General features: G+C 47.8%; 3 protein-coding genes and 1 pseudogene across 31 annotated transcripts; 1 reads left to right on the top strand and 3 right to left on the bottom strand.

Annotated features, from left to right (window-relative positions):
- Nucleotides 1-3,387: 3,387 nt before the first annotated feature.
- PRSS38 (serine protease 38) lies at nt 3,388-33,795 on the bottom strand. The gene is made up of 5 exons (XM_525080.7): nt 33,606-33,795; nt 33,218-33,380; nt 32,030-32,301; nt 4,246-4,388; nt 3,388-3,904 (listed from the first exon to the last, which is right to left on the bottom strand). The coding sequence occupies exons 1-5, from the start codon at nt 33,751-33,753 to the stop codon at nt 3,650-3,652; spliced, it is 981 nt and encodes a 326-aa protein (XP_525080.1). The 5' UTR covers nt 33,754-33,795; the 3' UTR covers nt 3,388-3,649.
- Nucleotides 33,796-67,906: 34,111 nt separating this feature from the next.
- On the bottom strand, nt 67,907-120,536 carry SNAP47 (synaptosome associated protein 47). 29 transcript variants are annotated; one of them, XR_010150018.1, is made up of 7 exons: nt 120,328-120,520; nt 117,362-117,524; nt 100,854-101,395; nt 89,645-90,135; nt 82,039-82,163; nt 72,887-73,340; nt 67,907-68,606 (listed from the first exon to the last, which is right to left on the bottom strand). XR_010150018.1 is itself a non-coding variant. In XM_063791050.1 (7 exons), exons 3-6 carry the CDS (start codon nt 101,348-101,350, stop codon nt 80,766-80,768), a joined length of 1,221 nt encoding a protein of 406 aa, XP_063647120.1. In that variant the 5' UTR covers nt 101,351-101,395; nt 109,763-109,879; nt 113,621-113,708; the 3' UTR covers nt 67,907-68,606; nt 80,758-80,765. The 29 variants fall into 29 exon arrangements, 15 of the variants coding, with proteins under 15 accessions (XP_063647120.1, XP_016795644.1, XP_009439870.2 ...); XR_010150017.1 differs by lacking the exons at nt 117,362-117,524; nt 120,328-120,520 and adding exons at nt 109,763-109,879; nt 113,621-113,708; XR_010150023.1 differs by lacking the exons at nt 72,887-73,340; nt 117,362-117,524; nt 120,328-120,520 and adding exons at nt 80,930-81,061; nt 109,763-109,879; nt 113,621-113,708.
- On the bottom strand, nt 68,643-71,634 carry LOC104004766 (uncharacterized; annotated as a pseudogene).
- Nucleotides 113,709-117,876, top strand: JMJD4 (jumonji domain containing 4). Its single transcript, XM_001143331.5, has 6 exons — nt 113,709-114,108; nt 114,304-114,469; nt 115,078-115,203; nt 115,429-115,696; nt 116,083-116,229; nt 116,433-117,876. Exons 1-6 carry the CDS (start codon nt 113,709-113,711, stop codon nt 116,715-116,717), a joined length of 1,392 nt encoding a protein of 463 aa, XP_001143331.2. The 3' UTR covers nt 116,718-117,876.
- Nucleotides 120,537-143,647: the final 23,111 nt, after the last annotated feature.

Here is a 143,647-nt window from a genome sequence, read left to right on the forward strand (position 1 = left end):
ACTTCTTGGGGGAATGACTGACTCTAGGTCTTAGGCAGGAAATAGACCAGATGAGCCTGAACATCTTGTCAAACCATATAAAAGAAACCTAGCAGATACCATTAGTACTATTATGCCCAGCACTGTTAAAAGGACTCAGGAACCAAGCTGGCAAAGCTCCTGTTGTACAAATATGGGGCAATTTGAGCTTTCATAGAAATAATAATTGCAATGAATTGAAACCCATCAAATACATTTAAATCCATGACCTAAAAAAAACATTTAAAAGCTAATTGGCCCGCTTTAGATGGTGAAAAAGAACAATCACATGATCTCAAGAGCTTCTAAAGAAAAGAATAAGACATTGTCTTTTCTATATAAATTTGTCACTAGGCAACCAAATAGTAGAAGACGAGATGTCTCTTTATAGAAGTATCTGAGTGACATCTAGCTTCCCGTTTGGCATGTAAACAGGTTGGAAGTTATCACTCCCATCCTTACAACAAGAAAAAAGGTGAACAAACTAAACATCAACAACTGTTCTTAAATTCATAAGAGAAGTGAGGTCACAGAACAAAATACCTCCCTGAACACTGGAGAGACAGACAGGTGGACAGAGACAATCACAGCTTACAGGGAGGAGAAGCCCCAGCAGAGTCAGCACCAGTGGAAATACTTAAAGGGTAACTGATGAACTGCTGGAGACTAAGCGTGGGCTAAGTTGAGAGCTTAAAACCCCTTAGGGCCCACTTTTAGGGGTCCTCACACTTTTATGAGTTTTAGTCCTGGAAGCTACACCAGGCTCTCAGGGTGAAGAGCAGAGAAGAATCCCCCAGCGTTTGTGGCAGAGCAAGGAGAGAAGTAGCCAATTTTAAATATGCCCAGCACTGTCTATTCTCATTGACCAAAGCCTGCCCTCAAGGGAAACTATTTAACCAGAGCCTAACTGACTTGGGTTCTATCAGTGTGACCCATGGGAAGGGAAATACTGGAATCCAGCCTGCCCTAGCCTTGAATGTTGGGAAATACCCAATGCAGCCCATTATTTTTCCATCACACTTAAGGGGGGAAAGTGAAGGCAAGAAAAACACTTGGGTGGTGACCTTCTCACTAACAGACTGAGACCTAACCACAGAACTAAAGAATGCTTCCTCATCCCCACACCTTATCACTACATCCGTGGGGTTCCTATGTAATATCAGAGGATTACAGAAAGAGCTACTTGTTTATTTAAGAAGGAGTCTCCAGGGAGACCCAAAGACAACAGAGGAGACAAAAACAACATCATTAGGGGAAAGTTCAGACTCAAACACCACAGCTTCAGGAGGTGGTAAACAGCCTAATTGCTAGTCAGATAAATCTCACACCAATGGCCAGTTTACCTCAGATCCTCTTACTTAATACATCATATCTAGCTTTCAACAAAAAGTTACAAGGCATGCTAAAAGGCAAAATAAGCAAAACAAAAACCCCACACAGCCTGAAGAGACCAAGCATCAGAACAAAACTCAGATAGGGCAGACATTTTGGAATTATTGGACTGGGAATTTGAAGTATTAGGATTAATATACTAAGGGCTGAAATGGGAAAAGTGGGCCACATAGAAGAACAGAGGGGCACTGAAAGCAGAGCAGTGGAACTCAGAGAATAAAAAGAAATGCTAAAGACAGGAAATCAACCTGAGTGTCCATCAACAGATGGTTGGATAGAGAAAATATACATATATATCATGGAATACTACTCAGTCATAAAAAAGAATGAAATCATGTCTTTTGCAGCTACATGGATGGAACTGGAGGCCATTATCCTACATGAAACAACTCAGAAACAGTCAATTAGCATATGTTCTCACTTATAAGTGGGAGCTAAATAATGTGTACACATGGATATAGAGAGCAGATAATAGATATTGGAGACTCAGAGAGATGGGAGGGTGGGACGGGGATGAGGAAGGAGAAATTACCTAATGGGCAAAATGTTCACTATTTTGGTGATGGTTACACTAAAATCCTAGACTTCAGCACTATGCAATATATCCATGTAACAAAACTGCACTTGCACCCCTAAATCTATGAAAATAAAAATAAAATGTGAAGACAAAAACCAACCAAACAAAAAAAAATGCTAGAAATCAAAACCACTGTAACAGAAATGAAGCATGCTATTGATGTCCCATCAGTAGATGAGATACTACCTGGGAAATGGTAGTGTTTTTTTTGAAAGTGGACATAGATTAATTGTAATTCTTTATTGTGAACTCTAGGGCAACTATTTAAAATTGTAAAAGAAAGTCCAGTTGACACTTGAACAATGTTGGGGTTACTGGTACCCCCCCATGCAGTAAAAAATCCATATATAGCTTTTGACTCCCCAAAAACTTACTGGGGTGGGGGGGATATTCTTTCTTAAATGTCTCAATTTCTTCTATAAAAATTTGGTCTATTTAATAAAACTTCTCTGGCTCTCTCTCTGTTTTTTTTTTTTTTTTTTTTTTGAGACAGGGTCTCACTGTGTGGTCCAGCCTGGAGTGAAGTGGCATGATCATATCTACAGCCTCAACCTCAAGGGTTCAAGCGATCCTCCCACCTCAGCCTCCAGAGTAACTGGGATTACACGTGTGCACCACCATGCCCGACTCATTTTTTTAGACAGGGGTCTTGCTACATTGCCCAGGCTGGCCTTGAACTCCTGAGCTCAAGTGATGCTCCTGCCTTGACCTCCCAAAGTGCTGGGATTACAGGCATAAGCCACAGTGCCCAGCCTAAAACCTCTCTACTGGGGTTAGTTTTAGTAAACCTTTTTTCCTAAAAAGTGCTGCTTTTCATTTAAATTTATATAGAGTTGTACACTCTCTCGTGTGGTTTCTCACTTTGTCTCAGTTGATGGATCATTTTCACTTGTCATTTCTCATTTTGTGTATTTTTGTTCTCATCTCCTGTGTTGGGTAGATTAGTGATCTCTCTAACCCCTGTCCACTGTTTGATATTTTCCAAGGAGCAGACTTTTGAAATATGAGTTTTCGGTGCTTTTCTGACTTGGGGCTCCTTCATGCTTCTATCGTGTTTGTTCCTTCCTTGTGTCTACTTTCAGCTCCGGTTACCCCCACAACACACACTTTTTTTTTTTTTTTTTTGCAATTGGATGTTTAAATGTCTGCAGCTGTTTTATATGTACAGGTGTAGGCATGTAAGCAATGACCTTTCCTCGGGCCTGGGCTTTGACCACATCCCACAGATTCAGAGGAGTGTGTCTGTGTCATAGCCCCTCTGTTTCTGGAAAGAGCTGATTCGGCCTGTGCTTCTCCTTTTCTGAGAGCCTCAGGAGGGGTGATAGTCCCCCTTTCTGTGCATGGAAGAGGACAACGACTCTGGCAGGGGCGGAAGGAGCCACACAGGTGATCTCAGAGGCTTGCTTTGTAAATATTTAATGATCTTATCAAATCTCAGGTGCACTCTGCCCAAGCTGGGTTCTCCCTGACCAGCCCCTCTCCCCCTTCCCTTATTTCTTTTGTACACTTGCTCATCACCTCATGGACTCAGCGTCCACCCCCGGGATAGGTGGCCCTTGCCTGCTTCAGAGAGACCAGGACAGGAGATGCTTAGGGGTCTGGAGGCAGCTGGGCTGGGGCAGGGTGTGCAGCCATGAGAATCCTAGAGTGGGTATCCTGACCTCACAGCACTGACCAGCCAGCCAGCATGGCCACAAGGACGCTGAGAGTGGCCCCCAGAGCTGGAGAGAGAGCAGGGGCTGGCTGAGCAGGAGTGGGCGTGATTTCTATGTTATCACATATCCATTTTGAGAAATAGGAAACACTGGCATACACTCCAGGGTACAGAGGGTTGGAGCAGCCTCGGCCCCAGCTCACAATTCCAATCTGCAACCAGCTGCGGTTGAATTCACAGACAAGTGGGCCCCCGGAGTCGCCCTAGAAAGGAAGAGGGAGTTTTTTGTGAACTGGGAGTCCCAGGCCTGCCGCCTCCTGCACCTGTCCCCCAGGGTGCAAGGGGGTGGCTGTGCAGACCCTGCTGGAAGGGGCCAGTGCCCCTCTCTCACCCAGCCTCCCTACTGGCTGCAACACAGCCCAGAACTGCAGGGGAGGCCTGCTGCGGGCATGCGGCGTTCACACATTGTCATACATCGCCCTGCTCAGCTTGGGGCATGGCTGCAGGGCTCCTGCTAGTCAGTGGGAGGCCAGAGTGGGGTCCTGTGGGGTCCACAGGCAGAGGGCACCCATGACCTCTGTCTCATGGACCAGGAGGGGCACACCTCACACACGGTCTTAGCATTCAGGATGTCCCCAGCACACAGCATGTCGGGCATGATGTAGAACATGTGTCCATAGAGCAGGTGGCACCAGGGCTCCAGGATCAGCGGGAGCTGCACCTCCTGCAGCTCGTCTGAGGTCTCACCTGTGGGAGGAGGGCTCCCGTGAGGGGGCAGCACCTGCTTCGGGTGGGGTGGGGGGTCCCTGCCCCACAGTGGACACCAAGGGGACAGCCCATGGAGAGGAGCCCCACTATACGTAGGAAGGAGCCCTGATGACACATAGGGATGAGTCCCACCACACATAGGGAGGAGTCCTGACCACACATAGGGAGGAGTCCTGACCACACATAGGAGCTCCACTATACATAGGGAGGAGCTCCACCACACATAGGGAGGAGCCCCACCACACATAGGGAGGAGCCCCACCACACATTAGGGAGGAGCCTCACCACACACAGGGAGGAGCCCCACCACGCATAGGGAGGAGCCCCACCACACATAGGGAGGAGTCCTGACCACACATATGGAGGCACCCCACTAAACATAGGGAGGAGCTCCACCACACATAGGGAAGAGCCCCACCACACATAGGGAGGAGCCCCACTACACATGGAGGAGTCCTGACCACACATAGGGAGGAGTCCCACCACACATAGGGAGGAGCCCTGACCGTACATAGGGAGGAGCCCCACCCCACATAGGGAGGAGTCCTGACCACACACAGGGAGGAGCCCCACTGCCCATGGTGAGGAGTCCCACCATACACAGGGAGGAACCCTGAACACTCAGAGGGAGGAGCCCCACCAAATGAGGAGGAGCCCTCACCACACATAGGGAGGAGCTCCATCACACAGTGAGGAGTCCTGACCACACATAGGGAAAAGCCCTGACCACACATAGGGAGGACCCCACCACACATAAGGAGGAGCCCCACCACACATAGGGAGGAGCCCCACCACACATAGGGAAGAGCCCCACTACACATAGGGAGGAGTTTTGACCACACATAGGGAGGAGCCCCACCACACGTAGGGAGGAGCTGCACCACAAACCGGAAGGAGCACTGACCACACATAGGGAGGAGTCCCACCACACAGGTAGGAGTCCTGACCACACATAGGGAGGAGTCTCACCGCACATAGAGAGGAACCCTGACCACTCAGAGGAAGGAGCCCCACCACACGTAGGGAGAAGCTTTGCCCACTCACAGGGAGGAAACCTCACCACTCATGGGGGGTAGGGGAGGAAGCCTTGACCACAGACAGGGAGTAACCCCGATGACCCATGAATGAAGTCCCGACCACAGATGGGGAGGAGCCCAGGTCTCACTGGGGAGGATCCCCACCACATATTGAAGGAACACTAACCTTAAGCCTAACCCCTAGCCCTAACCCCAATCCTATGTTTGGTTTCCTGAGTATTTATATCAAAAAAGAAACGATTATAAAAGTTAAAACAAAAGATGTCAGACAGAGTAAAAGAGTGTTCCATGAAGAGTCAAATCAGGACAGAACAGTCTGGGGAGTTGAAAGTAACACAGAGGTTTTTTTGTTTGTTTTGTTGTTGTTACTGTTGTTTTGAGACAGGGTCTCACTCTGTCGCCCAGGCTGGAGTGCATTGGTACAATCTTGGCTCACTGCAACCTCCACCTCCCGAGTAGCTGGGATTACAGGTGCGCACCACCACACCCGGCTAACTTTTATATTTTTAGTAGAGATAGGGTTTCACCTTGTTGGCCAGGCTGGTCTTGAACTCCTGACCTCAGGTGATCCACCTGCCTCGGCCTCCCAAAATGCTGGGATTACAGGCCTAAGCCCCTGTACTTGGTTGGTTTTTTGTTTGTTTGATATATTTTTTTTAAGATGGAGTTTCACTCTTATTGCCCAGGCTGGAGTGCAATGCAATGGTGTGATCTTGGCTCACTGCAACCTCTGCCTCTCAGGTTCAAGCGATTCTCCTGCCTCAGACTCCCAAGTAGCTGGGATTACAGGCATGTGCCACCACACCTGGCTAATTTTGTATTTTTAGTAGAGACGGGGTTTCTCCATGTTGGTCAGGCTGGTCTCGAACTCCTGACCTCAGGTGATTCACCCATCTCAGCCTCCCAAAGTGCTGGGATTACAGGCGTGAGCCACCACGCCCGGCTGGTTTTTGTTTTTTGTTTTTGTGTGTTTATGTGTGTTCAAAGATTTGTTAGGTGTGGGAGAATGGGAGAAGAGGGAAAATGAAAGAGGAAATATGTGTTGTTGTGGAACTGGATATCATGTAATATCATCTAAGTGACCCAAATAAATATGAGGGCTACTTTTCAGTTACGTTTGGTTTTCTGGCCTTGACTGGAGCATCGTAAACCAAGTCTTGCGGCCTGCAGCTCATTTATGCATCCTGGAGCCCTGTGCTACATTATGTATGGATGGCTTTTTTACTAATTCAGCCAAGAGAAGGCTACACATGTCTCATAGAAAGGGCAAGGCTATTCCTAGTGTCTGTCTCAGGGTGTTAGGAAAATATAAAGGCCGGTCCTCATTAGAGACGGAGAAGTCTACTGCTCCTTTGATCAAGGTTGGAGCTTTCCAATCTGTGGGCTGTTGTTCCTGAGGGCAACGGATTCTCTGTAAAGGCCTGGGAATCCATGGATATACTTACCATGACTTGTCTGTCAAAGATGCATGGTAAGAAGTTCCCTCAGAGGCCGGGCATGGTGGCTCACGCCTGTAGTCCCAGCACTTTGGGAGGCCGAGGCAGGTGGATCACCTGAGGCTGGGAGTTCGAGACCACCCTGACCAACATGGAGAAACCCTGTATTCTACTAAGAATACAAAATTAGGTGTGGTAGCACATGCCTGTAATCCCAGCTACTCAGGAGGCTGAGGCAGGAGAATCGCTAGAACCCAGGAGGCGGAGGTTGCGGTGAGCCGGAGATCATGCCATTGCACTCCAGCCTGAGCGACAAGAGTGAAACTCCATCTCAAAAAAAAAAAAAGAAGTTCCCTCAGAGAAGGAGAGGTGGAAGGCCAGATGGGGCAGAGCCACAAAAGCAGATACGTTATTGTCAATGCTCTGGTTTCCCTGTTGGATTGGTGTCCATATTATTATAAGCAAGCAAACACTGAAAGAGCACCATGCAGGAACAAATGTAGAGTAAATTTTTTTTGATCTGAGAATTAGAATGAATCCAATTCTGTGCCCCAAACAAACAGAGATGGACAGACACCAGACATATGAAATGGCATTCAGTGTCTAAGAAGGGAGAGAGGGCAGAGCTGAATTTGGGAAAGCTTTCCTGGAATGAGAGTACCTTGAAGCATGGATATGACTTGGGCCTATAGATCACAGATGGACCTGCAGGCACTATTCGCCTGCCCTGCTGCTATAGTTGGGATGTTTGTCCCCTCCAAATCCCATGTTAAAATTCAACTCCAAATGTTCGAGGTGGGCCTAATGGGAGGCATTTGGGTCCTGGGGGGCGCATCCCTCACGAATAGATCAGTGCTGTGGAGGTGGGGGGGAGTGAGTTCTCATTCTATTGGCTTCCAACAGAGAGAGCTGGTTGTTAAAAGGAGCCTGGGAACTCCCCTCCCCTCTGGCCATGTGGTCCCTTCCCCTTCCCCATGAGTGGAAGCAGCCTGAGGCCCTGAAGCAGATGCCAGCACCATGCTTCTTACAGAACCCTGAGCCAAACAAACCTCTTTTCTAGAAACTACCCAGCCTCAGGTATTCCTTTACAGCAACACAAATGGACTAAGACAACTGCCTGCTCACATGCCCTGGCAGAGAGGAGGAGGATGCACACATTTGTGAGATGGAGCTGGAGATTGAGGGCTGTTACTGGGTGGTGGGTGGTCCTGGTTTTGGGTGAACTGAATTTGGGCATTGGGTCAACCCTTTCCTGGTTGTGGTTAAAAATGAAAGACTAGTGAAAAATGTGGTCAAGGATTACTGGATTTAAAGCAGCATTCATGCCAATATAATGTATAGAAGAAAAATGCAGAACAAAAGTATAAGGGGTTAAAGAAGAAAATGGAGTTACGCTATTTAAAGTGTTTGTATTGCTGAGTAGTAAAATACAAGTTCAGGGGAAATGAACTGCACTAGTGGGTCCCCTTCCCCGCCTTTCCCACATGGGTGCCCTCTGCCATATGTCTTGCGGTTCCTCTCATCGAGGTGCGGTGTCACATTTCACCAGTCCTTGGATCTGAATTTTGCCACGGACGTGGTTTGGTCAACGGGATTTAAGCAGGGGCTTGGAAAAGTGCTTGTTTCTCATTGTCTTGAATCTTCACCACTGCTGAGGGGTGCAGCCAGGCCAGCCTGCTGGATGGAGACAGTTGCATGGGGCAGAGTCCAGCCCCCCAGCTCAGGCTATCCCAGGCCAGCCAGCAGCATGATGGGAGAAGCTCAGCCAAACCAGAAGAACCCACAGGTTACATCACCGACCCACAACTGCCTGAGATCAGTAAAGGCCCGTTGCTGGGTGAACCAGGGCTGCTCACTCTTTATAATGCAGCATTCCTGTGGCAATAGATAAAATGATACAGAAATGGTATCTAGAAATTAGAGGCTTCTCTAAAATACCAAAAACGTCGTCTTGGTTTTGGAAGCTGGTGGCTAGCAGCACTCACAGTAGAATCTGGAAAAATGAAGGGAAAACTGATATAGGAGGTCGGGAAGATGGTGGCTTGGGGGATAAAGTGGCACAAACTGTTGCTGATGGAGACATGGAAGGTATAAAATATGTTTAATGAGCTTGAGAGACTTTGCAAGGTGACTTCCAGGCTGAATGATGAAAGCCAAGTGGCTGGTTCTAGCTGAGGATAAGGCACTACAGAAAAGAGAGAAACTCGAAAGAGAAGATGCCAATTTTCAAACAACTGTAGAGGACACACAGTGAAGAAGGGGTGAGCAAACTCTGTAAGGGGCCAAAGAGTAGACACCGTAGGCTCTGCAGGCCATCTCAGCTCTGCAGCCACTGCTCCACTCTCCTGTTGTGGAATGGAAATAGCCAGAGACAATAAGTAAATAAACGGGCATGTATATGCTTGAAGAAAAATGTAGGGACACTGAATTTTGAGTTTTAAATAATTTTCATGTTTTATGAACTATTCCTCTTTTGGGTTCTTTTCCCCCCCAACCATTTAAAAGTGTAGGCTGGGTACACTGGCTCACCTGTAACCCCAGCATTTTGGGAGACTGAAGCAGGAGGATCGCTTGAGCCCAGGAGTTCGAGACCAGCCTGGGCAACATAGTGAGACCCCCATCTCTACAAAAAATACAAAAAATAGCCGGGTGTGGTGGCACACGCCTATAGTCCCAGCTACTCAGGAGGCTGAAGTGGGAGGACTGCTTGAGCCTGGGAGTTTGAGGCCTCAGTGAGCTATGATCACCGCACTGCACTCTAGCCTAAGACTGTGTCTCAAAATATAAAATAAGATTTTAAAACCAAAAGTGTAGAAATCATCCTAAGCTCACAGACAACACAGAACCAAGCAATGGAGTGGATCTGACTCCTCATCTGTAGTTTACTGACCCCTGTAAGACAGGGGCTGCCGTTTTCTGGGTTGGAAAATTAAACTGTTTCTGTTCACAAGTCTTTCTAGCTAGCAAAATATTCTCAAGATAAAGCCGAGGGGCAAAGAGAAAATCAAGCAAGACATGGCTCAGAATAAAGATCCGCTGAGGGTGTGGCTGTTGGCACCTGTGCTAAGTCCTCGGAAGAATTAAGAAAGTGCCCGGTAGACATCCTCTGCTGGATGACAGTGACTCTAAGTACCCTCGGGGTGCTGTCCCTCAACAGTCTAACACACCCAAAAAGGCGATGATGACATTTAGGAAGTGTTACCTCAAAAAGAGTGGTGGCACATCGAGGATGTCAGGAGAAGACATAGGAATCTGAGGTCTGCACTTGTAAAACTGTCGCCAGTCTGAGCTACAAGATGTTCACAGTCTCAAAAGGCCACTAAGCCCTCAAGAAAGTCTGAGAAAGTTGCTCAAATGCAATACATATAAAAGACCTTTTAAAAATTTATTTTTCAGTTACACACCTTTTTTTTTTTTTTTCCTTGAGACAGGGTCCTGCTCTGGTTACATACCTTTTTTTCTTTGAGACAGGGTCTTGCCCTGTTACAGGCTGGAGTGCAGTGGTGTGATTATGGCTCACTGCAGCCTGGACCTCCTGAGCTCAAACCATCCTCCTGCCTCAGCCTCCCAAGTAGCTGGGACTACAGGTATGCACCTCCATGCCTGGCTAATTATTTTATTTTATTTCCTTTTTTGTAGGGATGGGGTCTCAGTATGTTGTCCAGACTGGTCTCAAACTCCTGGCTTCAAGCAATCCTCCTACATCAGCCTCACAAAGTGCTGGGATTACAGGCTTGAACCACTGCACCTGGCTCAGTTGCATACATTTAAACAGGGATGTGTTTTATTAAAGCATTCAGGCAACACTGACTTCCTTAGGGCTGGCAGGAAAGAAGCATAAAAATGCAAAACATTTTTGGCTGAACCTGAATGTATCCACGTTACCTTGCATGGACCAATTTGTGCTGCCAGAACACTTATTCCTTGGCATTAAAATGGAGCAGTAGATCCGGGCGTGGTGGCTCATGCCTGTAATCCCAGCACTTTGGGAGGCCAAGGCAGGTGGATCACTTGAGCCCAGGAGTTCGAGACCTGGGCCTGGGCAACATAGTAAGGCCCTAGCTGAATTTTTTAAAATAAAATAAAGAATTTTATTTGAAAAGAGAAATACAGATATTGCATGTATTTACAATTATCATAGACACACAAATTGGTGAAATACTACAAAGAAATAGGAGTTTTCACATTATAATGGCCAAAACATCCATCTAACTTGCTCAAAGCAAACAAAACTTAAAGCTGAGTATGTAAGTCCTGTAGCTTAAGACATCCTGACATCATGACAAATAGACAGAATGAACATTTTTCAAAGCCTGCTTAAGAAGTAGCCAAGGAGACGAATGCAGAAGAAAGGATGTCTCAGGGAACAGGACCAAGAGCCATGGAAAACAATGGATCATTCGAAACCTTAGCAGGCATTTTGTAGAAATGAGTGGGCTGACTCCAAACACAAGTGGAAATGCAAAGGCTCCAGAGCGCCCATGCTGGCTCTGACTACTAGACTACAACGCTCATCTGCAGGGCGGTGCTCAGGAGAGGGCCATGGACAGCACCACAAGCCCAGCGGGGGCCACACATGGAATCACAGCAGGCATGACGCCGCCACCAGCTGGCTCAAACTTGTCCTTTTCCTCACACCATATGCAAAAATTAATTTCAGATGGATCTTATGCCTAAATATAAAAATTAAATTCAAAATGCTTCTAGAATAGATGTTGAAAATTATCTTTGTAAACTTACAATAGGCAAATCTTTATAAACAGAATATAAAAGACCCTATGTGTGAAACCAAAATTTTAATATAAAAATAAATCGGACTTCATCAAAATCCAAAACTTTTTCCCATCAAAAGACACTACTAAGGAAATTAAAAGCTGGCCAGGTGCAATGGCTCACGACTGTCATCCCAACACCTTGGGAGGCTGAGGTGGGAGGAACGCTTGAGGCCAGAAGTTGAAACCAGCCTGGGAAATAGAGCAAGACTCCATCTCTAAAAAAGAAAAAGAAAACAAAAAAAGAAAATTACAAACCAAGCCAGTGCGGTAGAAAATATTTGCAATACACGTTGAAGTACATGTATCCAGAATATATAAAGAACTCCTACAAGTCAGCAAACCTCAAGAAGAGGCCATGACACGAGTAGCATAACTGAAATGAAAAAGATGGCACTACCAAGTATCGGCAAAGAGGTGCAGCAACTAGCGTTCTCCTACACTGCTCACAGGATTGAAAAATGGCATGACCACTTTAGAAACATGTTTGGCAGTTTCCAATAAAGTTGAATTTATCCCTACACCACAGCCAACAGATTCTACCAAGCATAGACCCAAGATAAACAAGTACCTATATTCCCCAAAAGACTTGCCCAGTAGTATCTGTTGCAGATTTGTTCACATGACCTAAACACTGATGGCAACCCAGACGTCTATTAGCAGGACTATGGAGAGAAGAAACTTTGCTGCGTGCAAACACTGAAAGAACTCACAACAGGAAAAGAAGGATGAGCAGCTGATATGGAAACAACATGAATGAATCTCAAAAACAGTAGTCAGCAAAAAAAGCTGGGCACAGAGGAATCCATGGTGGGTGATTTCATTAACGAAGTTTAAGAACAGGAAAAACTACTAAATGATGACAAAATTCAGAATAGTGGTTACCTTGGCAAGGCGGATTTGTCACCTGGGGAGACTGGACGTTTTCTCTAGTGAGGAAATGTCCTTTATCTTGGAGGGTGGTGATGGTAGTGCAACAGGACTATTCATGTGTAAAAACCATCCAGGCATGGTGGCGCATGCCTGTGGTCCCAGCTCCTCTGAAGGCTGAGGCAGGAGGATCATTTGAGCCCAAGAGTTAGAGGCGGCAGTGAACTATGACTGTGCCACTGCACTCCAGCCTGGGTGATAGAGCAAGACCCTGCCACTAAAAGAATAAAATAAGATTAAATAAATATATAAATAAAATGTTTGTCTACACTGAAATATTTATGGATGAAATATAGTGTCTGGAATTTGCTTTAAAAATTCATTGTAACTCCAATGTTACAAGAAATAACATTTTAAAAAATGAAAAAAGACTATGTTAACATAATTGAGCTGTACACAATATTTGTGGATTTTAGAGTTTGTAAACAATGTCTCAAATAAAAATGTAGAGTATAAAATAAAGGCATTCTCACATGAAAGATGAGAGTTTCCAATGAAAATTCTGTTATGGAAGCTTTTATTAAAAACTTTTTTGGCTTGGTGTGGTGGCTCACACCTGTAATCCCAGCACTTTGAGAAGCGGGAGGATCCCTTGAGGCCAGCCTGGGCAGTAAAATGAGACCCCCATCTCTACAAAAAATAAAGAAAATTACCTGGATATGATGGTGCATGCCTGTGGTCCCAGCTACTCAGGAGGCTGAGGAAGAAGGATCGCTGGAGCCTAGGAGGTTGAGGCTGCAATAAGCTGTGTTCATATTACTGCACTCCAGTCTGGGCAACAGAGCAAGACCTTGTCTCGAAAAAAAAAAAGGTAAAAAACAAACAAACAAAAAAAATCCCTCTTTTATAACCAAAGTCTTGCTATGTTGCCCAGGCTTGTCTCAAACTCCTGGCCTTAAGCTATCCTCCTGCCACGGACTCCCAAAGTGCTGGGATTGCAAGCATGAGCCACCACACCTGGACAGCACTTTTTTAAAAATCAAGGCAAAATTTACATTACATTAAATTAAGCATTTTAAAGCAGACAATTCAGTGGCATTTAGTACATTCACAATGCCATATAATCATTATCACCTTCTAATTCCAAAACATTTTCATCAAGCCAAAAGTCACCCCAGACCCTGTCCTTGGTAGCCACCAATCTGTATTCCATCTGTATGATCTGCCTGTTCCAGATATTTCTTATACCTCGAATCACACAATATAGGACTTTTAGTGTCTGGCTTTTTCACTTAGCATTGTGTTTTTGAGGCTCGACAGTGTTGTAGCACGTATTCCATTTTATGGTTGAAATACTTTTCCATCCTATGTTTATGCCCCTTTTTGTTTCATTTTTCCACTGTGGGACATGTGGGCTGTTTCCACCTTTTGGCTACGTGAATAGTGCTGCTATGAACACACATGTACGTGTACTTGTTTGAACACTAGCTTTCAATCCTTTGAGTACATACCTAGGAGTGGAGTTGTTACGTGTGGTAATTGGGCCATAGGGTAATTCTATGTTTAACATTTTTTTTTAGAGTTGGGGTCTTGCTATGTTGCCCAGGCTGATCTCAAACTCCTGGGCTCAAGCAATCCTCCTGCCTTGGCCTCCCGAAGTGCCGGGATTAAAGATGAGCAGTGCACTTGGCCTGTTTAACTTTTTGAGGAACTTCTAAACTGTTTCTGCAGGGAGTATGTCATTTTAAATTCCCACCAGCAATGAACAAGGGCTCTGCTTTCTCCACGCCCTTGCCAGTACCTATTTTCCATTTGTTTGATTACAGCCATTTTGGCGAGGGATGAACGGATGCTGGGGTTCTGACTTGTGTTTCCTAATAACTAATGACGTGGAGCATCCTTGCATGTGCTTGTGGACCATTTACATGTTATCTTTGGAGAAATGTCAGTTCAAGTCTTCTGCCCATTTTTAAATTGGGTTGCTTGCTTTTTGTTGAGTTGTAGGAGTTCTTTATATATTCTGGATACTAGGCTTTTATCAATTCATAATTTGAAAATATTTTCTTCCATTCTTATCACTTTCTTGGTATTGTCTTTGATATACAAAAGTTTTTAATTTCAATGAAGCCCAATTTATCAATTTTTTTTGAGACAATTTAGGTCTGTTACCTACCTAGGCTGGAGTGCAGTGGTGCAATCTTGGCTCACTGCAGCCTCGACCCGTTGAGCTCAAGTAATCCTCCCACCACAGCCTCCCGAGTAGCTGGCACTACAGGCACTTGCCACCACGCCCAGCTAATTTTTTTTTTTTGAGACAGAGTCTTGCTCTGTTGCCCAGGCTGGAGTGCAGTGGTGCAATCTCGGCTCACTGCAACCTCTGCCTCCCAAGTTCAAACGATCCTCCTGCCTCAGCCACCTGAGTACCTGGGATTACAGGTGCACACCACCACACCCGGCTAATTTTTGTATTTTTTGTAGAGACTGAGTTTCACCATGTTGCCCTGGCTGGTCTCGAACTTCTAGGCTCAAGTAATCCACCCGCCTTGGCCTCCCAAACTGTTGGGATTATACACACGAGCCACTACACCTGGCCAATTTATTTTGATGCTCATGTTTTTGTTGTATCTAAGAACCCATTGCCAAGTCCAAGGTCATGATTTCTTGACCTATGTTTCTGTATTTGTTTCCTAGGGCTGCTGTCACAAAGTACCCCAAACTGGGCAGTTTCAAATGACAAAGTTTTTCTCTCACAGCTCTGCACACCTGAAGTCTGACATTAAGGTGTCAGAAGGGCCAGGCTCCCTCTCAGGAGTCTCAGAGAGGATCCTTCTTTTCCTCTTCCTAGCTTCTTGTGGTTGCCAGAAATCCTTGGCATTCCGTGGCTGGCAGGTGCATGGCTCCAGTCTCTGCCTCTGTCATCACATGCACGCTCCATGTCTGTGTCCCTTCTCCCCTTCCTATATGTCCATCAGTCATATTGGATAAGGCCCCACCCTAACATCCTCATCTTAACTTGATTACATCTGCAAATAGCCTATTTCTAAAATGTCCCATTTATGACTACTGGGGGTGTCAACTTCAACATATCTTTTGGGGGACATAATTCAACCAAGAACAGTTTTATTCTAAAATTTTATACTTTGAGTTGATATACTTAGTCTTCAATAATTTCCGTGGTAAATTTTGTATATGGTATGAAGTAAGGGTCCAACTTCATTCTTTTGTATGTGAATGTCTAGTACAATTTGTTGAACAGACTGTTCCTTCCCCATGGAATGGACTTGGCACCTTTATTGAAAATGAATGGGCCAGTGATTCTGAACTCTCAATTCTATTCCATTGGTCTATATATCTCTCCTTATGCCATAACCCACGATTTTGACTGTTGCAGCTTCATGGTATATTTTGAAATCAGGAAGTATGAGTCCTTCAACGTTGCTTTTTTTTTTGAGATGGAGTCTCGCTCTTGTTGCCCAGGCTAGAGTGCAGTGGCACGATCTCGGCTCACTGCAACCTCTGCCTCCTTGGTTCAAGTGATTCTCCTGCTTCAACCTCCCAAGTAGCTGGGATTACAGGCACCCATGACCACACCCGGCTAATTTTGTATTTTTAGTAGAGATGGGGTTTCACCATGTTGGCCAGGCTGGTTTCAAACTCCTGACCTCAGGTGATCTGCCCACCTCGGCCTCCCAAAGTGCTGGGATTACAGGCGTGAGCTACTGCACTCGGCCATGTTGTTCTTTTTTAAGATTGTTTTAGCTATCTGTGGCCTCTTCTAATTACATATAAATTTGAAGATTGGCTTTCTTATTTCTGCAAAAAGGGGCATTGGTATCTTGATAAGGACTGTGTTTGTAGATCACTTTGGGTAATATTGTCATCGTAACAATATTAAGTCTCTCCCAATCCATGAACATCAGCTGTCTTTGCATTTATTTAGGTTTTCAAAAATTTCTTTCTGTAACATTCTATAGTTTTCAGTGTAGTTTTGTAGTTTTCATCTCCTTGGATACATTTATTATAGGTATATTTTGGTTTGGGTGCTATTGCAGATGGGACAATTTTCTTCATTTCCTTTTTGAATTGTTCATTGAGGTTGTATAGAAGCACAACTTTTTTTGTGTGTGTTGATTTTGCACCCTGCCACTTGGCTGGATTTTAAAAATTATCCGTAGTTTGATTTTGTTGTTACTGTGTGTTTGTTTTTAGGATTCATTGGGATTTTCTATATATATAGGATCATGTCATCTGCAAGTAGAGACAGTTTTACTTCTGCATTTCCAATGTGAATTTCTTTTGTTTATTTTTCTCACCTAATTTGTCTGTCTAGAGCTTCTGGTATAATATGGAATACCAGTGGTGAAAGCAGGCATCTTAATTTTGTTCCTGATCTTGGAGGGAAGGCTTTCAGTATTTAACCATTGTTATATTTCACCAGAATTAAATCAGTATTAATCTGACTGGATTGTGATAAACAAAGCAAGCCCTACAACCACTGTTTAGAAAACATCTTTTGAAATATAGTCTAAAAAATCAAGGGAAGAATGAAAATGGCATACCAAAAGGCACTTTGTTAACATAAAAGAAGGCATGGAAAAATGAATAGAGGAAAGAGAGTATATAGGTATATAGAAAACATTTAGCAAAATGGCAAATTTAAATCCACAAAATCAATAATTACATTAAACGTGAAGATGGACTAAATACTTCAGCCAAAAGGCAGAGATTTCCAGACTAGATAAAAAAGGAAGACCCAACTGTATGCTTTCTACCAAAAGATAAACTTTGGATTCAGAGGCATATACAGATTGAAAGTGAAAAGATGAAAAAAGATATCCATGCAAACAGTAATTGTAAGACAGCCTAAATGGCTAGATCAATATCAAACAAAACAGACTTTAAAACAAATGTAACTAGGGACAAAGAAAGACAGTTGATTAAATGATACGATAATCAACACACCAAGTAGACATGATTATAAATATATATGCACCCAATCAGAGCCTGAAAATACATGAAGCAAAACCTGGCATAATTGAAAGGAGAAATAAACAATTCAGCAGTCATAGAGATTTTAGTACTCTACTCTAAATAACTGCTTTTTTCTTTTTCTTTCTTTCTTTCTTTTTTTTGAGATGGAGTCTCACTCTGTCACTCAGACTGGAGTGCAGTGGTGTAATCTTGGCTCACTGCAACCTCTGCCTCCCAGCTTCAAATGATTCTCCTGTCTCAGCCTCCCAAGTAGCTGGGACTACAGGTGCATGCCACCACACCCAGCTAATTATTTATATTTTTAGTAGAGATGAGGTTTCCCCATGTTAGCCAGGATGGTCTCAATCTCCTGACCTGGTGGAGTGCTGGGATTACAGGTGTGAGCCACCGCGCCTGGCCCAATAACTGCTTTTAAAAGACGGAAAACCAATAAGGATATAGAAGACTTAAAAACATTATCAGCCAACTTGACCTGTGACTTATAAAAATTTCTACACCAATGACAGCAAGACATATATTCTTTCCAAACACACATGGATCATTTACCAGGACAGACCATAGGCTAGGCCATAGTACATGTCTCCATAAGTTCAAAAAGTGTAAAATTATAGCAAGTATTTTTTTTTTCTAAGCACAAGGGCATTAAAGTTAAAATTAACAATGGGAAGAAATTTTATTTGGAATTCACCAAATACTTAAAATTAAGAAATTTTGAAGAAAAAATTATGAGGGAAATTAGATAATATCCTCAACTAAATGAAAACAAAAACACAGTATACCAAAATTTGTGGGAAGCATTTAAAACAGTGCATAGAGGGAAATTTATAGCTTTAAATGCTTATATTAGAAGAAGAAGAAAGGTCACAAACCACTCTAAGCTTCTACCTTAGGAAACTAGAAAAAGAACAATTAAATTCAAAGCAATCAGAAGGAAGAAAATAAGAAAAATGAGAGTGGAAATCAATGAAATAGAAAACAGAAAAGTAATATGGAAAATCAGTGACCAAAAATCAGTTCTAGAAGACAACCAAAATTGATAAACCTTTAGTTATAATGACCAAGATAAAAATAGAGAAGATGCCAATTACCAAAATCAGAAAAGATGAAATATTACTACTATCCTTTTAGAAATTAAAATAAATGATGAGACTATTATGAACAACTGTGTGCTATCAAATTAGATACCTTAAGTCCAGGCACGGTGGCTCACGCCTGTAATCCCAGCACTTTGGGGGGCCGAGGTGGGCAGATCACCTGAGGCCACGAGTTCGAGACCAGCCTGGCCAACATGGTGAAACCCTGTCCCTACTAAAAATAATAATAATAATAATAATAATAATAATTAGCAGGGCTTGGTGGTGGGCGCCTGTAATCCCAGCTACTCAGGCAGGAGAATTGCTTGAACCCAGAGGCGGAGGTTGCAGTTAGCTGAGATCGCGCTATTGCACTTGCCTGGGTGACAAGGGCAAAACTCCATCTAAAAAAAAAAAAGTAGACACCTTAAACTAATTCAAGAAGAAATGGGAATCTGAATACACCTGTATAAGAGAAAGTAAAAGTAATAGGACAATAATAAATACATAAAGTAAATAACAAACTAATAATAAAAATATCTTTCCATAAAGAAAAGCCCAGGCCCAGATGGCTTTGCTCATGAACTCTATCAAATCTTTAAGAAGGAAACAATACCAATACTATAAACACGAATATTTTTCTTATACCAAAACCAGACAAAAACATCACAAGAAAAATTCAGCCAATATGTCTCATAAATATAGTTGCAAAAATCTTTAACAAAGTATTAACAAATTGATTCCAGCAACCTGGAAAGACTATTATACACAATGACCAAGAGGGATTAATCATAGGAATGCAAGGTGAGTTTAATATCCAAAATTGAATATAATATATTAATAACATAAAAATCAGGAGCCACAGGAACATATCGATAGATGTAGAAAAAGCATTTCTTACTCCTATTCATAACAAAGATACTTAACAAACTAGGAACAAAAGAAGTCTTCCTCAATCTGTTAAAAGATATCTACAAAAAAACCCCACAGCTCACATCATTCTTGATGGTGAAAGACGAAACATTTCCCCCACTAAGATGAAGAACAAGGCAAGGATATCCACTATTCCCAGTTGTATTGAACATTATATTAGAGGTTGTAGCCAGTGTAATGAGGCAAGAGAGAGAAAGCCTACCCACACTGGAAAGTAAGAAGACTGTCTTTGCTCACAAACAACATAATATATGAAAAAACTCATAGTGAATTACAAAGAATTTAAACTACGTTTCTCAGAATGAAATGAATAAAAATCAAGTGTACTTCAATATGCTAACAATGAACAATGAAAATGAAACAGAAAACTGCATTCACAATAGATTCAAAAATCATAAACTATATACAATATACTGTATATAGTAAACGTACGTACAATAAAAGTATAAGTATATACAATATACTGCCTAAAGCCTATGAGCAAAAGCTAGTGAGAATTTCTTTGGGAATGCTCAAAAGCACTTTTTGGACAAAGGAATAGACATTTTTCAAAAGAAGACATACAAATGGCCAATAAGCATATGAAAAAATGCTCAATATCACTAATCGTCAGAGAAATTCAAAACCACAGTGAGATACCATCTCACACTAGTCAGAATGGTTATTATTAAAAAGTCAAAAAACAATAGAAATTGGTGAGGATGAAGAGAAAAGGGAAGGCTTATACACTGCTGGTGGAAATGAAAATTAGTACAAGACTAAAATGGCCAATTGGAAGCAGCTGCGGTCTGTGGCACTCACAGAGAGGAATGAAAGTGGTGAGTGAATTCGGCATTTTCAACTGAAATATCCAGGTTCTCGCACTGGGACTGACAAGGCAAACAGGTCCACCCATAGAGAATGAAGAAAGGCAGGGTGGGGTGATGGCCCGCCCAGGAGCCACATGGACCCAAAGGAATCCCCACCCTGAAGCCAAGGGAAGTGGTGAAGTGATTGTGTGATTCCACCCTGGGAAATCACACTTCTCCCACGAATCACTGCAACCAGCAGATCAGGTGATCCTCTCATAAGCCAGTATCACCAGCTCCTTGGGTCTCTCTACACAGAACTGTGTGGAGTCCTGACAGAGTAGCCACTCAGGCACACACGGAGACCCAGGAGTTTTGTATACTCTGGCCCCAGGATTCCCAGCAAGGTAGGAAATCTGTCCCTACATAACCCTGGGGGGGTGGTCCCTTGTGAGAAGGAACAGAATCAGGGACCCACTTACAGAAGCAGCCTGGCTGCTTCTTGGTAGTGCAGCTGTGCTCCTTTGTCGAGGACCCTTCTTCATCCAGATTGTCTGGACTCTCCAGAGCCAGCAGGCTGGAACAGCTGAGTTGACTCAACTGCAGAGATGGCACTGCTCCTCTCCCTGGGGAACTGGTCCTTCTTAAGCAGATTCCAGCCTATCGTGACTGGCAGGCTGGAATTCCAAGCCAGTGGTCTTAACTTGTGGGGTGCCATGGAGGTGAGGCTCACAGAATGATGCTGCTTGGCTCCCTGGACCCAAATAATGGTAAAGGGTTCAACAAGAAAAGCTAACTATCCTAAATATATATGCACCCAATACAGGAGCACCCAGATTCATAACGCAAGTTATTAGAGACCTACAAAGAGACTTAGACTCCCACACAGTAATAGTGGGATACTTTAACACTCCACTGACAATATTGTCAGTGATCATTGAGACAGAAAATTAGCAAAGATATTCAGGATCTGAACTCAGATCTGGATCAAGTGGACCTAATAGATACTTACAGAACTCTCCACTCCAAAACAACAGAATATACATTCTTCTCATCACCACATGGCACTTACTCTAGAATTGATCATATAGCAAAAGTAAAACACTCCTTAACGAATGCAAAAGAACTGAAAACATAATAAACAGTCCCTTAGACCACAGTGGAATCAAATTAGATCTCAAGATTAAGAAACTCACTCAAAACCACACAACTACATGGAAATTGAACAACCTGCTCTTGAATGACTTTAGGTAAATAATGAAATTAAGGCAGAAATCAAGAAGTTCTTTCAAACTAATGAGAACAAAGAGACAACATATCAGAATCTCTGGGATACAGCTAAAGCAGTGGTAACAGAGAAATTTATAGCACTAAATGCCCACATCAAAAAGCTAGAAAGATCTGAAGTTAACAACCTAACACCTCAACTAAAAGAACTAGAGAACCAAGAGCAAAAAACCCCAAAGCTAGCAGAAGACAAGAAATAACCAAGATCAGAGCTGAACTGAATGAGAGAGAGACATGAAAAACCCTTCAAAAAATCAATGAATTCAGAAGCTGGTTTTCTAAAAAAAAAAAAAATTAATAAGATAGATCACTAGCTAGACTAATAAAGAAGAAAAGAGAGAAGAATCAAATAAACACAATCAGAAATGATAAGAGGGGTATTGCCACTGACCCCACAGAAATACAAACAACCATCAGAGAACACTATAAACACTTCTATGCAGATAAACTAAAAAAATCTAGAAAAGAAACTAGAAAATAAATTCCTGAACACATACACCCTCCCAAGACTGAACCAAGAAGAAATTGAAACCCTGAACAGACCAATAACAAGTTCTGAAATTGAAGCAGTAATAAATAGCCTACCAACCAAAAAAAGCCCAGGACCTGATGGATTTGCAGTTGAATTCTACCAGAGGTACAAAGAAGAGCCAGTTCCATTTCTACTGAAACCATTACAAAAAATTGAAAGGAGGAACTTCTTCCTAATTTGTTCTATGAGGCCAGCATCATCCTGATACCAAAACCTGGCAGAGATACTACAATGACCACAACAAAACTTCAGGTCAATATACTTGATGAACATCAATGCAAAAATCCTCAACAATATACTGGCAAACCGAATCCAGCAGCACATCAAAAAGCTTATCCACTACAATCAAGTTGGCTTCATCCCTGGGATGCAAGGGTGATTCGACATACGCAAGTCAATAAACGTAATCCATCACATAAGCAGAACCAATGACAAAAACCACATGATTATCTCAATAAATGCAGAAAAGGCCTTTGGTAAAATTAAACATCCTTTCATGTTAAAAACTCTAAACTAGGTGTTGAAGGAACAGACCTCAAAATAAAAGCCATATATGACAAACCCACAGCCAATATCATACTGAATGGGCAAAAGCTGGAGGCAGTCATTTGCCCCTGAAAACCGGCACAAGAGAATGCCCTCTCTCACCACTTTTTTTTTTTTTTTTCCTGAGACGGGGGTTCACTCTGTCACTCAGGCTAGAGTGCAGTGGCACTATCTCGGCTCACTGCAACCTCTGCCTCCCAGGTTCAAGTGATTCTCCTGCCTTAGCATCCCGAGTAGCTGGGACTACAGATGTATGCCACCATGCACAGCTACTTTTTTATATTTTCAGTAGAGATGGGGTTTCACCGTGTTGGCCCAGGCTGGTCTCGAACTCCTAACCTCAGGTGATCCACCCGCCTCAACCTCCCAAAATGTTGGGATTACAGGCATGAGCCACCACACCTGGCCTCACCACTTCTATTAAACGTAATATTGGACGTTCTGTCCAGGGCAATTAGGCAAGAGAAAGAAATCAATGGTGTTCAAATAGGAAGAGAAGAAGTCAAATTATCTTTGCAGATGACATGATCCTGTATCTAGAAAACCCCATCGTCTCAGCCCAAAAGTTTCTTAAGCTGGTAAGCAACTTCAGCAAAGTCTCAGGATATAAAATCAATATGCAAAACTTGCTAGCATTCCTATACACTGACAACAGGCAAGCAGAGAGCCAAATCATGAATGAATTCCCATTCATAATTGCTACAGAAAGAATAAAATACCTAGGAATACAGCTAACAAGGGAAGTGAAGGACCTCTTCAAAAAGAACTACAAACCACTGCTCAAAGAAATCAGAGGGGACACAAACAAATGGAGAAACATTCCATGCTCACAGACAGGAAGAATCAATATTGTGAAAATGACCATATTGCCTAAAGTAATTTATAGATTCAATACTATTCCCATTAAACTACCATTGACATTCTCCACAGAATTCGAAGAAAACTATTTTAAAATTCATATGGCACACACACAAAAAAAAAGCCCGAATAGCCAAGACAATCCTAAGCAAAAAGAATGAAGTTGGAGGCACCATGCTACCCAATTTCAAATGATACTATAAGGCTACAGTAACCAAAACAGCATGGTACTGGTACAAGAACAGACACATAGACCAATGGAACAGGATAGAAAACTCAGAAATAAGACTGCACACCTACAATCATCTGATCTTCAACAAACCTGACAAAAACAAACAATGGGGAAAGGATTCTCTATTTAATAAATGGTGCTGGGAGAATTAGCTAGCCATATGCAGAAAGATGAAATTAGACCCCTTCCTTACACCACATACAAAAATTAACTCAAGATGGATTAAAGGCTTAAATGTAAAACCCACAACTTTAAAAAACCTAGAGGCCAGATGTGGTGGCTTATGCCTGTAATCGCAGCACTTTGGGAGGCTGAGGCGGGCGGATCACAAGGTCAGGAGATTGAGACCATCCCAGCCAACATGGTGAAACCCTGCCTCTGCTAAAAATACAAAAACTAGCTGGGCGTGGTGGCATGTGCCTGTAATCCCAGCTACTCCAGAGGCTGAGGCAGGACAATTGCTTGAACCAGGGAGTTGGAGGTTGCAGTGAGCTGAGATCACTCTACTGCACTCCAGCCTGTGACAGACTGAGACTCTGTCTCAAAAAACAAAAAAATAAAAAACCTAGAAGAAAATCTAGGCAATACCATTCAGGACATAGGCACAGGCAAAGATTTCATGACAAAAACACCAAAAGCAATTGCAACAAAAGCAAAAATTGACAAATGGGATCTAATTAAACTAAAGAGCTTCTGCACAGCAAAATAAACTATCATCAGAGTGAACATACAACCTACAGAATGGGAGAAAAAATTTTGCAATCTATCCATCTGACAAAGGTCTAATATCCAGAGTCTACAAGGAACTTAAGCAAATTTACAAGAAAAAAAAACAAACAGCCCCATTAAAAAGTAGCAAAGGTCATGAACAGACACTTCTCAAAAGAAGACATACATACAGCCAACAAACATGAAAGAAAGTTCAACATCACTGATCATTAGAGAAATGCAAGTCAAAACCACAATGAGATACCATCTCATGTCAGTCAGAATGGCTATTACTAAAAAGTCAAGAAACAACAGATGCTGGTGAGGTTGTAGGAACAAAGGAACATTTTTTACATTGTTGGTGGGAGTGTAAATTAGTTCAACCATTACAGAAGACAGTGTGGCGAGTCCTCAAAAACCCAGAGGCAGAAATACCATCTGACCCAGCAATCTCATTACTGGGTATGTTCCCAAAGTAATATAAATCATCCTATTATAAAGATATATGCACACAAACGTCCATTGCAGCACTATTCACAATAGCAAAGACATGGAATCAAGCTAGATACCCATCAGTGATAGACTGGATAAAAAAATGTGGTACATGTATACCATGGAATACTATGCAGCCATGAAAAAATGAGATCATGTCCTTTTCAGGGTCATGGATGGAGTTGGAAGCCATTATCCTCAGCAAACTAATGCAGGAACAGAAAAGCAAACATCACATGTTCTCACTCATAAGTGGGAGCTGAATTATGAGAACACATGGACACAGGGAGTGGGGAAACAACACACACTGGGGCCTCTTTGGGGGGATAGAGGGAGGGAAAGCATTAGGAAGAATAGCTAATGGATGCTGGGCTTAATAACTAGGTGATGGGATAATTTGTGCAGCAAACCACCATGGCACATGTTTACCTACATAACAAACCTGCACCTCTTGCATATGTACCCCTGAACTTAAAAGTTGAAGAAAAAAAAGAAAATTAGTACAACCTCTATTGAAAACTATATACAGATCTCTCAAAGAACTAAAAATACAGCTACCATTCAATCCAGCAGTCCCATCACTGGGTATTTATCCAAAGGAAAATAAGTCACTGTACAAAAAATACCTGCACTCACATGTTTATTGCAGCACTATTTGCAATAGCAAAAATATGGCTATTAGTCTGTTTTGCATAGCTATAAATGATAACTGAGGCTGGGGAAATTATAAGGAAAAGAGGTTTATTTCGGATCACAGTTCTGCAGACTGTACAAGAAGTATAGTGCCAGCATCTGCCTCTGGTGAGGACCTCAGGAAGCTTATAATCAGGGCAGAAGGTGAAAGGGAAGCAGGCATGTCATATGATGCAAGAGGAAGCAAGAGAGATGTTAGGCTCTTAAACATTAGTCCAGCTTTTGCACAAACCAAATGGAGCAAGAATTCACTCATTACTGCAAAGATGGCACCAAGCCATTCATGAGGAATCCACCCCTATGATCCAAACACCTCCTACTGGCCCCACCTCAAACACTGGGGAGCACATTTTAACATGAGATTTGGAGGAAACAAACATCCAAACTATGTCAATATAGAACCAACCTTCGAGCCCACTCAGGGACAGCATGAACAAAAAAGAAAAAAAATGGAACCAAACTAAGTGCCCATCAACAAATGATTGGATAAAGAAAATGTGGTGTGTTTGTGTATATATATTATTTTATATTATATGTATAAATAATATATATCATACACACCATGGAATACTACTCAGCCATAAAAAGGCATAAAATCATATCTTTTGCAGCAACGTGGATGGAACTGGAGGCCATTATCTTAAGTGAAATAATTCAGAAAGTCAAATAATGCTTCTTCTCACTTATGAGTGGGAGCTAAATAAAGTTCACAACACAGAGAGTGGAATAATATGCATTGGAGACTCAGCAAGGTAGGAGGATGGGAAGGTGATGAGGGATGAGAAATTACCTATTGGGTAAAATGTTCACTATTTGGGTGATGGTTACTCTAAAATCCCAGACTTCACCCCTATGCAATATATCCATGTAACAAACCTGCACTTGTACCTCCTAAATCTATAAAAATAAAAAATACATAATTTAAAAAGTAAATAAATTGGAAAAGATTTTTAGAAAAAGCACCTCTGTACTTGAGGGAATTTAGAAGGCCATGAACATGCCCAGGGTAAGACACATGCTCATAAGTAAACCTGAGAAGACCAAAACTTTCACCTCAGGCTGATCCCTAGGCTTGGTGCAAGCATAGCTAAGTATTGAAAAAGCGCCTTGGCACAGACCAACCTGCAAAGATCATAAGAAGAGATTTCTGGTTTTGTTGGTTTTTAGCTCCTGGCATTCAAGAAAATACTGTCAAAACAGTAGCTAACAGAAGCTAAGGAATAGCGACTTCAGTGACCACACATGAGAAAGAATACAGTCTTTGCAAAATAGTTTGGGAAAATCATTAAACAGACTACTATAGCTTTCAACAATCAAAACACCACAGAAAACCCTGGGGTTGGAGAGAATCTTATTTCCAGAGTTAACACATTATTATAATCAATACTCAGCCACATATAACATTCATTATATATTCAAAAGTATAAAACTCAATACTCCTGTTTTCAATAATAGTAATAATAACAACAAAAATCAGAAAAAAACTATGGCCCACTTAAGAAAACAAAATAAATGGATAGAAACTGTCCCTAAAGAAGTCTAGACAAAGACTTTAAACAAGTGTATTAAATATGCTCAAAGAGCTCAGGGAAAACATAGACAAAGAATTAAAGAAAATCAGGAAAATAATATATGAACAAAATGATACTATTAGTAAACAGAAATTATCAAAGGAACCAAACAGAATATTTGGCATTAAAATGCCAAATAATTGAAATGAAAACTTCACTAGAGGGGCAAAGCAGACAATTTGAGCAAGCACAAGAGAGCATAGGTGAACTTGAAGATAGGACAATTCAGATTATAAAATCTAAGGATTAGAAAGGAAGAAAGAAAGGAAAGTAAAGAGAGCCTAAGAGACTCCTGGGACACCATCAAATGAACCACATATGTGTTATGGTATTTTCAGAAGGAGAAGAGAGACAGAATGAGGTAGAAAGAATATTTGAAGAAATAATGGTCCAAAATTTTGCAATCTGCTGAAATATTTAAATCTACAAATTCAGACTGAACAAACTTCAAGTATTATAAACTCAAATAACCCCCAACAAGACACATTATAATCAAACTGTCAAAAACTAAAGGCAATGAATCTTGAAATGAGCAAGAGAGAAGTGTCTAGTCATGTACAAGGATCCTCAATCAGATTAATAGCCAATTTCTCATAAAAAACTAAGGAGATCAGAAGACAATGTTATGATGTACTTAAAGTGCTAAAAGAAAAAATCTTTCAACCAAGAATCCTATATCTGATAACATAATCCTTCAGAAATGAGGGAGAAATTAAGTCGTTCACGGATAAACAAGAGCCATGGAAGTCTGCACCACTAGATCTTCCATAGAGGAAATGCTAACTGGAGTGCTTCACATTGAAAAGAAAGGACACAAAACAGTAAGTCAAAGCCATATGACAAATTAAAGGACTTTGGTAAAGGTAAATGCATGGGCAAATATAAAAACCATTAAACCGTGATATAAATCATTCTATCATAAAGATACATGCATGCATATATTTATTGCAGCACTATTCACAATGGCAAAGACATGGAATCAACCTAAATGCCCATCAATGATAGACTGGATTAAAAAAATATGATACATGTATACCATGGAATATTGTGCAAAAAAAAAAAAATGAGATCATGTCCTTTGCAGGGACATGGATGGAGTTGGAAGCCATTATCCTCAGCAAACTAGCACAGGAACAGAAAACCAAAACACCACATGTTCTCACTCATAAGTGAGTTTGGTTTTTAATTCCACTTTTTATTTGGTTTTTAATTCCACTTTTTATTTGCAACAGGATTCAAAAAACAAATGCACAAAAATGATTATAAATTTGTGAAATAACTTATCTTGCAAATGAGATAACTTGGATGAAATAGACAAATTTCTACAAATGTATGAATTATTTAAACTTACACAGAAGAAATAGGAAATCTGAAAAGATCTATAACAAGTAAAGAGATTGATTCAACAATAAGAATCTCCCAACAAAGAAAAGTATAGGACCAGATGGCTTCACTGGTAAATTCTACCAAATATTTAAAGAAGAATTAATCAATCTTTATCACACTCCACCAAAAAATAGAAGAGGAAGCAACACTTCATAATTCATTCTATGAGACAAGAATTATCCTGATGCCAAAGCCAAAGACACCATAAGAAAATATAACTACAGAGCATACCTTTAAGAATATAGATGTAAAAGCCCTCAGCAAAATATTAGCAAACTATAACCAACAGCATATAAAACCATGACAAAGCGAGATTTATCCAAGGAATACAAGTGTAATTCAACATAAGAACATCCATCTATGTAATATACATTAATAGAATAAACGAAAAAAGACAACATAGGATCATCTCAATTGATGTAGAAAAACTTCATCAACATTAAGATATTTATTTAAAAACTGACAGCTAACATCATATTCAATGGTTAAAGACGGAAAGCATTTCCCATGAGATCAGAAACAAAACAAGGATTTCCACTTTGGTCACTGCTATTTAATTTGTACTAGAAATTCTAGACAGATAATTTAGACAAGAAAAAGAAATAACAGCCATTCAAATTGGAAACAAAGAAGTAAAACAATCTCTATTCATAGATGACATGATCCTATACATAGAAAATCCCAATTAATCTTTTTTAAAAAAAACAAAACTACTACATATAATAAACAAATTCAGTAAAGTTGCAGGGTATAAGGCCAACACATAAAAAATCAGTTGTGTTGCTTTTTTTTTTTTTTTTTTTTGAGATGGAGTTTCACTCTTGTCGCCCAGGCTGGAGTGCAATGGCGTGATCTCGGCTCACTGCAACTTCCACCTCCTGGGTTCAAGTGATTCTCTTACCTCAGCCTCCCAAGTAGCTGGGATTACAGGCACGTGCCACCACACCCAGCTAATTTTTATATTTTTAGTAGAGACGGGGTTTCACCATGTTGGCCAGGATGGTCTCAATCTCTTGACCTTGTGAACCGCCCGCCTTGGCCTCCCAAAGTGCCAGGATTACAGGCGTGAGCCACTGTGCCCGGCCAAAAATCAGTTGTGTTTCTATACACCCCCAAAGAACAATCCAAAAAAGATAGTTATAAAAGCAATTTCATTTACAATAGCATCTAAAATAATAACATACCTTGGAAATAAATTTAATGAAGGAGGTGAAAAACTTGCATACTCGAATCTATAAATCATTGCTGAAAGAAATTAAAGACTCAAATAAATGGAAATACATTCCATGTTTATGGATAGGCAGGTTTAATATTGTTAAAATGTCAACATTACTCAACACGGTCTGAATAGTCAATGCAATTCCTATAAAATTCCAATGGCCTTTTTTGTAGATATGAAAAATTTTGTCCTATACTTTTGGATATAGACAAAATCAAAATAGGGTGCACATACTTTTGAGTAATGAATAACAAATATGTAAGAATTCAAAGCCTGTAACATGACCAAAGGAGACTTTAAAAGTTATAATTTTCAATTTATTCATAGAAAAAGTATGAAATGTTGAATATCTTTTGTATTTTCAGCTCAAAAAATTAGAAAAGTTTGGTTAAGCAAACTTAGAGTATAAAAAGTTTAACGAATGAATAGATGGCTATAGGAGTGAATAGCAAAGCACCCAACATATAAAGTCCCATGCACCACCATCTCCCCACATACACCAATGCAAAATCTGTAGCAGGTAGTTTTATATAAAAAAGGCAATAGAATAGACAATTTTGGCAACTATGATAAGGAATGAAGAGAGGTCAGAAAAGTAATAATAAGAGCACATGAATTACAGTCTTACACAATATCATTATATTCAAAATCTGGAATAAAATGAACAACTTTCTAGAAAAATATAATCCATCAAAATTGGCCTAAGAATAAATTTTAAAATTGGAATGAACCAGTAGCCATAACAGAGAGTAAGATAGAGTAATCATTTATACCCGCAAAAGGTACTAGGATCAGAGTGTTTTATGGCCACATCAAACCTTCAAGAAATAGCTAATCTTTACTTTAATAGAAACTATTGCAGAGAATACAAATAGATGGGAAAGTTTTGATTCATTCTACAAAGTCAGCAGTACACTCATGCCAAAGATAAAATCAGCTAAGAAAAAAAATTCTAGACCCATCTCACATTAAATACCTTTTTTTTTTTTTTTTTTTTTTTGAGAGAAGGTCTCACTGTTGCCCAGGCTTTGGTGCAGATATGTAGTTTTGGCTCACTGCAGCCTTGACCTTCTGGGATCAATAGATCTTTCCACGTTAGCATCCTGAGTAGCTGGGACTACAGGCACATGCCATCAAGCCCAGCTAAGTCAGCATTTTTTGTAGAGACAGGATCTCACTATGTTGCCCAGGCTGGTCTTAAACTCCTGGGCTCAAGCGATCCTCCCACCTCAGCCTCCCAAAGTGCTGGGATTTACAGGTGTGAGCCACTGCACCCAGCTTAAATGCCTATTCTTGGCATCAATAGATTAAAAGAGCAAAACTATATGATCCTCTCAAGAGTTGCCGCAAACATTTCAGTAAAATCAATAATTTTCTATAATTTTTAAAAAATTAAGTAAATCAGCTATAAAAGGTAACTTTCTTAATCTGGTGTAATATATCAACCTGAAATCTCCAGGCCTGGCCACAAATGCTATAGTGAACCATTATAAGCATTTCCAATCAAACCAAAACCAAGACAAGATCTGGCATCATTTCTACTGGAGGTTCCAACCATTGTAAGAAGACAAGAAAAATAAATAAAAGATAAAATATGGGAAGAGAGTGATAAAATAGTCTTTACTAGAAGAAAATATTATCTTTTGTCTAGAACTGTCAAAATAATCAGTTGATAAACTACTAAAAATAAATTCTATAAGATGACTGGATATAAGATCAATGTGCAAAAATCACACATAGTCACAGCTAATTAGCTGTGACTAATTAGCAAATGCAATTTTAAAAATCTCTTTTGAATAGACCTAAATATTGTAAAGTGCCCAGGTATAAATCTAGAAAGAATGCACAGGGCTTTCTGGAGAAAAGTTTAATAACGAACGGTTTTTAGATAAGCTAAAAGAGATTTCTAAATTCTGTTTACAATCTTAAGGAAAACTGCTTTTAAATTTGTGTTCTTGATATACTGCATACCAACTTCACATCAAAGTAGCTGTATTTTTCTGCATACAACAAAGCCAGTCAGAAATAAAACAAAACAACAAAATATCCACACTGACAAACAAATAAATGTTGATTGACAGGTGGGGATTCCAGTCCCCAAACACCTGGACCCCCTTAGCTGGCAGAGCATTTTCTTCCCTGTGGTGGAAGAGAAGCCTTCATCCTGCCCACAAAGCCCTGCACTGTATTCCTACCTTGTTTTGAGACTAGTCCCCATCCCGTAGCCCAGCAATTGGCACTGGTAAGGTTCACTTCTGGAGTTGCAAGGCAAACCGGGAGCACGGACTCAGAAAACACAATGCGGGTCTTCAGCTGCACCAGGGCCACGTCACCTCCGATGGGGTGGTACATCTCATATGTGGGGTGCAGGATCACCCTGTTCACCTCATACCACTGGGTGTGGTTGCCGGCCACCCTGAGGTTTACGAGGCCTACATACATGTCATAGATTTTGATATTCTTGTCCCTGTGGGGGTGAGAACAGAGGCACAATGCCCGCAGCTTCCTGTGTGGTCAGCCCACAGGCCTGGGGAGGCCAAGCGCAAGGGGCTGGCACTCACTCGGTGGGATTGAAAAGCCAGTTTCTTCCTGCAGCATAGTAGGGACCTATCTGGCTGTCTGGCAGAGTTGCCCTCTAAAGAGTCGACTTGGCCCATGGAGGCTCTGGGGACCCAAGTCTGTACACGACCACCAGCTGTACAGGCCAGCAGCCTATGCATGTGAGACCTGCTCTGACTCTTACCGACAACCTGGTTGCACACATCCCTCTGGAGGCCAGATGGCCACAGGAGAGGCGTGCCTGCTGTGCAGGGCAGCTGTGGTGAATGGGGCTGTTGGAGGAGCAATCGGGAAGGCCAGGTGCTTAGAGACCAGCCTTGCTTATGAGGACCTGGCTGTGCACTTGAGGAGCAGCCTCACTTTTGTGGGGCCCGGCTGTGCACTTGAGGACCAGCCTCACTTGTGGGAATCTGGCTGTGCCCTTGAGGACCAGCCTCACTCGTGGGGACCTGGTCGTGCACTTAGGGGACCAGCCTTGCACGTGGGACCAGGCTGTTCATTTGAGGACCAACCTAGCTCATGGGAACCTAACTGTACACTTAGGGGATCAGCCTTGCATATGAGGACCTGGACGTGATCTTGGGGACCAGCATCACTCTTGAGGACCTGGCTGTGCACTTGGGGGACCAGCCTCAAGGATGGGGACCCAGCTGTGTGTTTGGGGACCAGCCTCACTGGTGGGGACCTGGCCTTGCGCGGGTCGACAGTGGTGAAGGGAGTCGACAGTGGTGACGGGGGAGGCTTGCGTGGGGTCCATCCAAGCCGCTGTGGGCACTCCGTGCAGGCCCAGCTACCCACACCATCCCAGGCCGGCGCCCCCTTACCTGTGAAAGCAGTGCGCAGCCGACAGCACCCAGTACTCATTGAGGATGGAGCCACCGCAGACGTGGAGGCCTGCGTAGTGCACGCTGACCTGCCACGGCCACTTCCTCTCGGGCGCAGGGACGCCGCCCAGGATTTTCCCCTCCATGCTGGGCCGACCACAGGCTGCAGGGAGAACGGAGCTGACGGTGGAGCCATGCTGGAGCCACGGGAGAGGTAGGGCAGGCAGGGGACGTGGGGGAGGGGCAGGGGACACAGGAGGAAGGGAAGGCAGGGGACATGGGGGAGGGGAAGGGGCGGGCAGGCGACATGGGGGAAGGGGCCCAGCACCGAGAGACGCCCCAAGGGCACTGTCTCCAGCCGCCCATCCGCCCCTGGGGCAGGGCCTACCCACGCTGCCAGTTAGGGAGATTCCCTGGTTCTCTGGCTGTCTGTGGACCAATGCTGCGACCCGGGGAGGGGCCACCACCAGGAGCAGCAGCAGAAGGCCCAGGGCAGAGGGCCCGAGTGGGCCCATGCCGGAAGCAGGGGCAGCCATGAGGCTCGAGGCAGCGCCCCCAGCGGGTGACTAGCTCCCGACACGTGACTGTGTCTCCAGCACAGGATTGCGCCCCCAACAGGTGGTTGCACCCCAACATGTGACTGGCTCCCACTAGCAGATGGCACTCCCAGCAAGTGAGGGCACCTGAGCTGGACATGCGACTGCACCCCCAGCACATGTCTGTGTCTCGTGGATTTACCTCTCCCGACCTGGGCACATGATGGCTCCCAAGCTGGACATGTGACAGTGCCCCAACCATACCTCATATGCCTAGGTGTGGCATTCCATTCCACAGTCAGGTCTAAACACACTGGTCCATTTGAGAATTCTGTGTTTTGAATCGTGATGTTCTCAGTTTTCTCCATGGCCCAGCTTAATTCTGTTAGGTCAATGACAATTTATACATCTGCCACCCAGCTATCAAAAAAAAAAAAAAGAAAGAAAGAAAAGAAAAAGAAATAGGCTGGGCACCGTGGCTCACACCATAATGCCAGCACTTTGGGAGGGTGAGGCAGATGGATCACTTGAGGTCAGGAATTTGAGACTAGACTGGCCAACGTGGCAAAACCCTGTCTCTACTGAAAATACAAAAATTGGCTAGGTGTGGTGGCGTGCAACTGAAATCCTGGTTCCTTGGGAGGCTGAGACAGGAGAATCGCTTGAACCTGAGAGGCAGAGGTTGCAGTGAGCCGAGATCACACCACTGCACTCCAGCCTGGGTGACAGAGCAAGTCTCTGTCTCAAAAAAAAAAAAAAAAAAAAAAAAAAAAAATTCATTAAGCCTTCATTTATACCTGCTAAAATTTATCCCATTGATTCTACATTATGGTGAGTTGTATAATTATTTCATGATATATTACAATGTAATAATAATAGAAATAAAGTGGACAATAAATGTAATGTGCTTGAATCATCCCAAAACAATTTCCCTGCCAGGAGGCAACTTTGGAACTGGGTAACAGGCAGAGGTTGCAACAGTTTAGAGGGCTTCAGAAGAAGACAGGAAAATGTGGGAAAGTTTGGAATTTCCTAGAGACTTGTTGAATGGCTTTGACCAAAATGCTGATAATGATATGGACAATGAAATCCAGGCTGAGGTGGTCTCAGATGGAGATAAGGACTGGAGTAAAGGTAATGCTTGCCATGTTTTATCAAAGAGACTGGCAGCATTTTGCCCCTGCCATAGAGATTTGTGGAACTTTAAACTTGAGGGAGATGATTTAGCATATCTGGTGGAAAAAATATCTAAGCAGCAAAGCATCAAGAGGTGACGTGGGTGCTGTTAAAAGCATTCAGTTTTAAAATGGAAACAGAGCATAAAAGTTTGGAAAATTTGTAGCCTGATGATGTGATAGAAAAAGAAAAACCCATTTTCTGAGGAGAAATTCAAACTGGCTGCAGAAATTTGCATAAGTAATGAGGAAACAAATGTTAATGGCCAAGACAACAGGGAAAATGTCTCTCCAGGGCATGTCAAAGAGCTTTCTCACAGCCCCTCTCATCACAGGCCTGGAGGCCTAGGAGGAAAAAAGTGGTTTCTTGGGCCAGTCCCAGGGCCCCCATGCTGTGTGCAGCCTAGGGACTTGGTGCCCTGCATTCCAGCTGCTCTAGCCATGGCTGAAAGGGACAAAGGTACAGCTCAGGCCATGGCTGCAGAGGGTGCAAGCCCCAAGCCTTGGCAGCTTCTACATGGTGTTGAGCCTGTGGGTGCACACAAGTCAAGAACTGAGGTCTGGGGACTTCTGCCTAGATTTCGCAGTATGTATGGAAATGCCTGGATGTTCAGGCAGAAGTTTGCAGCAGGGGTGGGGCCCTCATTGAGAGCCTCTGCTAGGGCAGTGCAGAAGGGAAATGTGGGGTTGAAGCCCCCACACAGAGTCCCCACTGGGGCACTGCCTAGTGGAGCTGTGAGAAGAGGGCCACTGTCCTCCAGACCCCAGAATGGTAGATCCACCGACACCTTGCACTGTTCACCTGGAAAAGCTGCAGTTACTCAAGGCCAGCCTGTGAAAGCAGCCAGGAGGGATGCTGTACCCTGCAAATCCACAGGGCAGAGCTGCCCAAGACCATGGGAACCCACCTCTTGCATCAGCATGACCTAAATATGAGGCATGGAGTCAAAGGAGATTATTTTGGAGCTTTAAGATTTGACTGCCCCGCTGGATTTCTGACTTGCATGGGGCCTTTAGCCCCTTTGTTTTGGCCCATTTCTCCCATTTGGAATGGGTGTATTTATTCAATGCCTGTACCCCCATTGTATCTAGGAAGTAACTAACTTGCTTTTGATTTTACAGGTTCATAGGCAGAAGGGACTTACCTTGTCTTGCATGAGATTTTGGACTGTGGACTTTTTAGTTAATGCTGAAATGAGTTAAGACTTTAGGGGACTGTTAGGAAGGCATGATTGGCTTTGAAATGTGAGAACATGAGATTTGGGAGGGCCCAGAGGTGGAATGATATGGTTTGGCTGTGTCCCCACTCAAATCTCATCTTGAATTGTAGCTCCCATAATTCCCATGTGTTGTGGGAGGGACTCCAGTGGTAGATAATTGAGTCATGGGGGCAGTTTCCCCTGTACTGTTCTCATGGTGGTGAATAAGTCTCATGAGATCTGATGGCTTTATAAGAGGAAACCCCTTTCACTTGGTTCTCATTCTCTCTTGCTTGCCACCATGTAAGATATGACTTGCTCCCCCTTGCCTTCCTCCATGATTGTGAGGCCTCCCCAGCCACGTGAACTGTGAGTCCATTAAAACTCTTTTTCTCTATATAAATTACCCAGTCTCAAGTATGTCTTTATCAGCAGCATAAAAACGGACTAATACAATGCAATTCCATTTGTCTATTTTTCTTTTGTTGCCTGAGCCTTTGGGGTCATATCCAAAGATTCCTTGCCTAAGCCAATATTGTGAAGTTTTTCCCTATGTTTTCTTCTGGTAGTTTTATAGTTTCAGGTCTAAGTCTTTAACCCATTTTGAGTTGAGTTTTGTGCAGGATGTAAGATGAGGGTCTAATTTTATTCTTCTGCATGAGGATAACCAGTTTTCCCAGCATCATTTATTGAATAGTCTGTCCTTTCTCCAATGTATGTTCTAAGCGTCTTTGTCAAAAATCAATTGACTATAAATGCACAGGCTTATTTCTTGGCTTTCTATCAGATTCTATTGGTCAGTGATTCTGTTGTTTTTTGTTTGTTTGGTTGGTTGGTTTTGTTTTGTTTTGGCCAGGATCATTCTGTTTTGATTGCTTCATAATATATTTTGAAGTCAGGTAGTACGATGCCTCTAGCTTTGTTCTTTTTGCTCAAGATTGTTTTGACAATTTGAGGTCCTTTGCGGTTCCATATGAATTTAAGGATTATTTTTTCTATGACATTTTCTATGAAAAATGACATTGGAATGTTGCTATGAATTGCATTGAATCTGTAGATTGCTTTGAGTAGTATAGACATTTTAATAATGTTAATTCTTTTACTCCGTTAACGTGGGATATCTTTACATTCATTTGTATTTTCTTCAGTTTCTTTCACAAGGGTTTTACAGTTTTTAGTATACAAGTCCTATAAAGAAGTATTTGATAACAAAATATGAATATAAACAGACAATAAAATAAGTATTTTGTTATTGTTGTTGCTATTGTAAATGGAATTTTCTTAATTTCTTTTTCAGATAGCTTGTTATTAGTGTATAAAAATGCCACTAATTTTTAAATATTGATTTTGTTTCCTACAACTTTACTGAATTTATCAGTTCTAACAGCTTTTTGGTGGAGTCTTTAGGATTTTCTTTGTATAATATCATGTCATCAACAGAGACAATTTCACTTTTTCCTTTCCAGTTAGGATACCTTATATTTTCTTGTCTTGCCTAATTGCTCTGGTTAGGATTTCCAGAACTATGTTGAAAAAAAGTAATGAAAGTAGGCATCCTTGTCTTGTCCCTGATTTTAGAGGAAAAGCTTTCAACTTTCACTATTGAATATAATGTTAGCTATACATTTGTCATATATGGCTTTTATTGTGTTCAGGTATATTGCATGTATACCTATTCTGTTAACAATGTTTATCATAAAAGGTATTGAATTTTAGGCTGGGCATGGTGGCTTACACCTGTAATCCCAGCACTTTGGGAGGCTGAGGTGGGTGGATCACCTGAGGTCAGGAGTTCAAGACCAGCCTGGCAAACATGGTGAAACCCCGTCTCTACTAAAAATACAAAAATTATCCAGGTGTGGTGGCACATTCCTGTAATCCCAGCTACTTGGGAGGCTGAGGCAGGAGAATTTCTTGAGCCCAGGAGGCAGAGGATGCAGTGAGCTGAGATTGCACCACTGTACTCCAGCCTGGGAAACAGAACGAGACTCCATCTCAAGAATAAAAAAGGTATCGAATTTTATGAAATGCTTTTTCTGCATCTATTGAGATAATCATATGGTTTCATCCTTCATTTTGTTGCTGTGATGAATCACATTTATTGATTTGCATATATTGAACCATGCTTGCATTTCAGAGATAAATCCTACTTGATCATAGTGAATGATCTTTTTAATGTGCTGTTGAATTTGGTTTGCTAGAATTTTGTTAAGGACTTTTGTATCCATATTCATCAGGGATATATGTATTTGTATCTGTTCATCTGTAATTTCCTTTTCTTGTAATGCCTTTGTCTGGCTTTAGTATTACAGTAACACTGGCCTCATAAAATGAGTTTGGAAGTGTTGCCTCTTCTTTAATTTTTTGGAAGAGTTTCAGAGGGATTGATGTTGGTTTTTCTTTAAATTTTTGATAAAACTTAGCCACGAAGCCATTAAATCCTGGGCTTTTCTTTGATGGAAGAACTTTATTATTGATTCAGTCACTTTAGTTGTTATTGGTTTGTTCAGGTTTTCTATTTCTTCATGATTCAGTCTTGGAAGGTTTTATGTGTCTAAGAATGTATTCATTTCTTCTAGATATCCAATTTTTGGTGTACAATTGTTTATAGTAGTTTCTTGTGATCCTTTTTACTTCTGTGATATCAGTTGCTATGCCACCACTTTCCTTTCTGATATATGAGTCTTTTCTTTCTTTTTCTAGTCTAGTAAGGGTTTGTCAGTTTTGTTCATCTTTTCAAAAAACTAGCTGTTAGTTTTATTTATTTTGTTCTATTGTTTTTCTAGTCACAATTTTATTTATTCTGCTCTAATATTTATTATGACCTTCCTTCTGCTAGCTTTGGGCTTAGTTTTTTCTTTTTCTAGTTCCTCAATATGTAGCATTAGTGTGTTAGGCCATTTTTGCATCACTATAAAGAAATACTGGAGACTGGGTAATTTATAAGGAAAAGAGGTTTTTTGAATTGGCTTACTATTATTCAGGCTGTATAGGAAGCATAGCACCAGCATCTGCTTTTAGTGATGGCCTCAGGAAGCTTCCAGTCATGGTAGAAGATGAAGGGGAGCAAGCGTGTCACATGGTGAGAGCAGGGGAGAGAGGAGGGAGTCCCAGGCTTTTGAAAAACCAGATCTCATGTGAACTAACTGAGCATGAACTCACTTATTACCAAGGGAATGCTGCTAAACCATTCATGAGGGATCTGCCCACGTGATCCAATCACCTCCCACCTATCCCCACCTTCAACACTGAGGATCACATTTCAACATGAGATTTGGAAGGGACAGATATCCAAACCATTTCAATTAGAATGTTTATTTAAAATCTTTTCTCTTTTTTGCCATAAGCATTTCTTGCTATAAATTTCCCTTTTAGGACTGCTTTTGGTGCATCCCATAAGTTTTGGTATGCTGTGTTTTCATTGTTTGTCTCAAGGGCTTTTTAAATTCCCTTTGTAATTTCTTCTGTGATTTGTTGGTTGTTTAGGAACATGTTGTTTAATTTCCACATATTTGTGAATTTTCCAAGATTTCTCATTATGATTTCTAGCTTCATGCCTTTGTGACCCAAAAGAATACTTGATATAATTTCAGTTCTTAAGTTTGTTAAGACTTGTTGTGTGGCCTAGACCTAACATAGGATCTATCCAGAAGAATGTTCTGTGTGCACTTGAGAAGAAAGTGTATTATGTTGCTGTTGAGTGAAATGTTCTGCATAAGTCTGCTAGGTCCAAGTGGTCTAAAGCGTAATTCAATCCAGTGTTTCCTTATTAATGTTCCATCTATATGATCTGTTCATTGTTGAAAGTGGGGTAGTGTATTATTGTAAAATACTATTATTGTATCAAGTCTATCTTTCCCTTCAGGTCACTTAATAATCACGTTGTGTATTTAGATGCCCCAGTGTTGGGTGTGTGTATATTTACAATTATTATTTCCTCTTAATGAATTGCGTCCTTTACCGTTATATAATGACCTTCTTTTTCTCTTTTTATCGTTTTTGACTTAAAGTTGATTTTATGTTATATTAGTATAACTACTCCTGCTCTCTTTTGGTTTCCATCTGTGTTGAATATTTTTTTCCATCCCTTCACTTTCACTCTGTGTGTCCTTACTAGTGAAGTGAGTCTCTTGTAGGCAGTGTATAGTTGTTTCCTGTTTTTTAAAAAAATCCATTCACCCACCCAGTGTCTTTTGATTGAATAATTTGATTCATTTACATTCCAGTCAAATATTGATAGGTAAGGACTTACTGCTGCAATTTTGTAATTTGTTTTCTGGTTGTTTCATAGATTATTTGTTTCTTCCTCCCTTGGTGTCTTCCTTTGTGATTTGGTGGTTTCCTGTGTTGGTCTGCTTTGAATCCCTTATTTTTATATTTTTTACATCTACTATAGGTTCATGCTTTGTGGTTACCATAAGACCTATTGGCTTAGTCCCTTTTCTGTTTTTATACCAGAATACCACAAACTGGGTAATTTATAAACAATAGAAGTTTATTTATCTCACAGTTCTGGAGGCTAAGAAGTCCAAGAGCATGGTGTTGGCATCTGATGAGAGCCTTCTTGCTGAGTCATGACATAATGGAAGGCATCACATGGCAAGAGACCAAAAACAAGAAAGCCAGAGAGAGCTGCTTTTGTAATAAAGCCAGTCTCATGATAGTGACATTAATCCATTCATGAGGGCAGAGGGATTACATTTCCAACACATGAACTTTTGGGTGGCACATTCAAATCCTAGCATTTATATAAAAATCTTATAATTAAAACAGGCTATTTTAAGCTGATAACAACTTTGATTGCAAACAAAAACTCTACACTTTCACTCCCCCCAACATCTTTTATGATTTTTTGTGTTAAAATTTACCCTTTTTTCTAATTTGGGTCCCTTAACAATTTATTATAGCTACAGTTGTTTTCAATAGTTTTGTCTGTTAACCTTCATAATAGAGATACAATTGCTTTTCACACCACACTTACAGTATTTTGAATATGACTATGTATTACTTATGCCATTGAGTTTTTACTTTCATATGTTTTATGTTATTAGGTAGTAACCTTTCATTTCAGCTTAAATAACTTCCTTTAGCAATTCCAAGCCTAGTGCAAGCCTAGTGGTGATCAAATCCCTCAGCTTTGTTTGTCTGGGAAAGTTACTTCTGTCTTACTTCTGAAGGAAAATATTCTTGGATAGCAGGGTCTTTTTCCCTTCAGCACTTTAAATATATCATTCTACCCTCTCCTGGCCTACAGGGTTTCTGCCAAGAAATCCACTGACAGCTGTATTGGAACTCTCTTGACTGTGATATGTTTTTTCGCTCTTACTGTTTTCAGTATTCTTTCTTTGTTTTTGATTTTTGATAATTTGATTATGATGTATTTTGGTGAACTGTTGGATTGGATTTCATTGACAGCCTCTTAGCTTTCAGTACCTGGACGTTGTCATCTTTCCCCAGATTTGAAAACTTTTCAGCCATTAGTTCATTAAATATACTTTCTGGGCCTTTTTGTCTCTCCTTCAAGGACTCCTATTTTGCATAGGTTAGTCTCTTGATGTTGTCCCATAATTCCCATAGACCTATATTTTTCTTTTCCTTTTGCTTGTCTGACTGGATAATTTCAAAATTCCTATCTTTGAGTTCACTGATTCTTTCTTCTGCTTGATCAAGTCTACTATTGTAGCTTTCTGTCAAACACTTTAGTTCAGTTATTGTATTCTTTATCTCTAGGGTTTCTATTTGATTTTTATTGTTACTATTTTGCCCAACATAGCTTTTAAATGCACGCTAAAAAATTATTTTAAAAGTTATAATTCATGTGGAAGAGTAATGGTTCAAGAAGAATAAGGCAGACAAAATTTCCCTATAAGATACCAAATCTTATTATGATGCTACAGTAATTAAAACCTCAGTGGTGCATATGCAGAGACAAAAAAATATTGATCGAGAATGCAATTGTCTTAGTCAATCAGGCTGCTGTAACCAAATACCATAAACTGGGTGGTTTATAGATAACAGACATTTATTTCTTACAGTTCTGGAGGCTGGAAGCCTGGGATCAGGGTACCAGTATGGTTAGGTTCTGATGAGAGCTCTCTTCTGGGTTGAAGACTGCCATTTTTTCACTGTGATTTCACATAGTAGAAGGAGGATAAAAGAGTACTCAGGGGCCGGGTGCGATGGCTCACACCTGTAATCCCAGCACTGTGGGAGGCCAAGGCAGGCGGATCACCTGAGGTCGGGAGTTCAACACCAGCCTGACCAGTATGGAGAAACCCTGTACTAAAGATACAAAAATGTAGCTAGGCATGGTGGCTCATGCCTGTAATCTCAGCTACTCAGGAGGCTGAGGCAGGAGAATCTCTTGAACCTGGGAGGCGGAGGTTGCGGTGAGCCGAGATCGCACCATTGCACTCCAGCCCGGGCAACAAGAGCAAAACTCTAAAATAATAAAATAATTAAATAAATAAATAAATAAAATTGTACTCAGGGGCCCCTTTTATAAGGGAACCAATGCCATTAATGAAGACGCCACTCTCAACTTAACCATCTCCCGAAGGCCCCACCTCCTAATACCATTACACTGGGGGTTAGGATTTCAACATCTGAATTTGGGGGGAACACAAACATTCAGTCCATTACAGGAGCCGAGCTCAGAATAAAATCCTTATAGGTATGGAATTTCAATACATGACTGAGGTGGCATGGGAGATCAGTGGGGAAAAGAGGAACTATTCAATGAATGGTTCTTGGAAAAGTGGTTATCCACATGGGGAAAAATGAAATAAGAACCCTACCTCATGCTTTATTTTTTAAAAAAAGCAAACCCTTAAATGACAAAGAGAACACTTTATGACTTTAGACTGAAATATAGACATGTTTCCAATAATGGTGAACAATGTAATAAGGGCCAGCCTTCCCAATCAACACAACTTTTTTTTTTTTTTTTTTTTTTTTTTGAGACAGAGTCTCGCTCTGTCACTGAGGCTGGAGTGCAGTGGCACAATCTTGTCTCAATGCAACCTCTGCCTCCGGGTTCAAGCGATTCTTGTGCCTCAGCCTCCCAAGTAGCTGAGATTATATGCATGTGCCACCATGCTGGTCTAGTTTTTTTGTGTTTTAGTAGAGATAGGGTTTCACCATGTTGGCCAGGCTGGGTCTTGAATTCCTGGCCTCAAGCAATCCACCCGCCTCAGCCTCCCAAAGTGCTAGGATTATAGGAATGAGCCACCGTGCCCGGCCACAATTAACAATTTATGACAAAACATAAAAGCCATCTCCATAGAAGCAGGAAATATCAAAAACATGGCAATGAATCACCAGAATAATATCGAGAGGAGTGAGGAGATCTAAGCATTCAAGCTTGTTTCTGCCCTTTAAGAAAGGGCAGCCAAGTGACTTTGTGTCATTTTTTTGGCAGTCTTTTTAGTCTAAGGAAACACATGTGGGAGTCTAGGATTCACCAAGGGTGTGGACCACGCTAAACCACACCTGCTTTGGGCTGAAAACAAGAATGGATGTACCCTAGGAGTAAGGGTGAATCAGAAGTAAACCAACCCTTTGATGGACTGAAGCCCAGCTTTGAGTCATCTTGGTGGCTCAGAAAATCTCAAACCCTGAACTTGGTGTAAGGTAAATCCAGATTGCTAGTGCCCCCATGTGCTTAGCAGAAGCAGATAATAATCCTCTTAAGGTGATGATAATATCACCCCTAGCTTTAAATTATTTCTAAAAATAAAATTTAAATACCTTTCAGCACATAAACAAAGATGACCAGAAATGTGAGATATTATACCATGACCGAGAAACAAAAGAAAATCAGACCTGAAGAAATACAAATACTTGAATTATCAGCCAAAACTGTAAAATGAATGTGCTTATTATGCTCTATGGGATAAAACTAGGCTTGTGAATTTTTTGCAACAACTGGAAACTATAAATTTGATGGAGATTATTTTTAAGAACCAAAAAGAAACTTCAAGAAATGAAAGGCACAGACTCTAAATTCAGAACTCCCTGAATGGCTTTAACAACAGTTCAGACCCAGATAAAGAGAGAATTCATGATTTAGAAGATAAGCCAGAAGAAACTACCCAGAATGGGAAGAAAAAAAAAGATGCTCTAAAAGAAAAAGTATGAATGTACTTCAATGCTGTATACATGTACTGTTTTTAAAGCACTATTTTTGTTTTAATTTTGTTTGAATCAAACAATAAAAATAATTTATACTTCTGGCTGCCAAGAGGTAGTAACAAGAGCCAAATTTACCTTTCATCTGAAACAACAACAACAAAGAATAAATATAGAAAAATGAGTTTTCAGGACCTGAACATCAAGCAATGAATGACTGCCATCCCTGAGAGACAGGAAAGAAAAGGAGTTAGCCCTGTGATTGTCTCAGCTTCCAGGCCATAGCACAAGAAGAAGAAACCCATATTGAGCCTAGCAGAGTACCTGAATTGATGAGACAGGTGAGAGTCCAGGAGACCAAGATGACTAGAGTTCTCAGGACAGAGTACCAGAGATGTAAGATATGCAGACAGAGAGAACCTTAGAGAACTGAAGAAAGTTTACTTTACATACTTAGCTGAGTGCTGATCAGCACGAGCATATGAGAAACATACCCCAGGCTGGATAAAGAATTTCCCAAAAGAAAGAAAATACTACTCAGTGCTTATATCCTGCCTGTTTCTACTAGCCAGATATGAAAAGTTTATAATTCCTGTTCGTATGATGTTCCTGCCTGAGCAATAAGGAATAATTCACACTAGACTGAGCAGTACTCAAAGAATACCAGGCATATAAAGAATCAAGAAAACACAACCCATAATGAGTAGAATAATTGGTCAACTGAAACTGACCAGTGGCTGACTCAAATGTCAGAATGAGTAGACAAGGACATTAAAACGGTTATTATAACTGCATTCCATGAGATCAAAAATTTACATGGAAACCTGAAAGATGTAAAAAAGACAAACAATTTATAGAAATGAAAGAATAATGTCTGAAATTAAAAGTATACTGGATAACATTAATGGTAGATTAGATGTTATAGATAGAAAGATTAGTAAACTTAAAGCCAGCAATAGAAATTATATAAAAAGAAACACAAAGAAAAAAAGTGACAAAACAGGCATGAGACATATAGAACACAGAAAGCAAAATGGCAGACATATATCCAACAATATCAATAATAACATTAAATATAAATGAATTAAAATATCCAATCAAAATGCTGAGATTGTCAGACTGACAAAAACAAAGCAAAACAAAACAAGATCCTACCACATGTCCACAGGTGACACATTGTAGATTCAAAGATACATAGATTGAAAATAAAAGGATGGAAAAATATGTATTATGAAAACAAAAAGCATAAAAGGACAGGATAGCTATAATACTACCAGACAAAATTATCTTTAAAACAAAAATTATTGCTAGAAAATAAAAATAGACACTTAAAAATTATACAAAGGGTTGATTCATTATAAAGATATAATAACTCTAAACATATATGCATCTAGCAACAGAACCCCAAAATCCAGGCAGCAAAAAATTGACAATTGAAGAGAGAATAGACAGTTAAACAATAACAAGCTAGATACTCTAATAGCCCACTTTTAAGAATGAATAAGACAACTAGAATAAAGATCAAATAGGATGTGTAAGAATGGAACAACACCACTAACCAGCTAGCACTAACAGAGATCTATAGAATACTTCATGCAACAACAGCAGAATACATATTTTTCTCCAGACACATGAAATGTTCCTCAGAATAGACCATATGCTAGACCAAAAAAAAAACTCAATGAATTTAAAGGATTGAAATCATACAAATAAAATCCTGTAGCCAAAATGGAAATAAATCTGAAATAACAAAAAAAACTGGGAAATTCACAAATACATAGATATTAACACGCTCAAATAACCAGTGAGTCAAATATATCACAAGATAAGTTAGAAAATATTTTGAGATAAATGAAAAGGAAAGCACAACATAAGAGATGTAGCTAAAGCAAGTCGTGGAGGTAAACTCATAGCTTTAAATGCCTACATGAAAAAAAAGAGAAAGTTTTAAAATCAATAACCTAATCTTCCACTTTATGCAACAGAGAGAAGAGCAAACCAAACCCAAAGCAAACAGCAGAAAGGCATAATAAAGATCAGAGTAGAAATCAGTGAAATAGAAAACAGAAAAAATATAGAAAAATCAACAAAACCAAAAGTTTGTTATTTGAAAAGATCAATTAATAAACTCTTAGCTAGAGTGACAATAAAAACAGAAAGACTCAACTTACTAAAATCAGGGATGACTTACAGAAAAAAAGGCTTATAGGGGAATACTATGAAGCACTTTATGCCAACAAATGAGATAACTTAGATGAAATGAACGCCTTCCTAAAAAGACACAAACTACCCAAACTTACTCAAGTAGAAATAAAGCAGCTGAATAGGCTATTACAAGAATAATGTTAAGACTTCCCACAAAGAAAAGCCCAGGTCTAGATGGCTCCAATGATTAATTCTACCACATAGTTAAAGAATTATTAATATAATTCTTTCATATACTCTTCCAAAAATTGAAGAAGAAAGAACATTTTATTTATTTATTTTAGAAATAGGGTATCACTATGTTGCCCATGCTGGTCTCAAAGTCCTGGGCTCAAGTGATCTTCCTGCCTCAGCCTCCTCAGCAGCTGGGACTACAGGTGCATGCCACTGAGTCAGGCTTTCGACTCTTTCTTTGAGGCATCTCCCTGATGCCAGAACCAGATGCAGTCATCACAAGAAAATAAAACTACAGACCAATATCTCTTATGATAGGTACACAAATTTCTCAACAGAATACTAAGGAACTGAATCCAACAATATATTGAAAGTATTATACATCATGGCCAAGTGAGATTTATCCCAGGAACGCAAGGTTGGACTAACATTCAAAAATCAATTAAGTTCATCTGTCATGGTTGCAGTGTAAAAAAATAAAAATAAAACAAACAAGCAAAAAGCCACAAAAGTCAATTAAGAACAAAATCCACATGATCATCTCAATAGGTGCAGAAAAAGCATTTGAAAGAAGTCAGGCCGAGTGCAGTGGCTCACGCCTGTAATCCCAGCACTTTGGGAGGCCGAGGTGGGTGGATAGCCTGAAGTCAGGAGTTCGAGACCAGCCTGGCCAACATGGTGAAACCCCATCTCTACTAAAAGTACCCAAAAAGTTAGCTGGGTGTGGCAGTGGGTGCCTGCAATCCCAGCTACTTAGGTGGCTGGGGCAGGAGAATTGCTTGAACTTGAGAGGCGGAGGTTGCAGTGAGCCGAGATCGCGCCACTGCACTACAGCGTGGGTGACAGAGCGAGACCCCATCTGAAAAAAGAAAAGGAAAGAAAGAAGTCAACACCCTTTCATGATAAAGTACCCAACAAACTAGATACAGAAGGGAACTTCCTCAACCTAATAAGAGACAGCTACAAAAACCCACAGCTAATATCATATTTAATGGTAAAAGATTAAATGCTTTCTCCATAAGATGTGGAACAAGACAAAGGTATCTCCTCTCACCACCTGTATTCAACATTGTACTGAAGACTCCAGTCAGGAAAATTTGGCAGGAAAAGAAATAAAAGATATCCAGATTGGAAAGGAAGAATTAAAATGATCTCTATTTGCAAACATAATCCTGCATATAGAAAACTCTCAGGAATCCACTTAAAAAACTGTTAGAACTAACAATAGTTGCTGGATACAGGATCAATATATGGGGATTGATTTATTAATTTATTAATTGATGGCAAAACCTTGTCTCTGCTAAATATACACTAGCAATGAACAATTCAAACATGAAACAGAACAATTCAAACATGAAATAAAACAATTCCATGTACAATATCATCAAAAGGAATAAAATACTTAAAAATAAACAAAAGAAGTGTGAGATTTGCACGTTACAAAATGTTGAACGAAATCAAAAGATATCTAAATAAATTCAAGGACATTTAATGTTCATAGATCAGAAGATTTGATATTAAGATGGCAATACTCCCCCAAATTATCTACAGTTAATGAAATTCCTATCAAAATCCTAATTGCCTTTTAATTTCTTTCAGAAATCAATAAACTGATCCTAAAATTCATATGAAAATTCAGGAGATCCAGAATTGCCATAACAGTCTTTATAAAGAACAAAGTTGGAAGACTCACACTTCCTGATTTCAAGGTTACAAAGTTACACAAAGACAGCATTGGCTGTCTGTTGGTATTGGCAAAAGGATACATATAGAGGTCAATGGAATACAATTAAGGATCCAGAAATAAACCCTCATATTTACAGTCAAGACAATTCAATTAGGAAAGAATAGCCATTTCAATAAATGTTGCTGGGGATGACTGGATGCTTAGCTGCAAACTAATGAAGTTGAACACCACCTCACACCACACAGAAAGCTTAACTCAAAAGGGATCATAGGCCGGGCACAGTGGCTCACACCTGCAATCCCAGCACTTTGGGAGGCTGAGGTGGGAGGATTATTTGATCCCAGGAGTTTGAGATCAATCTGGGCAACATAGCGAGACCCCATCTCAAAAAAATGTATATATATACACATATATACACATATATGTGTGGGTGTGTATATATATATACACACACACTATATTATATATATACACACTATATTTTTTATATATATACTATATTTTTTATATATACACTATATATTTATATATATACTATATATTATATATATATATATATATATATATATATATATATATATATATATATATCCAGGTGTGGTGGCACATGCCTGTGGTCCCAGTTACTCAGGAAGCTGAGGTGGGAGCATTGTGTAAGCCTGGGAGTTCAAGGCTGTAGTGAGCCATGATCATAACACTGCACTCCAGCCTGGGTGACAGAGGAAGAAGAAGAAAGAAGAAAGAAGAAGAAGAAGGAGAAGGAGGGGGGCTGGGGGAGGGTGGAGGCAAATGAAAGATAGAAAGAGCAGGGCATGGTGGCTCATGCCTGTAATCCCAGCACTTTAGGAGGCCAAGGTGAGCAGATAGCCTCAGGTCAGGAGTTCGAAACCAGCCTGGCCAACATGGTGAAACTCTGTCTCTACTAAATATACAAAAATTAGCTGGGCGTGGTGGCACACACCTGTAATGCCAGCTACTCAGGAGGCTGAGGCATGAGAATTGCTTGAACCCGGGAGGTAGAGGCTGCAGTGAGATGAGACTGTGCCACTTCACTCCAGCCTGGGTGACAGAGTGAGACTCCATCTCAAAAACAAACAAAAAGAAAGAAAGAAGGAAGGAAAGAGGGAAGGAAGGAAAGAAGGAAGGAAGGAAGGAAGGAGGGAGAAAAAAATCATAAATCTAAATGTAAGAGCTAAAACTGTAGAACTCTTAGAAGAAAACATGAATAAATCTTCATGATTTTGGATTAGGCAATATTTTCTGATATGCTGTAAATTCCACTTCGTTATGGTATATAATCCTTTTTATATGTTTTTCTTTACTAAATACTCCTTGGGTTTTGGCAAACTTTTGATTAACTTCCAGAGTTCTGAAAAAGTTGGTTTTGACAATATTTGTCATTGCTTTATGGAGAAGTGGATTTTTGGGGCAGCATGACTCTACACAGTGGTGTAAGAGCTCCTTGGAGGTGACAGAGCTGTTCTGTATCCTGGTGGCAGTGGTGGTTCCAAGAATCTCCACACAGGATCCAGTGGCATAGAACTAGATGTGTTTACACACACACGCAAGGACGAAGGTTTTAAAAAAGGCTGAAAACCGAATAAGGTCTGCAGTAAAGTTGTCTGCATTGTACTCTACAGTTAGATAAGATGTCATGATTGGGGAGGTTGAAGGGCAACGGGGACTCTGAGTACTACAGCTGCAGCTCCCTGCAGGTACCTAGTCATTTCAAAACAAAGACACTGAATGGTTGGACAAGCATACATACTGGACAGGTTACAGGAGGAACTATGAAGATTCACAAATTCTTGCGGTGGGGGGGACACACACATGCATACTGAACAAACATGCATGTAACATACAGTGCATGTTCACTTTGGGGTCGAGACTTAACATTTAAATGTGCTACAGTTAGGCTCTAGATATCAAAAGGTGAAGCAGGGACATGATGGTGTGGAAGTGCACAGCCTCTGTAAACTGGCCAGAACCAGTTCGTAGTCGTGGTCTCTCATCAGGAGAAAGCTCCTGAAGTCAGTGTCCCATCCATTGAACGCTGCAGTCATGGCTGGTGGAGCAGGAGGTCGGAGAGTCAGCCTCTGTGAGCTGGATGAACTGCAATTGTCTTAATGTTGCTTAGCTCGAGGCCAGTGCTTGATTGGCTGCTGGAAAAAAAGAAAACCCTTGTAGCACAGCCAGAACACAGTTTATTCTTTAAGTGTAGGGTTGTGTGACTTAACTCCTTGCCTGGCAGGGTCTTAGGTTTTGTTTACAATTTGGCACCTTCTGCCACAAAAAGTTTATTTTGTCAGTCTATGGTCTCTGTTTTGACAGACCACAGGGACAAATCCGTCTTCAAGGTCCTCATCTTGACAATGGCCACGTCATCTCCAGAGTCTTCCAGAGAGTTTGGTGCAAGCCACCTGCTTTTGTCTGTAATCTTTGAAGACCTGGTGCAATCTCCCATGGTGTGGTGTCTACCTGGATTCAGCAAAATTCGCCCAGCTGGACCTGCAGCAGATGCCACGTGTTGGGCGTCTTCCACATGATCAGCAGGCACATGGCAAGAGAGCTGCCTACACGGACCCCACACGGTGTTAGGACAGATGCCTTGTGATCTCTATGTCTCGTGTGACCCTCTATCACACAAACTGGCTTTAATCTCAGAATCTGGGGTCGGGGAGAGTCACACAGCCTTCACGTTAGAAGTGAATGGGATCCACAGAGCCTACTGCCAGAAACGGAAGACACCCTGCTGTCCAGGTGCACAGCTGCCCAGCAAGGCCCCACTCAGAGGCACGAAGCTCCTGTGGCATCTTAGATGCCTCCCAAGCTTCAAAGCTGGACAGGCCTAGAGCATCACGCATGGCTCCACTGAAGCCAGAGCTCCCAGGACCCAGGTCCCTCTGAGGGATGGCCCAGAGAGAAAGCAACGCAGCCACATGGCCCTGGTCCCACCACAGTGATCACAGAGGTCCAAAAGGGGCATTTCTCTTCTCTTTGTGTCTTCATGTTCCATCTAGTGAATATGTCATCCTCATTCCTTTGGATTTTGTTAGCGATTACAAGAATCCAGTTGCGTTGGGTCACAGAAGTCGCTAAGGAATCTGGATCACGGTCACCTTCTGGATCTGTTGGGTGCTGTAGTCTGGCTCTTCCCCTTATGCCACTGGCCAGGTAATTAGACTCAAATATGTGGGTGAATTTACTGCCTCCCTTCTGCCTCCTGCTTTTTTTTTTTTTTTTTTTTTTTGAGACAGGGTCTTGTTCTGTCACCCGGGCTGGAGTGCAGTGGTGTGATCACATCTCACTGCATCCTCCCACTCCCAGGTTCAAGCCATCCTCCCACCTCACCTCCCAAAGCAACGTGACTACAGGAATGGGCCACTATACCCGGCCCACATTTACCCTTTTAATTGATTTGTTTTCTACTGCCTTTTTGAATCACATACTTTGAAATGCATACATTCTTTGGGTACAGTTTAATGATATTCTACAAATTTACTCACGCCTGTGTTTATCTCCCCAGCAAAGACACAGAATGTTTTCATCTCCTTGGAAATTTCCTACAGTCATCTGTGATTTTGTGCCCACCCCTACCCTCACAGGGACATCTGCTTCTTTCTTGTGGGTGGGTGAGGAGGCTTCTGTGTAAACTTACCTGGGCAGGTGAGCATTCGGGAGCGAAGCGGCCCCAGTCCTGTAGCAGGGCCATTGCCCCACAGACGCTGCCATTATCCAGGCCAGCCGGAGCTGCAGGTGGTCCCTGAGCCATCACCACACCCACCTTCCTCCTGTGTCCTCTTTCTCTCGAGGCTCTCACAGCCCCCACCTGTGTGGAAGAGTGGAGTGGGGTCAGTGGTCCTGGGGCCCCCAGGCCACAGCAGCTACTTGGGCTGCCCAGGGCTTCCTGTCTGTGGACAGAGGATGCTGGAGAAGTGAGGCTGTGGTCCTGGCACCACCCCTGCTGTGTCTGGAGCCACCTGACCCATCCTGGGTGTCTGCTGGCCACTCGCCATATGCCACCCCATTTTCAGCTGGGCAGAAAGAAGCTTGTAAGGCCATCACAGACAGAGAAACTGAGGCAGAGGAGAGGCTGGTCTGAGCTGGGACAGCCTGAAGCCCGGATGCTCGACAGAGCCAAGGGGGAATGGGGGCTGCAGCAGGCCAGGCCTCGAGGTGGGGTGAGAAGGTACATTCCCAACCCCAGGAGGGTGAGGTGGGGGCAGCTGCATGCTGGAGGGTTTCATGGTCCCTTTGGAAGAAGGATTATGGGAGGTGCTCCTGGATCTCTCTTGGGGTGATGGGGTTTGCTACAGAGACATCCTGGGCTAGGCCCCCTGGTCACTGAGCACAATTCCAGACTTTTTGAGTTAGGTGCACCTGACACCTCCACCCAGCCCCTTACATAGAACATGCTTCGTCAGGTCTACCACCAGCCCATACCACCAGCCACCCCTGGGGTCGTCCAAGCACTCCTCAGGGACCCACCTCCTCCTGCTCTGCAGCCCATCAGGGCTCCCCGTTGACAGATGAGGCTGGAGAGGGCTGTGTCCAGGAGGGGATGGGACTGTGGGTGGGGCCGGCAGTAGGCCCAAGGGTAGTTTGGGCAGCTGCTGTGAGTAACCAGCCCACCATGCACCATGCAGGGCACATTGCAGGTACATGGCAGGGGGTTCCAGAGACGGCCTGGGGGTGCAGGGAGTTCTAGAGCGGGCCTGGGGGTTAGCAGGGAGTTCTAGATCAGGCACTGTGGGTGACAGTGGCTTCTGTTTGGAAGGACTTTGAGAGAGGAATGGGAATGTTGAGGGGTTTGTCCACCCAACTCTGCAGCCCTGTGGCAACTGTGCCCTGTATGTGAGACCACTGATAAACCCCTGCATTGGATGGGTGGATGGTGTTTGGATAGGATGTGAGGGGCTTTGCTATTTGACCTCTAGGCCAGAATACCTGTCCCTGAGCCGTGCAGGCTCCGAGAGCCCAGAATGTCTTACCAGTCACTGGCCTCCCTCAGGATGGGCTAGAAGCTTTAAAGGCCACACAGTGCCCACAGTCCAAATCCCAGCAGAGCTGAGTCCCCGTGTCCAGCTGAGATACAACCCCTGGGAAGCAGCTCTGCTCCTACACCAGGGGCCCTGCTGAGGCGCTGGAGCTCATGTTTCTGTGTGCAAGGAGCTCCCAGAGTGTCCCCAGGTCCCAGGCCACCAAGGCCCCCCCTCAGACCAGAGCCCCAGGTCTGCTCTGCACCAGAGGCCAGGAAGGGATAGGGGAGCTCCTGAGGAAGGAGGGGGTTGGGGGAGCTCCCGAGGGAAGGAGTGGGTTGGGGGAGCTCCCGTGGGAAGGAGGGGGTGGGGGGAGCTCCCGTGGGAAGGAGGGGGTGGTGGAGGGAGCTCCTGAGGGAAGGAGGGGGTGGGGGGCACCTCCTGAGGGAAGCCGGGGGTGGTGGGGGGAGCTCCTGATGGAAGGCGGGGCTGGGGGGGCGGCTCCTGTGGGAAGGAGGGGTTGGGGGCACCTCCTGAGGGAAGGAGGAGTTCAGGAGGTCGTGGGAGGACACCTGCCGGGGCCCTGGCGAGGCTGCGGTGCCTGTGCTGCCCGCTGGCTTGGAAGGCAGCCTGGTCTATCGAGAAGGGACCTGCCCTGGGGCTCAGCCCCGCCTGTGTGTTGCTGCCCCTCCCCACAGCTGGGCCTGTCCCAAGGTGTCTTCCTCCAACCCTCTTTGCCCCTCATAGGAGAACAGCAGTGTGAGGCCCGGTGTGAGGCTGCTGGGTGGCCTGGAGGATCCCTGCCTAGAGAAGCCCCTGGGGTCTGGAGCGCAGGTGTCTGAGCACACTGCTTCCTTTGGAGCTGGGCCCTGCAGCCCCTGCCCCAATGCCTGACCTTCCCAGCTACCCTCTGTGTCCTGCCAGGGACCCTCCTGCCAGGGCCACACCACCCCTCAGCCCTGAGCCAGCCGCAGTGCCCCTCTCACCCTCTGTGATCCCCCAGTCCAGGGCCCAGCCTCTCTGTAAGTCTCAGCCAAAGTGGAACTGATCTCTGTCTCCTCCCCAGCACCCAGTGGGCCCACCCACCTTGGCTCCCTGACTGGAGGCCAGCCTGACTTCCAGCTCCTGCAGAGCCGTGGCCGCCCACGGCATTGGTCCTGTGCCCAAGCTGGTGTGGTGGAATTTGGCCCAGCAGCCCAGACATGGCTAGATCCTCCCTCTGCAATGGCTGGGGTGCCGGGGGGCTCCCAGTATGAAATTCCCTTCGCCACAGCTGCGGTGTTCCTGGGACGGCCCTCTGCAGCTGGCCTGAGGAGCATCCCAGTGGGCGATGCCCCTGCCCCCTGCTGCCAAGAGGCACAGAACCAGCTCTGATGGCACTGGGTGCTGGGGAAGCTGGGGCAGCCAGCTTCTCTCAGGGCAGGGCCCTGTGTGGCTAGACAGGGGTGTGCTGCAGCTCCGCACCCCAGGCCTCGGTTTCTCCCACCGTAAGAGCTTCCTGGGGATTTCCTGGGAGCCAGGAGGGAGTGCAGGGCCCTGCTCTCCCCGCAGGCACATCCCCCACTGCCCCAGCCAGCACAGCTGGTCCTGATTAGAGTAGGGCCCAGCTCCCCTCCTGAAATGAGCAAGTCAGGCAGGGGAGGAAACCTGATCCCAGTCCCTCATCCCACATTCCAGCCCAGCAGCCGCAGGCAGCATGGCTCCTGACTCCTCTTGGCCCCAGAGGGCTGGGGGGGCTCCTGGGAAGTGCGGCTGGGATGTGGCTTCCAGCAGGAGACCTGTTTGGAGAGAGGTCTCCTCCCATGGCCTGGCTTCCCAGGGATGCTGGCTTTTGGCTCAGGCCTCCTCGGAAGGCATGAGGGCTGCCTGTCTTCCTCCCAGGGCCAAGTACTGGCTGATCCCAGCACAGTAGTCTCCGAGCTCTGGGGCATTCGAGAAGATAGCCCCTCAGGCCACCTCCCGTCCCCTAGCACCACAGGGCCTGCCAAGCAAAATGGAAGGGCAGAAGTCCCCAGGACCCTGGGGCAGCCCAGCCCTGACTTGAGCGGCCCCAGCTTTGCTCTCCCAATCCCTCTTCCGTGCAGCTGGCTGGAGGCTGGGCTGCCCTGGCCCAGCATCGGGAGAGCAGTGGGTGGCACACGCGGTCACTTGTGCAGGAGGTCATGCTGGAGTGACCAGGACTTCCCAGGACCCTTTGAGGGGCCCAGGCCCTGATTCCCAGCCTCCTTGGAAGAGGCTCCTGCTGGTGTGGGATCTACCCTGGGAAGTTTATGGGACCCTGCACCCCCGTGAGCGCAGGCCCCTGGGGCAGGGAGACAGCCCCATGCAGGGGGACCACCCACATCAGGCTGTGCCTCTGTCTCCAGCAGAGCGTTTGCCATGGGTTGGGGTGAGCTGTGCCTGCCAGAGATGCCACAGAGGCCCTTGACCCCTGCGAGGCCTGGCACAGCCCTGAGGTGGAGGGCTTCGGCCCCCAGACCCATGCTCTGGAGCAGAGGCCCCTGGAGCACCTATGATCGGCTAAGGCCCTGGCTTAGGAGCCTGTGGTCAACCCCTGGGGCCTGTGTGTCCCTGAGTTGCCTCCAGCTGGGGCAGCAACCCAGGATCCCCTCCCCAGGCTAGGTTTCTGTGGCCTGAGGTTGGCTGGGCAGCTTGAAGGCTCTGGGCTTCCCCAAACACAGCCAGCAGACACCCAGCCTCAGCTGCGGGGTCCGTGTGGCTCTCAGCATTCACAGTGGGAGAGGTCAAGGACACAGCCCTGGGAGTCTCAGGAGCCCCGCTCAGACCCTCGGCCCTGCCCCTCCACCGGATGCTGGACACTCACGCACAAGGGCCTGAGCAGCAGCAGCTCCCTCTGCTGGGCCGCTGACATCCCCACTGCACAGATGGGGAAATGGAGGCCTGTGGAGGGAGAGACATGCCAAAGAGCACGTGGTGCCCCAGCCTGGACAGGCCTCTGGGCCACGAAGCCTTCCTCTGTCCTGACACAGGGAGGAGATTGGACACGGTGTGTGTTGGGGGGTTTCCAAATGCGAACCCTGCCCCTCCTCAAAGTACCCGCTGTGATCCCCACATCACATTTGGCCCCAAGAGGACAGCCTCTGACAGCCCAGACACTGAAGATTACAAAGCATGGAGATCTGGGGCACTGGAGCCTGGCTGCAGGGTAGGCACCACAGGACCTCTGAGGCCTCTGGAGGGAGCCTGCTTGGGCCAGGGCCTCTCCTGGACTGCTCACAAATGAGATCCCAGGGCCCCTGCAGGGGGGTTCTGTGCTTCACCTGAGGAAGCAGCCTGACCTTCTGGTAACTCCTTATTTACTTTCTGAGATGTTCTGTGCATCACGGTGCTCCGTGCACATGCTGTGTGTGTGTGTTTCCCCGTGTGTCTGTGTGTGCATCCCATGTGCCTGAGACGGTCTCTCAGCATCTGCCTGCTGCTGTGCGTCTGTGTCTATGTGTTTGTGGATTTCAAACTTACTTTTGGCAATGAATCAAATGAAATCAGTATTTTGAATTATGCATTTTTATGTACGTCAAGCAGAATACTTCTAAAGGCAGTAAGGATAACAAGACTGTTTTGATACACACAAAAATGCAAAATCTGGGACTCTGAATGGCCGTGTGGTCTCAGCTACAACATATTGTGTTTTGTCCAATAAATTCAATGGTTTTTTAAAAAGCTTGACTTCTACAGCAAAGCACATTTTAATTAAACTGACCCAGAAGTCAAGAGAAGGAAAACATTTGCTGCAAAGCTCAATCATAGCTGCTTGTGTTTGTAATTATAAATAATGCAAGTCAGCAAGATGCATCCAAACTTACAAGAACCTTAAAACACCCCTAATACGTGAAGACATTTAGTTCAAACATAGGGTTAGGGTCCTGGTCAGGGTGTGAGTTGGGGGGTCAGGGTCAAGGTTAGGGTTAGCAGTAGGATCAGAATTATGGTCAGGACTAGAGTCAGTGTCATAGTTAGGTTCAGAGTTAGGGTTAGGATCAAGGTCATAAGGTCAGGGTTAGGGTTGGGGCCGTGGTTAGGGTTATGGTCAGCGTCAGCATCAGGGTATCAGTATCATAAGGTCAGGTTCTGGGTTAGGGTTAGAGCCTGGGTTAGAGTTAGGGTCAAGTTCATGGTCAGTGTTAGTGTTAGGATCAGGTTTAGGGCTAGACTTAGGGTCAGGGTCAGGGTCTTGGTCACAGTGTCACAGTGAGAGTCAGCGATACAGTGAGGGTTAGGGTCAGGGTTCATGTCAGGATCACTGGTAGGGTCGGTATTAAAGTCAGTGTTAGGGTCAGGGTTAGTGTCAGGGTTATTGGTAGGGTCAGTGTTAGGTAGAGGATCAGGGTTAGCGTTAGGGTCACAGGATGAATGTTATGGAGCTCCTAGACACTGGGACAGGTTATGAAGAGCACTGGGCTGAGGTGATCTGCATCTCCTGCAAATCTCACTGCAGCCATGCGTGTCTGGGACCCCACCCACCCAGCATGCCTTGGCAGAAGACCCTGCCTTGACCTCAGAGAAGCCCTCTGAGAACAGCTCTTTGTAGAAAGCAGTGCCTGGATTAAACCTGCTTCTCCCAGGAAGCATCACCTATCTAGGTTCATGCTGTGAGGCACAGAAACACAGATCTATCCACCCTTGGCTTTGGCCCCAGGCATCTCAGAGGCCAGAGCCGTGCTCCACAGCCGCCTGTCTACCCAGTTTCATTGTCTGCCTTCTCTTCCAAACAGTGAGCACTCCCTGATTTCTATTCAATGCTGGTAGACCTGTTCTATCTCAAGCGTAAGAATATATGTCTTGGCCGGGCACGGTGGCTCATGCCTGTAATCCCAACACTCTGGGAGGCCGAGGTGGGTGGATCACCTGAGGTCAGGAGTTCAAGACCAGCCTAGCCAACATGGTGAAACCCAGTCTCTACTAAAAATACAAAAATTAGCCATGTGTGGTGGCGGGTGTCTGTAATCCCAGCTATTTGGGAGGCTGAGGCAGGAGAATCACTTGAACCTGGGAGGTGGAGGTTGCAGTGAGCCGAGATCATGTCATTGCACTCCAGCCTGGGCGACAGAGTGAGATTCCATCTCAAAACAAACAAACAACACATGCCTTGGATAAAGGGATTGGCCCATCAATTATGGTGGGCCATTATTACGGAATCATTATTCCATGATTCCGTATTTGTGGCTTTATTTTTCTCCTCCTCTGTTCGATTTTCTTAAACTTTTAAAAACTTGTTTGGCCTCTTTCAGAGAAGACCTGGAAAGGCAAAAATTGAGTTAAGGACGCCTTCCTTGGGCAGAGATGGTTTTGCCCAGTGGGGCTACTCAGGGGTTGACCACTTGAGGTCCTGAGTGGGGTCAAGCCATCTGTTTTGGTTTCTAAGAGGGCACCTTGCTGCAGTGCTCCTAGAGTGGAAGAACTTTGTGGGGCCTGCTGGGCAGGTGGCCTTGGGCAGCCTGAGCTCCCTTAGAGGGTCTCTGCTTCCTGTCTGTCACAAGATCAGGCTTAAACCAAGGGCCTCTGCTTCTCATCAACTGGGTTCCTAATCCACCTGGCTCTGTGCTCTGTGCAGGCATTGGCTGCTCAGGAAGGAGGTGAGCTGGGCTTTGAAAAAAATGAGAGCCACAGTGGGGGGCAACCCTGGCCAGAGCCTCCTGTGGCAGCCACAGAAAACACCATGCACTTCACAGGGATGTTCTGACCCACGAGGCATGGCGGACCCGGATGGTGCCTCCACACAGGGCCTGTCCAGCAGTCCGCAGTGAGGCCACTGAGGGTCTCCTGCCCCTAAGAGGGGAGCCAGGAGAAGCAGGGGCCCAGCCTGTGAGAGCTATGGCCACCAGGTGGCCAGCCTGGGCCTGAAGCCAGATAGCCACTCACATTGTCATCCCTCCCAGCCCTCAGCTGCTCAAGGAGGCACCCAGGCCTGGCCAGTGCCATGCCCAGAGCCCAACCCAAAGTCCTGGCATGGGGTCTGAAGGGCAGTGGCCAGGAACTGACCAGCTCATGCCCACCTGGACAAGCAGGAGACAGCCTGGAGGGGCCGGGGCTCAGGGCTGTGACTGCAGGAGCCAGCACCTGAGGTCAGGCAGGTGTGGGTGTGAAGCCCACTTCTCTGCATCTGCCAGGGCCTGAAGACAGGCACTGGGTGTCAGAGTCTTCGCGATGAATTAGGGAGAGTGCCCAGACCCCCCATCAGGAGGAGCAGGACAGAAGACGAGGCCTCAGACATGTAGCACACCCAGAAGGCTGCAGGAGGGCAAAGGGCAACTGGGGCGGGTAGGCCTGCAGGGTCCGGGAGGCAGGAGGGGAGTCTGAGCAGGGGCCACTCCCTGGCTCGTTTGAGGAGCGCCAGGGGAAGGTGGGCTGCCCTGAAGTCACTGGGGTGGTGAGCTGCGAGCTGATTCTCTGTCGACCACGTGGATCCCAGATGCAACCAGGGCTCCTTCCCGGTCAGGTTTGGGAAGCTCGGTCCTGGTCTGCTCAGGGCTGCCTGGTTCAGCACTGAAGCCCCACAAGCAGCGAAATCCCTCCTGCCATGGGAAGACGCCGGTGTTTGGGGAGGAATGTGCCAGACTGGAAGAAATGTGAAAAATCCAGAATGGTCCCCAAATGGGGGCTTGAAAGCAACAGAGTTCTTAGTGTCCAGTGGATACGGCCCCGCCCCCACAGACAAGCAAACCCGAGCGCACACACACCACGCAGTGCACACACTTACACTCACACACCTGAGTGTACACACACCACGCAGTGCACACACACCCGACCACACACGACTCACCTTCCCTACGCAGGGTCCCTCCATTCCCTCCGGGACGCCCCACCTACCCCAAGCCACCTTTGGAGCGGCGGGGAGGACGCCCGCTCTGATAGAGCTCCCGGGCGGACTCCTGCAAAGCCCTAGGTCCCCGGCGCTGCGCAGGCTGCGGAAGTCTCGCCAGCTCGGGACTCCGCGGCGGGGGCGAAGGACGTGGGTCCCTTGGTCTTTCCTCCCCCACCCTGACACTCCAAGGCAACGCAGCATCCCTTCCGCTCCTCCGCCGCCCGGGCTCCTGCCCTCCACTCGCGCCCTCGCGGGGCTCCGGCAGCCGGAGGGGCTCCTGCGCTACCTGGAGGAGCCCGAATCTCCCCTCCTCTGCCTTCTCCGCTGGACGCCCTGCTCCCGCCCCCGGGCCGGGGCCCGGGCCCGACACTCCTTCCGCGCCGATAGCCCCGCCCAGATCCCAACGCGGGTGGCTACAGACCCCAGTCCCAGGCCGACCACTTCGCCCGGACACGCCCTCTGTCCCCACCCCACGCCTTCTGCGCCCACCCACGGCCCGCCCACTTCGTCCCAGCCCCACTATCACGCCCGCACCTAGGACCCAACCATCGCTTCCCACGCCCTCCGCCCGCCCCTACCCACCCAGGACCCCGCCCACCCTGCCACCCATACCATGGCCCCGCCCTTCTCCCCACCCACTCCCTCCCCTCCCATCCCACGCCTTCTGCGTCCACCCAAGGCCCGCCCCTGTGTCGTGCTCACCCCTAGGCCGTGCCCTACGCATACCCCAGCTCACGCTCACCGTCACGGCCCACCCAGGCCGCGCCCTAAGCCCGCCCCCGCCCGGCCACACCCACAGCCCCTCCCTCGCCCGCGGCGAACTGCTAGCTCTGCCCTGGCTGGTCCCGGCGCCTGCACCTGCGGCGCACGCTCCTCTCGAGCGAGCTCAGGAACTAGCCGGGAGGCGCCTCCTCAGAGCGCGTCTGGAACCTAGTCCACGCAGCGTAGCCCTCGGGGCTGTTGTCCCAACAGGCCCGGTCTCTACCGGTCTCCAAATGTAAGCTCTGGAGGGATCGCTTCCAAATCTAGGTCAAGACCTTGGTTTTGGAAGCGTCTCCTTTGAAATCACGGAAAGTCTATGCCGACAGGCTTTCTTCGGAAAATGCTGAGCCATAGGTTCACTGGGGCTGCGCGCTCGCCGGGAAGGCCGCTGAGCGTGTGCTTTCGGTGAAGCCCGGCTCTGTCGCGGACACTCTGGGCCTTGGATCGGAATCCGGCGGCCTCAGGACCGCGCTTCTGCTGGGCTCGCCCTGCCTGTCCCGGCCCGGCTCTGCGGGGCCCCCCTCCTCCCTCCTGCGCTCGGATTCCTTCCCACTCATGCTGCAAAATGGAAAGAAAGCAAAGGAGACCGGTATCGTGGGTGCCTGACAGTGAATCGCTCCGGCCACACCGAGACCCCTACCTTCTCCGGCTCCCAGAGACTCTGTGGAGGTCGGGCACCCTGGCTTTTCTGGGGACACGCCAGTATCAGCGTCTCTCTGTGCCTATTAACAGCGCCCACCTCTCCGCAGCTGCAAAGCTGCAGTGTCTTGCTCTGTCTACTGCATTTCAGTCAGAGGCACCGCGGCCTGCCAGGCTGGCCCTGCCCCACACCCTGGTTCCCTCAGACTAGTTGTGCCCTGCGCCCTGCGCCCTCCTGAGACACCACACACACCCACCTCTGGCCCTGGTCCCCTGCTCGGAGTCACAGTGGAGGCTCCCGGTTCTCCCCACCAGTGGCCTTGCCTCTTCCTGATACCACTGGGGACCACGTTCTCCCTCCTCCGCAGGGAGGCCGGTGTGTCCGTTCCTTCCTCCCGGGACTCCGAGTCGCCTCCGTCCAGGGCGGCCTTGCCTCCTTTCCAGGGGGTGAGTGTGGCACGATCTCAGGGCCGTGCTCTGGAGCCTCCCAGAGTGGTGGGTGCGGAAGGGTGGCCTTGGCCCCGAGCCTCCGGCCATGCAGCATGCACAACCGACCCAACTACCCCAGCGCCAGAGGGCCGGGGAACCCTGAGTGTGCGGAGCAAGCCGCTGAAGGCCGGGCCCCTGGTCCCGCCGCCTCTCCCGCGGTCTCCTCCCTGGGACTGAGGTGCCCATCAAGCGTTCCGTATTCGTGACCAGTGGGCAAACTATGACGTCCCCTCTCGGGCTGGCCGGCAGCAGTGCCCCGTGTACTGGACAGGACTCCTGACCTCACTGCTGTAAATACTCCACCGATAGAAACCACTGAATTAAAATATGTGGAGCAAATTCTAACATCTCCATGTCGGAGGCTTGTATCCAGCTGGCCTTTTTCACAGCCAGTCAACAGAGCAGAAGAAGCCCTCCTTTTCCTGGGGCTTGAAGTTGCTGTGGGCCGCCACACCTCCCTGGCCCATCCTGGCTTTCCGGGCTGGCTGCCACCCTGCAGCCACCATGCCCGGGAACTTGTAGCAGCCAGAGGGGCCTATGACAGGTGCCACGTGCTTCTCAGCAGCAAGGTCTCTCCACAGTGCGCTGCGTGCCTTCCACCTCCCTCAAAGACATCAAGGGAGGGGAAAGGAGGGGATGTCTCCCAGGCTCACCACCTCTGTGGGACGTCTGAACACGAGTGACCATCAGGAGAGGCATCAGTACATCTCCATCAGCCCCTGAGCTGAGGGAGGAGGGCAGCAGTGGCGGGTGGTGACATGTGCTGTGAGTGGGACAAGAAATTGCAGAGAGGTGGCAATGCCTACTCACTGGGACCTGCGTGCGGGGTTGGGGTGAGGTTCCCAGTGGGTGGGACACTGTGTCTTCAGAACTGTGCGTGGGATGTGTGGACATCCCCACGTTATTGATTCAGAGACAGACATTCAGAGACGGGAAGTACTTTCCTGAGGCCTGGCACACAGTACATGGAGGGATGAAGCATCCACCCCGACCAGGTAAGCGAGAAGGGAGGGCTGGCCCATGGCCTTCTGGATGGAGGAAACGCTGGGCGGTGGATCCCAAGATGCCTGAGACTCCTGGCCCTGGTGCACTGCAGCTTCTCTCAACTCCTCAGTCAAACACTAATTAAGGGCTGGAAAGGATTCTGCAGGTGTCATTAAGGCCCAATGATATGGGTTGGCTGTGTCCCCACCCAAATCTCATTTTGAATTGTAATCTCCGTAATCCCAGGTCGCTGGGAGGGACCTGGTGGCAAGTGACTGGATCATGGGGACAGTTTCTCCTATGCTGTTCTTGTGATAGTGAGTTCTTATGAGATCTGATGGTTTTATAAGCATCTGGAAATTCCCCTGCTTGCACTCACTCACTTCTTCCTGTCGCCCTGTGAAGGTGCCTACTTCTGCTTTGCCTTCTGCTATGATTGTAAGTTTCTTGAGGCCTCCCCGGCCATGCAGAACAGAGTCAATTAAACCTTTTTTTTTTTTTTTTTTAAATAAATTACCTAGTCTCAGGTATTTCTTAGACCAGGTGCGGTGGCTCATGCCTGTAATCCTAGCACTTTGGGAGGCCGAGGCGAGCAGATCACAAGGTCAGGAGTTCGAGACCAGCCTGATCAACATGGTGAAACCCTGTCTTCCAAAGTGGCTGCACCATTTTGCACTTCCACCAGCAATGGATGCGAGTTCCTGTTGCTCCATGTCCTCCCCAGCAACTGGTGGTGTTAGTGTTTTGGATTCTGCCCATTCTAGCAGGTGTGTAGTTGCACCTCCTTGTTTTAATTTGCAGTTCCCTAATGGCATGCGATGTGAAACATCTCTTCAGATGCTTATTTGCCATCTGTATATCTTTTGGTGAGGTGTTTGTTATGGTCTTTGGGTACCACTTTTACTTGGGTTTTAATTTTTGCTGAGTTTTAAGAGTTCAGAAAAGTTTTTTTTTAGATTTTAGAATTGTTATTAGAGATGGGGGTCTGGCTTGGTTGCCCAGGCTGGTCTCAAACTTACGGCCTCAAAGGATCCTCCCCCGTCTCAGCCCCCTGAGTTGTTGGGAGCCATGCCTGGCTTCAAGAGTTCTTTTTCTATTTTGGATGAAGTCCTGTGTCAGACATCTTTTGCAAATATTTTCTCCCAGTCTGTGGCTTGTCATTTCATTCTCTTGACAGTGTCATTTGCAGAGCATTAAGTTTTAAATTTTAATAAAGTCCAGCTTGTCAATTTATTGTTTCATGGATCTTGGCTTTGTTATTATGCTATATCTAAAAATCCATTACCAAGGGAATGTAAATTAGCCACCAATTAACCACTAGGGAAAACAGTTTGGAGGTTCCTCAAAAAACTAAAAAGAGAGCTACCATATTATCCAACAGTCCCACTGCTGGGTATATACCCAAAAGAAAGGAAGTCAGTATATCAAAGAGGTATCTGCACTCCCATGTTTGTTGCAGCAGTGTTCACAATAGCCAAGATTTGGAAGCAACCCAAGGGTCCATCAACAGACCAATGGATAAGAAAGTATATACACATCCACACAATGGAGCACTATTTGGCCATAAAAAGAATGAGATCCTCTCATTTGCAACAATATAGATGGAACTGGAGATCATTATGTTAGGTGAAATAAACCAAATACAGAAAGAGAAACTTAACATGTTCTCACTTCTTTGTGGAAAATTAAAACGATCAAATTCATGGAGATAGAGAGTAGAAGGATCGTTACCAGAGGCTGGGAAGGGTAAGTGGAGGTTTGGGGAGGAGGCAAGGATGGTTAATGGGTACAAAAATACAGTTAGAAAGATGAAATATGCCCTTTGATTTGACAGTACAACAGGGTGACTATAGTCAATAAATTGTACATTAAAAATAACTAAAAGAGTATAATTGGATTGTTTGTAAAAAAGCATAGAAACCCTGTCTCTACTAAAAATACAGACATTGCATGTCTGTATCAAAACATCTCATGTGTCCCATAAATACCTATTATGTACCCACAGATATTAACAATTAAATGAGTGAAAAAAATTTATAAGCTATCATCGTACCTAAGGTAACCTACATTTTCTCCTATGATATATTCCAGGACATTTCTAGTTTGCATTTTACTTTTAGGTCTATGATCCCTTTGAATAATTTTTTTTTTCTTTTTTTTGAGACAGAATCTCACCCTGTCCCCCAGGCTGGAGTGCAGTGGCGTGATCTTGTCTCACCTCCGCCTCCCAGGTTCAAGCAATTCTCCTGCCTCAGCCTCCCGAGTAGCTGGGATCACAGGTGCTCGCCATCATGCCCAGCTAATTTTGTATTTTTAGTAGAGACAGGGTTTCACCACCATGCTGGCCAGGTTGGTCTCGAACTCCTGACCTCAAGTGATCCACCTGCCTTGGCTTCCCAAAGTGCTGGGATTACAGGCATAAGCCACCACGCCCAGCTCCTTTTCATTAATTTCTGTTTAGGGTGTAGGGTCTGTTTGATTTCTTTTGCACATGCGGACGTCTAGTTGTCCCAGCACCATTGTTGAAAAGACGGTCTTTTCTGCATTGTGATGCCTTTGAATCTTCTTAGAAGATGAGTTGACTATATTTATATGAGTCTATTTCTGGGTCCTCTAATCTGTTCTATTATTTGTCTCTCCTTTTACCAATAACACACTGGTTTGGTAACTGCAGCTTTGTAGTAAGTCTTCTAGTCAGGTAGCGTCAGTCCTCCAACTCTGCTCCTCTCCTTCAGTATTGAATTGATTATTCTGGGTCTTTTGCCTCTCCATAAAAACTTTAGGATCATTTGTTAATATCCACAAAATAACTTGCAGGGATTTTGATTGAAATTGCATTGAATCTATAGATCAAGCTGGAAGGAACAAACATGTTGAAAATACTGAGTCTTCTTATCCATAAACATGGAATTTTTCTCCATTTATTTGGTTCTTCTTTTGTTCATCAGGGTTTTGTAGTTTTTCTCATATATATATAGAAAGAGTACACTTTTTTTAGACTTGTACCTAAGTATTTTATTGTTTGGGGGTGCTAAAGTAGAAGTACTTTGTTTTTAACTTCAAATCCACTCATCCATTGTTGGTATATAGGAAAGTGATTAACTTTTGTATATTTTGAAATCTTGAATAGTTGTTCATTATTCTAGGGGGTTTTCTTGATCCCTTTTTACACTTTCTACCTGGAAAATGTCATTTGTGAACAAAGAGAGTTTGTTTCTTCTTTCAGTATCATTAAACTTTAACTTCCTTTTCTTGCCTTGTTCCATCTGTTAGAGCTTAAAGTGCTGAAAGGAGGTGGTGAGAGCGGATGTATGGGCCTTGGTCGTGATTTTAGTGGGAAAGTTTCTACATTCTTACTACTGTATATCATGTTAGTTTTGAGGTCCAGTGGACAAGGAATGGTCAAGTGACACAAAAGGCCTCACCTGATATTGCAAGGACTTGCTGACAGTGAGAGGTCAGGGACAGGGGAGACCCCACCCACACTGTGAAGTCCTGAGAACAGCGAGGGGTCAGGGACAGAGGAGACCCCACTCACACTGTGAGGTCCTGAGGACAGGGTGCAGCCTCCTCCAGGCTGGATGGGGGTCTGCACGGTGGCTGCAGGCATGGTGAGCCCTTGCTGCTGGCTCCCAGCACTGACAGGAGGGGGGGCCATGGTGTCCGCATGCCTTGGGCTGGGCTTGAGGGCCAACACTGGCCTCCTTGGGGTGTCCAGACAGGCTGGGAGCACTCACTCACCTGTGGCCTTAGTGGAAGGACCCCAGAGGGGACAGGGCAAGGTCTCCTTCTGCAGGCTGCTAAGTATAAACCAAGTAAGAAAAAGAGAGCAGAAAACAATTTCCCAGATCAAACAAAAAATAACATCAGAGTGCTGGGCGCAGTGGCTCACGCCTGCAATCCCAGCACTGTGGGAGGCTGAGGCGGGCGGACCACTTGAGGTCGAGAGGTTGAGACCAGGCTGACCAACATGGAGAAACCCCATCTCTACTAAAAATACAAAGTTAGCCGGGTGTGGTGGCGCATGCCTGTAATCCCAGCTACTCGGGAGGCTGAGGCAGGAGAATCGCTTGAACCTGGGAGGCGGAAGTTGCGGTGAGCTGAGATCATGCCATTGCACTCCAGCCTGGGCAACAAGAGTGAAACTCCCTCTCAAAAAAAAAAAAAAAAAAAATCAGAGCTCCCTGGGCTGTGGCTTTCTAGAGAGGCTGCTTCCCAGTTTTCCTGCCAGGCACCTGCACTGGCTCTGGCGACTGGCATTGCAGCCCCTAGTCCAGCTGGAGCCTCAGAGCAGGACCTCCTGTGGAACTGGGGTCTTAGCAGACATTCTCAGCGAGTGACATCAAGACCAGGCCATCCTGGATTAGGTTGGGCCCTGGACCTGTGGCAGGTGACCCTCTAAGAGAAAGGGGAGGGGAACTTGAGATGCACAGATGGGGAGCTGGCCATAAGAGGACGGGCGGAGACTGGAGTGTGCAGCCACGCCTGAGCCACAGGGAGCTGAAAGAGGCCGTGCAGGGTCCTCCCCAGAACCTTTGGAGGGAGCACGCCCAGGATATCTCAATGTGGGGCTTCTGGCTGCAAAGCTGCGAGGGCCCCTGTGTGTGAGGCTCACTGAGCAGCCCTGGGAAGGCAGCACCACTGGGCATTGGGTGCACCAGCGTGGAGGCCCCACAGGCTGGGCCGTGGCACCATCCTGGGACTCGCCTCCCATGTGCTCGCACCCTTCCTTGCAGCCCTGCACGGGGCATCTGGAAGCAGCATGGCAAAGGGGCACCACCCGCAATGTGACGCGCAGTCCCGCCAGAGGCCATGCTCACCTACCCCAGGGCCTCTGAGGGAGTGGCCACTGACCCAGACACAAGGCACCAGGTGGAAACACTGGCACCCATCTTCAAAAACCACTCTGAAGCCAGCATTTCCCTTTATTTCTGGATGGAAACGGGGCCATAAAAGCAGAAATCAATATTTTTGTTTGAAAGATGCAGTCATGCTAATTTCACTTTTGGCTAAAACCGAGACGATAAAAGAACAGTTGGGTGTTTATAGGATGCCCTCAAAGTGAGCTGGCTAAGTGAGCTGGGCTCTAACTTCACTCACAAATTTATAGTACAGCTAAGAAGGCCAGTCTGTCCATGAAAGGGAGCCGAGACAAGACGAGGGCGGCCTCTTCCAGGCCTGTGCCAAGTGTCCTTGGGGTCCCGCCATGGTCCACACTTCTGCGGCATCTGCAGAACATGTGGCCGGGTCCTGCCCAGCAGCAGGGACAGCCAAGTGGGGGGCAGGCATGGTGCACACCTGGGGAGGCCCCTGGTGCAGAAGCAGCCCCACAGTAGCAGCCCCATCCAGAGGAAGACCACTCCGGAGGGCCACAGGCCTCTGCAGCCCTGGCACTGCCGCCCAGCCCTCCATCTCAGCGGGATGTGCAGGGCGAGACAGGAATGCAGGGACGCTCTGCCCCTAGGTCAGCCTCTTCATCCGCCTGTTGTGCTTGTCGATGGTCAAGGTTGCCCTGTCCACAGCTGCTGCAACGCCATCCAGGGCTTCGTCTTGTCTCTCCAGCTCACTCTCGGCCTCCAGGGCCAGCCCCTTCATCCTCCTCAGGATCTGGGGAGAAGCACAAGATCACAGCAGAGGCTGCCATCTCTGCAAACTCTAGCACAGACAACATCTCCCCCTCTCACACACCCAAGAGCCTTTGCGTGACCACCTGGGCGATGCCATCTGCGAGCCAGCGGGAGGGAGCCGGCAGCCCAGCACCAGGGTCAGGTCATGGCTCTGCCTCTGCCAGTACAGGCCTGGTGAGATGAGGTGCCTGCCCCACCTCCTGCCAGCTGCCTGCCCCCACCTCCTGCCTGGTGCAGTGGCCACACCCTGGCCTGCCATCTCCAGGCTGCGGAGTGCTCTGTTTGGCTGACCTTGTGGGAGCGTTGCATGTGGGTGTGGAATTCCTGCCCACAGTGGGGCAGCTGGGGACCTGGGCAGGCAGCTCGGATTTGAGTCCCAGCTCTCACCCAGCCACTATGCTCATGACCTGTCTGCATGTGGGTCCCTAACTGCAGACTGGAGTGGGAAAGCAGGATTAAAAAGAAACACAACCCCCTTCTCTTGTCTCTAAGTGTGAGATGTTTCATGCACAATGCAAATGACAGAATGAAACTCTCCATACGGTGGAGGGCAGCCAGCACCGTGGGGGTGTGGGAGATGGTCCCCGGCCCAGCAGATGCAGAAGGTGGAGGCACGCAGGGCTAGGCAGGTGTGGATAGGGAAGGCTGGATGGGGTGGGCCGCCCCAGGAATGCTAGCACAGAGATGTGTCCCCTGGTTGCAGCAGGGGCGATGAGCTAAGGGCTGAGCTGGTGCTGTGTCTGTGGCTTAATGAGCTGTGTTCTATGAGGAATCTAGGAAGGTGAACCACACTGTGAAGCGCTGCTTTACACACTCAGCCTAGGTCTAGAAGCCTCATACGCCCACCTGACAATGGAGAAGAATACACTGGAAAGGAAACTTGAGTGACCCACCACTTGCAATAAATGTCCATGTCCTCTTTCAGGGAAAGTTCTGGATCACTGCTTAGGTCAGGAGAAGGAACCCTCAGTGCTGTGTACCCACCAGTTGGACAGCAGTGACCATCCAGGGTCTAGGGGGTGGTGATCTTGAGGGGGGCCCCTACAGCTCCTCTGGTTGCCTCTAGGAACAGCACACCTGAGCCCTGGGGGAGCAGCCTCCCCACGCTCCGCCCAGTGACATGGCGGGAGGCTCAGCATCCTGTGGGGTTGGGCAGCCAGGGCAGGTGATTCAGTGCTCCCCAGCAGGGTGGCCAGCAGTGGGACACATGCAGCTTGGGATTCAGGGTCACAAGCAATGCCCCCGCCTATGGTCCGGCCTTCATCTGACCCATGAGAAACAGTATGAAGGCGGCCAGGACAGAGGGCCAGCTGGTCAGATCCAGCTCCCTCCACTGAACGGTGTGGCTCACATGAGATCACAAATGCGAACAAGCTGTGAAAACCGGAAAGGGCCCAGCCAGGGTGGCTGCCATGCTGCAGAAGGAGCCCTTCCCCGGCCAGCTGCCCAGCCCCTCTGCAGATGGCACAGGGAGTTGGGGGCTGAGGTCACTCACAGGCACACGGCAGAGGTGAAATGAGCCACATGTCCCTTTCCAAACCCGGCCTTCCAGCTGAGATATTTGTCATAAGACAGATGAATAAATGCTTGACTAGAGCCCCAGTCCCAGACAGCAGGGCTTCTGCACCCTCGGGAGCTGGCAGAAACTCCATCTGTTGAGTCATGACTTAGATCGCTGGATGGGGCTCTGGAAAGTATATGGTGGGGTCAGTGGCTCCAGGAGGACGGGCAGATGACCTCACACAGGAGGTCTTTTCCACCGCCTGGCCCATGATCTCACGTGGCCCACACCCAAATTGTGCCGTGACAGGGAAGAAAGCCTCAGCCCACCCCTTGCTGGCTCTGCTAACCTGCTCCCTTCTCACCTGCCCCTGCTGTCAGTGTGATCCTGAGGGCATTGCTGGAACCAGCAGGCACAGCCCTTGGAAGGGATGGCTGGGCTGCACACTCACACTGTCCCTGTGCCCACATCCTGTGAGGAGGCCTCCTGGAAGCCAGGGACATGGATCCGCTCGGGATCTGGTCTCAGTCCCTATGTCCCTCATCAACCATACTAAAATGTGATTTAAGTGTATTTAGAATTTAAATGTCCTTCAGGGCCACAGGGCTCCCATGAGCTGACGGCTGGGGAGATGGCCCAAGCCCCTGCCAGGACCCACAGCTTCAATGCCTCCCACTAGCCCCTGCATCAGCTCTGCCCTCTCCATGACCATGGCGTGCAGTGCTATCAGGAGACACCACTATTTGTCTTTTCTGTTAATAACTGCATGTAGAAAACCAGGAAACATGAGAGAAGTTAAGGAATAAAACAAAATCTGCCCATAATACAGACCACTGTTAGGCTGGCACCATCAGTGACACAAGCACACTCCTATCTGGCTTTTTCCCCTGTCGCTATGTCCATACACTCTTGCGAATAACTCAAATTTGGGATTAAAGTACATACACAACTTTGTCTTCTGTTTTTACCATCCTATAGCTATCCTGAATGAAAGCTGAGTTATTGGATATGCAATGTAAGCTGACATTGTTCTAAGAACGTGGCACATTTTATCTGTTTCACAGAGAGGGTGACCTGCCCCCGGTCCTGAGGATACACTCATTGCACATAGAGATGCTGTGAGGCATGACCCAGACCACATCCCGGGTCACCGCCAGAAGTCCTATACCCCTTACAGATGGTGGCAGGGCCCTGGGACATCCAAGGGAGGCTGGGCCAGGACCTGCTCTGGCTCTCTGACTGGAGTGTCTTTGGCAGGATGACACTAAGAGTAGCTGAATAAGCTGTATTAAATCTGTCTAACCCTGACCCAGATGTTCAAAGGTAAAAATGATAGGGAAAACAAACAAAATACTGTACTGAACCCAATAGACATAGAGTACCATTTGACATACATCAATGCCAATAATTATTAAACATACATCATATTCTTCTTTTATATACAGTCCTAGCAAGCCGCCATGAAGGTTACACTACCTACGGCAAGGCCCAGCAGAGACCCGCAACAACTCAGGGATCAGGAGCCACATGGAGATCAGGACCACAGGGAGGCATGAAGCCCGTCCACCTGGGGCCACCTCCACACAGACCCCAACAGCCCCACACTCCCGTTCACTATCTTCCCCACATGACGCCTGTCCCCCAGGGTCATCTCCAACAGACCCAGGCAGCCCGGCACTCCTGTGCGCCACCTTCCCTGCAAGGCTGAGTGGCGCGTGCCCAAGATGCTGGCCGTGCTAGTGACCCTGCTGTGATGTGATCACTTTATGTTTCATGTATGGAAAACTTCACTACGTAACCCATGAGTATGTACAATTATTCTCAACCTAAAAATATTGTCTATGACATCTCCCCAGAATATAAAGAAGAAAATAAAATAACTTTTTTTTTTAAAAAAAAGACATCGAATTCATGCCTTTTTCTAGTGCATAAGAAAGCAGTGGGAATAGCAAAAATGTCTATAGTTTAGGGTTTTGCCTATTAAGCACAGTAATAATATGCACAATTTATTTGTGACTAAGACCAGCTGATCTGCCTATAGAAGCGGAATATTTTATTGTGTACACAGACAAAATAAAGGCTGGCTCCTGCTGTACTTTTTGATTTGAAAATGTCTCACCACGTTGAAGGCCTTAAAAGAGAACTCATTCCAAATAGCCTGTTGAGACCCTTGGCCTGCCTGCCAAAATTGCACTTGAAGTTAATTAATAGCGCAAAAACACAAGAGCGATCTGTACAGCTGCTAGGTCTGCAGACAAAGAACATTCCTGAGCGAACCTTCAAACTGCTAGTGTCCTGGAGTGCGGATCCAGATTCTTTTTCCTTTGAGAAGGGACTGAAGTAATTACATGGCATTGTGTGCATTCCACATAACAGGGATGGAAAGAATGGAGAATGTGAAGTCTGGCCAAACCCTAGAAACAGTTGTTCCTCTGCGGCCTGGGGTGACAAGCCATCTAGCCATTGTGCAGGATGCTGTCAGCTCCGAGGCAGCCAGTGGCCTCACACAGGAACCTTCATGGGCTCTGAGTCAGAGGCGAGGCGCAAATCAGACTTCCTTGAGTCCCTGCTACGTGAGTAAAGAAATCCAGGAACCAGCCTTCCTTCCAGCCAGTTCGACCTCCACAGAAACTACCTGATTAAAAGTGCTTTGGGTTTTGGGGGAAACAAACTTTTATAAACTTCAAAGAAATAGAGCAAGGAGTGCTTAAAGGACAGTACAATCCAGGCTGGCCCTGGGGCATGCCTGCAAGCCAGACCTGATAGAAGTGTTCCTAAGAGAAGCTGCAGCTTAGAGCATCAGTGGATGCCTGGCCAGACCCATGGCCAGACTCTGCGGTCCTGAGCGGCTTGTGGGACCCGATGAGGGCGTCAGAGCCAGGAAGGGGAGCAGCCCTAGGTGACTCAGGCAGGCAGCAAGAGGCACAACCTGAACAAAGAAACGCAACTGAGCGTGGCTGACACTGCCAGCTTATGGCCATGGTCCCCCAGGATAGCACCAAAGCCACTTTCCTCCAACACATCCGTGAGGAGGATGCCCTGGGCGCTGTGGGCCTGGCCGGCTCCCTCATGCCCTGAGCAAAGGCTGTTCTGGAAGAAAAGCTTCTGCTTGCTGCCCTGCTAGGAAAGTCTCTGTCTCCACAAAGCTCCTGCAGACTCGGAGCAAAGCATCACCAACACCGTCTGGGTTGACAGCGACATAGGCCGGAAGCCCTGCAGAGCAAAGACAAGAGAATTTAGCATTCTCACCATTTCCATTTTGTTTATAAAGGCAAAAAATAAATATAGAAAAATAGCCTAATGAAGTAGGGTGGGCCCACCTACAAAGCAGCTGTGTGTCCATGCGCGCACCATTAGGGCAAGGCTGAGTGCTGGGGGCCTGAAGACGTCCCGGGCTTGTGCGTTCGCTGCCACCAGCAGCCCGGGAAGACAGTGCTCCAGAGGCACGCAGGGCCTTGGCCTCCAAACTCTGCAGGACATCGGCTCTTGTGTCCCATGGGACATGTCTGCTCTGGCTCGCCTCGCCACGCCACGCCGGAGTGCGGCACATCACCGTACCAAGCCAAGCACCGAGAGCAGTCTGCTGTTAGCTGGGCTGCCCTGGCCGTGTCATTAAGCTGACTCACTGAGGAACTGTGAATTTTCTTGCAGTGAGAAATTAGCAACCATTTAAGAACAGAGCTGGGATAAATCAAGCTGTCTACAACTCAAAATAGTTCTACCAGTTGGGGCCATTAATATGCTGCAGAGAATGTAAAGGGGGAAAATTGGCTCTCACCGCAGCCAAGCTCTGGAGGCCGTAAAGAACACTCTCTGCTGCGATCTGTCACACTCGGCACTCGCAGACCACCCTGCGGCCCGCCCAAGTCCCCTCCGCTGCATTCCTGGAGGCCAAGGTGGTCTGTGCACTAGCGGGGGGGGCAGATGCAGGGCCCCCCTCCTCAGGACGCCCCCGCGGCGGTGGGTCGAGGCAATGAGCACGGCGGCCTCGCTGCTCAGAGGGGACTTTGATTCAGCCGGGCCAGCTGAGCTCACTCCAGGCGTGCACAGGAAATGCCATGCAGAGCAAGGAGCTGGGCCTGGACTGGATTGTCCTGCCCAAGAGCGCTCCCTGCTCCTAGACCAGGGATGGAGATTCCCATTAAGAGAGCCGAGTGCTTGAGGGACAATGAACCCTCACTAAAGTGTTCAGTGAATGTGAACTGAGTGCCACTGAAGGTGCATCGCACACGTGGAAGAACCTGAGTGGTACCCTCAAAATAGGAAACAAACTGAAAATGCACTAAAATGTGGCTCTTCCAAGAGGTTGGCCACAGCCCCACAAAACCCACTTCCCAGCCTGAACCAACACGGCCAGAGCTGTGGCCAATGAGTCTGCTCCCAACTTGCCAGGCACCTCATGCTCTGCCCTGCGCGCTGCGGCCCGGTCCCCCTTGCCTCTCACCTACACCTTGAGGCGGGACGCTGCTGTGCATGGAGGGGACAGGAACAGGGCCCAACACTCAGGGCTGTGACACACAGCTCAGCAGCAGCCACAGTGCTGACCCCTGCCATTGAGGGCCACTCTGCAGCCTCACTCTCCCGGTGGGTGACACCTGGCCCAGTGAACCTACCTCCGGCATTGCTCTTTCATCCTTCAACACATGATGTCAACAGCTGCACAAACCCACTTCCCAGCCTGAACCAAGACTGCGTAATACCTGCTGACCACATTTAAAGGCTAGCAAACGTGTCAAAATGAACAGAACAGCTAAGCAGAGGATCCATACAGAAACAGGAACAGGCAGCCTGCACAGCACTATAAACCCATGGCCCAGGAGACCAGTGCAGAGCGCTCCACCTACAACCGCAGGAGCCCATTCTCCTCTGCACCAGATGCCTCCATGGGCCACAGGCTGGGAGATGGGCCACGGACTGGGAGGCAGCCCTCAACAAGCCTAGAGAGATGGATCCACAGCAGGTATCTCCTCCAACCACAGCAGAGGGAAGCTAGCAACACGGCAAACTGAAGTGTTTACAAATTAAACAACCAACAGGTGATGGAAGGGAAATTAGTAAATTATTTGAGATGAATGAAAACAAAAGCATGATATACTAAAATAGTCATGTGCTGCCTAATGATGTGGATGCATCCCGAGGAACCATGGCTCGGGGTCTCATCGTGGGACAACACTAGAGTACACGTACACACACTGAGGGGGCAGGGCCTGCGGTGCCCGGCTGTGTAGCGGGGCACACGCCCCCAAGCTGCAGGCCTGCACGGCACACCACAGCACCAAGCAGCACAAGTAGCTGGAGCACCACGCTAACTACCTGCACATCTAAACGTGGAGAAGGTGCCGTAAATGTGCAGCATAAAGATACGAAATGGCATGCAGTATAGAGCGCTTCCCATGAGCAGGGCTGGCAGGACTGGACGCGGCCCTGGGTGTGTGGTGAGTGAGCGTGAAGGCTTAGGCATGACTGAACACTACTGTGGACTTTATCAACACTGCACACTAAGGCTCCACTAAATTTATTTTAAAAAGTCTTTCTTCAGTAACAGGTGAGCCTTAGCTTCCTGTAACTTTTATATATTACAAACTACGATTTTCTTTAACTCTGACTCTTCTGTAATAAAATTTCAAACACAAACACTATATAGCCGTGCCAGAACAATTTTTCTTTATATTCTTATCCTATATGCTGTTTTCGCTTTTTAACTTATTTTATTTTTTACTTTTGAAACTTTTTTTTGGCCAGGCACAGTGGCTCATGCCCATAATCTCAGCACTTTGGGAGGCTGAGAAGGGAAGACTGCTTGAGCCCAGGAGTTCAAGACCAGCCTGGGCAACATAGGGAGACTCCATGTCTACAAAAAAAAAAAAAAAATTAGCTGGACGTGGTGGTGCACACCTATAGTCCCAACTACTTGGGAGGCTGAGGTGGGGGAATCACCTGAGCCTGGGAGGTGGAGGTTGCAGTGAACCGAGATCATGCCACTGCACTCCAGCCTGGGAGACAGAGTGAGACCCTGTCTCAAAATAAAAAATACAAAAAACCTTACGACAAAGCTACAGTAATCAAAACAGTGACATTAGACCACAAAATGGAATTAAGTGAGAAACCAGAGATAAACTCATATTATCTATGGCTAACGGATTTTCAACAAGGGTGTCAAGACCATTCAATGGGGAAAGAACAGCTGGTTTACCAGATGGTGTTGGGAAAACTCGATCTGGACACACAGAAGAATAAATCTGGGTCCTCACCTCACTCCGCACACAAACATTAACTCAGAATGGGCTCACAACCTAAAGAGGAAACCAAAACCACAGAACTCCTAAGAAAACATGGGGGTAAAGCTTTATGATCTGGGGGTCTTAGAGCATTTCCCTTGATAATAAGAGGACCACTGTGTACCCCAAAGACTTGAGAGCAGGGCCTCAAACAGATGCTCACGTGAACGCTTACAGCGGCATTCTCCATAGCAGCCCAAAGGAGGAAACAGCTTCTACATCCACCAACAGAGGGGTTTTCAGTGCATGGGCCCTGAAAACCGTATGCCAAGTGAAATAAGCCAGGCACAAAAGGACAAGGGCTGCGTGACTCCCCTGCTGTAAGGAACCCAGAGTGGCAGGCTGGCAGAGAGGGAAGGCAGAGTGGTGGGCGGGGGGCTGGGGCAGAAACATGGGTTCGTGTCTCACAGAAACTGTTTCTGTGCAGGACGATGGTGGTGAATTTCATTAACTCCACTGAATTGTACACTTAAAAATGGTTAAAATGGCAAAATTTGTGTTTTATATATTTCACCACAATTTTTAAAAAGTGAATAATGAGAAACACCCCACTGCTATAACACGTATTACCTTTCACAGCCAGGGCCTCCATGACACCCAGCACTTGCCCCGCACACTTGGCCTTCATTAAAGCGACAACTGGGAGGACAGGAAAAGGCTTGGGGTGGGGCGAGTCCTCCAAGCCTGAAGTCCCACTCAGCACTCGGTCAAGCACTCGGTCTCTGCTCGACCTGTTCAGCTGGTGCAGCCTGGTAGTGGCCTTGGGAGGGCTTGTCAGGTGCTGGCCTCCGGCCCTCAGCACGGGTCCCACACTCTCTCCTGCCAGGCCCTTTGCACCGGTAGTTTCCCAGGTGGTTTCTGGGTACCGGTTGGTGTGAGCATCTGGGACCCCAAGGGCTGTGCCTGGCATGGCCTCCTGTCCCCATCACTCTGAAGCCATGGGCCCTGCTCAGCCCAGGGTCCTGGGTCCTCTGCAGTCATGCCCAGCACAATGGGAGTTTGGGGGGCATGGGCACAGGAGTGGCTCACCCGCAAAAGCAGAGGGTGGGGGTGGGGGTGGGCGGGGTGCACAGAGGCGGGCGAGCAGGCGTTCACCGTCACAAACCCATTAGCCAAAGAGCATACAGGTTAAAAGGGAAGGCGTGGTGTTTCCCTGTGATGCCGCCTCCACCCAGCTGCCGTAAGTCTGAGTTACAGGGCGCCCTCAAGCCACGTGCATGCAGGGCCCCCACACCTGGTCCAGGGCACCCCTGGGACATGGCCTCCTGCTGTGTGCATGTCGGGCTGCAGGGCACCCTGTCCCCATTCCCAGCCTCTTCTTATGGATCAGCATTTAGAAAGTGCATGCAATGTGGTGTCAGGGGCATGAGTAATAGGAACTCATAGTAAAGGCACAGATCCCCAAACATGGTGGCTTAGCTCAGCGATTCTATCTGACTGCTGTCAAGGCCATAAATAAAAACAGCATCACAAAACCTCACAGCCCCCCAAAATATTGACCTCCTGCCTGCGTCGTGATGAACACTTGACATGAACAGCCTGGAAAAGCAGGAAGGTACGGGACGCTGAGAGCCTGAGTGGAGGAGGAGCCTGGCCTCCCCACCCCTCCTCACTCACAAGCAAGGCCCACTCCTGCCTGGCTAGCCTCGGAGGGTGGGTGCTGCGTTCAGTGCCCCCGCAGAGCCCAGTCACCTTGGGGGTGGCCAGTCCCACCATCCCCTCTGGCCATAACCTGTTCTCCAACTTGCCTGCTCCACACACTCCCAGTGGGCCCAGGCAGGAGAGCAACACTTGTGTCAGGTGCGCTCAGGACAGAGCATGGTGTCCATGCAGCTTCTCCTGCCCCCGGGGACTGCAGGCGCCCAAAGTCACATGGGGCTGTTGGCCCCCGACATGGTCGGTGAGCTCAAAGAAGCCAGGGCGGTCATACACTGATTAAGACCCTTATTTCAAGTACTAGGGAGACACTCTGTGAATATGATTATCTTACATTCATTAGGTACACATACATGTTTTTTCCCCTGACTAGGAGAGGACACAGATTAATTGAGGAAAGTTTAGATTAGAGACATCAGGGACAGGGAAGTGAGGGAAGCCAGACCAGGAACGGGGGTCCCTGAGGAAGATGCAATGCATTCTCCAGTTCCTAAAAAAGAGAAACAAAAGGAAAGAAAGGGATGTTACCTTCTGAAGATAGTTTCATAGAAGGCAGGGAGCCCCAGAATGACTTCAGAATGTTCCAGCAAATCACCAGAACTGGTCCACATGGGACATGACGCTGTGGAGTGGGCAGAGGGTTTCTGCCAAACAAAGACGTGAGGACAGAAACACCTGGCTCCCCACATGCCCAGAAGCTGCCGTCCCACACCTCCACGTGAGCCCTACCTGAGCCCCAAGTGAGCCTGACCGCACCCTCAGTCTCACCCCCGTCCCAGCACCAGGCTCGGCTCCCTGGGAACCCTTTGACTTTGAATGGAATGAGTTGCATGGCTTTCCTGTTACCATGTGTGTTTGCATTTGTTGTTTATGGAGACGTCACAGGCAGTGGTATGCTGGTCGCCCCATGCCATAAGGCAGGAGGCTGAGGCGTCACCCAAGCAACCCCTGGGACCTGCGCCCACAGGGACCGGCCATGGCACATCCGTTCCTATCAGGAACCACGGCAGGAGTGCAGCAGGCTTCTTTCCCACCATCAGGCACCAGCGAGGCTCCCACCCACTCTCCCGCCAGACTCAGTGTCTGTCGACACTGAGTGTCCACCTGCTTCCTCCCTGGAGACAGAGGGACGTGGACACAGCAACCCCAAAGCAGGACAAGACAGATGAGGCTGCATGAGCTGGAGTGTCCCAGGGAACTGCCCTAGACCACCTCCAGTTCTACTGTGTCCAGGCACCGCGTCCATGGCGTGGGCCCCAGTGGATTCCACAGCCGCAAAGAGGAGCGGACAACAGAAGCAAGTCAGGGGCTCTGTCAAATCCACCTCCTACAGCCCCCGGCCCTCCACCCTCCACAACCACAGTGACACAGTGGCCAGGGCCCCAGAGACAGAAGGGCTCGCCGTGTCACCCCTGCCTGTCCTGTGTGATCACAGCCACCCTCTCCTGAGCACCCCCAGTTGCAACCCACACCACTGGGACACGTTTCAGCATGATGGCTTTAATAGCATCTGCAACAAAAACCACAGCTGGATGAAGGGGGGTTTCGTGCATTTTTATTTTCCCCAGAAATGTAACTCACTCTGGCTTCTGCTTGAGCTTCAACTGTGCACTAGGAATTCTCTAAATAGGAAACACATGTATTGCCTCAAAAAGACAGTCTCCTGTGAAACTAGGCTCCTCCTGCAAGGAAGGGGGCCCGCATCTGACCAACGTGCTGCCCTTGTCCCCAAGGCACACCAGGCCTTCCTGGGCCCTCCCAACCCCATACCTTGGGTGACTGCTTCCTCCCGCTCTGCCACTGGCCTTGATGCCACAGTCCTGAATGTGAAGCCTGTTCCTCCCGGTGTTGAGCCACTGGGCTTGCTGGATCTTTAATGATGGCAGTGCCCATGCAGCCCCAGGGGAGACACAGCCTGGATGGCTGGTGGGGAGCCCCACTCACCCTCAGCTCCGTGCAGTCACCTGACCACCTCCCCAACGCTCCCGGGCTTTGAGGTGAAGAACACGCCACACGTGACAGGAGAGTCTGATGTGTGGACACTTGAGGGCCTCTCCAACTACATGGCCACCATTGCAATTAACAGGTAAAATTCCTATTTTTTCATCTTAAAGCTTTGCTCCTACTTCAGTCTAAACACAACCGTGGGATACAGTGAGCATCTCGGTCGTGGACACCTTTGTGGGGTGTGGGAGTGGGGTGTGCTCAGATCCTGCCAGTCTCAGCCACGTGCCGAGGCACTCTTAGGAGGATGGCTGGGAAAGAATCAGGTAAGTCTATCTTTACAGTATTGGGATTTCTCAAAAACCCCGAGCAAACGAGACCCAGGCCAAGAATGTTCTGGAGGCAGTGAGTGTATCTGAAGGTGACTAGGAACCTGCAGAGTGAGCTGGCTACACCTACCAGGCAGTGCTGTGTGTGCCATTACCAGACATGACTAAGTGAGGCCGGGAGGAAAAAGTGACAGGCCGTGTCCACTTGAATTACCCCAGAGCAAATATGAACACCTTTTTCCCCAAACAAGCTGGCCTCAAAGGAGTTTATGCCTACACAGACACGTAAAGTAAGAATTGGTTTTTAAAAACAGGCATAAGAGACAGAGTGTCTTTATCCACCTCCTGGTGGACATGGGCAGAGCCATCCACAAAACACTCCCTACAAAAACAGGGCCGGGCCTGACAGAGCCCCAGACCCACCTGCCGACTCAGAGGCTCAGGGACGGGGAGCCCACGCCCTGCGTGGACACAGAACTGCAAGATCCAAAGTGCACAGTCTCAGCCCAACAGACAGCTTTGCTTTTTCCAGGAATCAACTGTAGGGGAAGACGAGACGGAAGCTGCACCTGGAGACTGCATGTGCGCCACATACCCTGTGGGACACGCCCTTCAGCAAGGGCTCAGAAGGTTGGAGCACTGCCTGGATACTGGATGGTGCTGAGGAACGACTTCCTGTTTCCTAAGGCGACAGTGGCAGTACGGTTCTTTCTGAATGTCTCTTATCCTTTAATGATACATATGGAGATATTTACAAATGAAGTGATATGATGACTGAGTACAGCTTCAAAAATTACTTGGAAAGCCAGCATGTTAGGCAGCAACCTCTGGACAAGACAGGAGTATTTACACTGAACATTAAAATTCTAGCCTCCCAGGCACAAAGTGCTGAGCCTCCCTAAGAACCAGTGCTCAGCACATGAGGGCTGAGTGAGCCATGCACCCGACTGTGCATGCATACAGTGCACACACAGAACACGCAACACACAGCAGGCATGTACCTGCATGCATGCACAGTATACAGAGCACACATGCACGCACATGCACAGCACACACAGAGTACACATACATGTACAGTACATGCATGCTCCACACACAAGACATGCACATATACACATGCCCATGCACAGTACACACAAGGTACACATACAGCACATATACATGCATAGTACATGCAACACATACACCACATGCACAGCACACACATGTGCGCACACACACAACACACATAACACACACATGTACTCACAAGTACACACACATGCACATGCACATACACAGTACAAGTACATGCATAACATATGTACACATAGCACACATAGTACACACAAATGCACAATGTGTACAGTACATGCACACTACACACAGCATGCACACGTACATGCACGGTAAACATACACACCTGTGCACACACACACACGGACATGTACAATGGGTGCAGGTGGTAGCCAGGGCAGCTGTGTGTGCATAGGAATGTGTCTGAATGTGGTGCATGTTGTGTTCCAGGAAGTGTGTGGACCTGGGACGGACACTGCCCTTCCTCCCTCCCTGCAGCTGCCGAGTGGAGGCCAGCAGCTCCTCCTTGGTGTGAGGCCAATACAGATGGATGACCCAGAGCTTGTTTGTGGTCAGAAAGGCAAGAGGAGCAGCCTGCGGGAAGACTGGGACACAGCGCTGGCTGGCATGGCACTGGGGACATTTTACCTGGGTTAGTTCCTGGGTATCCGCCTCAGAAAGGGCTGGCAGGCTTGTCTGCAGGTGCAGTGCTGTGCCCTCCTGGTCTCCTGCGGGTGGCTCACGGTGCAGGGTACGGCCCATCAGCCCAGATGCTGCAAGGAGAGCAGATGGTCAGCAGTGACATCTCTCGGAGGTGCAACAACCCTCGTGTGCTCTGGATGGCAGAGCGTGGTCTTTGAGGCGGTGTTCCTCTCGCTACCACACGCAGGACTGCTTCCTCTCTCGACCTCTGTGAGCCTTGCCTTGCCACCCAGCCCTGAAGGATTAGGGTCTGCAACACTGCAAACAGATGGTGGCCACTCTGTACCTCTCAGAGTAAAAGCCCTACATCCCAAGTGGTTTTATTTTATTTTATTTTTGAGAAAGGCTGAAGATTTGGAGTAAAAAACACAAGAATCATTGAACTCTGGTGAAATGCACATCACACACGACTGGGGAACTGCAGCGACATCTGAGCTACTCTGCAGAAGGCTGAGGTTCTAGAGAGCACAGGAAGTGGCCCACAGCCCAGGCCAAGCACTGCCACACGTCTGCGCCACTGAGGTGGGAGGTGAGTCAGAGCTGCCCGTGGTCAGGCTCAGAGAGGACCTGGGTGTTTCCGCCCTGTGGTGAGCCTCAGGGCTCCAGGCCACCTGCCAGAGGCAGTCTCGCTCCACAGAAGGTGGCCCAGTGTGCCTCCTGCAGAGGCCACCTGCCCTTTATTTACAGAGCAGCTTCAACAGCAGCCTTGACACCCCGGGGCCCAGATAAGGGCGCAATGTTGTTTGCTCTTCTGCAGCACACGCAGCTCCCCTACATCTGGTGCAGCCGTCATTTACGAGGATGTCAGGAAACAGGCAGGGAGAGTGCAGCTGCAGTGCCAGCTCCTGATGGGGCAGGCAGGCGGGTGGGTGGCCTCAGCATCCCTCCCAGGGTCCTACCTCAGCCAGCAGAGCCCGTACCCTTCTCAATCCTGATGAATGCAGCCCGGGAGCAGTGGCCAAGCGTGACCTCAGAAAAGGAGAGGAAAGGGGGGATACCTGGGGGTGCACTCTTGCTGGGGCCAAGGGCATACCCCCTCTAGCCTATCACTCCCTAAATGATCTTGACAAGCTCACCTTCCAACCCCACCCTCCACAGGAGAGATGCCACCTCCAAGATGCCACCCCTGCCAGCCTATCACCCCCCAAATGATCCTGACAAGCTCACCCTCCCTGACAGCACCCGGCTGAGCAGAGAAGGACCAGCCTTGCCCAGGGCCACAGGGGACTGAGCACAGGGATGGCCCTAAAGAGGGAGCAGCTCCAGGCCCAGCAGATGGGTGCGAGTGCAAGTGGGGAAGTGGGGTGAGACTCAGGTGGGAAGTAAGGGGCTCCCTTCACAGATAGCACCAGTGGGACAGATTGACCAGAGGGCTGTTTTCCTATCCCACTCTTCAGAAACAAACTCTGGTTACAACCAACAACAATTTCACAACCTAGGTTTGCAACACCCAAGCTGTATGTGGGTGCTCTCTGGGAAGCTGCGGCCCACTACTGTGCTTCTCTGAATTTGTGCATTACCCATGGGAGCCTGCATGCCCTCACATGAAGCTGCTCACTGAGGAGCCCTTCTCTGAAACACTGAGCCACAGTGCACAGGCCAAGCTAGGCTGGAAGACACAGCCACAAACTCAGAGGATGTGTGCCTCTGGTGACCTGAGATCACAGGGTGGCCCCCGTCCACCTCGCAGCACCAGCACAGCCTAGGCCACAGGAATGGAGGGGCACAAACTGCCCAGCCTGCGCTGCACCAGTGCCTCCTTCCTCCAAGAGCCCCATAACCCACCCCGCCCTGCCCAAGGCTCTCGTAGTCTGGTCTGCAGTGTGCTGTCTGCAATGTGCTGTGTGATGGTCTATAAGCCTGCTATGTGCTGGTGCCCTTTGACTTGCTGGGTGTTGGGAGCTGAAGGACTGTGTGCTTTCCTCAGCATCTTCTCAAGCTGCAATTCCTTGGCTACAATGTGGGCTTTAAAAAACAACAACAACTATTTATTTTGTAGAGATAGCATGTCACCTAGGTTGGTCTCAAACTCCTGGCTCAAGTGATCCTCTTGCTTCAGCCTCCCGAGTAGCTGAGAACACAGGCATGCAGCACTACAACCTGCTAATTTTTGTGTTTTTGTTTGTTTGTTTTGAGACGGAGTCTTGCTCTGTTGCCCAGGCTGGAGTGCAGTGGTGTGATCGCGGCTCACCACAACCTCCGCCTCCCAGGTTCAAGGGATTCTCCTGCCTCAGCCTCCCGAGCAGCTGGGAGTACAGGTGCACACCACCACACCCGGCTAATTTTTTTTATTTTTAGTAACATGGGGCTTCACCATATCGGTCAGGCTGGTCTTGAACTCCTGACCTCGTGATTCGCCCGCCTCTGCCTCCCCAACTGCTGGGATTACAGGTGTGAGCCACCGCGCCTGGCTTAATTTTTGTATTTTTTATAGAGACGGGGGTCTTAATATGTTACCCAGGCTGGTCTCGTCCTCCTGCACCCAAGTGATCCTCCCACATTGGCTTCCCAAAGTGCTGGGCTGCAGGCATGAACCACCGTGCCCAGCCGACACAGGCTCTTAAGGGCAGAGCCCCTGGGCCTCCCTACCTAGGACATGGCTTTCATTTCAGCACCTGAGGCTGCGTGACAGAGACACTCAGGCCGTTCTGGAATTTTAACAAATAGGACTTTGCTTAAACACTCAGAAGGCTGGACAGAATGCTTATGCCTCAAGCCATGGATGTTTCTGCTGGGCCCGGTGGCTGGGGTCCTGGTGAGGCTGCATGCCGCCATCTCCAGAGCCACAGTGCTCGTGGAGCTGCTGAGTCACTCTTTTTAACATTTCTTCCAGGAAAGCTTAATTTGGTTCTGTAAGGATGGTTTCTGCCTTGGGGTCATGAGTGACTGCAATTAAACAAAAGCATCACAGGTGGTTCACAGCAAGAAGGGTGGGGTGACTCGACTGTCCGGGAGTAGGAAGTGTTCCAGACACCTATGCACAGCCTTGCTGGCCTGGGGGTGCAGGAAGCCAGCCCAGGAAGAGCCCAGGGCACACTGCTGGCTGCAGAATGTCTTGGTCATCTGGAAAGAGAGTGCCCTGAGGCCACAGGCCCCTGTGCAAGACACAGCTCTGTCTTCACTGCCAGTGCTGAGGAGGGGCTGCCTGCACCTGCCTGGGAGCGGGGACCTGGGCCACCAGCCTGTCTGTCTCCAGCAAGCCCCTTCCCTCAGCCCTGGCCTCCAACACTCACCTGTCACCCAGGAAAGGCCTCTGCTGGGACTAGTGGGCCTGTGAAGCTAGCGCACAGGTAAGGGCAGCGTAGGGAGCTGAATGGAGGAGACAGCAGCTTGTGTGCTCCATCTCCCACTCAACCAATACGCACGCGCAGGTGGGGGCTGAGCGGCTTCCTCTGATAGGCTCCAGGCCAGCTGATGCAGTACCCCCAGGCTCCCCAGTCAGCCCAACCCGAGCCCGCGGTGCCACAGCAGGCTCCTGGGTGCTTCAGCTCCAGTGGGAACTTCCCTGCCTCAAAAGACGCCTGGCACTAAGAACTGCAGAGACAACCTCAGCCACCCCAATGCTCTGGTCCTTTACTAACTGCCCACTCCATACGCCTGCCTCCTGCCCTGTCCTGCTGCTGGTGCTGCTGTGCAGACAGACACACGGCCCAGGGAAGCAGAGGTACAGGCAAGGCTGTCATCAGGGAGCTGGAAGCCCAGGCAGGCCTTACCCCCAAGACAGGCAGTGAGTGACAAAGAAAAATCTCAGTGATCAAACAGCCTTCAAATACGCTGTGCACAGCAGGGTAGAGGCTCACGCCTGAAATCCCAGCACTCTGGGAGGCTGAGGTGAGAGGATCACTTGAGCCCAGGAGTTCAAGACCAGCCTAGGCAACACGGCAAGACCCCATAATTAAAAAAAAAAAGAATTAGCTGGGCATGGTGATATGTGCCTCTAGTCCCAGCTACTTGAGAGGCCAAGGCAGGAGGATGTCTTGGGCCCAGGAGATTGAAGTTACAGTGAGCTATGATTGCACCACTGCACTCCAGCCTGGATGACAGGGCAAGGCCCTGTCTCTAAAAGAAAAAAATAAATAAAAAGAAAAAGAAAATACTGTGCATGTCCCTTGGTAGGATGTGTGGGAAGGAAACCTCACCCTGTGGCCTTCCTCCCAAACCACAGCCCAGGCTGACTGCAAGAAAATCTGAGACGGAGGCTGCTGTGCAAGCCCTGGCCCGGCCTCCAGAAGGCTGTCAGAACCCACAGGGCCCAGAGACATGTGAGGAGGGTGATTGTGCGGTCCTGGGTGCTCCTCAACGCAAGGACGAGTGTCTAGAATAAAATAAAACATGCACTTGGCACGCAGCCCTGCAGAGGTCTCTGGAAAGGCTCCCCGCCCCGGGTGTCCCTCCCTGACAAGCGCCCGTCCGGTGTCGCGAGGCTGCCACCCTGTGGCCACACGTGCACCAGCGCTCGTCCCAGAGGCAGGGATTTCTGAGACATCCGTCATGGTTTCCACCTCCAGGGAGCCCACAGTTTCCAGCTGAGAGCAGTAAACACAGGGAAGCTGGCACAGAGTCCCTGTGCCTACGCATGGACAACAGCAGCAGGCGGCAGGCAGAGGCAAGTCCTCAGAGCCACGAGTGCCCCACAGACTACTGAGCTCCCATCAAACGGGGCGCCGCCTTCTTGCTAAAACAGCACCAGGCAGGGCACCGCACGCTCCAACCCCTGCATGGAGCCTCTTCAAGAACACCCTCTGGAGGCACAGCTGCCCCCATGAGACCAGCACTTACCTGGACAGGCCAGGTTGCCCATGTGGGTGAAAGTGAGCACGGAAAGGTGGCACAACAGTCCCCCACAGGAGCAACAGTCCATCCCACACATGCAGCAGGTCCCTGTGGGACTGTGTGCTGCGTGTGCCACATGGCAAGATGGCTGCCCCAGGTACTCAAAACACCACGGGCCGGGTGCAGCTGTGCAAGTGAAAAGACGGTGCTCGCTGTGGCTACAACCCACACTCAGGTGACCTGAACTAAGGGGGCCCTCCTAGCCGAGCAGGGAGGGTGACGCCATCAGTCCTGAATCCTGAATGCACGTTGAGGCCCCCAGAAAAGGTCATGATAGCCCTCTGACCTCAAACAGCACAGATTGCACGAACCCACTTACAAACACCAGCCTGCGGAACACAGGAGTGCTCGCCACCACGGTGCAGCCAGGTTGGCAACATGGCAGGGCCACTAAACACACTGAGTGCTTCTCTACTGGGACCCTGGAGAGCAGTCCTGAACTCCACAGAATGTCACAAACTTCCTGCCTGACGCCACACATACCCGGGGACCCCTCTTCAGTCCCCACACCATCAGTCCACAGCACGTCACATACCTCCTCCCTGAAGCCACGTGCGGGAGTACGCCTGTACCATTTACCTTGAATGTGGGTGAAGACCTCTGCTTCCTATGCTTCTGTAGCCTGTCTCCCACTAGGACACTCGGGTTCAGGCCTGCACTTTAGTGACAGCAGCTCATGGTGACCTTTGATCTCATCTTGATCAATGGATTTCATTACATTTCACACCACATGCTCCATTCCATAGGGGTCAATGCCTCTCTTTGCAACCCCTGACTTTAAGACATATACAGAAAGGTGGTAGGTTTTCTGTGATTCAACTACGTGCTGCGTATCTAAGGTGTGCACCTTTCATTTTTAGGGTGTGTATTCAGCCCTGGGGCTCATGGGACTCAATCTATTATTATGTGTATTTCTTTCCGAAACTTGAAGCCATCTGGAATAGCAAGCAAAACATTTTCATGTTAGAGAAACAGGTTATAGGAACTGAAATCTTTCTCTTAAGAGAAAAATTAGAGAAACCGAAAGGGTAGCAAATATCTCTTACTTTTAACAGACACCTGGCAATTAAAATCCTGAAGAATACAGCTTTACATGCTGTACGTATAGACACGCATTATAGTGTGGATGTACATGTCACATACATGCACAATACATAGGCATTGATACACATGTGTACATATGTATACATGCATGCGTATTAGCTATAATGCTAATATTAGAAAATGGAGTCTTTTATGACATTCAGATTTCTTAATCAGAGCTCGAAGACAAACTGCAGGGGAAAATCGGTGGATTTTACCATGGCAAGATAAAAGATTTCTGTAAGGGAGGAAGAGACTCTAGAGGAAGTAGCTATAGCCTCTAAAGCCAGCCAAGGCTGATGGACTAGGATAGTAGGAAAGTCGTGCACATCTGTGGGGGAAGAAAGCACATGAGGAAAGAAGAAAACACAACAGGCCATCCATAGAGCAAAACCTGCAGGGCCAAAACAAATACAACGCATCAGAGGCCCCACCTCCTAACCAAGGAAAGGGTAAAGGCAAGAATAACACCAAGAGGCCACCAGCCTCCCATCAGACGGGCAGGAGCATGGCGGCTCCTAGCACATAAGCCTCGGTCCTGTGCTAGGGAGGAGGTAGGCCAAACGTGGTGGACGTGCCAAGACCCAGGGTGTCTGCCCCTCAGCCCGGCCCCCAGGACAGGCCAGCTGAGCATTCACAATCTACAATGGAGTCTGCGGGAAGGTACCATGGCCACTCCACACACATCTGAGAATGCCACAAACACACGGAACCACGCTGCACAGTTCTCCAACACACAGATCCCTAATAGCATGTTTGGGCGCCAGGCTAAGAAAACCTAGATTAAATGCCCAGGGAAACAAGAGTGGGCAAAGTAGGGGTGATGGGAATGGCCCCACCAGGGGAAGTGGAGATGGTACCAGTAACAATCCTGAGCTGCTGGTTCCCACATCAAAATGAGGGGAGATGACAGAGACAACAGCAGGAGCTTCCTTTTGCTCTGATGCACTCATTCTGAAAGCCCTTTCTGTGTCGTAGCAGGTTCTGCATCACCATAACTGAGCACCTGAGACTGGGTAATTTACGAAGAACAGACCTTTAGTCAACTGACAGTTCTGTGGGCTGGGAAGTCCAAGGGCATGCCCTGGCTTCCACCAAGGGCTCTCGTGTTGTGGCAGAGACACTCAAGGGGGAAGCGGACACAGGCAAAGAGACAGAATCAGAGGGGCATCCTGCCTCCTAACAACCCACTCTTGGGAACTAATGCATTCCCAGAATTCATCCAGGCTTCCCAGAGGGAGCACTCACTCACTACCATGAGAACATCACTGAGCCACCCAGAGGGCAGAGTCCTTGTGACCAAACACCTCCCAGCCCTGCCACACTGGGGACCAAATTTCCACATGAGCTTTGGTGAGGATAAACTGTATCCAAAGCATGGTACCAACTGCTCTGGAATTCACGCACCTATCAAGTGTACAGTTAACTCTCAGTGATTTCAGATTCACAGATGTCAAGTACAAGGAAAATGGTCTGGAATTGTTTTTATGTATAAACAAACGAGCTGTCTCTAGCAAGCTGGAGGCCAGCAGCTGCTCTAGGTGACGCATCTGTTAGGCATTTCCCACAGGCGTGCTGAGTCTGCCTGTAATTTTAGAAGTCTGTGCACGCGCTCACTGCCTTGTCGGTCACTAACCTGCATGCCAGACTGAGCAGCTCTTCTCTGCGGGGGAAGAGGTTCTTGCGCTTCTGAGCACAAATGCATCTTCTAACAGCTCCATCTTCTTGCTGAACTGCACTTCTAAAATGGGGATAACCTCTGGCATCTTGGCAGATATCAAACGATAGGCCATGTCTGGCTTTCCAATAAACCGCTGGCGGATGCTAATTTCGTAAGGTGAGTGGACCTTGATGTCATCCACGTCTTCTCTTTCAAACCTGTGCATGAGCAAAGAACTGGAGTCATGTATTTCCAACCCAGACACAAGGACGGTGAGCCTCCCTGGTTTAACGTGAGACTCTGTTCTGTGGGAAATAACAGCAGGAATTTTTATGAGTATCCCTTCTTTCCCAAAGGGTTCACAACTGGTCATGGAGACATCTTCCCTGGGCTTTGTTTCCTGTGGTGTCTTCCAAAGCTTGGAGCTAAAGGGCCACCAAGCAGGAGATTCCAGTTCTGTCAGCAATCTGAAAAAGCAAACAAAACATGGAAAACTGGATCAGTTCATTTTTAAGGAGTAATACCTTTTTTTTTGGAAAACGGTTTTAACCTTTGTAAAGAATGTTGCCATTTTACTCTACTTCATTTCCACAAGCACTCCATGAAGCAGGAGGCACAGGGACTTTTATCTCCAGTGTGAGAAGAGAAAGCTGGGGGCCAGGGCAGTGAGGACATTCATCTAGATGCAAAGCCAACCAGCAAAAAGACAGCAAAAATGCACACCTTCTGCCTAGAATATCACTCTGCCCACACCCTGCTGCCTTGATCTGGGTCATCTTGATTCAAAATGAAACCTGTACTTACTGTCTAGGGAGCTATCTAACAGACCTTTCTGCAGTGATGGAATGTTCTACGTCTGCGCTGTCCATACTGTAGCAGGCACACGTGACAACTGAAGCTCTGCCTAGCAGGCCCCTTCCCCCAGCCTCAGCCAGACTCAGCATTAGAGTGCTTCCCCACCACCTACACTCTCAACACCCACTCTTGTCCGCATGCTCCAGATTCCTGTTGGTGCCGACTGCACCTCCTCCTCAGAGTACATTCTGCACCCTGTCTTTCAGCCTCTGCTGGGATTGGAGTCTAGTTGAGCATCTACAGGTGTGGGGACAGAAGCTGAGGAGAACCCGGCATGTCTTGCAGGATGAATCTCCCTAGACTGGGAGGAAGGGCTACCTCTACTGGCCAGGAAGTTTCTGTGGCCTTCAGGGACTCAGCGTCCCCAGCTTCTGCAGACTGCAGCCATGCGTCTACACTGGGGTTCTCAGGGTCCCATTCCTTCTCGGTCATGCCCTCAATGTCACAGCAGATGCCATGCACAGTTAGAATTCAGCCATCTGCAGCAGGAGACTCCAGATTCTGTTTTCACAAAGCTCTGTCCTGCAGCTACAGGAGCTAAGGGCTTCCCTTAGGGCAGATCCAGAAACGTCCAGGCTGTTCCTGGAGCACCCTGAGCTCATTTGTTTCTTTCCCCATGCTGCCCAGCGGGGTGACTGCGTCAGTCAGGTTCTCCAGAGAACAGAATCAGTGGGTATGTTGGGGGGAGAGAAGGAGGGGCTTATTTGAAGGAATGGCTGCCATGGTTGTGGCACTGCACCTAAGCTAACTGCCATGGGCCAGCCTATTAGAATTATTAGCAAGATTACATGGGGAAAATCATGGCTACTTTCACTAACTTCCAGTTGAATGTGGCATTTCCTTCCATCCTGAATGTAGACAGCTTCAGTATTAGTCAAACCTTTGACTGTCGCCAACAGAAGTCTCATCACATTAGTTATTGCAGATCTCAATATATCACATTAACCCCTGCTTTAAAATAACTGCAGTTACTAGACCTGCCGTTGGCTTCAGTATCCCATACATCAATGGGAAGACATCATATGACCTCAGCAAGAGTTTACAGTACACATCCTGCATTTCTTATAGGCCATTCTTAGTCAAGATTATGTATCATTATCCAAATTAAAACAAAAGGTGCACAGTTTGCTGACTGGCGTTTGGGATTTTGATGAAGGTAGATGAGTGAGCACTCCGTGGCTTCCTTGCCCTGACTTATCTCTAAGTGACTGTAAGATTTTTGATGCAGTAGATGGATGTGAAACGTCAAAATGGTGCCCTGTGCTGGCTGCACCCAAGATGGTCTGTTTTAGTTGCCAAGAGCCACACTCACACGTTTTCTTTTACAGTGATGACTCCTAGCCCTATAGTGAAGCTCTAGGGATGAACGTGGAGACTTCTGGTTCCAAAATCATGCCATAGACACAAGCTGGCTCCACTCCTTCAGCTGAAAACCAGAAACAAAGGCACAGCACCAGCAATATCCCAGAACTCAAATGTGAGAATGGGATGGCCCCTGGAGCCACAGAGAAAGGAACAATTCCTAGCAGAGACTAAGGGAATTGAACTTCCACATCTGAGACGTCCCTCATCTGGAGAAAGTTCCCCTGACTCACGGTCTCTAACCTGGAAAAAGTGAGATCGAGGTGAACAACCTGCTTCCCTGCCTCTTGGGCTCCCTGGCAGGAGGCCTGCTCCCACCTCAACCCATGGGAAGCACTGCCAAGGGAGAAACGTCCCTGAGCACAGCCAGAAACAGTGGGGCATGGTAGGACCAGGACGCTCAGCCCTGGGTGCTGTGCACGGTAACTTGGCCTAAGGAGACACCTAGAGCTGCTGTTGGGCAGCAACACGCCACGGGAGATGCAATCCCCAGGACCCCAGGCAAAAGCCCCTCGCCAGCCTCTCCACATGATTGGGACATCCCCTCCAAGATCTACCCCATTTCAGACAGGCAGCACCCTGTTTGCTGGAAATACACGTGGGCAGAGCCACCACCATCGGGGCACTGCTGAGGATGGTAGGATGCTTCTGAGCAGGCAGAAGGACAGGCAGGAGCCTGATCTAAATGGCCGGGGCCGGGTCCAGAAATATTCTGTGCATCAAAGTGGCACCTGGTCACGCACAGGGGATTTTCTTAAAGGTGACTAATTTGCAAATTAGATCTTAAAGGAAACTGATATTGACAAAGAAAGAAGAAAAATCATACTCATACCTAGGAATCTCAAAACTGAAAGGGGACTGAAGGTCCTCTGGGCTGGGGTCCAATGTGAGTCGCGTTACACAATCCAAAAGAGATGAGAGACGCACTGCTCATGTGACAACTTACTAGGCTTTCAACAACTGTATATAGTCAGAAGTGTTGCTTTTATTAAGCCAAATTTTCTTTCCTATTACTTTACCACTGTTGATTAAAAAAGCCACACTCTGTAATATATTTTAAGAGATTTATTCTGAGCCAAATGTGAGGACCATGACCAGTGACACAGCCTCAGGAGGTCCTGCGAACATGTGCCCAAGGTAGTTGGGTTACAGCTTGGGTTTATATGTTTTAGTGGGACATAAGACATCAATCAATGCATTGGTTCAGTCTGGAAAGACAGGACAACGCAAAGCAGATGCTTACATGTTACAGGTAGATTCAAAGATTTTCTGATTGGCAATTGGTTAAAAGATTGGTTAAAAGATGGCAATTGGTTAAAAGTGGCCCCCTGGCGTTGGGCCACTCAGTGGCCCAGGTTCTCCTCCAATTGTCCCAGACAAACTCCACGTCATTCTGCTGGTTGGTGGCCTGCAGGTGAGCCGGTGCCTGTGGGTGCATTCCTGTCACCTTTAGTTAAGCGTTATTATCTAAAAACCTGGACTCCCAGCATGGGCACAAAGTGAGACTCCATCTCTACAAAAAAATTAAAAAACTAGGCTCGGTATGGTGGCTCACGCCTATAATCCCAGCACTTCAGGAGGCCGAGGTGGATTACTTGAGGCCCAGGAGTTCAAGACCAGCCCGGCCAACATGGCAAAACCCTGTCTCTATTAAAAATTCAAAAATTAGCTGGGCATGGTGGTGTGCACCTGTTATCCCAGCTACTCAGGAGGCTGAGGTGGGAGAATTGATTGAACCCGGAAGGCAGATGTTGCAGTGAGCCGAGATCACGCCACTGCATTCCTGCCTGGGTGACAGAGCGAGACTCCATCTCAAATAAAAGGAAAAAAAGAAAACAAAACTAGCCAGACATGGTAATGCATGCCTGTGGTCCAGCTACATGGGAGGCTGAGGTGGGAGGATCACTTAAGCCCAGGAGTTGGAGGCTGGAATGAGCTGTGATCGCGCCACTGCACTCCAGCCCAAGTGACGGAGTAAGATCCTGTCTCAAAAAGTAAATAAATAAAAACCTGGAATCAACTGAAAGGAGTGTCTGGGCTGGAGATAAGGGGAGGCCAAGGTTGTTATGGAGATTAGGTCTTATAGGTGGCCGCACTTAGAGATGACAGATGGCAAGTGTTTCCTATTCCAACCTTCAGGAGGAGGAGGGCATAATGAGGCATGTCTGACCCCCTCCTTCTTGTCATGGTCTGAACTAGTTTTTCAGGATTACTTTGGAATCCCCTTGGCCAAGATGGGATCCATTCAGTTGGCTGGGGTGCTTAGGATTTTACTTTGGTTTATACAACTAAAGGACCTAGTTTAGCGTTCTAAAGAAAAAGGTCTCAAGTGGCAGCCATCAGTTATTTTAGGCAGTCTTGGTCAGCTTTCCTCTCCAGGCAAAACACTTTTGATTCCCTCTCACAGGTCCTGGTTTTAGTCCTCTCAATTTCCTGTGACCCCCTCATTTCCTCAGTGTTCCCCTCAAAGGCCTGCAATGCTCCTGTGCCTCCTGAAGGAGCAGGGCAGGCCACCAGCTCTGATCACAGTGCTGTGAGGTGACCTGCCAAGCACACAATGACATGGGTGCACACACTTTAAAAATCTCTATACAGCCACTGAGGAAAACAGCATGGAGGCTCCTCAAAAAATCAAGGAGGAACCGTTTTGGAAGTGCTGGAAAGGGAAGGGCGTGGTCCCTTTAAATGATATGGAAGAGGGGAAGGGAAATGCTGGGTAGAGGAGGGCGTGGTCCCTGGCTAGGGCTCCACCCTTACGGATGGACAGATGGAGGAAGGTAAAGACAGGCATTTTTGTTTTCCTGCCCAAATGCACTTCCCAAGACCACCCTGGCCTGCCACACCCCCATCCTGTGCCTATAAACACCCTGAGACCCTAGCAGGCAGACACACAGGTGGCCAGACCTCAAGAGGAGCACATCAGTAGAGGGACACAAGGGCAGCTGGATGTCAAGAGGAATGCACACAGGCACCAGCACGACTGTAGGCCACCAACTGGCAGAATGATGCAGAGTTTGGCTGGGGCAGTTGGAGGAGAGCCCAGGCCACTGAGTGGCCCAACTCCAGGGGAAAACCATCTCCCTTCGGGCTTCCCCATCTGCTGAGAGCTACTTCCACTCAATAAAACCTTGCACTTATTTTCCAAGCCCATGTGCAATCTGATTCTTCTGGTACACCAAGGCAAGAATCCCAGGATACAGAAAGCCCTCTGCCCTTGCAACAGGGTAGAGAGTCTAATTGAGCTGGTTAACACAAGCCACCTACAGATGGCTAAACTAAAAGAGCACATGGTAGCACACACCCACTGGGGCTCCAGGAGCAGTAAACATCCACCCCAGACGCTGTCGTGGGGTTGGAGACCCACAGCCTGCCTGTCTGTATGCTCCCCTAGGAGGTTTGGGCAGCAGGGCACTGAAGCCAGCCCTGGCTTCAGTGGCTGGCTTCAGTGCCCTGTTGAACGCCCTGTGAGGGGGACAAGGGAACCTTTCCTATTTCAGAACCACCATGATTTTGCAATCCTGCTTGTGGGTTTACACCTGTTCCATGGTGAGCAGGCCTATGTAAAACTGCCTCCGACGTGAGGAAGCTGAGAGGCTGCAGAAAGAGGATGACAGACCCCGCTTCTCAGAAGGAAGCATCTAACAGCGACTTATGGACAGGAAGGCAGGTCTGTGTCTTAGGCAGCAGTGAGATGAGGCAGTGGATCCCATGCCATGGCCCCCAGACCCAGGGTTTCTGCACCACAGGGGACATATGTGTAGGACAGACCTGGCAGGAAAAGATAAGAATGCCCCATGAACCTGCCCAAGGGCAGAGTATGTGGTTAAGTACCTGCCCTTACACAAGGAACAATAAGTGAGGTAGAAATCTTAGAGGCACCCCCAGAAATGGGGTTAATCAGATGTTAACAAGGCCTATTAGTATCCAAGATGGAGTTGCTTTAGCCCCCACAATAGCCAAAGGGAATAAAACCAGTACCTCAAAGTGACACCGGCACTCCCAAGTTCACTGCAGCGTGCTTCACTATAGCCAAGGCATGGAAACCACGTGTCCATCCACAGACGGATGGATTGAGAAAATGGAACAGTACTGACTCCAAGTTAGAGAAAAGCTTGTTTACTTGAACACAATTATTGCTTTGCTTGAGTCTGTAGATTATTAAAAATGCCTTGGGAAAACAGGACCTTCAACAGAAATAAAAGAAAATACACCAACCAACAACTCTGAGAACCAACAACTCACTCTGGGACTCAACAGCTCTGGGAACCAACAGCTCTGGGAATGGGCTGGCCAGCCTGATAAGAATAGGCTGATGGTGCCTGCAGAAGGCCACAAGGCATTGACCAAGAAAGCAAGGATTAACTGCCCATCTGAGACTCTGCAGGTTTCACAAGGGTGCTTTAATCTTCTCCCTTAATTTCCCTTAAAAACCCCTGATCTGGAGTCACAACTCCAGGGGAGGTGATCTTTGAAAACAAGTCTACCACCCAGAGGTTGCTGGCTTCCTTAATAAAGCTAACTTTCCTTTCACCAAAGCTCATCTCTTGGATTTTGGCTTTCAAGCAATGAGTGGCCGAGACCTGAGTTCGGGTACAAAAATATAGTGTCTATATGCCATGGAATTTTATTCAGCCACAAAAAAGAAGGAAATCCTGCCATTTCACCAAGATGGACAGACCTGGAGCACATTATGCTGAGTGAAAGGCACCAGACAGAGAGAAAAACCCTGCATGACGCATGTGGGACCTAAAGAAGCCAAACTTACAGAAACAGAGAGAAGGGCAGGTGTGGGGCGGGTGGGGAAGCGGGGAGAGAGTGGCCAAGGGCACCAGCTTCAGTTACGGGATGAATGAGCTCCGGGCAGTAATGACATGGTAGCTGCAGCTCTCCATACTAATAGTACACTTGAAATCTGCCAAGAACACAGATCTTAGGTGTTCTTAACATTCTCAAGGAAAAAAAGAAAAAGGGAACAAAATGACAGGCATGTGAGGTGAGAGATGTGTTCGTGCGTATGACTGTGGTGGTGACTTCACAGTGGGTACAAACACTGCATCACCAAGCCACATGCCTGAAATATACACAGGTTTTCTCAGCAATACCTCAATAAAGCTGCAAAAAATAATTATACTTAAAAACAAAGTCTTGGCCAGGCGCAGTGGTTCACGCCTGTAATCCCAGCACTTTGGGAGGCCGAGGCGGGTGGATCACGAGGTCAGGAGATTGAGACTATCCTGGCTAACACGGTGAAACCCCATCTCTACTAAAAAATACAAAAAAATTAGCCGGGCGCGGTAGCGGGCACCTGCAGTCCCAGCTACTTGGGAGGCTGAGGCAGGAGAATGGCAGGAACCCAGGAGGCGGAGTTTGCAGTGAGCAGAGATCGCGCCACTGCACTCCAGCCTGGGAGACAGAGCGAGACTCCGTCTCAAAAAAAAAAAAAAACAAAAACCAAGTCTTTATGTAATTGGCCCCATTCCTTCGCATTGTTTTTCTGACCTGCTTTTCAAAATCCTGTGTCAGATTTGTCTTTTTCTTGTGTCTGTTCTGTTTCTTGCATGTCCTGGAGGCTGGGCGCCCTGCCTGTGGGCCTGGGGAAGGCACCAAGGCTGCCTGCACCTGAAGGGACCGGCGTGGGCAAAGGCCAGGTGGTCTCCGACACTGCGACCTGCAGTCCTGCCAGGCTGACGACCTCAATCCTCCTGCCTGGCGGGAAAGAGCTCTGAGCACCAGCACTAAGAAGGAACTGGACATGAATACAGGCAGGCACAGGGCCTCACTCTGCTGTGCTCCTCGGCACACAAGAATGGGGGTGCCGAGGATCAGCTGAGAGTGCACCTGGCCGGCGGTGGGGCCTGCGGTGGCCAGGACAGGTAGTGGGACAGGTGGTGGGGCTGGCGCAGGGTGGCAGGCTACCTCTGGGAGACAGCTGCTGAGCAGGAGAGAGACGTGGCGGTGCAGGCCGACGCAGGTGAACATAGGACGGCCTGTCCCAGGAGAGTGGGCGACACAGGGCGGGCTCTTCTTCACCGCACAATCAAAGCCACAGTGTTCAGGGAGCACTAAAGGGGCCCAGGGGCTGGGTCAGATGCCGGCACTGTGGGTGGAACTCTTGTTTCTCTGGCTCGGCCAGTCTTTGGGTCACCCACTACATTTCCAGAAGAAGGGACAGGCCCATCGCTTGGTGCCCGGCTCATTTCCCAGCAGGAGTCCATATCAAACATGGGGGCTCTGGGTCCATGCCATGGATAATCGTGTGCCTTGGCAGCCTCCTCCCAATCTCCCTCTACACAGTCTCTGGGTGCACACAACGCTGGCACTGATGCCATGTGGCCACACAGAAACTCGGCTGGGCACAGAAAAAGATGCTCCTTCTCCATGGCATTTGTTTTGTCTGTGACTGGGAGGAGGATGACACCCCAGGAAGCAGGGAAAGCCACATTGTGCACCCACAGCCTCCCCTCCAGGACCGCAGCACCCTCGCCTATGGCCAGGGCTCAGTCCTCTGCGAATATCCCCAGGCCTCCCCCTGCAGACACTCTCAGGGTCCAGCCCAGGGACACCCCTCAGCAGCGAGCCAGGGCAGGGAGAAGCCAGGACGGAGGCACCGTGGGGAGGGCTCCAGAACCCCACAGGCCGGAGGGCAGAGGGCCAGTCCCAGCTTGCCAGGGCATGTGCCTCCCAGGAGGCTGTGATGGTCACATTAGTGTCCACATAGCGGGGCCACAAGGCCCAGTCGTCAAGCACTACTCTGCACGTGTCTGTGATGGTGTGTGTCCATGAGATTAAATAGAAATTGGCGGACTCCCAGGAAAGCAGCTGGGCCTGTAATGTGGGCAGGCCCCGTGCAACCTGCTGAAGGCCTTAAAAGAACAAGAACTGATCCGAGAAACAGAGTCATGGCCTTCGGCCTGCAACTGTCCATGGGGCTCCAGCTGCTGGCCCCCTGCAGACTCTGACTAGGGCAAAACACACACCTGCCATCTACACAGAAGAGCTGGGATTGTCGGGGGCTCTGTCATCTTCCGGCTCCGGCCTTGTGCCAGCAAAGCTCTGACTGAAAGGATCTCCTCTTAGTCAAGTACAAGATGTGACCTCAGTCCAACTAACCTGCATGCAATACTGATGCACCAATATGACCCCAGCTTAGGGCTGAGGGACAGTGGCCAATGCCAAGGCGGGATTCCAGGGACACAGAGGTTCTGCCCACTGCAGCTGTGGGTGCTGGGAGGAAGTTCTCACTTTCCTCCGAACAATCACAAAACGAGAAACAACACGCTTCAAAATGACTTTTCAAGAAATAATAAAAGTAATTGAAAGCATGTAAAAACCTGAGCTATGTGTACTGAAACACACACACACAGATGACACACACAAATACACACAGACACAAACAGAAACACACAGACACACATACACATACAGACAACACACAGACACACACACACACACACACACACACAGGCTCTCAAGGACGTGTCCTTAAAAAAGGGGCAGAGAGCAATAGAGAAGGACGGCAAACTCAACACACACTTCTCCGAAGACAAAGGAAACAGACAAACATAGTGGCAGCCTGACACTGAAAAGCGGGCAGACTGGCAAATCCAGGAAGGTGGATAGTATGCCAGCAGCGGCATGCTGAGAGACCATGCAATTAGGGTGCCAGAGCCCTATGGGGTGATGAGGAGGGAGTACCAGCACCCTCCCAGCAGAGGTAGGAAGAACCAGCAACACGCGGGCACAAGTCCATGTGGCACTGCACTGGGAGATCCTCGGCTCCCAGATGGACCCACCCAAGTGGGCACCCCCGGATCCCAGAAGAGGGACTGGATGGAACCTGAGGGCAGAGGGAGTAAACTTTCTACCTGAGCCAGAAAGCAGCCCCCCAAGACTCACGCTCCAGACAGGACCCCAGGACGAGGAACTGAGGGTCCCAGTAAACAGCCCATGGCTGATACCTCAGCCCCACACACACCATCTTAGGAAAAACGACCGCGACAAAAAAGGCAATAAACAAGCACCTTGAAAACCCAGAAACCATAAGCAAAACAAGGCTATTAATAATATCCAAACAGAGAAGATGCTCGGGCCATGACGCAAGACCCGAAGGTTTTTCCAGGAAACTGGAGGAACACAAAAGAGTTCTAAGAAATTACAAGTACAAATGATAAATGGTAGGAAGATAAAAACCAGAAACACACACTAGAATAGCAACACTAAAAGAAAGCCAAATACGAAAGGAGTACCCAAACAGAAGATAGCAGGACTCAGAAAGCAAAAATCGGACTTGGAAAAAGAAAAGCATTCTTAAACAAACTGAAGAAATTTTCTGGACATACACTAGGATTTTCATACTAAGAAACATAACAGAAGAACATAGCTCATGAACAAATGGCCGATGCTGACAGGAGACACCTCACTCACAGAGACTGTCACCAAGACAGACCTCACTCCACCCTCTGTGACCTCAGAGGCCAGGGCCTGTCCCCATTACCACATAGGAGCCACAGATGCTGACAGGAGACACCTCACTAACAGAGGCCATCATCAAGACAGACCTCACTCCATCCTCTGTGACCTCAGAGGCCAGGGCCTGTCCCCATCACCACATAGGAGCCAGAAACAGAGGAGTGTGTACAGGAGGTCACAGCACAGTCTCTGCTTGCTGGGTGTGGACTCAGCATGGTGCAGTGGACAGCAGTGGTGCCAGGCACCCAGTGAGCCAGCACTCACTCAGATCTCACTGTCTGTTTCCAGCAGAGTGTACAGTGTATTCACAGCCTCGCTTTCCAAGTGCTGGATCTTACTGTACGTACCCACTAAGCATGTACAGCAGGTGCACAGCCAGGATCTCAGAATGCTGGATGTGTGCAAATATGGTGCAGTGGCCTGGAACAGTGCCTGTGAGCCTCCACACATGTGCATCTTACTCTGTGTGTGCCTTGCAAAGTGTACACAGCAAGCCCACCTGTCCGCCACCTCCAGGTCTGACTCCATCTTGTCCAGGCCTCTCATGACGCTGTCCAGCTGCTGGCCCTGGTGGTGCAGGACCCTCGCCGTGTCCTCCAGGCGTTTCTGGGATCCAGCCATGAGTCCCGTCAGCTCCTCGCCCCGGGTCCTTGGGACAGATGCGTCTGCCACGGCTCCAGGCTGAGACAGCAGCAGCTCCCTCCAGAAATGCTCGATGATGCTGAAGACCACATTTCGACTTGGCCGCAGGGAGCTGAACCAGTGCTTGGCATGGCCCTTCTCCAGGATGGTGATGGAGCTGAAGATAAAATGTGAAGCCTCCTTCTTGATCTCAACTATGCTGGAGAGGGGGAAGCTGACCAGAATCTCTCCAGTGCTGTCAGTCATGAACCTGAGCGACAGCGATGTTAAGGACAGCTGTCCAGTAACCCATCGCCTCTTGGGCTCCAGGTAGTAGGTGCACGGCCAGGTGTGGATGCAGACATCCCTGCTCATCTGTTCCTGGGTCTGTGTGCGCCAAGGTCCAGGCCTCTTCTGCCTCTGAAGGAGAAGAGACAGTAACGCTCTGCCGTCACCCGTGGACTGGAGACACAAGCAACCCCACAAGGATGCTGCCTCCCCTGTGGCTCTGGGCTCACACAGGCTGCAGCACATGGCTGACTCTCGATCCACCTGTGGCTGCATGACGAAGCCCATGTACCCTCTCAGCAGGTGAAGGAAGAGCAGCCAGAGCAGGAGGGCTGGTTTGGAACCAGGACCCCTGAGTCCCAGACTTATGCCCATCCCCCAGGCAGAGGGTTCACACTGTCATCCCCCTCACCACACTCTGTGCCCCTGCACCCAGCAAAGCCACCCTGCTTAGATCAGTGTCCACTGCTGGACAAGACTTGAGGAGGACATCACTGGAGACTTTGCCAGGGCCCTGGGCCTCGGACCTCAGTCCTAGGACGTACTCTCAGACCGTTCCAAGGAGCGCTGTCTTTTGGCCATGATGTTCCCTCTAGATGCACATTCCCCTTTGGAAACTTCCATTCATCAACTTCATTGCATAGAGAAAACAATCCTGCAGACAAGTGTTTTCCCTTCTCATAACCCCACCTAACCTTACAGCGTTCTACAGAACTGAGTAGTAACACGTACGCGTACTAACTTATTGTGTGTATGTAGTTTTACATAGCTGCAAGCAATGAAGGTGTCCTATCATGTTTTCACATCTACATTTATCAGTACAGTTTGGAAAGTCTTGGATGATAGATTTGAACGAACCCTCATGGAACATGCAGCCCAACTGTCTCATCGTACAGATAATGTAAGGTTAAGAAAACACAAGGGCCTTGCGCAAGATCCAGGCACGAGTGCAGGACTCTGCCAGGGCCAGAGCCAGGCCGGGGATGCCTCACCAAGGTTCTGACAGCAGAGAAAGGTCCAAGGGTAGGGTGGCATTTCTCCCACTTCTCTCACAGAATTTCACTGTAACGTGACTTTACTTATACAAACAGGACAGCCAGCCAGTGTAATCCCCCCAGACATCAAAAAGTGTGGGCTTTCCATGGCACAGCTAGAGGCTGTGGGGTCCTCCTCATTCTGGCAGCACGTTCATGAGTCCTGCTGTGTGCCAAATTATCTGCTGGGCACCACCTACCCTGATCCGTCCCTGGTTCCTGCAGCTCATGCAGTTACACTCTTAAGAGCCAGGTCTTTCATGTAACTGCTGCACTGGACACCATGCCCCCAACACAAGTCTAGACAAGACACACTGAAAAGCCACACCTGCATTGGAAGAGCTTGCATCAAATGGGACCTTAATTGTATGAGGACACAGCCATCTGAGAACGCACAATATGTCGTCACACGCAGACCACAGGGTGTGCAACCACTGCAGGGAAGGAGGTGTGGCTGGACTGTGGGGGCTGCCTGGCTAGTCTCCCCAGTCCACAGAATGCCCATGTGGCCACAGATGGAGCCCCACCGACCTTCTCCCACACCTGTCCTCCTTCTGGGGCATGGCACTCAGCACATGGAGGGTGCCGCCTGCTCATCTGGCTGGAAGTCATGAGAGGGGAAGGGCCCCATTTCATTAATTACCCTCCTTGGCAACAACCTGTCACTGAGTGAATGGGATGGATGTTTGGGGCTTTCAGATGTCTGTGCAGCTGGGCCCCTGGGGCATGGCTGAGGTGGCAGCCTTGACTGAATGCCCTGTGACTGGACAGATTTGGTCCCAGCCAGGCTAATCAATGAGAAATCCCGCTGGAAGCCTAGACAGGATGAGACTGGGTGGATGTGGATGGGATGCACCTCTCCTCACATCCCTGAGTGTCCGTGGCAGCTTTGGCCCAGACTGTTTTCCAGAATGCCTGCGTGGCGAGCAGCCTGGGGCTGCGACTGGTTTCTCCCTCTTGGCCAGAGAGAGGATGTGAGCCGGGTACTAAGGATGCCGTCTCCTCTGGGGGCAGAGGTAAGCAGGCTTGTCTTGCTGACATGCCCATTACAGCATGGGGGAGTTCCTGAACCCGGGGCTCTCCAGCTGTGACACTGATCCACCATGTGTGTAGCATCCACCTGGGACCCAGGCAGACAGGAAGCCCGCTGTGCCGAGACAGCTGAGACCATCAAGGCTGGGGCCTCCTACAGGAAGGTAGAAGCCGTCTCAGACCCATGTAGCCCCTGGGTGATGTGTATGACATCTGCAAGGCCACTCTATTCTGGGGTGTGGGTCCTTCACACCAGACTGCTCTCTGATGCCACTAAGTATTTAGGCAGCAAATGCCACACACCCGCTCTCAGCTCACAACACCCTAAGATGTTTCTATTCGGGGACATCAAGACTTTCTACAAATTTTATTTCGTTTGGAAAGTAAGCATATGAAAAGTTCAACATTAGGAGGTCAGGAAGATGGCTGCACCTGGGGAGAGGGGAAGGCCCTGCAGGGGCCTCTGTGGGGCTGCTTCTGTCCATGCCTTGCCCTGAGTGCACTTGTGATTTTGCATGCTCTGTTTTGATTCGTTGGTATTTCTGTACATAATGGTTCAATTAAAGGTTTATTGGATGTTTATAACAAACAATAGAAAATCACATTAAAATTAATAAACGCATGCATGACAGGTGTACCAGAACTAAATTTCAGCTGGGTGCTACAATTCCAAGAGCATTTGAAACCACTGCCTCAGTCAAAAGCCCAGGGAGAAGAGCACAGCCACACAGGCCACACAGATCCTGGCACGCTTCCTCTCACCGACAATACAGGTGCAGAGTCAGGGCAACCAGCTCCACCCGAGGCTGTGGGCTCAGGCAAGTGAGCGAGCCCCTCCCTCCTGCCCCTATCCCTGAGTGGGGCTGACAGTTGTGTGGCCCCACAGCCTCATGAGGTCAGCAGGGCGCTCCCAGGTGCTTGGCACAGCACAGCCACTCCCCGAGGCAGGACTATCCCTGGGAGCACCCAGGAGCACCCACAAGCACTAGCTTGGCCTGGCAGGCAGGAGCGCCTAGAGCCTGCCGTTTTCTTGAATCCACCTGTTTCACGACTGCCAGGGCGTTGCCACACCCAGGATCTGCCATTGGTCTCTCTGTTTTTAGTATCTGAACAGAGCTGGCCATAGACAACACCTAACCACAAAAGCTCACACACAGAAGGATGAGGAGGAAGGAGAGGAGGGGGAGGGAGGGAGAAGGGGAAGAGAGGAGGGGGAGGAAACTTCACTTGCAATGTGCTCAATATATACAAAAGGGGCCACATTAAAGCGAAATGACCCGACTCCTTCACAGCACAATGAATTTAACTTCTACGCTGATGTGGCTTAAGTATTCCACAAATACCTCCCAGTATTCCTCTTAAATCTCCGTAGAAAGGTCAGGACTGAATTTCCCAGACACGCATACATGCCAATCAGCTGTTGGTGTCCACTCTGTAGATCAGTCCAGATCACCAGCTCTCATTGCTTGTGTGAACTGATCACTAATCACCAGTACAGCCAGCCCGCCACATCCTTGGGCTCCACATCCGTGGATTCAACAACCCACAGGTCAAAAAATACTAAAAAAAGCTGTCCCTGCACTGAACATACACAGACTGTTTTTCCTGTCTTTATTCCCTAAGCAACACAGCACCAACCACAGCATGCCACCGTGGCAGGCTTGTAAGTGACAGAGATGACATAAGGCTGATGGCAGGACGCACAGAGAGGACACGTGATACCACGCCACTTCACACCAGGGACCTCGGCATCTGCAGGAGGTCCTGGGACCAAACCACAGGTACTGAGGGTCGGCTGTACCTGAGATTAGGAGAAGCTGAAAAGGAAGCTGCTATATTAAGTAAGAGAATTCTATCATCAACACACAATAAGATACGAGACTTAGAAATAATAAAAATGTCAGGGTTCGAGGGATGCTGTAGACAGCTTATTGTGGTGAAAGCTCAAGGAACCCAGGGCACCTTGGCTGACCCCGTCTCCCAACTCCAAGAAAGCAGCTCTTAGGGTATGGGTATCTAAGGAGACACAGGACACAGTCCAGGCACCAAGGGAGGTCCAGAGGAGCAGACAGATAGTGACATTCAAAGACCAGCAACGATGACACGGCCTGTGACTGCCACTGAGCAGTGAAGGGAGCAGGTGTCAGAGAACCTTCTAGAAGAGCCTGCAAGGCCTGGGACTGCCGGGAAGGTGAGCCTTCTGTAGTCTCGAACATGCAATGCAGGGGCAGCAAGGGGCCGAGGCCAGCAGTGACTACAGCACCCAGTCACAGAGGAGAGGCGGGGCTCAGGGAGGCTGGAGCCCATGGGAGGCCGGAGCCCACAGGAGGCCTTGTGAGAACCTGTCTCAGCCAGACTGCAGGGAACCCCAACATCAACAAACACAAAGCACCTCGCACTCTCCCTGCCCAGGAAGGCTCTAGGAGATTTAAGGCTGGCCTCCTCTTCTGGGGAGGGCCTGACAGGTGGGCTTGCAGCACACACCAAGGCCAAGCAGATCCATGGGTGGGCCAGAGCCGCCCTTCCTAGGCGACACCATCTCTCACCACCAGGAGGAGGCCAGAGGGACCCTAGGCAGCAGGTATCTCACTGCACCTTCCTCTGCAACCGGGGAATACTCACCTGAGCACCCCACATGGCCCCTCAGGAGACACAGAAGAGGGCGCCAAGACCTTCAGTACCATGGTCAACCTAGCTACACCCCCAGGGTCACAGCAAGGGCCCAGTGGGCCATACACAGGACCCACCCCCTCCAGGGCCACCCACTCCCCACCAGGGCCATGGCGAGGGTTGGCAGGCCACACACAGGACCCATGATGCCGTTCTGCCACAGCAGCTGCAAGGCCACCCAGCAGGCTCTGGACTATGGGGACACAAAGATGTCTGCTTCTCAGAATTAGGAGGAGGATAAACTACACCAACTCAGTCATGCTCCTCAAAGTCAGGCAAGCCAGTACCCACAGGAGGGGCTGTGGCCCTCCCTGCTCAGCCCTGGAGTTGCTGTGCCCATGCTCCCGGCTGAAGAGGCTGCCCAGACCTCAGCCATACCTGGCCTTCAAGGGGAGGGACCACGCCTCACCACCACCACCTCTATACAGAGAGCTAGACACGGTGTGGACAGTGAATGTGTGCTAACCATTGCTAAGCAGGCATGGTTGGGAGGTATTTCAGGAGTGTGGAGGGAAATTATGCACAACCTCCCCGGAGAAGTCCTGTTACTGGTGTTGCAGCACAGTTTACAGCTCTGGAAACATCACCTCACCTTCTGGACCTTTTTACCCACCGTCAAAATAACTAAAAGACCTGAGGTCACCAGCTCTAAAATCTTTCAAATTCAAAAAGAAAGCTGGGCATGCTGGTGTGCACCTGTGGTCCCAGCTACTCAGGAGGCTGAGGTAGGAGGATCACTTGAGCCTGGGAGGTCCAGGCTGCAGTGAGTCGTGATTGTACCACTGCACTCCAGCCTGGGCAACAGAGTGAAATTCCGTCTAATTGAACAATGAGAACACATGGACACAGGAAGGAGAACATCACACTCTGGGGACTGTTGTGGGGTAGGGGCAGGGGGGAGGGATAGCATTAGGCGATATACCTAATGCTAAATGACGAGTTAGTGGGTGCAGCACACCAGCATGGCACATGTATACATATGTAACTAACCTGCACATTGTGCACACGTACCCTAAAACTTAAAGTATAATAATAATAAAATAAAAGAAAAAAAGAAAAAAAAGAAAAAAAGACCAAAAAATTAGGACATGAACAACCAAGGCTCTTCTCGTTATCACATTTTAAACAATAAATATAAGGAAAGTATTCAAGTTTGACAACAACCCAGGAAGAAGCAAGAAGAGAAACTTGTAGCCACCCTTTTCCAACTGCAGGTTTCCAGGGCTTCTTTCCCATAAAACCTTAGTCAACGGAGATGCAGTGCAAGGACGGAAGTGAGGACACCCCATGGAACATCAGAAGCAGCCCAATCTTGGACACGGCCCCCACGCCGGCCAGCCATTCCCCTACCCGACGACACGCCTGGCCCCACACAGAGGCCACAGGAGAACGTGGTCCCTTTTCACCTCCAAGGCCAGACCCTCCTCCCGGGGCCCTGATCCCACCCTCTCTCTCTCAGCCCCCAGACCTCTCCGGCCCTCCCATGCCAGGCACTGCACTCTCCGTGAAGGACCACGCACGGTCTCCGTCACAACTACACAGCTCTGCTGGGGTGGAATGAAAGTGGCCACACACAAGACATCAACATGGGGTGTGCCACCCCACAGGACCTCACTTACAAAAATGTGGTAGCTGGACCTGGCCCATGAGCCGAGGGGCCTTGCTGAGAGTCACTGCACCCTGGCTCCCTGGCCACTACCCTCTCCAGGTCTCCAGCCCCACTTCCATGAGTGCCTGCGTCCACTCTCCTTGGCCATAGCCTCCTCACGCACCTGACTGCACAGGGCACAACCTCTCCTCTTTGCACCCTCTTTTTCCAGGTGAGACAACACAGGCCAGAAACTCAACATCACCCCCAAGCCGCTGCCTCCCAAACACCCACTCCAGCCAGACTCCCTCACGCTTCAAACTTGGACATCTGATCACTCGCTGATCTGCCCCCACCCCTAACAGGCACTTGAACTTCACATTCCTTCCATCAGCTCCTCCCCTATCACCTGCTGGGCATCTGCCCCCATCCCTAACGGGCAACCCAACTTCACAGGCCCTCCCCTATCACCCGCTGGGCATCTGTCCCTGACCCTAACAGGCACCCCAATTTCACAGCCCCTCCTGTCACCCGCTGGGCATCTGCCCCCACCCCTAACGGGCACCCCAACTTCACAGCCCCTCCTTCAGCTCCTCCCCTATCACCTGCTGGGCACCTCCTCCCACCCTTAATGGGCACCCCAGTGTAGCAGCACCAGAGTCAGTTCCTCTCTCAGTAAAGTCACCACGGGCCCAGGACTTCTGACTCCTCTCTTCCTCCCCCTCAAGAAACATGCCATGAGCATGTCCTGGCAGCTGTGTCCCCGCCCTCCACCCCAAGACCACATCACTGATCTGGCACAGGCATTGTCTAGGCCAACCAGCACAAGCAACACACTTGGGGGAAGGTGTTGTAGTCACAGGGACTCACTCATCACACACTGCAATCTGTACAATGGGTCTCTCTCAGTCTTTCCATTATACGTGTGCCCCCCGAATGAGACTCAATCTCCAGGAAACAATCTACTTTTAGTTACTTTCCACAGTTCCACCATCCAAGGCAGTCTTCCCTCCCTCCACACCTGGACAACATCTCAGGCAACCTCCTGACCTCATCCTGTCCCCATCACCCATTCCCCCTCCAGCAGTCAATGAGATAGTCATTGAACAGAATTAGAATATGTCACTTCTCTGCCCAAAGCCCTTCCCTGTGTACTTGGAATGAGATCCAAGTTCCTTACCGCAGCCTCATGGACTCTGTAGGACCTGCGGCCTCCCTGCCCTGGCCTTCCCCTGCCCTCTGCTCCCAGCAGCCTTTCCACACCAGGGAGTCTCATTGGTGGCTCCACTCCGCAGGTCTCCGTTCGGAGGGCTTCCTCGCCTTCCTAAGGCACTGTCACCAACCATGGCCCAAGCAAAACTCCAGAGAGTTGGTGCTTTCATGACTGTCGCACTAGAGAAGGCACTATCATGGGAGGGCCGCAAGGCCCGCTACACACCATGGGCACCCAATGAATTTGTGCTGAGTTGACCACAACCACACCACATGGAAACAGAGCTGTGCCTATGCCCTCCTGTACCACATAGTTCTGCAATCAGTCCAGGTCCTGGAGCCCTCACGGTGTCCCTGCCTGTTGCAATCTGCAACCTGCTTCCTCCAGTGCAGGTGTGGGCCTGGGGACCCGCGCTGACCCTGAGAACACACAGCTGAATCCTCGAGGGAGGTCATGGCCAGGGGCCCAAGGGTGTCTGCAGCCAACCCACACAAGTGACGCTCTTGGGGAGGAAGTCTGCAGCACAGGGATGGCTCAGCACGCAGGGTGATCTGTACAATGGGTCTCTTTCAGCATTTCCATCACTCAAGGGTCCCCTGAGTGAGGCTCAGTACCCAGTAAACAACTTATTTTTAGTTAATTTCCGCAGTCACAGAACAAACATCTTGCACACCTTCCACTACCTCGCAACCAAGAAGCTAAGTGAGAACAGTGGTGGCTGTGTGTGCCCACAGGGGCGGTAGGGTGCGGCCAATCTTTCCAGGCTCCCCTCCCCTGCTCCTCAGACCCTCTTTCCACTCCCTCAGAGGTTCCCAACTCTAGCCACAAAGTGCAGACACCCTCACTGGGGCTGTTTGCATGCAACACAGTGACAGAGGAGCACATATTCGGCACAAAGCGTACTGCATTTTCTCCAAAGTGCTGACTTAAAACCCGTCCTGGCCAGGCACAGTGGCTCATACCTGTAATCTCAGCACTCTGGGAGGCTGAGGTGGAGGATCACTTCAGCCCAGAAGGCAGAGGTTGCAGTGAGCCAAGATAGCGCTATTGCATTCCAGCCTGAGTGACAGAGGAAGACCCTGTTTTAAAACAAAAACAAAAAACCATCCTAATGGAGTACTGTGTGGGGCCCAAGAATGTGGATTTCTTGCCATTCCCAAGCGATGCCAGGGCTGATCTAGCAGGCTCTGGGTGACACAAGCCTATGTTCCAGTCCCATGAGAGCTGATAACACTCCAGGCCTCCTGCGTATACAGCGGTGACACTGACCCGAGGGGGCACCCTGCGGACCAGGGAACTAAACCACAGAGTTCCATCTCAAGAACGAGAGCTCCATCTCCCACCAAGTCCTAGGGGCTCAGTGATCTCAGGGAGCTGTGGACCTGCTAGCCCAAATGCTCCTTTCTTAGGAAACAGGCTCAACCACGGAGCTGCAGGAACTCCTTCCAGGCAATGCCCACCTGAATTTCAGTTTCCCCATGAGGCAAACTCGGAACCATATTCCAAGATCTTGAGACAATTATAAACACTCTGCTCCCCACATCTTCCCCATTGGCCTCCCATGATCTGCATGCACCACAACCAAAATCAAATGACTACTAGCAATTAAGGAACAATATGTGGCAAGATCAATTAAGGTCAATTAATTGTCAATATTGAGGTCAATATGTGGCAAGATGTTACAGCATATTGTTAAATAAAAAACAAAAGGCTAAAAGCAGCAAAAGTTTATATATGTATATTATACACGATGGAGAAAGAGACTCTGTGTATGTGTGAGTGTGTGTGCATACATGTGCGTGAACGTATAGGCAAGGACTGGGGGGAGAGAAGAGTGGAGAGAGAGAATGAATGAATGAATGAATGTATCTGTGAAGGAACGTAGAAAAGCCGGCTCTACACCAGGAATAAAAAACGGTCATCTCGGCTGGGTGTGCGGTGGCTCACGCCTGTAATCCCAGCACTTTGGGAGGCCGAGTCGGGCAGATCACAAGGTCAGGAGTTCGAGACCAGCCTGACCAACATGGTGAAACCCCATCTCTACTAAAAATACAAAAATTAGCTGGGCGTGGTGGCGCGCGCCTGTAATCTTCGCCACTCAGGAGGCTGAGGCAGGAGAATCACTTGAACCTGGGAGGCGGAGGTTGCAGTGAGCCAAGATCATGCCATTGCACTCCAGCCTGGGTGACAGAATAAGACGCGGTCTCAAAACAACAACAACAACAAAACAAAAAACAAAAAAAACAAAAAAAAAAAAGCAAAAAAACCCCAGTCATCTCTGGACGGAACTGGAGGTGATTCTTTCTCTGCAACTGTAACTTCTCCAGACATTCTGATTCTCTAGTGTAAAAAAAACCCCAATAAACAATTGCATACTGTGATCACACAAGCCACAATGGGGCTGACTAGGAAGGGACCATAGCACGCACTGAATCACACAATCCCCAAAACAACTCTCTGCCTCCTGTCCCTGCCCCCATATCCCACCTTTACCTGGACTCAGACTCCCAAAACTCACTTTCCTCCTAGTCCTCCCTCCAACTCCTCAGACCTTGGTCCTCCCTCTTCTGCTCCTCCCTGTTCTCCTGGGTAAACCTCACACCCCTTGGAAAGAGTCTTCCAGCAAGGCTCAGAGCCCCAGCACTCCTAGAACCTCCCATATCCCCGCTTATAAGAGTAAATAAAACAACATTTCCATTGCTTCATAAAGGGAAGGCAGGTGCCCCTCTCCCGCTTAGGATGCCTCTGTTTGGTCTGGAATGAGATAGCCCAGTGTCCAGATTTTACAAGACACAGTCATGGTCTGATGGCCCCTAGAATGTCATCAGACCTCCAAACCTAACTCAAAGGCCTCGCACTGTGTGCAAACCAGCACAAGCTGCCTCTCATTTCTCTGGGAGAGATGAGCGGTTCTAACTGTTCCTCCTTCCACCTCCCTGTCAAGACGCCTGGGAAATGCTGCCCAGACTCTGCACTCTCTCGCAGAGCGCCTATGTGCACACAGCCTGCCAGGCTTCGGGGGCAATAAATCTGCTATCTTTCCTTCTGCATCCATGTGGGTAGCTTTGAGCTGATTTCTCCAGCACACCAAGACATACATCACATAGGGTCCCCCATGGCCCCATTTTCGTGTCCTGGCCGAAAATCACAGAGTACCCTGATCCCTCTGTGCCCCAACCACAGGTTTTCCCCACCAGGCTTCAACCCAATCCAGGGCCTTTAACATTTCCAGGCATGGAAGAAAGTATCTAGGTTTACTACAAAGAAAACGGCCTTGGCCCTGAGCCAAATTCCTGAAACCTTCCTATAAACTCCATAACCCACACCCCTTCCAAGAGACATACCTAGGGAGGACGTCCCTTTTCCCTTACTGCCCGTCTCGAGGACTACCGCAGCCCACTCTATATGAAAGTTCCCCTAACAAAACCTCTAGGCAGGGCCTGGCGCAGTGGCTCACACCTGTAATCCCAGCACTTAGGGAGGCCAAGGCAGGAGGATTGCTTGAGCCCAAACGTTCAACACCGGCTTGGGCAACACAGAGACCCTGTCTCTACAAAAAAAAAAAAAAACAAACAAAAACAAAAAAACAAAACTAAGCTGGGCATAGTGGCTCATGCCTGTAGTCCCAGCTACTTGGGAGGCTGAAGCAGGAGAATTAAAGAATTCATCAAGCCCAGGAGGTGGAAGCTGCAGTAAGCTGTGATGGTGCCACTGCATACTGTCTCAAAAAACAACAACAACAACAAAAAAACTGCTCTGGGCTCACCATGCATTTAGCACTTCTTTCTTTGGTATCCCAACTGGTCCCACCTGAGGATAGTGTGGGGAACTCCCTTGCCGCCACTTTTGGGGTAACTCCAGTTGCAAGTTTGGCAAAACACTCCTCATGTCACTACTCCGATGTCCTCCCACTTCAGCCCTGCTCATGTGTACACAGCCCCAAATCCCTACCCACACTCCTACCACACCTTCATTTCACACCCTCCCTCATTCCCCACCATCTTCTCCAGACACCCGTCATCCCCTGGGGCCCCTTGCCATGCCCTCCAGGTCCCCTGTGGGCCCCATTCGCCCATCTAGGTTACCCTGCCCCCTCCAGCCCTCCCACCATTTTCCTCCAGGTCCCCACCATCCTCTCTAGACCCCACTGTCCCCTCCACGTGCCACTGATCCCTCCAGGAACCCACTGTCCCCATCCCTTCCAAGTGCTACCGTCCCCTCCAAATCCCCACTGTCCCCTCCAGGTCCTCAATGTCCCCATCTCCTCCAAGTGCCACCGTCCTCTCCAGGTCCCCACCGTCCTCTCCAAGTCCCCACTGTACCCATTCCCTCCAGATCCCACCGTCCTCTCCAGGTCCCCACTGTCCCCATCCCCTCCAGATCCCACCGTCCCCTCCAAGGTCCCCACTGTCCCCATCCCCTCCAGGTCCCACCGTCCCCTCCAGATCCCGTCTCCATCCCCTCCAAGTGCCACCGTCCTCTCCAGGTCCCCACCGTCTCCTCCAGGACCCTACCATCTCCACTAGATCCCACCATGCGAGGGCCCCCCAGCTCTCCCTCTGGGTCCCACCGTTCTCTCCGGGTCCCACCGTTCTCTCCGGGTCCCATCATCCCTGGGCGCCCCCGCACCGCCGCACTCCCGCCCCCAGAACCGCCTCTGTCCCCGCCCCTCTCCCAGCGCAGCCCGCATACCCCCCACCCCCCGGGGATGCGGGAAGGAGGGCTCGGGCTGTGTCAGCCACAGCGCGCGGACTGAGCCCAGGGCGGACGCTACGGCTTGGCTTGGGCCGGGCGCCCAACAGACCAACACCGTCGCTCACCTGAGGGACGCCAGACCCGTCCCAGAGCCGACCGCGGCGCCTCAGCCGCTCGGCGCCTGCGCAGTGAAGACCGCGGCGAGCCGCGCGCATGCGTGCAGGGCCGGAGCCCCAGGCGCTGGTGGGGCAGAAACGCGGCGCCCTGCGTCTTCTGGTTCCGAGGCAGGTCCTCACCGTTTCCGCTCCGGCGGAAGTGAGGAGGAGGGTCCTTCGACCCGTGCTGAGCTGGATGGACCGCGAGACGCGCGCCCTCGCCGACCGCCACTTCCGAGGCCTGGGGGGCGATGTCCCCGGCGTCGGCCAGGCTCCGGGCCGGGTAGCCTTCGTCTCGGAGCCGGGCGCCTTCTCCTACGCCGACTTTGTGCGGGGCTTCTTGCTGCCCAACCTGCCCTGCGTGTTCTCCAGCGCCTTCACGCAGGGCTGGGGCAGCCGGCGGCGCTGGGTGACGCCCGCGGGGAGGCCCGACTTCGACCACCTGCTACGGACCTACGGTGGGGCGGCGGCCGCAGACCCCGGGCAGGGAGGAAAGGCCGGCGGGACCCAGGCCCGGGAGGCCCCCGCCTAGAGAGGGGCACCAGGGAGGGTGAGGGAGGCCAGGCGCGTGGCCCCTGGAGAGTTCCTCTGCAGACGGTTTGGAGTGAGGACGGGGCCCAGGGAGATGGCATGGACCGTGCCTTTCATTTCAGGAGACGTGGTTGTACCAGTTGCAAACTGTGGGGTCCAGGAATACAACTCGAACCCCAAAGAGCACATGACTCTCAGAGACTACATCACCTACTGGAAAGAGTACATACAGGCGGGCTACTCCTCTCCCAGGGGCTGTCTCTACCTCAAAGACTGGCACCTGTGCAGGTAATGGGGCTTGGGACGCACCGAGGCGCTGCCTTCCCTAGCGCTGCGTGAACCCAGAGGCCTTTCTGATGAAGGTGGCCCCTGGGTGCACAACGGAGCTATTTTTCCCCGTGAGGCACTTTAATCTGTTTAAAAGAAACTGGATTGTCTTCCGCATGGCTGCAAGTGTTGTTCTTTGGGAGGTCAATATGGTTTTTTTTCCTTTTTTTTGAGATAGATCTCCTCAGCCTCCCTAGTAGCTGGGATTACAGGAATGCATCTCCACTCCCGGCTTTTTTTTTTTTTTTTAAAGAGACTAGGTTTCACCATGTTGCCCAGGCTGGTCTTGAACTCCTGAGCTCAGGTGATGCATCCACCTCAGCATCTCAAAGCACTGGGATTATAGGCATGATCAGTACTTTCTAATAAGCAGAACCATTGTAGTCAGACTGCCCCGCCCCCTCCCCTGCCAGCAGCGTCTGGCTCAGAGGAGGGTCTGGGGCTCTTTGGGGGCTGCAGCCATCTGGAAGCTCCACTGGAGCCGATTGGTCTCAGTTGCCCCACTCGTGCTGCCCTAGTCTCCTCGTGCCTCACGTGCTGTCGGTGGTGCCCTTGCGCCCTCCTCACAGGGACTTTCCGGTGGAGGACGTTTTCACCCTGCCTGTGTACTTCTCGTCTGACTGGCTGAATGAGTTCTGGGATGCACTGGATGTGGATGACTACCGCTTTGTCTACGCGGGGCCTGCGGGCAGCTGGTGAGGCCACGGATGTGGGAGTGGAACCCAAAGGGGCCTGGTGACAGAGCGGACTGGGAGGCTCAGGGTGGCAGGAGGGGGGCTGCTTGGCACAGGCCTCACAGTGGGTGCCATCCCTTGAGACCAAGGGGCCACCCCTCCTTCAGTTGGACCAGGCCTCTGGGGTGCCAAGCAAAGCCCATACCAGCCCCTACAGGCATGAACCAGGCGCTCTTGCTGCTGCAGGTCCCCGTTCCATGCTGACATCTTCCGCTCCTTCAGCTGGTCTGTCAATGTCTGTGGGAGGAAGAAGTGGCTCCTCTTCCCCCCAGGGCAGGAAGAGGCCCTGCGGGACCGCCACGGCAACCTGCCCTACGACGTGACCTCCCCAGCACTCTGCGACACACACCTGCACCCACGGAGCCAGCTTGCTGGCCCACCCTTGGAGATCACGCAGGAAGCGGGCGAGATGGTGTTTGTGCCCAGTGGCTGGCACCACCAGGTGCACAACCTGGTAATGTGCTGCTTCTCCTGCCCCCTATCAGGGGCCTTCCTGCAGGAAGACGGCAGCACCACCTCCCCACTCTCCCAGCCACAGCGGGGCTGGAATGGGGTGGCTCATGGGTGAGGCTGACCCCTTCACAAGGTGGTGTCGCTGAGGCCTAGCCTCTGTTTCACCCACTGCCGGGTTCACTGTGAACCCACTCTGGGTTCACTGTGGCCTGAGGTGGTCCGAGCCCGCCACCCACTTCCCTGCTGAGCAAGCCCTGCTGGGAGACAGGAGGGCCCTCTTGGCTGCAGAGGGCTGGACCCCACAGTGGGTTCCTGGCGCAGGAGATGTGGGCTGGTCAGGGGGCACCTGCCATGGGCTCAGGCCTGCCTGCACTGTGCCCCTTCCAGGATGACACCATCTCCATCAACCACAACTGGGTCAATGGCTTCAACCTGGCCAACATGTGGCGCTTCTTGCAGCAGGAGCTATGCGCCGTGCAGGAGGAGGTCAGCGAGTGGAGGGACTCCATGCCCGACTGGCACCACCACTGCCAGGTGGGGTGGCTACGCATGGAGGCTACCCTCCTGGGGGAGGCTTTTAGGCTGCATGGCTCAGACTCCCTTGGTCACCGCGCAGCTTCTCAGTGCCTCTGTCTTATGGTCCCTTCTTTGTCCTTGGGGACTGGGCACATGTTGGGTCCTTTGCAGCTTGGACTGTGTCCATGGTGTTAGCTCACTGGCCTCTTCCCTCTGCCCAGGTCATCATGAGGTCCTGCTCGGGCATCAACTTTGAAGAGTTTTACCACTTCCTCAAGGTCATCGCTGAGAAGAGGCTCCTGGTCCCGAGGGAGGCAGCCGCTGAGGACGGTGCTGGGTTGGGTTTCGAACAGGCAGCCTTTGATGTTGGGCGCATCACAGAGGTGCTGGCCTCCTTGGTTGCGCACCCTGACTTCCAGAGAGTGGACACCAGCGCGTTCTCACCACAGCCCAAAGAGCTGCTGCAGCAGCTGAGAGAGGCTGTTGATGCTGCTGCGGCCCCATAGCACCTGTCGTGAGGATAGAAGGACGAGTGGACGAGAGGCAGCCTCCTGCTCCAGGGCCCTTCCAGAAATAAAGACCGCCCTCCCTGTGACCTGGGGCCCACCCCTATTGAGGCTTGTGGCCTGGCTGTTCATGGCCACTGCCTGGGTGCCTGTTTTCAGGTGAGGCCCAATGAGGTCAGGGACCCAAGATGGGATGTGGCCCTTCTGACCTGCAGCAGGCCTGCTGGGAGCTCGGAGATGGTGCCAGGACCTGGCTCTTTTGGGGGCCCTGCCTCCTTAGGCCAGGACGCCTGAGCTGACAGGAGTCTGTGTCTGGTGTGCCTTCTCTGGAGGCTCCTCTTAATAGGCCAGCCCTGTCCCCTCGTCTCAGGCCATTGGGCCACCCCTGGCTCTGCCCTGTGGGTTCAGGGAGGGGTTGGAGCAGTGCTGGGCAAGCTCACCAGGGCCTCCAGGCACGGCTGGGGTTGGCCTCCATCACCTCCAGGTGATGGGCTGTGGAACCAGCGGCCTGCGCCTTCCTCTGGGTACCCAGAGTGGAGGGCTGGGTTGGGCTGGCCTTTGCCACCTCCCTGCCTTTGCAGGGCCTGTGGACAGCTGGAGAGGCCACAGATGGGGTGGAATCCCATCTGCTGCTGAATCCTCACCTGGGCCTGAGGGACTGTGCCTGCTGTGCACTCACAGCTGGGTCTTCCCAAGGATGCTGTTCTCAGGAGTGGTGGGTCCCCAGCCCCTCTTCACACTGGGTATGATGGAGGTGTGGGCGGGCTCGTCCAGGCCGATCAAGGCACAGCAGTGAGCAGCTGAGGCCTGTGGTGGGGAATGGACTCTCGTGGGATCCTCTTGCAGAGGATGCCCCAGGCCTGAACCCTCTAGTGGATCCACAGTTTGTGGAGACTGGCACTTTCCCAGCCCTGTCCTTGACCGAGAGTCCAGCATTTTTTCAGTTGGCCCCTGGTTGGCTGCCTCACCCCAGCAGGGGAGGAGGCATCCGAATCCACAGGGACGGCATGTGCCATGGCTATGCACATTGCCTGCCCGTGGCATCAACTGGGGCCGCTGGCACTTGTCTAGGATGGAAGCCCCCAAGAAGGGCAGGGGTTTCTGTCTGCTCTGTTCAGTGAATTATGTGAAGTGCTTGCAAAGGCAGCTTTACACAGTAGGTGCTTCATATGTGTCTGTCGAATGAATACGCTCCAGCCAACAGCTTTCCAGGGACCTGTATGCTGGGCCCCCCTGCTAGCTCCCGGGGACCCCTGGTCTGTATGGGAATGCCCTGAGACATCCGGCCTCCTATAGATGGAGCTGGCGCTGCCCAAACCACGGGCAGCAAAGGTGCTTTGTGGGGGAGGAGGGGGAGGTAGCAAACATGCACGGCTGCAGCCTTGCCAGGACCAGGCCCAGGCTGAGTGTGGGCGTGGCTCACCCATTTAGCCCCTCCGGTAACCTCTGAGCTTGGGCCTCTTGGCACCCTGCCACACAGGCACACCTGAGGCCAAGAGTGGGGGTATGTGCCTCGGACACTGCCAGCAGGCAGCTGAGGTGACCTGTCCTTCAGCTTCTGTCATGATGAGGGCAGCACTGTGGACCCCAGGGCAGCCAGGGCCCAGTGTGAACTGGCAGCACAAGGTAGCACAGGTCGCAGCCCATTACCATCCAGGCTGCTTGGTCCTGCGCTCCTGAACTGTATGTGAAGACCCTCATGCTTCCGCAGTCAGGAGGCAGTGCACAGACACTCCCGAGAGCCCTGCTAGCCTCAGTCACTTTTTCTTGGTTAAAGCAGGCATTGAGAATCTCAGGCTGGGGCTGTTACAGATGCAGCAAAAACAGCAAATGCCAGAAGCTCTGTTGGGGGGAGATAGAGTCCTCCACAGGGCAACGGCTGAACTGCAGCCAGCATCGATGACTCCATAGTCAACGACCATGACTCCTTTTGCATACCTCACTCCAGATTGGCAAAAAAAAAAAAAAAAAATGCTGACACCAGGGCCAGGTGGGTTGTGGGGCAGCCGCTGTGCAGAGTGTGGCTAGACAGCAGTTTGAAGTGTCAGGCAGGATGCCCCTTTCCCAAGTATGCCGCCCTGGGATCCTGTCCGGGGTTGGGGAGGCATGGTGTCAGCACATGTCAGGGCCTTCGCAAAGGGAATCGCACCTCTGCAAGAGGCCTGACAGGCCACGTCTCCCTGGGAACCAACCTCCTGGGGTACGAGGTGAGGAGCTGCAGATGTGCGGTGGTTAGCCCCTGCCCTTTGCGTGTCATCCCTATCAAGTGTGAGAAAGGACAGGCAGGCTGCAGCTAACTAGTGTTCCTGAGGAAAGGGGTCAGAGAAACAATGCAGATGCTCAAGACCTAAGGCTACGTGGGAGCTGCACAAAGATGGATATACTTGCAAGTGTGGGGACAATGGCTGTGCACCCCACCATGCCTGGGTGAGGGCGTGCAGTGGCCCAGATTCCTTGGGGAGTGGGACCTGTGGGCCCCCATAGGAAGGCTGGAAAAGTCAGGCCCTGCTGTCTGCACAGACTCTAGCCTGGGAGGACACAGAGCGAGGGAGCATGATGGGGCCTAGGGGCTCCTCCAGCACGTGCCTGCCCTGCCCTGGGCTTGCAATTGTGATTGGCTGGAATCCATGGAGGTGGAGACAGGAGCCCCAGATCAAGTTGTTGCTGGCTGTGGCAAAACCAGGCTCCCTGCATCCTGGGGGCTGTGGCCTCCGGAGAAGGTGCCTCCCCCAGGGACCAAGACCATCCTCATGCTTGTGCCTTTCCACCTGCTGACCCAGCGGAAGGGGCAGCTCCTTGGCCAGCTACCCTGAAGCCCACATCCCAGGTCTGGGGCATCCCTGAGAGCCACATCCAAGGCCACATCCTTCCCTTTGTTCATCCATGCTCCAGAGTGTCAACCTCAGCCCTGTCCCCCATCCACCACTGTGGGTGGTTTTGGCAGGTGATTGTGCAAGCATCCCACAGAACTGCAACTACCAGCTGCACCTTGGGTCCCCAGGCAGAAAGAAGGCAGGCCCTGGTTTCCAAGTCAGTGACTTGTTCCACTGGCCTAGAAGCCAAGGGTAGGGACCAAGATGTCCAGTGTCCTGTTGTCTGTACCCCCAAAGTCAGCAGCCCTGGAGGCAGGAACTCCAGGGACCTGGGCCTCTCACTCCTGCCTGGGGTCTGACCCCAGAAGTCCCCTTCCACAGGCCCCAGTTACCCTCCCACTGCAGGCTCTGACCTACAGGAAAACAGCTGGAGCTGGGCTCCTACCCTGTTCCTCTGGGAGAGCCAAACCCTGTCCTAAAGCTAGAGGAAAATCCACGGGCAGAATCCTGCAGACGCACACCCCAAATAGACCCCACCTGGGGCCCCACGCCTTAATCAGACCCCGCCTGGACCCCTCGCCCCGCCTAGAGAGCCGCGGCTCGTGGATCCTGGCCTTCCTCTGCAGCCTGCCTCCCCCCTCCCCTGCGTGAAGGCACCAGAGTGTCCACCCCCGCGGCCCCACTCAGAGATGCGTGCCTGCTCCCATCGGAGGCCTTCGGCTCCGCGGCAGGGCCTGTCTGCTTCCGAGACCGTTCCCCTCGCCTCTCCTGTCGGGAATCGGGGTCTTGGGTATTACCTTCAAATCCGGCCATCTTCCCGCCACAGCGAAGGAGAATCAGACACCCCGTGCCAGGGACGTGGGCCAGGTCCTCACTGCCCTTGCTTCTGGGACCCTGTGAGGGCAGGAACCGGAGCCTTGCCCTCATGACTTTGGTTGAGGGCAGTGCCAGGTGGGAGGTTTCCTGTCGGGCACTAGGTTGGGGCGGGAGGCGGGGCGGGGCGGGGAGGGGGCGGGAGGCGGGGCGGGGCGGGGAGGGGGCGGGAGGCTGGATCGAGAGGGCAGGGTCGGGAGGAAGGAGGCGGGACCGGGGCGGAAGAGCCAGGTGGGGCGGGGATGGGAGGGAGGCGGGGAGAGGACGGGATGGGAGGGGCAGGCAGGGCGGGCGGCGGGGCCCAGGACGACCCTGGGGCTTCCCTGGCTTCAGGTCCCTTCTGAGCACAGCGGGGCCCGCCGCCCCCTGGTGGCAAGCACCGGCCCTGCAGCCCCAGCCAAGAAACCCAGTAACAACCCTTCCCTACCCTTGTGTTCCGGGCAGCGGGACGCCCAGGGTCCAGCGAACCCTGCAGGTGCAGGAGCAATGAGGCGAGCCTGGGAAAACCTCCTAGCCCGGAGGTGCCCGTTGACTCACCGCCTGTGGCTCCAGCAGGGACTCTGTGCGCCACAGACTGTACAACCCCAGGTCCTTGTTCTCCCAGCCCGGCAGGCTGCTGTCTGTTCAGAAGGAACTCCAGGCAACTTAAATGTGTGGAATCAATCAATGCACTTCAAACTTGTGAAAAGGTCGAAGAAGAAATCACAAGGGACATTAGAAAATACACTGAATGGCCGGGCGTGGTGGCTCAGGCCTATAATCCCAGCACTTTGGGAGGCCGAGGTGGGTGGATCACCTGAGGTCAGGAGTTCGAGATCAGCCTAACCAACACGATGAAACCCCCGTCTCTACTAAAAATAGAAAAGTTAGCTGGGCGTGGTAGCGCAGGCCTGTAATCCCAGCTACTTGGGAGGCTGAGGCAGGAGATTCGCTTGAACCTGGGAGGCAGAGGTTGCAGTGAGCCAAGACTGTGCCACTGCACTCCAGCCTGGGCAACGGAGTGAGACTGTCTCTAAAGAAAAAGAAAACGAGGAGGTCTGAGAAGTTCCCAGGTATGTGCAGTTATCTCTTCACGTCACCTCATGGGTCCCATGTGCAAACTGAGGGGGAGTTAGTATGAAACATACATCGAAATTCAGGCCATAAAGTCAACAAGCTCATTCTGTGGAAATTCCGGCTGGCCATATTGGTTCCAATTGGTTTCAGGCAGTTTTTTCTTTTTTAAGAGACAGCCTCCCTCCATGTTGCCCAGGCTGGGGCACAGTGGCCTGGAACTCCTGGGCTCAAGCGACCCACCCACCTCAGCCTCCCTAACAGCTGGGACCACAGCATGCCCGACCACGCTAGACTTATTTTTACTTTTTGTAGGGACAGTGTCTCCCTGTTTCTTTCTCCCTCAATTTTTTTTCTTGATATCATAACCTGGGGGAGTTTCAGGGTTTCAGCAAGTTGTTTATTTTCTTATGTGCCATCCTGCAAGCTCAAGAATTTCTGCTAGTCATTGGTCTTTGGTGTGAGGTTTTGACACTATGTTTTCTGAAGAGGCCATATATGCAAAGTGACTCCCAAACACAGAAGGAACTGAGAAACCAAAGAATGAGGCAGACAAATCCAGTTTGTCGCTTGGAGGTGATTTTTTGGGGAACTCACAGAAGCATGGTCTTGGGCAGCCACAAGACGGGTAGATCTCTGCACTGTTACCCCCTAGACTCAGGGCTTATATATTTTTGGGGAAAAAGTATAAGTGTCCTGGAAGGAATGTGCAGGCAACTGAAATAGTGCTATGGGCATCACAGTTTATGATGTATGCTGTAGCATCGAGGGTTGTTTTGGAGGAATGGCGAGACTTACGGTAGATAGGTGTTTCTACATAGAGTACGACTTCAACTAGACATCTTGGAGGCACTCCCAGACTCATGCTTAGTTAGGCATCAGTGTGGCAGATTAGAATATAAGAGGAGTGACTCTTGTCCCCATACTAAAGATAGAACATTTTTCAAAAAAGTACAAGAAGACAGAATCCAGCAACATATAGAAATAATTATCTCCCATGCCAAAGTTGGATTCCTCCCAATACAAGATTGGTTAACAGCCAAAAATCATTTAACATAATATGCCATATCGATACAATCATAAACAAAACCACATGACCATCTTAACAAATGCAGAAAATAAATTTGACAAAATCCAGCATCTTTATGATGAAAACATTCAACGAGATAAGAACAGGAGGGAATATGCTCAGACTGCTAAAGGGCACATGAAAACCCTGCAGTGGCTCACGCCTGTAATCCCAGTACTTTGGGAGGCCAAGATGGGTGGATCATTTGAGGTCAGGAGTTGGAGACCAGCCTGACCAACATGGTGAAACCCCATCTCTCCTTAAAATACAAAATTAGCTGGGCATGGTGGTACATGTCTGTAATCCCAGCTACTTGGGAGGCTGAGGCAGGAGAATCGCTTGAACCCGGGAGGCAGACGTTGCAGTGAGCCAAGATTGTGCCACTGCACTCCAGCCCAGGCCACAAGAGTGAAACTCTGTCTCAAAAAAAAAAAAAGAAGAAGAAGAAGAAAAAGGAAAGAAAACCCTGCAGCTAACACCATGCTTCGTGGTGGAAGCCTGTATACTAATGTCCTAAGATCAGGAACAAGATATATACATCCACTCTAACGACATCTGTTCATCATTGTACTGGAGGTGCTAACCAGGACAATTTGGCAACAGAAATGAATAAAAGCCATCTAGATTGGAAAGGAAGAAGTACGATGATCTTTGTTCACAAATGATATGATCTTATATTTAGAAAAATGTAAGAAATTCACTAAAAAATATTAGAACTAATAAAGGAATTCAGCAAACTTAACAGATACAAAAAATTGGTTATATTTTTGCACTTAAGAAATGAGCAATGAAAATGAAATTTAAAAAGCCTTCTATTTACAATAAACTCAAAAGCAAAATAATTAGAAATAACTTTAATGACAGACATGTAAACTGGAACACTGAAAACTGTATCTCAAGTGTGGTGCAAGGTCAGAGATAAGGAAGCCCATGGATATATGTGTCTTTCCACAATGTCAGGCTTTTATTGATTCTATTCAATCACAAAAGCCACAAGCTACATGGAGTTCCCGAGGAGGCAATTCTCCTTAGTAGTTCGCGTTCACTAGGTAGTCAGAGCCACAGGCACACAGGCTCAAGCCACTCCACAAGTCAGTAAATATTGCAAACCCTACCTAATAGTATACTTAATATGTAAATGTTATAGATTAAACATTTGACAACAAAGTAACATTAACATCAAGAGAGAAGAGATAGGAGAAAATGTTAAAGAACCAGTTCGAGGAGAACTTAAATGAAGACAAAGAGAATCTTCTGGTCTGGGCCAGGCAGTCCATCAATCTTGCAAGAAAGACTCTTTGATGGGGCAGACAGAGGCTTTGGCAGCAGATGTCGAGTTCTTATTATGAGTGCCAGCAAGATGGTGTTAGTTAAGACAGCTGTTTTGAGCTGCTAATGGCCTGCTATTTTTATGACGACAAAGTCCACTGGTGAGAACTGATAGTGGGTAAGTATGCTTGTTTATATCCTTATATGGTTGGATGCAGGCCTTTTTTAAAAATTTATTAAGCAAAATATCTTATCCTTGTTGTCAAAGTGTCCTAAGAAATGTAAAATGGAGTCTTTTTTCTAAGATGGGGTTACTTATGTCAAGGGTGCTCTCTACACTACAATACATGGTTATCATCCTTGAGCCTTCTCTCCTTGGCTCTGAGGACTTTACCTTCTTGGGGAAAAGAGGGGATTGCATTCTTGGCCTTTATATTATTAGAGGTGGGCTCTGGGTAAGGTCTATACAACCAAATGAGTATTACTATTTCCATTTTTATGGATAGAAGCCTGAGGCCCACAAAGGGAGGAAATGATGATCCATATCCCAGAGGGCAGAATATCAGGCATCATTTCCCTCCACCCAGCCCCTCCCCACTGTCCTGTATTTAAGGGACCCCCAGATGTGATACCAATGGGTGTTTAAGAGAAAGCCCTGGGATCCAGGAGTCTGAGGAAGGGGGGTTAGGGATTCCAAGTCTGAGGTGTAAAAAAAAAAAAAAAAAAATGACCAAGGCAAGTCTCAATCATTTTAAGAGGTTTATTTTCCAAGGTTAAGGATGTGGAATAGAAAAGAATACAGAACCACGGGAAAAACTGTGGCCCATGGTTTCTCCAAGGAGGATCTGGGGACCTCAACATTTAAAATGAAAAGGGTGGGTATTGGGGATTGAGGAAGGAATTTTGAAAAGGGTGTGGGTAAATGAGAGGCAAGCGGTTGTATCCTTTTGAGTCTTTGATCAGCCATTCAATGAATACACAATTTACGTTGGAGGGGTGGGTAGAGAAATAGTCACACATTTGTCTAGCTTGGTGAATCTGCATTTTTGCATAAGATAAAATAAACATAGGGCACAGGAAGCAATCAGATATGCATATATCTCAGGCAGAGGGATGACTTTGAGTTCTGTTCTTTGTTCCATACCTGTGAATATAAGCTATCAATTTACATTGTCAGGGTGAAATGAAACAGAACTGTTTTAGGGTAAAAATCTTGGAGCCCACAATTTGTGGGCAAATTGTGAGAGAGGTGCGATGCTTTTTTTTTTTTTTTTTTAATCTTTGTAGCTATCTTATGTAGACACAAAATGGGAGGCAGGTTTGTGTGACCCAGTTCCCAGATTGACTTTTCCGTTTGGCTTATTTAGTTTAGGGTCTTGAGATTTATTTTCCTTTCACAGGGGCAAGAGGGCCCTGGGAAGATCAAGGCTGAGCTTCCAGGTTCCACAGAATGGAGTCACTGAGGGGCAATTGTAGAATAAGAGAGTGTGGAAAGTAGAAAAGTTCCTCTTTAGAACTCGTCTTAGTTTAAAAATAAAATAATAGACACTAGAGATAATAGCTTCTTGCTCTAAAGCCCCCTATCAACTATTAGTTCTTACACTTTAGCCCAGTTAGTTGCTTTGCCTTACTCAGGCATGTCTGGACAGGCCCCAGCAACTCTTAGTTCATAGCTCATGCCCCTTCCTTATTTGGAAATGTTATCGCTTCTTTAAACCTTTCATAAGCAATTTCCTCTCCTTTTTTGTTCTCCCTTGCACTTACCTATTTAGGAAAGTTTCAGGTTGTTAGCAAATCAGGTATCAGTTTAAGATTGTGAGGTCCAGCTCCAGCCAATGGATGCAGGACACAGCAGAAGGATGACCCAAATGCATAAGGGATAAATATGTCTGCTTTTCCTTTGTTCAAGTGTACTCTCATCATTGTTCCATCTGCGAGGATATCAGGGGAAATTCAGCCAGATATCGGGCAAAATTCAGCCAGATATTCGGTGAAATTCACCCCCGATATTTCACGTAGGTTCTTTTCTATAGTCCCTAAGTGTCAACTGGTCTGAGAAATAAAGGGACAGAGTACAAAAGAGAGAAATTTTAAAGCTGGGAGTCAGGGGGAGACATCACATGTCAGCAGGTTCTGTGATGCCCCCTGAGCCGCAAAACTAGCAAGTTTTTATTAGTGATTTTCAAAAAGGGAGGGATTGTATGAATAGGGTGTGGGTCACAGAGATCACATGCTTCACAAGGTAATAGACTATCACAAGGCAAATGGAGGCAGGGCGAGATCACAGGACCACAGGACTGGGGCAAAATTAAAATTGCTAATGAAGTTTCAGGCATGCATTGTCATTGATAACATCTTTAAGGAGACAGGGTTTGAGAGCAGACAACTGGTCTGACCGAAATTTATTAGGCGGGAATTTCCTTGTCCTAATAAGCCTGGGAGCGCTATGGGAGACTGGGGCTTGTTTCATCCCTACAGCTCGACCATAAAAGACGGCCACCCACCAAAGCGGCCATTTCAGAGGCCTACCCTCAGGGATGCATTCTCTTTCTCAGGGATGTTCCTTGCTGAGAAAAAGAATTCAGCAATATTTCTCCTATTTGCTTTTGAAAGAAGAGAAATATGGCTCTGTTCTGCCTGGCTCACCGGCGGTCAGAGTTTAAGGTTATCTCTCTTGTTCCCTGAACATTGCTGTTATCCTGTTCCTTTTTCAACGTGCCCAGATTTCATATTGTTCAAACACACATGTTCTACAATTTGTGCAGTTAATGCAATCATCACAGGGTCCTGAGGCGACATACATCCTCCTCAGCTTATGAGATGACAGGATTAATAGATTAAAGACAGGCATAGGAAATCACAAGGGTATTGATTGGGGAAGTGATAAGTATCCATGAAATCTTCACAATTTATGTTCAGAGATTGCAGTAAAGACAGGCATAAGAAATTATACAAGTATTAATTTGGGGGACTAATAAATGTCCATGAAATCTTCACAATCCATGTTCTTCTGCCATGGCTTCAGCTGGTCCCTCCATTCAGGGTTCCTGACTTCCCACAACACGAGGAGCACCCTTTCTGCAGAAAGTAAAAATGGCCTTGCTGAGAGAATTAAGTTTATGTTCGAGTGCGATTTCTTTGTGGCACTGGGGAACAAGCATTTCTAACAGGATAATGGAATCTGAACAAGGCAGAGCATGCATTAGGAAAACAGAAAACCAGAAGGAGGTCTTGGACAAGAGTGAAATCTCTCACACCCCTACCCACCACCCCCTAAACTCTACCCCCACTTTGCTCCACCCTCCATTTCACCACTCAAGGCCAGACCAAGTCGATCACTCAAACTTCACATTTTGCTGTTTGAAGAGGAAGGGCAGTGATGGCAGGGGCTCCAAGAAAACCCTGTGAAGGACCTCTTTCCTAGTTCAGATCCACCTCACACACACTCTTGTCAATGAAAAGAGTCAAACCCTGTAAAATATTTGAAGAGATTTATTCTGAGCCAAATATGAGTGTCCATTGCCTGTGACACAGCCCTCAGGAGACCCTGAGAACATGTGCCCAAAATGGTTGGAGCACAGCTTGGTTGTATATATTTGGGGAGATATGAGACATCAATCAAATGCATTTAAGATATACATTAGTTTGGTCCAGAATGGTGGGACAACTTGAAGTGGGGCTTCCAGGTTCTAGGTAGATTCAGAAGTTTTCTAATTGGCAATTGGTTGAAAGAGTTATTATCAATAGAAAGGAATGTCTGGGTTATGATAAGAGGTTGTGGAGACCAACCAAAGTTTGATCATGCAGATGAAGCCTCCAGGTAGCAGTCTTTGGAGAGAATAGATTGTAAATGTTTCTTGTCAGTAAGGTCTGTGTTAATGTTAATGCTGGAGGTTATAATGAGGCATGTCTGACCCTCACTTCCCATCACTGCCAGAACAAGTCTTTCTGGTTAACTTTGGAATGCCCTGGCAGAGAAGTCCATTCAGATGGTTGGGGGAGGCCTGGGGGCTTAGAGTTGTTAGATATGAGTTCTAAATTTCTTTTCAAAGAATATGTCGGTATGTTCTATTCTTTGCCTTCTACTTTTAAACTTAACTTTCTCGTAAAGCAACCTTTTTCCATTACCTACTCCACCCTGACTCATTCTGATCACCTGCTCCACCCTACATTCCAATCACCTGCTCCACCCTAACTCATTCCAATTACCTGCTATCTGCTCTGCCCTGACTCCTGCCAAAGCACTCACCCTGTCATTCTCTTTAAATTAGCCAACTGGAATTAGTTTTGCCTGTGCGGTCTAACCCTAGCCAATAGGGGAATGACACAGCAGCAGAGGCCACGTGCGTCAGGGATAAGAACCCCTTCCTCTCCCTTGTCCAAGTGTGCACTCACCATTGTTCCATCTGTAAGGGTGCACCCTTCTATATAGAAGTAACTTGCCTTGCTGAGAATTAAAAAGAAAATTTTATATTCAAGTGCTATTTCTTTTGTGTCACCAAAACTTTACATATAACAATTTGGGGGCTTGTCTAGGATTACATCCCCCTCTGAGGATGGTCTCTGGTTCTCTCTCATGAGGAGGTGCACCCTGCCCTATTGTGGCGGCCTCAGGGGTGAGAAATCAAGACCCACCCAGTGCAAGGAATAACTCGAGCTCTCAGCAATGCAGAAAAAAAAAAAAACTGGCCAGCAACCTAGCTTAAAGGATCCTTACATACTGCGGTGACAACTCTGTGCACTGACCAAGGAAGGCGAAGCTGCGGGAGCTGGTAAAGCACTTCCTTGGTGGTCAAATTCTGGAGGGCTAAATGTGTGTGTGCGTGAATGATCACAAACAACCCTGCTTGCGGTGTTGTTCATGTGGATGGTGACAAGTCCTGCTGGACGGGGTGAGTGGGTCCTCTCTGCGGTTCCATAGCTACTTCATATGGCTTAGGGCGGATCCTGCCATAGGATTTATACTGGTATGCCAACACTAAAAAGGGCCTGATTCTACCTTGGCGGAGCAGCCAGAGAGGAGGGCATGAGTGGGAAGAGTGCAAAGGACCTTCAGAGGAGGAAAGGGGAGAAACAGGTCAACCTTCCAGGACAGGCAAAACACTCCCTGGTTTGAGGGGTTGAGCCTTCCAGGACAGGCAAGATACCCCCTGGTTTGAGAGGTTGAGCCTTCCAGGGCAAGCAAGGCAAGATGCCCCCTGGTTTGAGTGATTGAGTCTTCCAGGACAGGCAAGACACCCCATGGTTTGAGGGGTTGAGCCTTCCAGGACAGGAAAGGTGAGACACCCCCTGATTTGAGGGGTTGAGCCTTCCCGGACAGGCAAGGCGAGACACCCCCTGGTTTGAGGGGTTGAGCCTTCTGGGACAGGCAAGGCGCGACATCCCTCATGTTGAGGGGTCAATTCTGCTAATTTCAAGGGTTGAACCTGAAACAACCCCCCCACCTTCCTTTCTTCTCAGGGGAAGAAAGAGTAGCTCAACTCCTGTAGGTCCCTACCCTAGGGGAAGAGAGAAAGAGAGAGAGATAGAGAGGAGAGAGAGGGAGATAGGATAGAGAGAGACAGGGAGGAGAGAGAGAGAGAGAGACAGAGGAGAAAAAGAGGGACAAAGGAGAAAAAGATATAGCAGGACGAGCTGCAGACAAAACTCCTCAGACACCGAGTTAAAGAAGGAAGGGGTTTATTTGGCTGGGAACATCGGCAAGGCTCCTGTCTGAAGAGCCAAGCTCCCCAAGTGAGCAATTCCTGTCACTTTTAAGGGCTCACAACTCTAAGGGGGTCTGCATGAGAGGGTCGTGATCGATTGAGCAAGGAGGGGGTACGTGACAGGGGCTGCATGCACCAGTGGTCAGAGTGAAACAGAACAGACTGGGAAGTTTCACAGTGTCTTTTCTATACAATGTCTGGAATATATAGATAACATAACCAGTTAAGTCAGGGGTCAACTTTTAACTACCAGGCTTAGGTCAGGCAGGCCCAGGCCTTGTTTCAGGCCTGGTTCCTTGGTTTCGGGTCTGGTTCCTAGGCGCCGGGCTACCTGCCGTTTGTTTTTCTTTTCTTTTCTTTTCTGAGTATAAAATAATATAAAACAATATGAGAGGGTCTGTCTCTCTTCTCTCATTTCCCCCCTTTGAGACTCTCACTTTTTATTAGTGGGAGTTCTCACTGTTATTTTCACTACTTATGTCTTCCTGTGCAATAGGTTGATAATGATTCATATAGTACACTTGTGCTGATACATAACATGAAGTGACATTAACAGACTGGGCTATATGCTCGGCTAATTGCAAGAACAAATTTCTTGTTTTTCCTGGAATTTCTGGTACTGGCATATTCAGTTCATCATAGAAGGTTTGAAATACTGGCTCAGGAGAGTGTTTATAAATTTTTTCTCAAACCACGATATTTACTTGAAGATCCAGTCCAGCTCCATCAATTTTAGGGTTATACATTCTCTTTTATCTAGCGAGGATTAAGGGGGTTGGTTATAACTAGTTCTAAGGGATTACACTGACCACTGGTATAGGAAGGGTCAGTTTTCCCTTGCTGAAGGTGGACAGGATTTTTTCTTTTTTCTTTTATTCAAGTAGCCTAAATGACACAAGACCAGTATCTACATTTATTTTCACACAGTCCTAATTCATGATAAATGTACTTATTTTTTGCCATATAGTCTCTTTTCTAATTAAGAGAACCACACCCTATTTTTAATTTATTATTATTAATGACAGCACAGGCATCAAATTTTAAGGTGACTTGTTTGGGCATCTCTTTTTTTTGTTTTATTTTGGCTAACACTTTACTCATATCGTTTATGAGCCCCCACCAGTCTTCAGTTCTTAATCTTATTTTAAAAACTGTGGTCATGGGAGTCTCAGATGGGTCATAACACACATCAGGTTGGTCATTTCCTGGGGTAAATACATTATTTATATATTGTATTATAAATAATTGTATAGAATAACATTATAAAAACAAGTTCTTTTTAGAGTTCCAGTACACTTATAATAACCATAAAATAATAGGACTGTAGCAATCTTTTGTCCTACCTCAGTGACTTGATGTATACTCTGGGAACAGCCCTCAGTCTGAGGAAGGTCAGTTGAAGTCTTTACTGTACAAGTCTAAATTTTAAGGAAAATGAGTCCTGTGATGAGTTTCCTCATGCTTCAGCCATGCGTAGACCAGTCAGCTTCCAGATGTGACTGGAGCAGAGTTTGTGGTCTTCTTCAGAGTCACTCTGCAGGGGTTGGCAAAGCTGCTCCCATCCACGTACAGCTCCCAGTCTACTGATGTTCAACGATGGTCTTGGAGGTTGGGCCTACTAGAATAAACTGAGTCTAATACCTCTACATAGTTATGTTTAACTGGGCTCTCTGATACTGGGAGCAAGGTGGCAGGGTTTAGGGTGTTGTAAACTTCAATGGTTATGAGGGGATTTTTCACAGAGTAAGCTTTGGTATCTAGTTAGTCTAGCATTCGTTAACTAATGATGTCCTTTGGTATTTAGAATGCTTCCAGCTTTTGCCCATTCAGTATGATATTGACTGTGGGTTTGTCATAGTTATTATTATTTTGAGATATGTTCCATCAATACCTAGTTTATTGAGAGTTTTTAACATGAAGGGACGTTGAATTTTATTGAAGGCCTTTTCTGCATCTTTTGAGATAATCATGTGGTTATTGTCATTGGTTATGTTTATGTGATGGATTACATTTATTGATTTGCATATGTTGAACCAGCCTTGCATCCCAGGGATGAACCCAACTTGATCATGGTGGATAAGCTTTTTGATGTGCTGCTGTATTCGGTTTGCCAGTATTTTATTGAGGATTTTTGCGTCATTGTTCATCAGGGATATTGGCCTGAAATTTTCTTTTTTTGTTGTGTCTCTGCCAGGTTTTAGTAACAGATGATGCTAGCCTCATAAAATGAGTTAGGGAGGAGTCCCTCTTTTTCAATTGTTTGAAAGTTTCTGAAGGAAAGTTACTGATTTTTTGTACCTGTGGTAGAATTCAGCTGTGAATCCATCTGGTCCTGGGCTTTTTTTGCTTGGTAGGTGATTTATTACTGTCTCAATTTCAGAATTTGTTATTGGTCTATTCAGGGATTCAACTTCTTCCTGGTTTAGTCTTGAGAGGGTGTATGTGTCCAGGAATTTACCAATTCCTTCTAGATTTGATGGTAGTTTGCATTTTCTTGGGGTCAGTGGTGATATCCCCTTTATCTTTTTTTATTATGTCTATTTGATTCTTCTCTCTTTTCTTCTATATTAGTTTAGCTAATGGTCTATCTATTTTGTTAATATTTTCAAAAAACCATCTCCTGGATTCATTGATTTTTTTGAAGGGTTTTTCTTGTCTCTCCCTCTTTCAGTTGTACTCTGATCTTAGTTATTTCTTGTCTTCTGCTAGCTTTTGGGTTTGTTTGCTCTTGCTTCTCTAGTTCTTTTAATTGGGATATTAGGGTGTTGATTTGAGATCTTTCTAGCTTTCTGATGTGGGCATTTAATGCTATAAATGTCCCTCTTAACACTGCTTTAGCTGTGTCCCAGAGATTCTGATATGTTGTCTCTTTGTTCTCACTGGTTTCAAATAACTTCTTGATTTCTGCCTTAATTTCATAATTTGCCCAGGAATCATTCAGGAGCAGGCTGTTCAATTTCCATGTAGTTGTGTGGTTTTGAGTGAGTTTCTTAATCCTGAGTTCTAATTTGATTACACTGTGGTCTGACAGACTGTTGTAATTTCAGTTCTTTTGCATTTGCTGAGGAGTGTTTTACTTCCAATTATGTGGCCAATTTTAGAGTAAGTGCCATGTGACACTGCGAATAATATATATTCTGTTGTTTTGGGGTGCGGAGTTCTGTAGATATCTATTAGGTCCACTTGATCCAGAGTTGAGTTCAAGTCCTGAATATCCTTATATCCTTTTAATTTTTTTTCTTTTTTTTTTTTTTTGAGACAGAGTCTCACTCTGTTGCCCAGGCTGGAGTGCAGTGGCACAAACTCGGCCCACTGCAGCCTCCATCTCCTGAGTTAAAGTGATTCTCCTGCCTCTGCCCCCTGAGTAGCTGGGATTACAGGCGCCTGCCACCACATCCGGCTAATTGCTGTATTTTTAGTAGAGACAGCGTTTCACCATGTTGGTCAAGCTGGTCTCGAACTCCTGACCTCATGATCCACCTGCCTCAGCCTTCCAAAGTGCTGGGATTACAGGCATGAGCCACTGCACCTGGCCATATCCTTTTAGTTTTGTCTCATTGATCTAATAGTGACGGTGGGATGTTAAATCTCCAAGTATTATTGTGTGGGAGTCTAAATCTCTTTGTAGGTTTGTAGGAACTCATTTTATGAATCTGGGTGCTCCCATATTAGTTACATGTATATTTAGGATAGTTAGCTTTTCTTCTTGTTGAATTTATCCCTTTACCATTATATAATGTCCTTCTTTGTCTTTTTTGATCTTTGTTAGTTTAAAGTCTGTTTTGTCAGAGACTGGGATTGCAACCCCTGCTTTTTTCTGCTTTCCATTTGCTTTGTAAATTTTCCTCCATCCCTTTATTTTGAACCTATGTGTGTCTTTGCACACGAGCTGGGTCTCTTGAATACAGCACACTGATGGGTCTTGACTCTATCCAATTTGCCAGTTTTTGTCTTTTAATTTGGGCATTTAGTCTATTTACATTTAGGGTTAATGTTGTTATGTGTGAATTTGATCCTGTCATCATGATGCTAGCCGGTTATTTTTCACACTAGTTGATGCCGTTTCTTCATAGTGTCATTGGTCTTTACATTTTTGTGTGTTTTGCCATGGCTGGTACCGGTTTTTCTTTTTCATATTAAGTGTTTCCTTTGGGAGCTCTTGCAAGGCATGCCTGGTGGTGAGGAAGTCCCTCAGCATTTGCTTTTCTGAAAAGGATTCAATTTCTCCTTTGCTTATGAAGCTTAGTTTGGCTGGACATGAAATTCTTGGTTGAAAAAAGTCTTTTTGTTAAGAATGTTGAATATTGGCCTCTGTCTTCTGGTTTGTAAGGGTTTCTGCTGAGGGATCTCCTGTTAGTCTGATGGGCTTCCCTTTGTAAGTAACCTGAACTTTCTCTCTGGCTGCCCGTAACATATTTTCCTTCACTTCGACCTTGGAGAATCTAATGATTATCTGTCTTGAGGTTGATCTTCTTGTGGACTATCTTAGTGGGGTTCTCTGTAATTCCTGAATTCGAATGTTGGCCTGTTTTCTCAGTTGGGGAAGTTCTCCTGGATAATATCAAGTTTTCCAACTTGATTCCATTATCCTTGTCTTTTTCAGGTACTCCAATCAGTTTTAGGTTCATTTTTTCAATAGTTCCACATTTCTTGGAGGTTTTGTTCATTCCTTTTTATTCTTTTTTCTCTAATCTTGTCTGCCTGCCTTATTTCAGCAAGATAGTCTTCCATCTCTGATATTTTTTCTTCTACTTGATTGATTGGGTTATTGATACTTGTATATGCTCCACGAAGTTCTCTTGCTATGTTTTTCAGCTCCATTCGGTCATTTATGTACATCTCTAAACTGGTTATTCTAGCTAGCAGCTCCTCTAACCTTTTTTTAAGGTTTGTAACTTCTTTGCATTGAGTTAGAACATGCTCCTTTACCTCAGTGAAGTTTGTTATTACCTCCCTTCTGAAGCCTACTTCTGTGAATTCGTCCATCTCATCCTCTGTCCAGTTCTGTGCCCTTGCTGGAGAGATGTTGCAATCATTTAGAGAAGAGGCACTCTGTCCTCTTCTCTAACGCTGAGTTAGATTGTTTTTTTGTTGACTCTTTCTCATCTTCATGAGTTTATCTAGTTTCAATCTTTGAGGCTGCTGACCCTTGGATGAGGTCTTTGTGGGTACTTGTTTTGTTGATGCTGTCATTGCTTTTTGTTTTTTTGTTTTTCTTTCAATAGTCAGGTTCCTCTTCTGTAGGGCTACTGCAGTTTGCTGGGGGTTCACTTCAGTCCCTATTCCTCTGGTTTGCTCCCACACCTGGAGATGTCACTCGAGCCTGGAGAACAGCCAAGGCCTGCTCCTTTCTCTGGAATCTCTGACCTTGAGGGGCACCGACCCGATGCCAGTAGGAACGCTCCTGTATAGGATATCTGACAGCTCCTGCTGGGGGGTCTGACCCAGTTGGGTGGCACAGGAAGCAGGACCCATTTAACATAGCACTTTGGCTGTCCCTTGGTGAAGGAGGTTTGCTGCACTTGGGGGAAACCCACTCGTCTGGGCTGCCCGGATTCCTCAGAGCTAGCAGGAGGAAAGAATAAGTCTGCTGGTCCACGGAGACTATGGGCACCCCTCTGCCTAGGGGCTCAGGTCCAGGGAGATCATAGTTCTGTACCTAAGCCCCTGAGTGGAGTTGGAGTTCCTGCAGGGAGGCCCTGCAGCTTCAGTGTTGGCAGCTGCTCCTCCACCAAGGATCTCAGATGGCTTAGATGGCAGACAGCCACAGCAGTGGTGATGGCTGCCCCTCTTCCTGGGAACTCAGCAGGCTTAGGCCGATTCTAGCCAAGTGGCTGTTGAGAATCTGCGCAGCTCCCTGATTGAGACCCAAGGCCCCAGTGGCGTGGGATCTTCCGATCCGTGGGTTGCACAGTTTTGTACTGGGTCTGTAAGTACTAATCCTCTGGCTTCCTATGGCCACTGATCTCCTATTACAGTTCCTCCACATACATAACATGAAGTGACATTGAGAGACTGGGCTATATGCTTTGCTAATTGCAAAAACAAATTTCCTGTTTTTCCTGGAATTTCTGGTACTGGCACACTCTTAAAAACTGTGGTCATGGGAGGCTCAGATGGGTCATAACACACATCAGGTTGGTCATTTCCTGGGCTAAATACCTTGTGTAGAATAACATTATATAAACAAGTTTTTTTTTTTTTTTAGAGTTCCAGTACACTTATAATAACCATAAAATAACAGGGCCATAGCAACCTTTTGTCCTACCTCAGTGACTTGATGTATACACTGGGAACAGCCCTCAGTCTGAGGAAGGTCAGTTGAAGTCTTTACTGTACAAGTCCAAATTTTAAGGAAAATGAGTCCCGTGATGAGTTTCCTCATGCTTCAGCCGTGCGTGGACCAGTCAGCTTTTGGGTGTGACTGGAGCAGGGCTTGTCGTCTTCTTCAGAGCCACTATGCAGGGGTTGGCGAAGCTGCTCCCATCCACGTACAGCTCCCAGTCTACTGATGTTTAAGGATGGTCTCGGGGGTTGGGCCCACTAGAATAAACTGAGTCCATTACCTCTACACAGTTATGTTCAACTGGGCTCTCTGATATCGGAAGCAAGGTGGCAGGGTTTAGGGTGTTGTAAACTTCAATGGTTACGCAGGGATTTTCACAGAGCAAAGTTTGGTATCTAGTTAGTATAGTATTCATTAGCTAATGATGTCCTTTGGTATTTATTAAAGTCACCACAGCATGGGGGGATTTTGTGTTTAGGTTTTGCCTAAGAGTTGGCTTATCTGCTTCTTGTGCTAACAGGGCCATTGCTGCCAGGGCCCTTAGACATGGGGGCCAGCCTTTGGAAACCCCATCTAGTTGTTTTGAGAGATAGGCCACTGGCCTTGGCCAGGGTCTACAGTCTGGGTTAAAATTCCAACTGCCATATTTTCTCTTTCTGCACATAGAGTGTAAAGGGTTTTGTTAGGTCAGGTAGCCCCAGGGCTGGGGCCGACATGAGTTTTTCTTTTAACTCAAGAAACGCTTGTTGCTGTTGGTTGTAATAGATGTAGTTTATCTAATCTACATTTTTATTAACTGTCACCCACTAAAATATTGACCTAAATCCTGTAGCTACTTGATTTCAAGCTTTAAATTGATCTGGCTTTCTTTGTGGGGCTCCAATTGCATCCAAATAGATGTGAGAGTTGAAAGATGCATAAGGGGCTTCTCTCGATTTACGATGTCTTATTTCTTCTCCCTCTGGTTGAGGAAATGCCAGGGTGAAAGGGACAGCCAAATGGACTAAAGCACAAGTGCCACTCCAGTTATTTGGCAGAGTGCCCAGTAAAGGTCCACCACAACACCACCACACATCCGCTCGGGGATGAACAAGGGCAGACTGATTGATAAGCTCTTGAAAATTCTTAAGCTCATCGCATTCCTTCAGGTCTCCAAGGAATGCTAAGCTTTCTCCTTGTTGTGAGAGACAAAAAGTGAACTTAGTGTTGGGAGATGGAAGCTGGTTGGCCCTCAGGGGGCTGACCTGAAGGGTGCTGGACTTCAGGATATGGCAGAGAGAGCTTGGCATGACTTTACTCCAGGCTGTAGAATCCTGGAAAAGAGCTACCATGCAGCCTACGCCTGGTCTACTGGAGGACCACCTTAGTGGATGGGGGACAATCTGGGCCTCTGGCCTGCCATGTGCACAAGCATAACAATTGCTTTTGTTTAATGTGCAGATGGAATATTTGATCCATTTTAACCAGGCATTTGCATCTTGGTATCCTGTCTTAATTGCTAAAGTTTGTTTTAAGTCTTTAACTTCTATGATCCTCTAGTAAAATGAATGTATGGTTTTAGGAAATGACAAAAACCAGTTGGGGCAGTCCATCCTTGCCCTTTAGTGGTCCACAGAATGTTGGACCAACTACGGCATGAAAGCTCTACATTGGGGGCAAGACTCCTGGTTGGCACTGGGGTCTTTATCGAAATCTCCCTCGATTAATGGTCCTAGTTTACTAATGCCCAGTCTGAGGAGGGTCAGGAGGGACAGAAGTACTTTTCTGAAGTAGAAAGCTGTCTTTGACTTGGCAAATCTCCACAGGGTACATCAAGGCAAGCATTAAATGCAATAGTTTGAGGCAAAATTGACTTGGTTATGTTAATAACTAGAGGGTCAGCAATAGAATGAGGAAAGAAGAAAGACTAATAGAATAGATGAAAAGAGTTACATTTTTCTTAGCTTTAGTTTGGTAGGGTTTTCCCCTGGGACTATGGCCCACGACTCTGGAGGGGATGGCGCTTTCTTGACTCAGTTGTGATGAGTCCATCCTGTTTTCACTGTATGAACAGCAGTCTCAGAGGTTAGCAGCACAAAGTAGGGTCCTTCCTAGGCTGGCTCGAGTTTTCTTTCTTTTCACCTTTTGATGAGAATGTGATTTTCAGGCTGGTGCTGGTTTACCGGAAATTCTAGGGGTGATACATGTGCTAAAAGACTTTTAGTTTTTGAGGGAAAGGAAAGTGGAAGATAAACCAGGTATATAATTTTAAAGAAATTGACTTTTGTTTTAAATGTGGGGACCTTGGCAGTGGAATCTATAGTCCTTAGTGCCTTTTTACTGAGAAATTTCCTTTAGCACCTATTTTTATTAGTTTTTAAATCAAAGAAAGCCAAATACCATTTTACATCTAACAATGCTCTTTGTATGATTTTTATACCAGATAAGCTAAATTTTACCTTTATATTAGTGTGTTATTAATGTTAAACCTAATTTTAAGAAAACTTTGTAGAGATATTTATCTAATTTTTAATGTTTGACCATAAGGTAAGATTTTATAGACTCTTTTTAACTTTTATAATTTTTGCTAAACAGCAGGTTGGTGTTTTAAGAAAAACCTGCTATGCTTTTATTTTAATGTCCAGTTTACAGAAAATCTGGATGATACCTCTTTAACTTTAGCCAATGTTTACACACAGAATTTTCTTTTCAATTAACATTTTAAAACTTGATTAAACCTTTAAAACAAAGTATACATATTTTTAACCTTTTAATGTAGGTAAAAATTTATATTCTTATGCCCTTATAATTCTTTTGCCAAATGTATATTTTACTTTCTTAATACACCTTGCACATAAGGTGTTTTCGTTGCTGTTGTTGTTTTTTTAGTTTTACATTCAGGAGGCCTAGTTACTTTTAAATTATACAACATTTCTTGCATTAATTCTTTTTTTATAACATTTTCTTCTTTCACGACTTTCTCAGACAATTCTTCGACATGCCTCAACTTTCTGACTTATTACACATATTTCTTTCTTTAAAGAACCAGTTAATTTATTTCAGGACAAGAATTTACCATATAATACTCTTTTTACATAAATTTCTCCCTCCCCCTTTTTTTCTTTCTTTTTTTTTTTTTTAGGATATTTCTGAACTGGTGAGGCATGCTCACAATGAGGTTTCCTCTAAAATTTTTTTTTTTTTTTTTTTTTTACTCTTTTTTGTTAGCAAAGTAGTTGCTGCTACAGATTGAATGGATTTGGGCCATCTGTGGGTTACTGGGTTAAGGATTTTTGATAGGAAGGCCTCAGTGCTTTCAGGATATGCCCTTGTTTACACTGACAACAAGTGGTATTGGAGTGTTATAGGGTTACAGAGAATACCTTCAATTATCAATTACAGGTTTTAAATTTACCTTGGCTTTTAAAGGAATAGGGTACACTGTTCTTTTCTTAACTACTTGTATATCTCTCTCTTTTTTTTTCTCTTTGTCTTTGACTTTCCTTTTGCCCGTCTCTTCCTCTCTCTCTGCCTTTCTGTTTCTTTCTCTCTCTCTCTCTCTCCTCGACTCCCTCTTTCTCTGTCTCTTCCTCTCTCTCTTTGCCTCTTTTCCTCTCTATCTCTTTCCTTTCTCTCTGCTGGTCTTTCCTTGCCTCTGCCAGCTGCTTATGCTGCTGTTCTCTCAACCACTGTGTGTTCGGGGTGGGGGGTCTAAAACCAGCTGTAACCAAGTTTCTATGTACAGGAACTGGTCTGGGTGCCCTGGCTTACAGGTTACCTTGTGCCATACCTTTGAAACAAGGGACCTGTCCAGGCTCCCTTTTGAAGGCCAGCCCACCTCTAATGCTGGCCAGTCTATCTTACACAAAGTTTTAAGTTTTCCTGGTGTCATAGTACTCCACAGTTTCCCTTAAATCCTTTTTTGAAATTTTTCAACATAGTTCCCAGTAGGGTGGGCTTATTTGTGCCTGACTCATGCTTCTTCGAGACAAAACACCACGCTCACATCACACACACACCACAAAACAAAGAACAGGTAAAAAGGGCACACGGTTCCCAAGACCAGTCCTGTCAAGCAATTCAAACCAAGTCAAAACAAAAACCAAAACCAAAGTGCTGATAAAGACATGCCGTGGGTGATCAGGCCACGCTTCCACTCAAATGGAGTGGGCAACTTCCCAAGACCAGTCCTATCAAGAAATTCAAACCAAGTCAAAACCAAAACCAAAACGAAACCAAAGTGCCGATAAAGGCACACTGTGGGTGATCAGGCCACACTTCCACTAAAACAGAGTAGGTGAGTTCCAAAGACTAGTTTTACCAAGTTTCAGATGTCCGGACTCCAAGTACCAGTTCCTTCCCGGTGTTCAGCCACTGCGTTGATCCCCCACAGGTGCCTGCCACACAATGCTCTTGTGAGGCGTCCCACTGGGGCAAATGCCTACCCGGAAGCGCTCTCAGGATCTGCATTTCTTGGGCTGGTTGAAGTCCCCCGCAGGGATGTTCCACAATGCAGGCTTAAGCCACTTAAGAAGCTGCCTTGACCATCTGACAATCACCTCATTTGCCAGTCAGGGAACCAAGAAATATAGCAGGATAAGCCGCAGACAAAACTCCTCAGACACCGAGTTAAAGAAGGAAGGGGTTTATTCGGCTGGGAGCATCGGCAAGACTCCTGTCTCAAGAGCTGAGCTCCCTGAGTGAGCAATTACTGTCCCTTTTAAGGGCTCAAAACTCTAAGGGGGTCTGCGTGAGAGGGTCATGATCAATTGAGCAAGCAGGGGGTACGTGAGTGGGGGCTGCATGCACTGGTAATCAGAATGAAACAGAACAGGACAGGGATTTTTACAATGCTTTTCCATACAATGTCTGGAATCTATAGATAACATAACCAGTTAGGCCAGGGTCGATCTTTAACTACCAGGCCCAGGGCACAGCGCTGGGCTGTCTGCCTGTGGATTTCATTTCTGCCTTTTAGTTTTTACTTCTTCTTTGGGGGCAGAAATTGGGCATAAGACAATATGAGGGGTGGTCTCTTCCCTTAAAATGGTGACATATAACTTTGCCCTTTTCTATTTTTTCTATTTACTATTAACTCTTTTTTTTTTTCTATTAACTCTTTTCTATTTACTTCCTTTGGTCTCATTTTCATTTAAGCCCTTTTGGTCCTTGAATTGCTCTAGAAGTCATTTACTTTTTTTTTCCATAGGAGAGTGAGTTTAATTCAGTTTCTAATAGTAGTAGGTTATCTTGCTGGTAAGTTATGGGCATTTGTTTATTAACAGCTGTTTTAATTAATCTTCGTGCTAGTCCCCTCACACAAGGGGTAATACAACATCCCACTGCTGTTAAGACTCCTGCCACAATTATGAGAGATGTAAGGATTAAAGCTACCATGCCTTTCCATTTTTTCCATTTTCCATTTTCACATTCTTATTAATAGTTGACCACCAGAAGAGTCCTAAAACCCAGCAGCTATTTGGTTTTAGGCCTAAATTCATTAGGCACACCTCTAGGGACTCCAATTGAGTTAACATATGTATTGGGATTAAAAGAATTTGTCAAATCTCTCTGGTGTCAGTGGCCATGTGTATTTTTGGGTATCTTATGGAATGCCAGGGTGAAGGGAATGGCCAATTGGACTAAAGCACAAGTCCTAGTCCCATTGGATGGTAACAGGTTACGGAGGTTCCATTTCCCAAAATACCACCAGACATCAGCCCAGGGTGTATGGAGAGCTGAGTAATTGCCATTGCTTGACTCACCAGTAATGTGTAGGATGTAGGTAGAAGTTGAGAGTTCTCCCACAGGATTATTGAACTCTTCCTCCTGCCTAGAGAGGCAAGAGGAGTGGTTCATATTCCCTATAGAGAACAAGGATATTGCTCTGGGATCTGAGCTCTGGAATGTGGGAAAGAGCGATGACAGACTCTTACAAGTCTTACTTCTGCATGCATCCTTGTCCTGGTATAGAACCAACATACAGTGTAGTCCTTTAGGATGGGTATTCCATCCTAGGGGAAATGGAACCACCTGTGCCCAAGGTCATCCCACAGCAGTTACTCTTGTTGAGGGCTTGTACCAAAAATTTGACCCATTCGACCCAGGCGTTTACATCCCCATACCCTGTCTCAATTTCTAAGGTTTGCCTTAGATCCTTTACCATATTTTTCCCTTTTAGGGTCATTATTTGGTGGACTAAAGTGTTTATTAGGGTCTGGGGTTGTAATCCCAGGCAAATGGGAGGTTGAGTTCTTGATTAGTTTGAGAACAAATTACCCTAGGGGGTCCTTCCCTGTGATTTCTGCCCCTAACGCATATATCCCAGATGCTACTTTTGGTTCTTGGTCTACAATGGCTGGATTGTCAATGGTGATGAGTATAGAATTGCATTTTAAATTCTGGCAGTTATTTGGCAGGGAGCCCTTGAACAGATGTAGTTTATTCTTTAAGGGTCTCCAGCTCAGAGTTATCTATTCTATGTTTACTGTTCAACCCTGAAATTGGGTAGTCCACCATACATTATCCCAGCTGGGGCAGGGTGATGCCCTACAGTAACCTGTATTTGGTTCAGGGAAAAGATATTTATCTGCCTGTGAGAACTGTCTCTGATTTTCTAAATTCCCCCAAGTTAAAACCTGGCAGGTATCAAATCTTATATTCTGAGGTGCTATCGTCTTGGTCACATTAATCGCCAACCTGATTGGGTAGGGAAGAGTCCCCTGCCAGTTTCCATTTTGACCTTCTGCTCTTTGTATAGTAGCCCATCCCAGCCATATTAACTTCCAGAAATGGGGCCAGCCCATGTTTTCCTTTTAGATTTTTCCAAGAGTTAACTTTAAGGGTTCCTCAGGTGACCCATGCACTTTCTACTGGTCTTTTTCCTTGCCTTCTGGGGTCCCTTTTACCAGTCCCTTGACTTGAGTGTAGTGAGTCCACCTTTGTTCAGCTGTTTGCACATCCAGCCATCTTAGTGGTCAGGAGCTCTTGATAGGGAGCTTCCCAACTTGGGTGGAGCTTGTCTTCTTTCCAAGTTTTAATCAGCACCAAGTCACCAGGCTGGAAGTGGTGAACCGTGAACTCAAGAGGCAGAGTTTGAGTCAGTAGTCCTTTTAACCTAAGAGATGACAGGGTGGAGGATATGGCCAGTATATAATTACTTAAGAATTGATTCTAGTTCAACCATTGTGGAAATCAGTGTGGCGATTCCTCAGGGATCTAGAACTAGAAATACCATTTGACCCAGCCATCCCATTACTGGGTATATACCCAAAGGATTATAAAACATGCTGCTATAAAGACACATGCACACGTATATTTATTGCGGCACTATTCACAATAGCAGACTTGGAACCAACCCAAATGTCCAACAATGATAGACTGGATTAAGAAAATGTGGCACATATACACCATGGAATACTATGCAACCATAAAAAATGATGAGTTCATGTCCTTTGTAGGGACATGGATGAAGCTGGAAACCATCATTCTCAGCAAACTATCGCAAGGACAGAAAACCAAACACCGCATGTTCTCTCTTACAGGTGGGAATTGAACAATGAGAACACATGGACACAGGAAGGGGAACATCACATACCGGGGCCTGTTGTGGGGAGGGGGAGGGGGGAGGGATAGCATTACGAGATATACCTAATGCTAAATGACTAGTTACTGGGTGCAGCACACCAACTGTATACATATGCAACAAACCTGCACGTTGTGCACATGTACCCCAAAACTTAAAGTATAATAATAATAAAATTTAAAAAATTATAGTAAGAAATAAATGTTTTGGGGATTTACATAGTTTACTTTATCTGAGAAATCACTGTCTTAAGGTTTTTGGAAGTCTAGTTCTGCTATTGTGGTTTCTCCTGTTTCCC

The sequence above is a fragment of the Pan troglodytes genome, chromosome 1 (genome assembly GCF_028858775.2).
Source record: "Pan troglodytes isolate AG18354 chromosome 1, NHGRI_mPanTro3-v2.0_pri, whole genome shotgun sequence".
Classification (NCBI taxonomy): Eukaryota; Metazoa; Chordata; class Mammalia; order Primates; family Hominidae; genus Pan; species Pan troglodytes.

What these genes read in the sequence shown, in the direction of transcription:
- PRSS38 (XM_525080.7), bottom strand. Translation starts at nt 33,753, where the DNA reads ATGGCTGCCCCTGCTTCCGGCATGGGCCCACTCGGGCCCTCTGCCCTG. An exon ending in GCTGCGCACTGCTTTCACAG is followed by an intron (nt 32,302 to 33,217) that starts GTAAGGGGGCGC and finishes TCACCCCCACAG; the next exon opens with GGACAAGAATATCAAAATCT. An exon ending in GGGACTAGTCTCAAAACAAG is followed by an intron (nt 4,389 to 32,029) that starts GTAGGAATACAG and finishes CTCCTCCCACAG; the next exon opens with GTGAGACCTCAGACGAGCTG.
- SNAP47 (XM_054659549.2), bottom strand. Translation starts at nt 113,710, where the DNA reads ATGCGCGCGGCTCGCCGCGGTCTTCACTGCGCAGGCGCCGAGCGGCTG. An exon ending in ACGGGTCTGGCGTCCCTCAG is followed by an intron (nt 101,396 to 113,620) that starts GTGAGCGACGGT and finishes CTTCTCCTTCAG; the next exon opens with AGGCAGAAGAGGCCTGGACC. An exon ending in GACCTGGAGGTGGCGGACAG is followed by an intron (nt 90,136 to 100,853) that starts GTGGGCTTGCTG and finishes TTGCTTTTTCAG; the next exon opens with ATTGCTGACAGAACTGGAAT.
- JMJD4 (XM_001143331.5), top strand. Translation starts at nt 113,709, where the DNA reads ATGCGTGCAGGGCCGGAGCCCCAGGCGCTGGTGGGGCAGAAACGCGGC. An exon ending in CCACCTGCTACGGACCTACG is followed by an intron (nt 114,109 to 114,303) that starts GTGGGGCGGCGG and finishes CTTTCATTTCAG; the next exon opens with GAGACGTGGTTGTACCAGTT. An exon ending in GCGGGGCCTGCGGGCAGCTG is followed by an intron (nt 115,204 to 115,428) that starts GTGAGGCCACGG and finishes TTGCTGCTGCAG; the next exon opens with GTCCCCGTTCCATGCTGACA.